Source organism: Sylvia atricapilla, chromosome 7 (assembly GCF_009819655.1).
Source record: "Sylvia atricapilla isolate bSylAtr1 chromosome 7, bSylAtr1.pri, whole genome shotgun sequence".
Classification (NCBI taxonomy): domain Eukaryota; kingdom Metazoa; phylum Chordata; class Aves; order Passeriformes; family Sylviidae; genus Sylvia; species Sylvia atricapilla.
In genome coordinates, this window is record NC_089146.1 from 18,163,784 (window position 1) to 18,286,585 (window position 122,802).

General features: G+C 41.8%; 4 protein-coding genes across 4 annotated transcripts; 1 reads left to right on the forward strand and 3 right to left on the reverse strand.

Moving 5' to 3' along the window:
• The first annotated feature begins 34,815 nt into the window (after positions 1 to 34,815).
• DLX2 (distal-less homeobox 2) lies at positions 34,816 to 37,000 on the forward strand. The gene is made up of 3 exons (XM_066323317.1): positions 34,816 to 35,262; positions 35,460 to 35,647; positions 35,901 to 37,000. The coding sequence occupies exons 1-3, from the start codon at positions 34,938 to 34,940 to the stop codon at positions 36,213 to 36,215; spliced, it is 828 nt and encodes a 275-aa protein (XP_066179414.1). The 5' UTR covers positions 34,816 to 34,937; the 3' UTR covers positions 36,216 to 37,000.
• Positions 37,001 to 44,630: 7,630 nt separating this feature from the next.
• Positions 44,631 to 46,650, reverse strand: DLX1 (distal-less homeobox 1). The gene is given in 12 exon segments (XM_066323318.1): positions 44,631 to 44,774; positions 44,776 to 44,834; positions 44,836 to 44,933; positions 44,936 to 44,993; positions 45,355 to 45,405; positions 45,408 to 45,445; positions 45,448 to 45,493; positions 45,495 to 45,515; positions 45,517 to 45,557; positions 46,061 to 46,267; positions 46,270 to 46,314; positions 46,317 to 46,650. Coding segments are annotated over 12 exon segments (753 nt in total). The 5' UTR covers positions 46,372 to 46,650; the 3' UTR covers positions 44,631 to 44,740.
• Positions 46,651 to 50,157: 3,507 nt separating this feature from the next.
• METAP1D (methionyl aminopeptidase type 1D, mitochondrial) lies at positions 50,158 to 94,907 on the reverse strand. The gene is given in 12 exon segments (XM_066322821.1): positions 50,158 to 50,438; positions 50,569 to 50,647; positions 51,530 to 51,577; positions 52,221 to 52,318; positions 60,735 to 60,855; positions 60,858 to 60,897; positions 64,747 to 64,789; positions 65,452 to 65,600; positions 68,947 to 69,096; positions 71,609 to 71,637; positions 71,640 to 71,774; positions 94,851 to 94,907. Coding segments are annotated over 12 exon segments (1,011 nt in total). The 5' UTR covers positions 94,891 to 94,907; the 3' UTR covers positions 50,158 to 50,359.
• Positions 94,908 to 102,747: 7,840 nt separating this feature from the next.
• Positions 102,748 to 121,009, reverse strand: HAT1 (histone acetyltransferase 1). The gene is made up of 11 exons (XM_066322822.1): positions 120,947 to 121,009; positions 119,909 to 119,980; positions 119,508 to 119,583; positions 117,863 to 117,983; positions 112,262 to 112,441; positions 111,911 to 112,032; positions 111,306 to 111,410; positions 110,862 to 110,968; positions 108,213 to 108,364; positions 106,861 to 106,977; positions 102,748 to 103,143 (listed from the first exon to the last, which is right to left on the reverse strand). Exons 1-11 carry the CDS (start codon positions 120,951 to 120,953, stop codon positions 102,976 to 102,978), a joined length of 1,227 nt encoding a protein of 408 aa, XP_066178919.1. The 5' UTR covers positions 120,954 to 121,009; the 3' UTR covers positions 102,748 to 102,975.
• Between the last annotated feature and the right edge of the window lie 1,793 nt (positions 121,010 to 122,802).

Consider the following 122,802-nt stretch of genomic DNA (forward strand, 5'->3'; position numbering starts at 1 on the left):
AGGGATTGTTTGGATTGTATTGGGGGGGTTGGTTTTGGTTTTTTTTTTAGCTTCCTGCTATATATATCGTCTTCTGTGTATCTCTTCTCCTGCTGTTCATGTTAAGTGAAATCTCTCTGAGGTTCAGAAAAGAACTGATCTCTCAAATACACAGGGTAAGCATTTAATGTCCCTCTAATTTGTCATTAACAAACATTGTTGTTAAATATAGTAACAACATTTTAGCAAAAAAATTTGCATATTTGTGCCAGAGACAAATTGAAGAACTTGTTTATGCCAAGATGTTGCTAAAGAGTGACCCAAGGTATAACCTCAAAAGCCCCAGTTTACTGACCTCTGCCTCTGCATGGAGGAAGGCCTAGAAAGTTTGCATCTGCTTTGCTCTTCCCTATTAGCTTTAAATCAGTGAAGTGGTGGAGGTTGGTAATTTCTCCTGGCCATTTCTAACAGCATTTTCCCCCATTGTTTCTAATAGGAAATCAAAGAGAAGACCACAGTTTTTTTAACAGCTTCACTTTACACTAATTTGATTACCAATTTCAAATTTCTCATTGAAATTATTTGTTCTTTACTGTTTAATAACATCATTCTTTAAGATAAAGCAGATTTTAAATAGTTTGTGGTTAATTTTGTTAGGCCCTGCTCAACTATTAGAGACTTTAAAGCCATTGCATGTCTATTCTATTCCCCACTATGCACAAAGAGATACAGTCTCACAAAAAGAAAAACTTGTAAATCAAAACAGGAGACAGAGCAAAGTGAACAACATTGCAGTACATAGCCCCTTTATCAGTATCTCATCACAAATATCAAACATATTTGCCAATCTCATAGATTTTCTGTTGCTTTCAGTTAAACTTTTTTCTGGTGGCCTAATTAAAAAAAAAAAAAACACCTTTCCACATACCTGTCAAGTAATGCCCTTTGCTTTGTTGTTTTTCTGTTATTGTTTCCAATTAGGATAATTACAAAGCATGACTTTTGTCAGCCTAGAGCAGCTTCCATCCAGAATACCTTTATTCATATTTTTTTACCGCCACTCAATACCATAATTTTATGATTTAAGAATTTTAAAGCCTTTTATTAAGGCTTATTTTATTAAGTCAAATATCAATATCAAATAATTCCATTAAATTTATGATGACAATCAAAACCAGTGTGAAACATCGAAAATATTTAAAAGCAAATACAGACAATCTAGCCAAATTAGACTAACAGGTATTTGACCATACAATGCTGTCAGCCAAATATGAATATGACTGTGAGCATGAAGACATCTTTTCTGTTGTCAAAAAAAGCACCTAATTGTTTTAAATCTGAGGTTACTATAGTTTCTTCTTAACCCTCATCCTCACCCAAAACCATCTTCAGTGCTGCAGCACCTTTATTTATCATTAAGAATGAACACAGTACTATCAAGTAAATCTCTAAAAACTTCCTAAAGTGCAGAGACAACAACACACTACATATGCCACTTGTCTTTTGTTTATTTGTTTCAAGGAAAGACCAGACACTGACTCATCGTGGATGTGTAGAGGAGTTCATCACCAAATAACACTTTAACCCTATTACAATCCATCAATTTCTATAGATTTCATTTCTTTGCTAGAAGATTCTACTAACAGATTCTTTGTTTTGCTACATGCTATTTTGACCAGGAAATTAATGGGCAAACACAGGCAACTATAGCACTCTTTAGAGACAAGACTTTTGTTTTCCATCATATGGCAATTTCCAAACACTTGCCAAGCCTGACTGTGAAAGATATAGCACTTCTATAAATATAACTGTAAGTATCAAAGATACTTTCCACTCTAAAACTATTTGAGCTGCATCATTAACCACTATAACCTACTGGTGTTAATGTTCTGCAGAATTTGATGCTTGTAAATTTTACAATACTTTGTAGTTTGAAACACATCACTGCATGGCACATTCATGACAACAAAGTGCTTCTCACCCAGGTTATGTCAATCATCAGTATGTTTAGTCCTGATCACACATATCTATATGTGATTAATCATGCCTTTCAACTTCCAATACAAGACAAATTATTGTTAAATTAACGCATTTATATTTCACATAATGCTTAATGTAACGTATATTTCAGTAGAACTACCGTGAATAAATACACAAGCCAGAAGAATGTCTTGCTTACAACCATACTAGTTTTAAAGGTATTTGAGGAAATGATTTCCCATGTATTTACACAGATATTCCCAAGCTCTCAGTACTAATATCCTAACACTGCTGAGAAAACCTGACATCAATAACGTAATTTCCCAGAAAGCAGCAGCACTTGCACGGCCACAGCAATAAGGATCACTGTAAGCCATGCTATCATTATGAAGTCCCAGCCCAGAGCAGACTAATAAGCACTGTCCTCAGAGCAGGGGCTGGGAGAGGCAGGAGTTGTATAGCTGCTGCAGCGACCACCACTTTCACTCCCCTTCAGCACAACTGCATCAAGCACAGGACACATTCCCTGATTCAAGCCACTCAATAGGAGCTGCAACATGCACTGTGCTGACTTAGAAACTGGTACTTTAGCACAAATATAAGAACATCACAGAGTGAAGATACATGTTGTGTTGGAGTGGTCAGTGAGCCCCTGAACCACAGCTGGAACAACAGAGTAGCCATCACTTTGGAAGTCCTCGCAGATTTTGGTTCCCTCCCAGTTATTCAAAGTTTATACATTTGTTAGGAGGTTACCCTTTCATTCTCTTCCTTAAAATTATCTTATGATCACCAATATACTTTTCTACAAAATAGGTTTACTTGGTAAAATTAATAAAGAATAACGAAGTGCTTTGGCACCACAAAGAGTGGCTAAAAGGAGAAATTACAGCAGCATAACTAAAATGGAAAGTGTATTTTCTCAAAAATATGCTGGCCAAAATTTTTACTCCTTCATATGTTAAGAAATAGAAAAACAGAAGAATCCACTAAAACCATTTAAAGAAAATACACTCTCAATCAAAAGCAAAACAAAAAAACAAGTGCTAATGGCAATATTTACTGAATTTTTTCTCCAGCTTTCCTTTGGCAGTATCTCTATAAAGAGTTGGAGAAAATTTGGAAATACTTCATATCACTTCATGTCTATACAAATATTTGCTTTTATGAAAAGTGAAATGCACATGCATCAATTGCCTGAAATCACTGCAACCACAACAGTGATTACTCCTTCTCATTAAAACCAGAGCAGGAGCCCCAAAGGTACTTTAGAGGCTCTCCCATCATGTGGGACCACCTGACCATAAGGTTCTCAAGCTGCAAAATCTGGAAACTTTCTAAGTGCACATTAGTTGACAAGGGACAACACATCTTGGTTACTACCAAAATAACAGGAGCTACTGGAAATGTGATGCCTGGTTTCCTGTAAACTGTCCTAGATCCTTTAACGCACTAACCCCCAAGCCCTCTGATCAGCCAGACAATTGACAAAGGGGTCGTGATGTTTCCACAGTCCATGTGTGCCGGCTGTCCAGCCGGTGCAGGATGTGCACGCTCATTGACCAGCTGGCTGATGCCCAGCAGAGGCAACTGGGAGCCAGGACGTAGCTGCCTTCTCTCAGCAGGGAGCACTAATCAGGCTGTTCTCTTTTACCCAGCTACTGGTTTTTGTGAAATTTCTAGGAATCTAAATATATTTGAGACATCTCATTCTCTTGTTAAATTTTGCAGACAGCAGGTTCAAGAGTTACGGTGAACTAAAAGGAAGAAACAGAAACAAACACACAGTGCCTGATAGTCAACATACATGTTTCTTTGCCATTGCAAACCTGGCAGCAAACATACCACCAAGGTTCCTCACATACCTCTAGCTAATTTTTACTTCTTATTCCCCTAGTATATGTTTTGCTTCCATTACTCTCCCACAAATGCTACCTCATCCTTACTAAATGTTGCACTACTACTTTTCCCTGTCTTGAAATCCTTCTCCCCCTGCTTAGAAGGTATTTCTGTTTCCAGTTCAACCAGGCTTGACAAGTAAATAGCAACCAGACAGTGGAAACACATTAAAAGCATAGTTAACAGAAGTATGGTAATATACTTCACATTCAAATGTTCCAAATTGAGGGATTTATACATACAAGATTGATATGTATTTCCAAACAATGTATAGAGAAATACCCATTGATCATGCCAATATTTAATGACAAATTTTGCAGCTACTTCTGTGTTTGTTATCCTGCCACATCCTGAACCATTCATACAGCTACAACTCTTTAGCATTGCAGTATTGCTTGCATTGAACAGCACTAGCACAGGAACAACCTTGTGCCCAGTTACCACGTGTTTTGAAGGAAAAGTTGCCAAGATTTCAAGTTCAGTATGACACAGGACAGCCTCAACACAGTCTGCCAGTACTGGAAGCTTCTATCTAGCCCTCATCCATCAAGGTGCAGTTTGCATATACTTTTAGAAGTAAACACCCTAGAATTTAAAGCCATCAGATAAGCCTGTGAAAACACAGTCTCAGATTAGTGCTTACTACACAGCAGGTGTTTCTATAATATAAAATGTTTTTAATATTTCCAGCAAATACAGCCAAGCATACATTTCCAGGATTGTACAAATAAGGGTTATTCTCTAGAGCTAAGAAAAGAAGCAGAATGAGTACCGACACAGAAAAAAATATTGTTGTATTCACATGTATAGTATAACAGAATGCAACTGCTAGACTGTCTCTAACAACCTCAACAACAGCAATAAAACTAAAAGTGCAGATTTATAAAAAAAATCCATATATATGTGAGATGTTATAGCAATGGCAGATTCGCATGGTATTGCCTATAGAAATACTATGACCAAGCCACTTCAAAAAGATTGCAGAATGTCTAGATGATTATTTTTACATTATTAGGTCCAAACTGTCTTCAGAACAGATACTACTCCCATACTCCCACTGTATAAATGACCCCATTTTCTCACCTCAGAGGAAGAAGAGAGTATTCCTAGCCATTACTTCTGTAAAGCCTAGACTGGAGTTATGACAGTTCCATGAAAACATCTCAGTGCTTGGCTACCAGCAAAAACACATAGAGTTATTAAGAACAGAACAGTGAACAAAAGAAAACAATATTATGCTGCTGAATAAAAACATGATTTTCCATAATTTTCCATTATTCCATCAAGTGAAAGGTTCAGAGAAGACAAGGAAGAAGAGAGATATGGGTCAGCTGGGCAAATTATGATTCATTAGGCAGGGAAAGTGATGGCCTTAGGAGCAGGTGGCAAAAAATGAGAAAAGAGTACTGAGAGGATAGAAAATGCTCTTCATGGTCTCTTCTGATATTAGAGATAGGGTCCAGAAAATGAAGCCATCAGAAGCCAGCTCAGAACCAACATGCACAGCACTTCCTCACACAGCTGGTCAAACTGTGCCAATCTGAACAAGTCATGTCCTGGAGACATTTAAGAAGAGTTGATGTGCTGTGGAGGAACATACACTTGGAAGGGAGCCTGTCTCGTGCTGCTAGATAGAAAAAAAGCATTAAGCTCAGGAAATCAGCCTGGACTGACAACAGGCTGATGTCCCAGAAGAGGGAAAGCTACTGAGAAGAAGCAAGGTATGGGAAAAGGCAGTGCATTTTCATTCAACTGTTTGCATATGGGTTACAGACACTGTTGGCCCACACAGCTTGAGTTTTCCTAGGTTCATACTCCAAAACTGGCTTGCAGCACAGCAATAAACTCTATTGATCGCTTCTAATTCAGGTTTAGCCCTGTTGCTTTTGCTGAAGTAGTTAGAAATTGCTATGAATGGAAAATGTTGCCCTAAAATAGCTACCAAGACCTGTCCTAGCAGTGTTCTCTGTATCTGCAAAATGTTGTGGCCACAGAGAGAAAAAAAAACCAACCATCTATCCAATTTTGAATAAAGTCCAGATAAATTAACGTTTTTCAAAGACCACATTGGATCAATGTGCTCTCAACTAAAATAGGCTACCCAACCCTCAAAAGACAGTTCACCATTTCAGTTTTCAGAAAGTCATAATAATACAATCCACACTCAGACATGATCTAGTAACCAATATAGCCAGATTTGCCACTTTTCTGTTGCTAGGTTGGAGCAACTCTGCCATAATCTTGGAAAATGTAAAATAAAGTAGTAAAGGGGGGAAGCAATCCTAGCAGTTGTTATTTTGAAGGCACAAAAGGGGAAAAAATCCAGAAGGTACTACAGCATTTGAATTTGTAACTGATTGAAATACTCATGCTGCCCACGACTGCATCAGCAGATCTGCCCCAACAATTTTCAGCCAAAAACCACCATAGTACCACTCAGTCTCACTCCTCTCTGGTCCAGCTTTATCGTTCACTATGAACAAAGGCTGATGGGGAGTGGATTAACAAAAGAATTCTTTACAACTCAAATTAATCGAATTTTTTTTTCTGGTTACAGAAGAAATTTTGTACAAACTCCATGACCTGTTGCAGAAAGAGTGCGGCTGCTTTCAGCTGTAGATTGTTTATTTTCTATTACAAAATTGAATGGAGGTTTCTCTTAGGCAAAATCATAAAGCCATACTCTACTCAGCTTGTCACTATCCTAAAGTCAGTGCCATAACCCATTCTATATATATTTGATATACAATCCTCATTCTCATCAGGCAAAAATGTTAGCAGACATAGCTGGAAGACCCAGAGAAAACATGCACCAAGAAACCTGTGTCCTAAACTCATAAACTGAAAAGACTTAAGCCTTGATGACCTATAGAGAACCTTTTGAGAAATGCAGTGTGGCAGGTGCGGTCAGTGCTTGTATGGCAGGAGTTCCAGCTTTCTGTGCCACCATCTGGGCAAGGCTGCACTTCTGCTACAGCACACTCCTTACTCACTGTGATGACTATCACAGCAGCTGTGATGTCTGCATAACATCCAGGGGAAAAAAAAAAAAAAAGGCTAGCATTTCAGCAAGTCATTAGGTTTTTACCAGTTTTAAGGGATGTATGTGACTTTCAAAAATGTATCAGCTGTTAAACTCAGAACTCCTCTGACAAGTTACAATGCCGGCTATGCAACTGACATCTTTGAAATGTAAAATGAAATTTCATGCAGGAGCATTTAATACTCAGTGGAAGCAGATTACTGCTGTGTCTTTCAATAACAATTTAACAATTTCAGCTGATGCAACATGATAGTCTTCACAGGAAATAAGATCTTGGCTTTGAAATTAGAAGTCAGTTGTGAACATTGCCTTTTGAATGCAGGAGGTTATTTGACTCTTATCAAGACTGATAAGAAAGCTGTTTGTCTATAGAGAAATACAATACAGTAGGATGTTGGATTTCAGACTCCACTGCAGGTAAAATGCAAGCTCACGTTGGCTGAGAGAAAAAGAAAAGCTTTTTGTCCTAAAGTTCTCCTAAAACCACAAAAAGCATTTCTATTTCCTAAAGCAATTATAACACCATCAGTACTACTCACCAGCTATAAGAAAAGCACCTTCATTTCCCCTTGCCAATACCGTACTACCTCCTAAGCGCACATACAGAATGCTGTAGAACAACTTGTCCATTTGGTCTTGCAATCATAGGAAGAAATGGTCCGGTTCTGAAAAATCCACTGCAGGCAAACAGGCTGTGTGTTAGGGAAGTCAATCCTGCCCTCCCCAGCTACTGGAACCAAATACTGCTGCTTTTTATTAAGTCAGTATTTCTTTTCCTTGTTTCTCCTCAAGCAATTAAGGTTGACAAGCCTCAAATGCTCTAAGGACACAGTTACAACTTGTGTTCAGAATTGTGCTACCACGGTGCAAATGGACACTCAAGGCAACATGTACTGTGCCCAAAACTTCCAAGTAAGAAAAGACATTTTCATGAGGCTGTTTCAAGAGGTTCAACTCACATACACTGGCAATGATCAGAAGAGGATTGATAACAGCTCAGCAACACTGTAACAGCCAACAGTCCACACTGTCGCAGACCTGTAAGCCATCTGTCCGGACACAGGAATGGCACAGCTGTCCTGGCTGCTTCCAAGTGCTGTGCTGTCTCCACCACCTGTCAATATGGGAAGTGTTCCTGAACAAGCTGCAAGATTTGAAGAGAGAATTTCATGCCCTGTGGATGGTATTAATGGTATGTACACATCACTCCTACTCCTTCTGTTTCAAGTAGAGCAGTAAGCAAGGTGAATCACTTCATGTGGATCCCCCTCCTGCATTTCATTGTATCAGGAGTTACTGGAGGAAAACCATAGAAGTTTAAAACAATTATTCCAGACCACTCCAATATTCTCCTCAGTTATGTTCTTACATCAATAGAAGTGACATACTACAGAGACATTTCAGCTATTGAAAAATGTGTATCTGACTTCTCAACCCACTTGCAGAACACAAACTTTAAATCTGCATCCATCTCTGGGATCCCAGCAGCAAGGAGGATGTGGACCTTCTGTGATTCTGCTGGAGCAAGTCCAGACAAAGCCACAAAGATGATAAGACAGCTGGAGCACCCCTCCTATGAAGACAGGCTGAGAGAGTTGGGGTTGTTCAGCCTGGAGAAGAGAAGGCTCTGATGAGTCATTCGAGCAGCCTTCCACTACCTACAACAAAGGTACAAAGAGACCTAAAACAAAGCCAAAGAGCGACTTTGGACAAGGGCATTTAGTGACAGGACAAAGGGCAGTGGTTTTAAACTTGAAAGTAGGTATATATTGGACATTAGAAATAAATTCTTCACTGCAGTGAGGCACTGAAATAAGCTGCCCAGAGAAATTGTGGCTGCCTCACCCTAGGAAGTGTTTAAGGCCATGTTGGGTGGGGCTTTCAGTAACCTGGTCTAGTGAAAGGTGTCCCTGCCCATGGCAAGGGAGGTGGCAATCTCAAGTGACTCTCTTTGCATACTATAAAACTCTAATTACATGATTGGAGCACTTCTCCATAAACTCCCTTATTCAGTATTTGAGCTTTCAGAATTTATTTTTATAGTCTATACTAAGTATATAGGTGATGCCTCTGTAACTCATTCCATGTAAGCCACTGATCCGAAGTTTACACCTCTCAAGTTAATCATTCTTAATCCTCCGAACACTGAAGTTAATAAAGTGTTACCTAAGGTATTTTAAGAGTCAAATCAGTTTAATCTTCAAGAAAGCCTCCAAAATATGGGTAGTTTTTCTAAGCTGAACTTTCCTGTTTCATTTCCACTTCATCCTACTATATTCAAGTTGAATGTGAAGCTTTAAAAACTCTTCTCGATATCGCAACACTCCCCCACTTACAAATCTGTTCTTTTCAGAGTCATTGTGAAGTGAGGACAAAGCTGCCACTGAGGCAGCTGGAAGTAACAGTGTCACAAGGGAAAGAAAAGAACACTCCAAAGCTCTGTAAAAGCAGCCCAAGAATTTCTATTCATACAAGAAGTTGAACCAATGGCAAAATACTGTTTTGCTGAAATTATATTTTACAAAAATAGTAATACAATTCAGATATAGGTCTACAGTCTGAGTAATTGATGGGATAAGCACAGAAAGATAGATGATGAATGTGTGATTACACAGAGTATCATGTCCAAAGAACATTTCTTTCCCAGAACAGCATCCACCATGCCTAGGAAGGTGATTCATCATGACGTATGTGAGTCAGGTTCCCATTACAAAGACATCATGAATCACTCCTGGGCTCTAGGTCATACTCAAAATTCACACACAGCACAGGAAAAACGTTCTTATGCCATGAGCAAAGAAAGTACTTTCAGTATGCAGTCACTATCACATTTCTATTTAAAAAAAAAAGCTAAAAATAAAAGAGAATCAAGAAAAAATTTCAAAACAAGCTCAGCAATTCTAACTCTTGCATTTAAAAAAAAAATTGCTAATAATGTAAAATCTCTCAGTAAAAAACAAAGAGTCCTCTGCAAACTGGGTAGTTAGCCAGTGAACCTACCTGTGGTGGCTCAGTGACTCCAGCATTTACTCAAATGAGACTCATTTACTCATATTTACTCAAATGAGTCTCAGCCAAGCAGTGCCATGGACACTTTTCATTAGTTTCCAAAAGGTGTACTGCAACACATTCTGTTTCTACTGGATTCATTCAAATATGACAACACCACTTCCAGGGTACATAAAGATAAAAGAAACAGGTCTTAATAGGGTATCAATATACCAATACCTTTAAAGTGCAAAACTCAAAGCATTAAATCAAGTACTACCAAATTTTATAGTTCTTATATCCATCAAAAGAACTCAACATTTTCATATTTTATATCCCATCTTAAGGTCCATACTATCATTTGGTTGTCCCATTAAGATATTCTGGCTATGCTAGTCAGCAATAAAAACCAGTGTTCTGAAGGATATACTTCCAATTCTCCAAGATCAGAAGAAACAATTTGCAACACCACATTACTTTTAGTAAAAACAAGCTCTCATTTCCTTTCAGGACACACTCCTGCTATCCTAAATCTTTACTGCATTCATCCAGCATAGCAGATTCTCATCTTGCACTGCTCTCCTAGCCTAAGTGCCTAACTATAGGATGAGATGAGTCCTGACACAGAGGCGAAAGTCAAAGTGCAGAGGTTGTGCTTGTAGACCTCCTGAACATACTACAGGTAGAAATATATGGAAAACCACAGCTCTTGCTCACAGTGTTGCAAAGCAGCAACCCACACCAGCAAATGACATTTTCATTCCTCTATACCATCTTCCCTTCTAAAACAAGGAAGTCAGCTCAGTGCAGGGTATTCCAAACAGTCCCCCCAGCATCTACCCAAAGGTGACCCAGGACTTGGAGGTGTTACCACAGCAGGCAGGAATCAGCTCTGTTTAGACAGGTGTGAGAGCACACTATGGCTTCCCAGGCTGTAGATGCACCTGGACCCTCACTGCAGGGCAGCAGCACTATGCAATGTAGGGCAACAAGAGGTCATGTAGAAGAGGGGAACTGGCAGGTACAGTACTGATACTGCTATTCCCAAACTAGGAAGGCTGTTATTTAAGAGAGAAAGAAGAAGTATGACTCAGAAACTAAATAAAAACCACAGAGAAGTTTGACTGTGGCTGAAGTATAAATCAGAAAAAAATATTTTGAAGAAATTATTTCTTAACCATATTTTGCAGATGAAAAGCTAGGTTTGACAGAAAAGCTGGAACTACTTTGTGATAGTATTGTTCTTCTCCTTGTAGAATTATTTTTAGAACTATATACTATTGCCAGATAATGCTACACCAAGAGCATTATGTTTACTTACACTGTACCTGCTCCTCCTTCAAGACATCATCACGGGGGCTTACCATGCCAGGACATAGCAGCAGTTGTGTTCCTCCTCTGCAGAGCTGGCCAAAAGACTTTTCCCTTTCCAGAGTGGGAAGGGGCAGCTAGCAGGTGCTAAGATCCCCACAGATGGATGGGCTTCCTTACATAAATTGTTAAGGTGCAAGGTGCAGCTTGTAGTAAATCAAGGGTTCTGCATCCCAGCTTTCAGATAGTGGGAACTTTCAGTCAGTGAGGCCCTCAGGTGCCTCAGGCAGCTTAGAACAGTTAGAAAACACTGAAGCAGTTAGTAAGACTTTTCCTTATAAACTTCCTAATAACTGCTTATATTTCTTCAGAATACTGTCCTTCCCTTCTGAATCAAAACACAAAGGCAATGAGACAATCTGGGCTTTAAGATTTCCTCTAAGGATATGACTACCATGCTCTTCTTGGGACCATACAGTAAGTAAAAAGGCAAATTTTATTTAATCTCAAAAAATTTATTTTTAAGTCTCTTATTTAATGAGACTGTTCTTCTGGAAATATTGTTAGAAGTTCAGAGCATCAAAGTTAAGTCAGACACTCCGTTTTTTCAGGAATAAAAGCAAATGTCTCTGTATGTGGAACAAACAGTTTTGCAAACATAGACCAAAACATGTGCAAACATCCCAGTTCCCATAAGAGTATGGGCATACCTGAAGGAATACTCTGTTTCCATGAGTCTAGTGATAAAGGGACTTCAATGGTTAGGATTGCAGGTCCTTTAGGGTACTACTGCCTAATGGGTGAAATAATGTAATTGTCCCATCATTCTATCACTGTGAAAAAGAGATAGTAACAGCTGGCATTCTTATTCCTGAGCATGACTAACGTAGGATATAACCTACACGCAGGACATGTTATTATCCCTAATAATGTTTATGCTCACCAATAAGTAGCTGGTTTATGACTACCCTGTGTCAGCTGTCCCTTGAATCTTGTATGGAGAGAATCTTCTGGACTGAAGTAAAATCGTTGATCTGCTCCAACAGTTACTTATCATAGCTATGCACAGAAGGCTATTTTTTTGATGGCATGCAGAGCTGATAGCTGTCTTTTCTCAGTCCCTGCAATCTCTCCCCATAATACCAGAAACAAAACTTGTCTCTCTTCACCCAAAGATGACCAAGGGACACGATAGTATTCTGTATAGAAGCCATATAGGAAATATCTGTTTGGTCTGTCATAAATTATTTCACATACTACTACTAATTCGGATCAGGTGGCAGAATTTTTCATGTAAAGACCAGATAAATTTCTATGGTTTTAGGCTTCCATGATATCATGCAATAACATATAAATGCCTTCAAAAAGTGATTAGACATCTTCTTGAAGGGTAAGTTGATTGATGGCTAGTAAAACATAGCAGTTCATGTGGAACATTTCACTCCATCTGCTGATTGATTCAGACTGGAGAACACAGAAGAGGTGTTCTGTAATTCCCTTACTTTGTCTTTAAATGCCTCCTCCAGTCTGCTGCTAGCAGTTGCTGGAGAAAGCACTTATATAAACCTTTTCATTAGATGACTGTTCCCGTATTAGTGTTCAGCCTTCCTTTCAGCATGTTTACTTTGTAGCATCGATAGAAACTTACAGCTGTTCATGCCTCTTATTTCTAATTGTTTCTTAAAGGTTTTCTAAATCTCGTTATCCTGTATCCAAACACTATATAAGAGAAACACTCTTTAAGAGCAATTTTAAAAGCCTTCAGTGCCTTTGGCATGAAGAAAAACAACAATAAATTGTTGACCAAAATAGCCAGTATTTCCTTACTAACAGCTGTAGCAAGAAACACAGGCATAATGACTGCATTAAACCTGTATCTGACAGTTCTGAAGTAACGCCTTTATCCTGGTAAAAATTTAGGCATGACATCCCCTGGCCATCTTCCCCTTCGGCAGCTAAGCACAGGACCTGCACTCTTCAACTACAACACAACCAAAAACTGCACTGAGTGCTCGGGCCATGTATCAGCTGGGAATGATGAACCATACTCTGACCCAGTGAGACAGAGATGGCTGCCAGTGGGCCAGGCACACTGCAGCAGCTGGGCCTCCACACAGGACACCACATAACAAGTTCACGAGCAGCACCAGGCCACATCACAAACATGCACAACAAAACAAACTGGGGAAAAGGATACAAAAATGGCATCTGCAGGAATAAGTACTTTTGACCTTTGTCAAGCAGGGTGACACTTATGGACAGCAGAAAGGACATAGTGAAAGGACATAGAAGACAGAGCTGCCTACAAACATCAGTCTGGCACTTCTCTCAGTTCTGAGCTTGCTGAATCATGAATACTGCATTCAAAATAAAAAGTGAGGAACAAAAGTTGAGCTTCTCAGCTTATGAGAATGTTTGATAGTTCCCTCTGGCTGATCCCCAAAAGTCTCCTCCCATCAGCACTCCTGATTCATTTTTTAGAATAAATCAGATTAAGTGGCTGCAAAAGTCAGCCTGGTAGGCTACTTCTGAATAACCATGGGAATGGTTCCAGTTCCTCCACTAAGCTAAAAAATCTCAGTTGCACTGGGGAGCATGGTGATACTCCAGCTGATACCGGACTGGATCACCCTCAGTCTAAACTGACAAATGGTCAAGCATAAGATAAAGGAAGCATCCACCACATCTGGCTTTTGGAGACTTAAGCAAAGAAAAGAAAAGCTTTTTTTTTCCAGACCATATTAAATTCTTGGCTTACTCAGCTGCAAAATGGATAATCATGGCCTTAGCCACAAAATCATACTTGCATAATGCAGGTTTCTCCCAGTATTCACTGTTATTCAGTAGGATAAATCCTGTTCTATCACTACTAAATGTAGCTGTGTTAAATATTATTTACTTTTTAGTTGTTTAAAGAAAAAAAAAAAAAAAAAAAAAAAAAAACCACAAAATGCAAAGAGGTGCTTTACATTATCATAAATCAAAGGTCTTTCAGTTATGATTCAGAGAGTGGGTACTGGGAAATGCAAATAATGTTAACACTGAAGGTCAGAACAATGTGCTTGTGCCATAAACACTTCCATTTTAAAGCAAAAATTTAAACAAGGATTTCTGACATTATTTGTCATATATTATATGAATATGTAACATTAAATGTTAGATATCATAGTAAAGGCTTGGACTGAGTTCGCACCATGTAGAGAGTTAAGTACTTTCCCTCCTCTTTCCAAATTACTCTCTCCCTTTACTTCCTAGAGTGAACAGACATAAATGCCAACTCTTAACCAGCTGGTGGTCTATTGCTATTATTCCTATATTAGTTTCCACCTTACGTTGTGCAGCAGCTTCATTTCAGTCTCAAACTCCACTTTTTTACTGGTCAGCAATACTGCTCTTTTAATGATTAACTGAATAAATTAGCACCAGAGTCACAGCTGAACATTGTAGAACAAGATCCTATCACAACGGGTATATTTTAAAGTATGAGAGTAAACAGTTACTTGCAGCTGTGGTGAACAATGGTTAAGAGATGAAAGTGCATGTAGTGCTTTCCTTTTAAATTAAAAAAGAACAAAACCCAAAACTTAAGAAGCTTTAAACAGCTTTGCTACTTAAAAATCAATCTTCCAGGGAAGAGGCAGCAAGAGATTAAAGCATACCTAAAAATCCACATAAAAACTCTAAGGATAATGATTTGCTAATATGCAGTGTCTTAAGGGTACCTTGATTCCCATTCATTGACATTACAGTCCAAATAAGACCAGCCTGCACCAAAATAAGATTCACTAAGCAGCTTTTGCGAACAGAATAAAAAATGCCTGGCTATCTAACATGAAGCCTTTGACAGACTATTGAAAAAGCAAAAGCAAAGGAAAGAATGGAAAAAAAAAAAAAAAAAAGGCAATGCAGCTGTTAAAAGGCAAAGCTGTTAAAGTAACTGTATTCATCAATAAGCTATTCACTGACGACCTACACTTCCTTGTTTCTGTCCTGTACAATGCAACCACAGTCCCTGATTCCTAGGTGTCAGGATACCGCAATTGTTAAAAACCTCAGTTACTCCAAAGGAAGCAGACTTTTCTTTTATTGGACATCTTGTCTTTCCTTTAATCACGGTACAGAGCTGAAAGCTGAAGTTTCAACTAGAATTCTGACACTCAATTTAGCTCCATATACTTCCCAGGTAGCTTTCCACAGATGAGCTGGATGCTTAAACTATCCAGCAGAAGTTACCACTTGGCAGCCAACTCCCACTTCCACAGTCTGCCACGTGGTGGGTGTTTTCCAGCTCCTCCCCAGCATCCTAGCACTCCAAAACATGCTGCTGAGAGAACACAGCCTGGCAGTGATATTCAGCCTAAGTGAGACCGTTTGGCAGCTGGAGACACTAAATGCTAATTCAATGCCTTTTTCTCTCCTCTTCATGAATAGCTCCAAGATGCTGCACCTTCTCTCCTTGCCAACTCCTTGTATCACTGGAGTTAATAGGTGGCAGCCTCTGTCTGAACTGAGTATCATTGCTGCATACTCAGCTCTATCATTTGGTATGCTTCACACACTGTTCTGTGATCTGGCAACAGTCCTGAGTGCAAGCTAATTTACACCTTCAGTATAATGGCTTTTGTGTCTTCTGCAATGCTGGAATATATTACATGCAGCTGAAACAGAAGTCCAGCAAGTCACTGTCTGCCATCACCTTGTAAAAAGAATAGAAAGCAGTAAAGGGAAAAAGATCATTCATTTTTACACAGCTGGTTTTGTTTCCAGTCCTTCCTGAGCCCATGACAGTCTCTTCTGCTGTTAACTACTTCTCTCCTGCATACCCCTGGAAACAACCCAAAAAAAGGTACAAATACCAGAGACACAAGAGATGCAGTATTTCAGTTACAGAAAAATGTTCCTAAGTATTAAAATGTCTTCTCTGTTTAGAAAGAGTTTGCACTTGCCCTGTTTAAAGAAAAACCCATCTTAAATTCTGTCACTTTAGAGACACAAAGTACATGAAGAGTGGGATTTAAGAGCCTGGTGTTGAAATCTTCAAATCAACCCTTACAGCTCAAACCCATGTTTCCAAGTCACAGGGACAGCAGTGGGGCAAAAAAAAAAAAGCCAACTTTCCCTTTTCCTCCCGTTCAAAAATGTTGCAACACATTTCTCAAACCTAAGTCCTGTGCCTCAAGCCACACAACTGTCTCACTCTGCTTCCTGAACACACCTTAAGGTTTACATAACTCAGTGCATGCCAACTGCACACAGAAATGCACTACTTAAGGGCACCAAGACTGTCATTTCACTATTAAGCAACTCTGCTGTGTGCACAGTTTACCACAGGCACACTCATATCAGCACGTGAAGGGGTGGGTACAGCAGAGGGAAGAGCAACCAGGACAGCAGGACCACCTCACTCAGACACAGTGCTAGCCTCTGCCAGGCCAGTGTGACCATGAATCTGAGGTGCTTGTAGGCAAGGATGAACTTCATCTCATATAATTTGACTTCCTTTAGGGATTTATTAAAACTTTCTCAATATGCCTTTAGGGATTTATTAAAACTTTCTCAATATGCCCAACCATGGGTTCTGGGGAGAGTTTGGTGGTGAATATTCAACTGCAGACAGCAAATGTGACTGCAGTCAACCTGTGAGAGGTTCAGGGTATATGAGACACATGACATGAAGCAGAAATAAGCCATACAAGGCCAGAGAAGTAGATGGGCTATTTGAGGGTGAGCAGCAGTGTGAGAGTAAGCAGCAGTGTGTGAGTAAGCAGCTGAGAAGGTCAGTGGTCAACTAGAGACAGTCCAAGCTGAGCACCCGGGCTATGTCCTGGGCTCACTTGCCTTTCCCTGCCTCACCCCACCTTGCAAAGGAATGCTCAGCACTAGTTCATTACTGATTCAAAGGATAGGGATGACTTTACAGTTGCTGGGGCAGATTTGCAGCACAAACACAGCACTAAGACATCTTGTGGATCACAGCCAGCTTCAGGATACAGGGGAGTGTCTTTCCACCACTAAGCAGTGGAAAACTAAAAAGGAAGAAAAACACTACCTCTAGTGTCTCCATGACTCCAACTCCCCACCCACACAGCAGACTAGCTGGGCTCAGTAACTCAAGTACTGGATTTTATGAGCAACAGGCATGCTTCTTCCTGCAAAGGGAACATCGTGCCTGCTCTTGGTTTCCAGGGTCCCACCTTGCTTTACTTGTTCTGAATGGCACAGGCAAGGCTTGCTGACTGCAGTTTTTTACATACTGACTTCTACTGAGGGCTGTCTATACCACAACCTACTTTTAACAATGTGCAGATACAAAACCATTCCCAAACAGTAAACAGATCAGTTCTTTACTACACTCAGCTTCATCTGCCTCCTCTGTTCTTGAAAAAAAGCTGGCAGTCCCTGCAACAGAGCAGCCAGTTTCTACAAGAAGTTTGACCCCGCTAGGCTAGCTATTCATTTCTGCAAACTCCCACTGATCAAACCTAGTGTAGCCAAGGATATCCACACAGAGCTGCACAGCAATGCTGCGGAAAGATAAGCCAAATTCACAGGGCTGTGGGTTCCCAACTTTGTTTAAAAACTTTAATTTTTTAATGCCATGTTGTCAGGCACTGATGTACTGCTTAAGTGATAGTGCTTAAATAACAACAACATAAAACAAATAGTTTCACTCTTCAGAATGAACACAGCAAGATACAGTATGTAAATTAAGTTCTCCGACTGACAGTAGTAAGTCACTAATCCAGCTCTTTGAACCCAAAAGGAGAGCTTCATCTAATTAAAATATATCTCCAATTACTGGATTCTATTAAAGGTCTACATCTACAAGGAACCTCAGTGACAGCTGGCTCTGGACAGGTCATCTGTCATATTCCAGGAAGATCTTCAGTCATTTCCTGATAAATACACTCTACCTATTGACTGTGTAGGGAGGTATCACACAGGAAGCCTCGCTATGCTGTCATGCTCCTTTTTTAATAATGGAAAAGCATATAATTGCCAAACAGTAAAATATTTGGTAGTGAGTGATCTCAAAGAAAACAAGCTTTTCCTATTTTCTTCTTTTAAATGGTAATATTTTTTATACCATTCCCCAATCACAATGTGACTCCCTAACTCTCCTATTGTTATTAATGCTCACACTAGTGCTAAGATTCCTTCTAATTGTAGTTCATTACACATTTTATCAGTTATGTTTGCTAAGTAGGTCTACCTAAGACACTTAGCTAGACTAGGTGTCAGATAGCGGCCAAGAAAGATAATCGAATGATCTCTTTTTGGTTTTATGCTTAAAAATGAAAATAAAAATATTAAAAGTCCTTGCACTGAAATGGCTGAAATTTCATGACTGAATTCTTCCAGCCTACAAGACCTTCCAAAGATTTCAGTATCTGGCTCCACAGTTACATCTTTGTTTACAGCACAGACATCCTGGGATTCTCCTCTGTAACCCCAGGTGAGTTCAGGTGCTGGTATGTGGGACAAGACAGAGCCTGCCAGTGGTTAAGCCTGAAAGGCAAGATTGAGCTTGAATGAGTTTGTCTTGGAGCCAGCCTCAACATGCTCCAGGACCCGGAGTGTGGCACACACAGCTCTTGTTTCCATGACTCCGTGCTCCACCCACTACTCCCGGATAGGCTCTCTGAGCAACACAAGGGCAGCAGGAGGGACAGATGGATGGCACACCCAAACTAGATACAGACGAGGAGGAAGATGAAGAGGCGCTGCAACACCAACGAGAGGTCTGTGCTTCAGTCAGAGCTGGCACATAGTTAAAAAGCTGTGGTCTGGGAACAATTATCTTACTAAACCTATGGTTCAGATTGTCAGTGGTTGTGGAGTAGAATAAAAGCAAAGCTAGGAAAAAATCGGGCATTTCCATAGAAGTAGGAAAGGGCAACATGTTAGCAAATATGTAAAAGAGGTAGCCTTGGGTAACCAGGCAGTACAGGTATTTCCAAGATCTTTTCTTTTACAGCCTCAGGAAAGGAGATACAGTGTCCACATTGACCCTGCTCCGCAAATCAGAACAACCTCAGAGACACTGGGGAAGTCATGATGTTTACAATGTCTTTATTGTACTCCCAAATCTAGTCATGCTCTTGAATGGTCAATGATACCCTGAAGTGCCCAAGAATCTGGCCCATAAAAATCAACAGGGAAAGCTGTCATGCATGGCAATTTAAGAAACCACTAAAGACACTACCACGTAACTTACCCAAATACCAAGGGGAAATGTTTCTTAAAATTAAACAAGCGAGCATTTCTTAAGAAATACATACATCCAGCATTTCCTGCCCTGCCCCAGAGGACATACTTCTCTCTGAGATATGTGTAATTTCAAGTTAGCCAAGTCTCTGATTAATCTGCTGTGCACAACTTATCAACTCCAGTATTTTTTGAGGCATTAGCAGCAAGGGTGTCCGAGTTTCATTGCATTTCATACTTCATAACACATTTCTGCATTGTTGGCCCCAAGTTTTTGTAGCCTTGTGTTGCTGCTCCTCATTGTCTTCCAAGAGCTTTGCTCTCCAACAGTCCTGGTTTGACTAACAGCCCCTTCCTGTCTGCCTAATGTGTCACGGTGGAGCCTAGATTATCAATCCTTTATCTTGTTCTGAGATGCACCTTCCCTCCTGAAAAAAATGCTCTGCTTGAACAAAAACAGTCACACCTTACTCACATAATAAAGGCTGTTTCAGATTAATATACATTTTACAGCATAGAATGTTGCATTCTTGCAACATAAGCCACTTCTCAGTCTTCTGTGCTGCATCCATAAGTGGGTTGTTCAGTACAACAGCCTCATTGTAATCACACAACTTTGGCCTTGTGTTGGAAAAAATGAAGAGAACTTCCAGAATTACAGAAAGATCAAAGGTTGAACCCAGGCATTAATGACCTAATAGGCAGAGGTCTAAAAGTCAGCAAACCCCCTAACCCCTGAGCACAGCTCTTAGCTCACTTGCTGTTGTTTTCAAATTACTGCAGCTTCTTTGTTTCTTCTCAGTTCTTATTCCACATTTTTGTAGCAGATTACAGATTCTCTTATTTTCTTAAAATGTAAAACTTAGGATCCTAGAATTTTATTTCTTCTTACTTGTTGCTCTTTGTAGTCATGCAGTGACTTTATCTGAGGCTTCCGAAATAAAATCTGGAACTAGTGTTACAGCCAACAGCTGTGGTTGACAGACACTACCACCAGCACCTCAGTCAGCCTTGAAAGCCAGCTTATTGATTGCTGAGTACTGCTCATCAGTTTCAACAGTTACTGACTGACTGATAGTAAGGAAAAAAACCAACCCAAACCAACAAAGTCTTAGAATCTAAACAAAGAAACAGGTGCCCTCAAAAGTCTCCTGTGCAGTTCAACTGAAGTGCTCACTGAACACTTAACTAAATATAGATACTACCACTATCTAAGTTGTACAGGAAATAGGAAGCTATTATTTTCTGCTGCACAGCTTTCTCTGTAATACTAATATGTTAGCATTCCTTGCCTAATATAAAAAGTGCTAATGCTCACTGATAATAAGAACTGTGGAGTTCTTACCTGAAAATAAAGTTGTCATGGTCTCTAGTTGTTCTCAGGGTAGCACTAGAATGTTTGAATGACCTGTAAGTCTCCTTAATGCTCCAGAATATTTTTCAAAACAGACTCCTGATTTTCCAGACAGAAGAAAGTGGTTTTGAGAAATTAATGCTTTAAGATTTTTTAGCTGAAGTCATTATTTTTTTATCTGAAGTCATTAATTATTTTCTTACTGCCTTTAAGTCAAGACACTGTTTTGCCTATGCAGACACATATCATAATCTCTTTGATTCCATTGCAATAACTGAGGTGTATTTGAAGTAAACCTATCATGAAAGGCACAAGAAAAATGGGAAAACTGTTACACATCTATCTAATAGAGAATAAGCTACTTAATTTTAATTAAGAGACTTCTTTTGAATTAAAATATTTGTTAAAACTGTCACCCTCCAATCTTGATCAAGCATATTTCAAAGGTATAAATCCAGGGAACCTGGAAACTGCTTATAAGTACCAAGAAGGATAAAACTACTTTATTAGCTCTCAGATGGCTAAGTAAAAACAAGTTTGGAAAATTTCTACTCGCTGTGGCTGGTGCTCCGTCAAAACTGGCAGTAACTAAATAGAGCAAGTATTAGAGAAAGTACTCAGGCTCAAGAACTGAAATAATGTTACACCAAGAACACAAGGAAGAAGTTAAACACACAGTCATCCACTCCCACACCATCTTTGATGGCTCAGCCAGTGTTTAGCACGTCATTTATGATAAGGGGCGTATAATCTTGATGCATAATGGCATATAGCCTGTTATTTCTCTAAGTCTTGTCCTCTCACAAGTTTTGCATGACCATGAAGCAGTGTTGTGGAGAGCATGCTGGCAGTAATACAAAGATCTCACTGATGAGAAAGGCAAAGCCTTTGTTATAAGCTGGGTGGTCAGACTCCCAAGTAATGCTGTTTGCTAATGCTATGCATTACTAAACACTGTTCCTCTGTGCGTGATCTTTAATGCTAATATGTTGTTTGATGGAGCAATATGTAAAAATAATAGAAAATATTTTAATGAAGTAATCCATAAATTGATAGGTGTGCTTTATCCCAAGAAAGATACATAATGTGTAATTTCTACTGAAATGTAATTCCCAGTTTATGATATTCAATGCTAGAGAGATGAAACAAGTAGAACTTCTAGAACACATTGGTAGACATCATACTAGAGATCTGTGACAGTGCATTGCTCTTGTTTAAATTTTACCATACCTCAGAAGAGGTCACGGCATTATGAGGTTACTGGAGATCAGCCACAAATCATAAAAGGGTTTGGGCTGGAAGGGATCTCAAAGACCATCTAGTTCCAACTCCTCTGCCATAGGCAGGGACATCTTCCACTAGAACAATTTTCTTCACCTCCTTTCACCCATCCCTTAATGTCTACACAGTGCACAAGTCCCACTGGCTTTGCCACACTTGTGCCCCCACAGGTCCAGTGCCCTGCCAGGATGGACTCTGCAGAGTGGGCCCCACTGAGGAGCAGGAATCACAGTGCAGAGCTGTCCTCTGCAACTGTTTTGGCTGGCTGGGAGTCTCCTCCCTGGCTCCTGACCCCTCTATGCTTCCACTCAGGGCCAGAGGCAGCATGACAAAGAGATGAGCCCTTGTAGCATCAGACACCAGCACCTGGCTGTACCCAGCTCACAAATTCCCTATCCTAACTCCAGAACTGGTTTAGCACCAAAAAAATGCTTTTTGGCAAAACTATGCTGCAAATGACACAGAGACAGAACAACAAAACCTTCCCAAATTCTGTATTCAACATATTGTATAAAAGAAAAAGCTGTAGATCTTCAGGCTTTGTTGAGGAGAATTTTCTAAAGTCTTGTTTTTACAGATGCGATACCAGAACTTTGGAAACATCCCAAGAAATTAGAAATCTTTCAAGTTCAGGTTAAGTACTAATTCAGGAAACAAGCCATGAGAGGGAAGTATTTAAGGCAACATTTATAAATCTACAGTGCAGCCAACTGGGCACATTTAGAAAGCACTAATCTATTAACCATTTTGTTACAATAGTGATCTTTGTTCAAGAGATACTGCCATTCTCCAGTGAAACACACCAGACACATTCAGTAATGGCATGGTTTTGAAATTTCAATTTCATGCAAAAGAAAGTTCAGGCATTGCTTTTCTCCTTCAGGCAAGAGTGGAAATTCCTGATGTAAGTAGGGAATTGCCCAGGGATACTTCTCTTCATGAACACAGTGTGTATATTAAGTCCAAACACAACTTTCAGAAAACCTCCTGAAGGAACTGTATTAAGTCTACAAGATGGTTGCTATTCCCTCTGCAGGTTCTGTAGAAGATTACCACAGATTTCCTGATATTACCCTTAAGTACAGCTTAAAGCTACTTGAAAAAAATTGTTAAAAGTATTTTTCACATTTTTCATGAAGACTGTTGTGGTTTATACTGACTCCAAGTTCAATTATCCATTTTCAATAATGCATACTAGAAGAGAGTAAGGATGCAAGATGATAACCACTGTTACTGCAAAAGAGATTTTTCTGCCAGCTTTCATGAGTATATAGGCATATTTTTCACCTTCAGATACCATTGCCAAGGAAAAAGACCAAGTAAAATGACATAAGAAAGAATGGGCACAGCAATGAGATTTTAAGATTAACTAAAATTCAAGAAATTATGCATGACTGACTTCCTGGTTTAACAATAGCCATTAGACTTGTCTCCAAAACACCACATTGACTCCATCAGGTGAGTTGCTGTCAAAGAAAAAAAAAAAAAAAAGAAAAAGAAAGGCAGCATGAGAGGCAACAAGAAAACAGCTAGCTGTCAGACATATCACCTGTGAAAAGAAACGTCCAATTTATTTACCTATTTACAATACACTTAAAGAACTGCTGGGCAGCATATGAAGCAAGCAAGTCAAAAAGGGCAGAAGCTAGCACAGCAGCCATATTACCTTTACTGTCGGTTCACTAAATCATCAATGGTAATGTATTTGTATCAGCTTAGTATTTCTTTGAAGAACTTCTAGTTAGAACACAAAGTTATTATTAAATATATGCAGAACTCTAAGAACCTTAACTAGCTAACTACATCATGTAAACCAGGGATCAACAAAAACACATTTTCTTTTGAAAGAGAGATACTCTCACAAACTCTTTACTTATGTCTATACAGTTCTCCCCAGAACAGTGAGGACACATTTAGAATTCAAAAGTATTCAGTGTCTTCTTCACACATAACAAAGTTTAATAGACAGTGCTCTCTCCTTCCCATTCCCCTCCAGCACTCTTTTCTCTCCAGCCCAGCTTCCCAACCACTAATATAATAACAGAATTGAACATCTACAGTATGTTACACAAGTACCAACTGGCAGCCACAACTAGTTAACAGTTAGAGGAATGTGCTTCCTTTCATACCTATTTTACATTCCAGAGTTTGCCAGGAGAGGTCTGGTTTCGTCGATGCATGAATGAAAGGTGAAAGGCAGCATTTCCTTCTCAGACCCCCTAGAGGACTGGAGTCTGCCTGCCAACACAGCTGTGTTTTCACAAACCTAGTGGAAATGTGCCATCTCCTGGGAGAAAACTTTTTCTCCTGACAATGTGGCTATGAACACACCTTCCCATCTGTCTCTGCTCCTGGGTTTTTATCAAGACTGGACCAGCTAACATGAAGGCAAATCACCTGGACATGCAATGTTCCTCACTTTTTCTCTCCCGAAGTCAGGCTGGCTGAGGACATGGCACATGTTCTCTCAGGTTAGAGACAGCAATATCCAAATCCCCATTACCACAGCAAGCTGAGAGCTGCTATACTCCAACCACAGCATCACTGCATTCCTGTGCCACAAAGACACACAAGCTGAAAGAGTCATGCCATCATTGCCATGCTGAACACAGAGGGCCTAAGATGACATTTCTTATTGCTGCCTACTCCTAACCATTTACAGGGACAGATGTATGGAATGAGATGGGGAACATAACCTGAACCCACCTAGGGAGGTACTCCATCTCCTGCCTCATTCCTGCCAGGGAATGAGAAAATGAGAGCATTCATAACCTCTGGGCAGCTAGCTCTCTCTTTATAAAGTTGCACTAATTATTCCCCCTTCCAGGAAGGTATGTGTATGCAGGAAAAAAAAAAAAAAAAAAATTAAAAAAAAAAAAAAAAAAAAAAAAAAAAAAAAAAAAAAAAAGGCAACCAAGGTGACACAAAGAGTATTATAAAGGAAGCATGCAATACTGCATAGTTTATTTCTGAAGGACAATTATTCCTCCAACATGTGCTGTCTTGCATTGTCCAAGAGCAACTTCATAGTTCTTCAATCAGAGCATAAAAATCCCCTGTTTGTAAGGTAGCCTTTTCCTTTGCTGCAGTGCACTTAGCAATGCAGTTCAGTCTTCCAAGCACTAAGATCCATACAAGACCCTTGACTGTTAGCACTGCAGGCTCCCTACAAAACCTGACCACTCAAAGCTTAAACAACCCAGTTGCCCGTGCATCAATTCCCTGCTCACAGGTAGCCTGCACACACTGTATTGCAACTGCAGCCTTTTGGTTCCAAAAGCACTGTGAAAGTCTCATCTACTTGGTAATCAGCTTTCATCACTGGAACCCTTCGTATCAGTCAATGCAAGAGCTGAAAGACTAGATCCAAGCCAGGATTTGCAGTCTCTGAACACTAAGAGTCACATTGTTTTGAATAGTGCTAACAACTCCATCAGAGATTTTCTTTCATGCAAAACTACCTCTGATGTCAATGAGACAACTGACTAAGCAGGCAGCAGTAGCAGTAATATGAATCTGGTCCAGCAGGAATCTTTCATATACTGAATTAGGTAATAGCATCAGTCTCCTTTGTAAAAATCCTTTCACACTGGTCATGAAAAACACAAATACAAAAGAGCTAACTTATATTTCCGGATAAAAAACTCAAAAGGTATAGCACACTAGAAAAGAGAAAGAATTTGCTCTCTTCCCCAAGCTCTTTAAAGAATAAACACATAGTATTGGGTTTGCATGGCCTCCTCCCCCTCAGTGGGGGAGCCACAGAAGCTGCTAGAAGCTTTCACCATGTCCAACAGAGCCAATCCCTGGTGACTTCAAAGATAGACATGCCACTGGCCAAGGCTGGGCCAACTGGAAATGGTAATGCCTCTGTGATAACATATGTAAGAAGGAATCAAAAGTTGTGACACAGTTTTAATTGTGACTAGAGAAGAGCAGAGTGAGAACATGTGAGAAGAACAACATTCAGACACCAAGGTCAGTGAAGAAGGAAAGGCAGGAGGTGCTCCAAGTGCCAGAGCTGAGATTCCTCTGCAGCCTGTGGCGAGGACCACGGTAAAGCAATTCTGCCCCTGCAGCTCATCCACCGGGATGCAGAGATCCACTTGCAGCATGAGGAGAAGCCCCACACTGGAGCAGGTGGATGCCTAGAGGAGGCTGTGAGCCCATGGGAGACCCATGGAGAGAGGGGCCCTGGCTCCCAGGCTAGAGCAGCTTGTCCTTGGAGGACTGCACCCATGGAAGAGTGACCCACACTGCAGAAGTTTGAGAGAGACTGTTGCCAGTGGAATAGATTCACATTGCAGTAGAGGGAGCTGTTGCTTGTGAGATGGAGTCACACTGGAAAAATTCATGAAGAACTTTCTCCTGTGGGAGGGACCCCACAGTACAGCAGGAGAGCAACTCCTCTCCCTGAGCAGCAGGAGAAGCCTCAGGTAATGAACTGACTATAACCTCCATTCCCTGTCTCCTTGCACCACTGGGGTAGGAGATAGAGCTGGAAGGAGAGGAGAGTGGAGGGAAGGTGTTTCTAAGGACTTATTTTACTTCTCATTATCCTGCTCTGGTTTTGTTAGCAATAAATTCACTTCATATCTCTAAGTTGAGCCTGTTTTGCCCACAATGGCACTTAATGAGTGATCCCTCCTGGCCCTTGTCTCAACCCATGAATGCTTCATTAAATTTTCTCTCCTCTGTCCAGCTGCAGAGGGCAACGAGTGAGCAGCTTTCGAGGGTGCCTGGCATTTCGCCAGCATCAACCCACAACACACATACACAATTCGTGTAGATTTGGATTCTTTTCTCATGGAAAAGAATAGACTTAGCTTACATATTAGCTCACTACTGTACTCCAAGCTTACTTCTAAGAGCAGTTCTTAAGAAAGGAAGTTCAAAATCATCAACTCCCAAGGAAGCATCTCTAGGTGAAATGCCAGTCATCTGTTGTTTGTAGCATAATTTACCATAATTATTTCAAAAGTCTGGCCTATAGAGCTATTTGAAGTAGGATAGACAATCCAAGCCTGGAAGCTACCAGGTAAACAAGACTGCAGAACACTGCTGGTATTCATCATCCAATTCAGTAAGAAAAGGCAGGTATGCTACTGGTACAAAAATGTTATTCACAGCTCCTGCACTGTAGAAGGGACAAACCAAAGCAGTAAGTTGCTTGGAAAAGAAGAGCTTGCCTTTCAGGCTTTCCTGGAAGTCTGAATGGCCACATACATGTAAAAAAAACGTTGTGAACACATCTATCTGTACCCAGAGTACAAAGCCTCACTGCATGGATTTGCAGGCACAACAGGCTACCCAAAGCATCATTGTTTCTCATCTCAAATACTATTTGACTTCAAAACACACATTGTAATTTTCAGAGGTGCTGAAAATCTAAAGCAACTGGATATAGTTAATGTAGCTATAAAGAACTCCTAAGGAAAGCATTGCTGCCACAGCCTACACGTAACAGCATTGTGTTAGTAACACATGAAGTCCCAACCCTAACACAGAGCTCCTTATGCTTTATACTTTTTAGAGAATTACAGAATGGTTTAGGTTGGAAGGGACCTTAAAGACAAACCTAGTCCCAACACCCCTGCTGTGGACAGGGACACTTTCACCAGACCAGGCTGTGCTAAGTCCTGTCCAACCTGGCCTTGAGCACTTGCAGGAGTAGGGCACATATTCTTGTACAGCATCAGCCACAGTCTGATCCATCACATACTGTACATTCAGAGTTTTGGGATACATATACTATTCAGAAGCCAGGGTGTAAGTTTTACTACTGTAGCTGTTCTCTGCACCAGCTTCCCGCTTGGATTCATTTATTGCGCAGAACACCTCACTTCTGTCTAAATTAAACCATAATGACAGTAAGCTACCCTAAGAGCCCAAAACCATTACTTTTACTTTCACCCCTTAATTTGATGCCCCAATGTTGTTCTGACAAGCCCTTCAATAAGTATGCCACTTCGCTTTCTTGGTCAACATGCAAACTTCCTGTATCATGCTCTTAAAAGTGGACAGAAAACTATCTTTCTGAATAAATTCTCATTCTAATTTCAGCAATCAAATTGCATTCACATGGAATGAATAACTGCTATATCAGAAAAATCAAGTCTTATCCATACCCAATCTTTGGAAGTTAAGAAAACTCAGACCTAAAGCAAGCAAACCAGGCAAAGCAATTCCTTTTTTCCCCTTCTCGCTCTATCAGACTAGATGTTAATTGGTTGCCCTGAAAAATAAGCATTGAAAATATAAAAAAAAATGCTAAAACCTGCAACAAAAAATAGTATATTTAAGAAGTATATCAAGCTTTGCACTACAGGGTAAACGGCCTATCAGGATGCAGCAGCATGGAACAGTGGGGACACCCTGTGGCCACTTAGATTCTTTACACGTTAACGACACATTAATCCACTCGTCAATGACTTTTGCAAATTACATGCAAAGTCACATAAGGACTGAGTCATGAGAGGACCTGAAGGGAATACCATTTACTTAGTTAACTTTCCACCTACCTCTTTATCTCTGCAGTTGCTCTGCCCTCTCAGTTTTCAAGATCTTTTCTTCTTAGATATTTTCTTAGCTTCCAAGCTGAAAAGAAAAAGAAATTACGGAGCCTGAGCTCCTTAGGTGACAACACTAACCCCTGACAGACATGCATACAGGTAAAAAGCAACATTCTAATTTAATTTATTTAGATTTACAGCAGTGTTCATAAAAAGCATGTGCTTCTCAGATTTAGGCATTCTGCCAACAGGAGAAATACTATGAGATGAAATACTATGTGTGAAATACACGAAATACACCTACCAATACTGTAAGCAAAGCAACCACAAGAAAACAAAAGGCCAGTAACTCTGGTGAACGTGAACACGGTTCACTTCACATCTTTCCTTCCAAGAGAGGAGCAGTTTCAAGATAGAAATGCATGCAGATTATGAGATTAAGCACTCCTCACAGACAATTCACTACCCCAAACTCCCTCTGTTTTCATACCTACACAACAGACTTCAGCTACACAGCCTGAAGAAAAGGTCCTCCAGCCAGTCCATGGGACAGCTGTGGCTTCACCAGTCAAGGTCATAGCAACATGCTCACTTCTGATCACATTTACTTCACCACTTTAAAAAAAAAAAAAAAAAGGCAAATTAACTTAAAGGCAAATTAATTTTTAAGGTTTGTATGTGCATATTTTCTCACTACAGGAAAGAAGATTTTCTTTTAAATTTACAATTTTGATTAATTAATCATTTCTACTTAAGATGCCGACAAAGGCTGGGAATAGCCAGTTCCAAATCCCAGAGTCTATGTCCAAGTATCCCCATGAAGAGATTCTGCAGTTTGCATGGTCCACAGTTGGAGTCAATTTAGAGCAGCATTCCAGGTGGGGATGTAGCAATCTAGGACTTGCCCCAAGTACTTTGCAGCTGTCCAATCCATTTACAATATCTGTTCTTGTACATATCTTCTTTAAAGCAAAACAGACATCTCATCCTTCCAAGCAAGACATTACTGCTTTCCATCAAGAATAGACTTTTTTATTTGCCAGTCATAGAAGGTGTCAGCTCAAACAAGATCATGCAGAAGAAAGCAAGTCCCCATCCTGGACTGTTCACTGGCACTACGAATCAAAATTCACCCAGTACACTGAGGTGATGCAGCATTTCTGAGCTCCAAACACCATTGTCCACTAAATCGAATCCTTAAAATAATCACATTTAAGCTAACACCAAAGCAGTCGAAGTTATTCTCAGTGTTGAAGTTTGCTTAAACTGTGCTTAGACTGCACAGGTATAGGCTGCACAGACATTACAGTCAAGGAAAAAAATGTTCTCTGCTGCCTGTGCAAAACAAGAGTTCATGATGATACAAATGATCACAAATTATCAACTCAGCTTAAATCTGCTCCCACAAAATACGCCTCTCAGCTTATCTCACACTTGTCATCCACAGCAATATTAGAAATTATCTAATGATTCATCTTGAAAGCACTTTTCATGCATCCTATTACAGAAGATTTTTTTTCATCTAAATATTCACGCACAAAACACTTTTGACAAAGATTTACCTCTTGGCTGAACCTGACTGTGCTCAAATCCACTACAAAGCAGGCTCACAAGCACTTGCCCTGGAGTAGACATGTACCTGTGATTGCCCTGCTTCTGGACAGTTAAAATTCCCACAAAACACTACTAAAAAGATTACTTTCTAGCTATTCTAGAATAGTTTCATTCTATTAAAGGGGGGAAAATCAACAAAACTACCACAAAAAAAAAAGCACACAGTTTTTGCTTTTTGTCAGTAGTATACTAACCATACATCTGGTAAAGCAAACAATCCTGGAAGCCCCAGAGATGATCAGAACACGTCTAAGGGCCCTACTGCAAAACAGGATAGAACCTCAGTCCTAAAGGAGGGAAGAGAGACTGTTTGGGGATGCCCTGCTTTATTCCCAAAACCCACAAGGAGTGCTGCTCTACTGCCTTCACATTCTGCACACAGACCCTCCCTCCCACACCAAGCATCTGCAGCAATTATTAGACCCAAGAATGTGCTGATATTAGACATTCAACCCAATGCATCAAGCTGTGCACTTCCTCAACATTGTACAATGAAACAACTGAGAAACACCTGTGCTAAATAACACCACCTAATCCACTATTAAAAGTCACAGTTTGTGCTCCAGTCTGCAAAGGTTTCTGCTGAAGAAAGGTGCTGAGCTGCCAGTGAATCATCACTGAGAAAGATAATCTGAGACCAAGACAGCTTAATAAACAACTCTGAAAGGATTTTACAGAACCCATGTCTCATGTCACGCTTGTATAAGCTGTTTACAGCAAGGGGCTAAGAAAGAAATCCTCAGGGAGCCACACAAGGGGGCATATTCTTCTCAGAAGAGTTCTGTGATTTTTGGAAGGAAGTAATCTGATGTACAAATGAATGAGACAATAAACAGTTTTTAGAGAGGAAAACGATAACGCTGGATTCTGAAACTAAGCACAGCAGGTAGCTAGCTTATGGGAGGGTGTTGAAAAGATTCGTACAATTTCTCAAAAGCTGATACACTTAATCCCTCAAAAAAAGAAGACTGAACTGTTACCATCACTCTCGAGTGTAATACCAGATTTCATAGTACAATGCAAGCATAAACCCTCCTCATGTCTTCATCTGGCACATGATTCATATTACTCTTCAATCTTTAAGGCAAACACTCAGGACTATACCATGCATTACATCACTATAAATCCACTGGAAAGCATTTCCCTTAGCCATGGAAAGAAATCCATATTTGTTAACATGCCACTGCAGTAGAGACTACTGTCCAACTACTTTTGTGCAATATTATGAGAAATAAGAGGCCCATCTCTTAAGATTCACCACCTTCTTGCTGAAGTAAGTGAAATGGTTCAGCCAAATCTGGATCGCAATGTCTAAAAAAATATTTTAAAATAAAGCAGGTTAAAAATTAAGCTAATTCTTAATGTTAAGTGCAGTTCTCTTCAAGTGAAATTTGAGATAAAATACTGTGTAAAACCTTGTTCCACTGATGCCCAGGTTAAATCCATACCACATATACAGAGTCAGTATACCAGCCCTTAAGTGCTTTCACATTTTTCTCAGATTAAGTCTATTTCAGGAAGAGAATCATAGGAATAATAGTTAATAAAAAATATACAGCCCAGAGTTACCATAGCCATTTCTATGAATCATATACAACTGCCTTTTCAAAAAAAAAATATTACTAGCTGATCAGTTGGAGATGATGATTTTGAAGACTCTTGATGGTCGTCTCTTGTGTTTATACACACTGTGTTTACCATACTTGATAAACGAAATATGTCCACGGTCAGCATGAGAATGCTTCTGAAACAAACAACAACAAAGCCAGCTCAATTGTTTTGTTGCCTCTGGCAATGAGTGCTATATACTCATATAAACATCATGACCAAAACTTTTGACCACTGAACTGCTCTGCAGCAAGAAGGCATCCTTCTCCCGTGTGCAAGTGAATGACCAATGCGCGTAAGATACGTATTTTGTATCATACAAACATTCCTTCTCACCGGATACAAGTAACAACACATGATTTATTACACCAAAACCAAGCAGGATTGCCGAGTATTAGCAGCAGGTACACAAAACACTCCTACTTCACTCTGATTTTTCTCTCACTCCCAAGTCTCTCTGGATCTTTTTTAATTACCCAGCCATGTACCATTCACAACTCCCAGGGACAAAAGCAGGGACAAACAAAGCAGAATTAAAATTATTAGCTCAACATGAGAACCTGAAAACACGTAAATATAAACACAAACACAGCCTAACACCGTTATTCTTTTAAACTCCTAATACTATGACTGATTCAGAGAAGTGTGTTTTAAAATGTTCATGGTAGTCGTCTCTCACCTATAACAAGCTTTTTTCTCTTTCCTTCCTGCCACCTGATGTCATCTCTCCCTTTATCATGCTTTTCTTTATACAAGTTGGTGTTCAAAACAACTACCTCACAGGAAAAGTTCAAGTAAATTAGAAATAACAAAATCAGATCTACAAGATCGGCCATGTGAATAAACGGAAAGTAACGCCCCAGTGGTCATTCCAGCAAGTTTGTGCTTCCACATAAGCAAAACAAACTGGAGAAAAAACCTACAGAAACAGAGACTCTGGAGCAGCTATCATTTGACAATTCATTTGAATTTGTGAGCCCTGCATCAATTTATGAGGAACAACTTGCATGAGAAAGACTACTCATATAACCTGAAGCGAACAAAACCATGCCCTTTACTTTTTGTACAGATCATCATGTACATGCTATATAGCACTATTTAATTTCATTTAAAAACAAAAATTGCCACATAGCAAGACAAATTCCCAAAGTCCTCTGCTTTATTAAATCCTCAGTATGAGATGAAATGTCCTTTTTCCTTTGTATTTTTTAAACTGTCTCACACGTTTCAAAACGTGACTAATGAAGGGTAGCTGATCGTCCCGCTGCTTGCTGACAGCCACCGAACGCTGTCTGCCCCTCTCCCGTGCCAGCCAGCGGCCGTTCCACACTGCCGGCCCTCATCCAGCGACGGACACAAACAGTCCTACAAACATGTCACCTGGGACAGCAGTACGTTCACACTGCGGATTGCACAAACCGGTTCTCTTTTGCAGTAAGCACCAGCTATATTTGGGAAAGTCAGTAGCGCGAGAGCCACTGCTGCGGGCACCGAGCTCTCCCTGTGACCGCCGCTGCTCCGGCCCCCCCGGGCCCCGCTGGCCAGCCGGGCCGGCGCCAGGTTCCGGCGTTACCACACCGGGTCCTGGGCACGTCGGTTCCCGCCGAGGCCGCACCCGGAGCTCACCGCCACCGCCGCCTCAGCCGAGCGCCCCATCTCCCGCAGCCCCACTGCCGGGCCCACCTGCCGCTGGCAGGCAACCGGGGCCAGCCCCGCTCACCTGCGCCCGCCGCAGCGCCGCCGCCCCGCAGGCACAGACGGACAGGCTCCAGCCGCGGCTCTCTTCAAAGCGGCCGGGGCCAGGGCGAGGCCGGCCCGGGGCGGGAGCGGGATGCCCGGCACCGGCGCCGTGAGGGAGCGGCCCCCGCCGGGCGGGGCGGAGCGGGCCGAGGCGAGGAGGGCTCCTGAGGGGGCCCGCGCGGGCTGGTGGGGATAGCCAGGTACATACACCGCGTACCGCCGGCCCTCGCAAACAGCGCCGCGGCGGCCGGACACTTTTTATTCCTTTTTTTTTTCTTCTTTTTTTTTTTTTAAACCAGCTTTTTGTGGTAACATTTGCAGCCACCCTCGCACCTATGCCGCCTCCCTCTCTGCCCGCGCTGAACACTGAACACACGTGAGACTCCCGCAGGGACGCGGCCGCACCGCGCGTGGCAACTCTCGGGAGCGCGGGGGCCTTCTCCCTGCGCGGGAACGCGCTCCCCGGCAGGCGGCCGGCTCCGCGGAGGGACACTAGAGAGAGGGAAATAAGAATTTTGTAAGAATAAAAATCAGTTCCGAAGCGCTACTCAGAGCGCCTGAGACACCATTCCGGCTGCTGCCCCGCGGCACTGCTCCCGGCAGAGGGCGGCCAAGGGCAGCGCCGCCGTGCCCGACCGACAACCGGCCCCGACGGCCTTGGTGCAACCGCCGGTGGACGGGGCATGGAGACAGGCGGCTGCCCGCGGATTCCTGGCACCTCCGGCCCCGCCGCTGTGCCTGAGCTGCAACAGGCGCGTGCTAGGCGGAATGTCGTCCCTCCGCGTGTCACGTTACAGAGTTTTATTGGAAAGCTCTGCCATTCTGGCACGGAGAGCGGGTGATCTCCCGCGATGTGCACGCTCTCCCGGGGCCAGAATAGATGAGAGGGACTCCCAAACGCGGCCGCCCAGCTCCGCCCGCCGTCAGGCGCGCCCGTGTGGGGATGCCGCTTACGGGGGGCCCGATGCGCGGGCCTTTCCTTGGGGTTGCCGGCCAGACAGGGCTACACAGCAGAGACACAGCACTGCAGAGGCGGCCGGGCTGAGCCGGGGCCCCGAGCCCTCGCTGGCGCGGACCGCTTTGCCCAGCCAAAGGGGCAGCAGCCCGAGCCGCGCGACGGGGAATGTCCCGGCGACTCCGCGGCCGCTCCCGTCCCGCAGCCCGCGAGCCCGCGGGGCGCCGGCGCGGGCGGGCCCCGCATTGGCTGTTGCTAGGTGACGTACGCCGCGCCACGTGACCGCTGTTAAATGCCGTCCCGGCGGCGCGCGGCGCGCACAGTCCGTCCCGCTGGCGGCGGCGGGAGCGCGGCTGCACCGCCCCGGCGGAGCGCGGCGGGCATGCTGGCGCGGCTCTGACCGCCTGTCCCCGGTGGGGACGGCCGCGGGGCGGCGACCCGTGCCCCGGCGGGCGGGGGCCCGGGATGACGGGCGTGCTGGACGGTCTGATGCCGGACATGCACACCAGCCAGATCTCCGCCGGCAGCTACCACCAGCACGGCGGCCTGCACAAGCCGCAGGAGTCCCCCACGCTGCCCGTCTCCACGGCCACTGACAGCAGCTACTACACCAACCAGCAGCACGGGGCAGCGGGCGGGCCGCCCTACGGCCCCGTGAGCTCCTACCCCTACGCGGGCGGCGGCACCGCCCCCTACTCTGCCAAGGCCGCCTACGACGTGGGTTACGGGGGCGCCTACGGCTCCTACGGGCCCTACGGCAGCAGGGCCTCTCCGGCCAACAACGACTCTGGTACGTCCGAGCCCCGCGTGGGGGATGGCTCGGTGAGCCGGGCGAGGAGGCGGTCGGGGCTCTGGACACGGGGTGGGCCGCGAGAGCGCTCGTTCCCGGTGGGTCGCCCCGACGGGGCGGGCGGTGATCCGAGCTGCGGGCAGGGCCCGGGGTGGCGGGGGCGCCTCGCCTCACTCGGGTTGCCGTTTCTGCCGCAGCAGAGAAGGAAGATTGCGAGCCGGAGGTCAGGATCGTGAACGGGAAGCCGAAGAAAGTGCGGAAGCCCCGGACCATCTACTCCAGCTTCCAGCTGGCAGCTCTGCAGAGGCGCTTCCAGAAAACCCAGTACCTCGCCTTGCCCGAGAGAGCGGAGCTGGCGGCCTCCCTCGGCCTCACCCAGACGCAGGTAAGGCTTTCCCGCCGCGGGGCCCGGGGCACGTCCCGCCCCGCCGAGAGTGGGTGTGAGCGTGGGAGGAAGGCCGGCCTGTGGCGCCTCGACAGCCCGGGGTGGGAGTGCAGGCGAGGCGGCAGCGCCGCTGAGCCAGCGCCGGGAGTGCTCGGGGCTGCGAAAGCTGCGCGTCCCTGCCGCGCCGCGGGCGGTCTGGGCGCCGGGAAGGCGCCTCTGAGGCAGCGGCCGTCTGACGCCCCTTTCCCCGCAGGTAAAGATCTGGTTTCAGAACCGCCGCTCCAAGTTTAAGAAGATGTGGAAAAGCGGAGAGATCCCAGCGGAGCCGCCTCCCCGCCGCAGTTCATCGCCGCCGTCTCCTTCCTCGCCCCCCGCCTGGGACTTCGCTCCGCATCCACGTACCGCGGGCGGCGCCGGCACCGCCAGCCCCAGCCCCGCCGCCGCCTTCCTCGGTAGTTACTCGTGGTACCCGCCGGCCCCCGGCGGCCCGGCGCACCTGCCGGCGGCCGCTCCCCTCCCACAGCCGGCGCAGCCCCCGCATCACCACGGCAGTGGCAGCATCTTCTAGGCGCTGTAGAGACTTGAGCCCGCGGGCCGCACCCAGCAGCCGCGGGGCACCGACGTGCAGCATTGGTGTGTTTGGTGGAGCGTGGCTCCGGTCCCGGCCATCCCGGCGGAGAGGAACCGCTCCGCGCCCTGTCCCGTCCCGTTGCCGCCGGCGGCGGGGCCCGTGTGCATTCGGCCCCGTGGGGTCCTCCCTCCCGCCGTGAAAACAACCACGCTGCGGAACAAGTACTCACCTCCCTTCTTCCTCTCCTCTATCTTCCCCGGCGTCTTCATCAAACCACCGGTGCAGAACTCTGGTTAACTTTACTTTTTATTTTTTTAAAGTTGATAGGTGCCTTTGCGGATAACCTCACGTTGATGTTGGGGATTAAAAAATAAAACGATAAAAAAAAGATAATTTTTATATGTAGATTTAAAACAGAAGCCTCACATGTTTAAATATCCCTTTTAGCCGTGAACGAAATCGTCCGGCGGGGGCGGGGGCTGGTCGCAGGCGGCGGTGCGGGTGCGGCTCCCGCCCGGGCGCTGCCTCCAGGCTGGTTTCGTGCTCCGACGGGGCTTCCCCGGGTCGGGCGCCCGGCGCAGCCAGCCCTCCCCTCCGCCCCCCTCCGCTCTTCCCCCGCCGGCAACCTAGCCATTGACATGCCCCTGATCTCTTTGATGTCTAGCGTCGTGAAAACGAAAAGAACGGTATTTTTGGTTATTTATTATGGAAAACTTATACACTCATTAATGTTTCTTTTACAATAAGCAGAGATTATTTAAATAAATTATTGTTTCCATGGTGCCCGCGCTGAGTTTTTGGGGGGTGGGAGAGGTTGATGTGGACCTCAACCGGGCGTTCGCTGGGAGGGAGAGCTGCGTCCCCTCCACCCCCTCCCCATTGTAGCTGTTGCCGCAAGCTGCAACTCCCCCCTCCTTCCACTCTTTCCCGTCTACAATAAAATCTCGCCCCTGATGGTCTTCTCGGCGAGGCCATGAATCACTCAGCGCTGCCTGCAGCAGCCCAGAGCTGCCCCCCCCTTCCCCCTCTCCCGCCTGCTGGCGCCAGCGACATTTCACCCGGGACAGATTCCTGCCGTCTCACAGCTTCCCGGGGCGGTCCGGAGGGCTTTGGGGCAGGGCCGTGCCCGGGATTTGCGGTAGTCCTGGAGCTGGTCCTTGGGTGCAGCCCTGACCCAGAGGCATTTTGCCTTGCCCTTCTGGCCATGGCACCCAGGCCAGCAACCTGCATGGGATCCTTGCCCGGGCCAGAGCTGGTGGCTGCCCCAAGCCCCTCTGTGGTGCTTCGAGGGCTGGAGGCACCGACTGGACTCTCTTTGAGATGTGCCCCTTGAGGACTGGACCCCTCAGACCCCTCAAGATGTTCCCCTCTGGGATGCAAACCCTTCAGCTTCATCCCGCCTAGCTGAAATCCTCTGGGATGTACCACGTAAGGACTTGTACCTCCAGGCAGAACCCCTCTCCAGGCAGCGCCCCCTTCAAGTTGCAGCTTCATGGGATGTATCCTTGGAGGGCTGGACTCCTCCAGGGTGTAACCCTCTGGAATGCTCCCTGCAGCCCTCGGAGCTGAACTCTCACTTTGATGACCTCTGCTGCACCCTTTGGGGGCCGTCCCACTCGGGATGCCACCTCCTGGCTGTGCCCCTCCAAGCTGTAACCCTACGGGCTGCATCCCTGGAGGCACTATTGCTGGAAGAAGCAAAAAGGGGTGAAAGAAGGGATCTCTGGCCTTCATCAGCGAGAGGACCCGCCATTCTTGGAGAGGGCACGGAGAGAGAGCCGTGCGGAGGATCCCGTTGCAGACAAGATGATGAAGAAGGCCCAGGCCAGCTTGCCCGGGATCGGGAATGCGCAGCCTGGCCGAGACTCTTCCGAGAGGCCTTGGCATGAGGAGCCCGGGCGGGGCTGGGGAGGGCGGAGGGGGGCGGCCCCACAAAGAGACTCGTCGGGAGGAGGGGGAAAAGAAGGGGGAAAAGAGGGAGGGGGGAAGAAGGGGGGAAAGCGAGAGGGCAGATTGCTTCTGAGAGCTTGGGGAAAGCTTGGGGCGAGGGGAGGCGGGGGTCGAAGGAGGCGTGAAGAAAAGCGAAGAATGACGGGGGTATGCTAGAAGACGAGAGTCGGGTGCACAGAAAGAGAGAGGAGGGAGTGGGAGAGACAAAGGGGAAAACTGTAGCTGCCGTCCATTGCCGGCGCTGAACCGGGACGAGAGCCCAGAGCAGCCCCAAGAAACAGCGGGGCCAACCCATCCCATATCTCTCCCCTCCTTTACCCTCCCGTCGGCCGCGGGGAGCGGCGGCAGCTGCCTCAGCCGCCCGCTCCGGCCGGGGAGAAGAAACTTCCCCCGCTGGCGGCCGGCGAAGCGCTAGGGCGGCGAGCGCGGAGCGCGGCGGCACGCGTGGCCGCGGAGCCCCACGCCCCCGTGGTCCGGCAGGAGCTGTGCTCCCGGCAGCGCGGTGTTTCCGCGGGCTACGACGAGGGAGGCGGAGAGGGGGGCAAAGTGGGATACACCCCTCTGGCGGGTGACAAGTTTTGCTAAATCCGTCGTCCGGGATGCACGAGGAAGCCGTGGGCGCGGGCCACGGCCGGGACGGGGTCAATTCCCATTTCTGTTCCTTCCCCGCCCCCCTGCCCCATCGTTTTCACAGCCGCTTCTCGCAGTTAAATAAAGTTCCCCTCAAACATCTGCGCCCCGGTCTCTCCTGGCCGTCTGCAGTCCGATGTAGCATCGCTCGGCTCCTTGGGGTCGGGCAGAATGCCGACGGCGGGTCCCTGGGCCAGGGACCTACCCAACGGGGGAACGCGACCAGCGATCGGGGAGCAGAGCACACCACACCTAGGACGGGAGCCTTCGCGCTTTCTTTCTGTTATTTAGTATTTTATTATTTATTTATTACTATTTATTTGCTGTCTGCTGGTCGCAGTCCTCTCCGGGCTGTCCGCCCCTGGTGTATGCGATGGGGTTTTTCGTGCTCCAGCATCCCCGTATCTCCCAAAGCCCCCCTAGACTCCGCATTTCACTCGCTGCTCGCATCCCAGATGCGGCTCACACCGCCCCGGGGTCGGCCACGGCAAGCGGATGCAGAGGCGAGTTACAGCAGCTCCGCGCGCACCGCAGATGCATACATATAGATAGATATTCGTGTGTTCGTGAGCTGTTTTCTTCTGCTCTTTTCCTGTCCGATAGGATGGGGCAGGCACCGCTGAACACCATGTTCCCTCTCCGAAGTTGCACGGAGATCGGCCGCCCGCAGCCGGCCGAAGTTGCGGGGAGCAGGATAACCGGGGGGCGAGAGATGCCCTGGCCTCCGTAGCACTCCAGGAAGGGTTGCGGAGCGGGGGAGGGAGCCTGGTGGGGGGCTGGGACGATTCCACCCCAAATCCCAGAGCCCAGGTTCCCCCTTCCGCCCCCGTGGGGCCTGGTCCCGGCTCCGGGCCGGGGGGGGCGGCTGAGCGGGGCAGGTCCCGGGGGGGCGACCGGGGTAAGTGACGGCTCCGCGACCGGCCCGGGCCGGGAGGGCGGCACGGCAGCCGCCCGGCCGAGGGGGCACCCTCTGCCCCCCCGGAGCACGGGCGGGGCCGGCCGGGCCTGTACCGTGGGGAGGCAATTTACTCATTTGCCCGGTGAAAAGAGAAAGCACGAGAAATTCAATTAAAGCGGCTCTGGCAAAAGGAGTTATTTGAGGCATGAATGTCTCCCCTAAAGCTGCAGCAATCATGTGGCATTAGACACTTCCGGAATCCTATAGCCAACTTGAAAAATCCCAGACCCCTTTTTTCCCTAATTTTTGCTCTGATCTGTAATTTTATCCACATTTGCACTAGTTTGAGCATTCTGGCTCTCCCATCTGAAAGCCTGCAATTACTATATAATTCTTCGCAATTTCACATGTCCTAATATGGACTGTAATTTTTGCGCAAGACAATTTCCTGCTATTTCAAGCATCAACATTGTCAAAGTTGTATGTACATAATAAATGGGAATATCAATGCATAGTTTTTAGCATAACATCTTGACTCCTCGATAATTATATCCGTTCGGAGCCTACGCAGAATTAGCCTGAATTGCATGGTAACTGCTGCTGCTTTAAAATTTTTAAAAATTACTCATAATTTTCCCAAAGATTACCAAGATCTCGAGTGCACAATGTCATCAGCGTAATGAAGAGTAAACATTTATGCTAATAATCTGCAATTTTTTTCATCAGCTATAAAGACAGAGGCTATATAGCAGAAAATTTCAGTCATATTCTGCAAGAGCAGAGCTGCAAAAAGGCTGCTGCGCTCAGAGGCATGTGCATCTCTGGGGGATCTCAATCCACATTTGCACTCTCAGGATATTATTATTGTGCTCGGCTTCTTTTTTTTTTTTTTTTTTTTTTTTTTTTTTTCGCTTTCTTTCTCCCTCCCCGATCCTCTCCCTCTCTCACACACTCTCTCGTTCTTCTAACTTTCGTAGCAAAAAGCCGCGTTCGGTCCTTTGGTTTGTTGTAAAGCAAAGACTTGTGCCCAGAGCCCCAGGGACTGAGGCGGAAGGTAAGGGTGGCGACACAGGCTGCTTTCTCCAGGGGGTAGGTGAGTGTACGGGGCGCGACGCGGACGGATGCCCCGCGCGGCCGGGAGAGGGGGGGAAATACCGGCGGCGGCTCCGCCGACCCAGTCTCCCGGCAAAACTTCCCGCCGGCGGCACCGGGGAGAGGAAGGGAGTGGGACGGCGGGCCGGGCGGCGGGGATGCCGCTCACAGCCGCGCCGCAGCATCCCGCGGGCCGAGGCGCGGAGCCCAGCGCGGGCAGAGCGGTCGGGGGCACTCGCCGCTCGGGACCGCCGCGCTGCCGGGGGCTGCCGGCGCCGGCGTTCGCTCGTTTTCGGCGGTGGTTTCGTGGTTGTGCGTTTGTCGGTTCTTGCGAAGGGGAGCGTTACTGCCCGGTCCCGAGCCGGGAGGCGGGGGGGAAAGGCGCCGGCGCGGGGGGAACATGGCACTTTGCACTTTTTCACTGGCATGAGAGTGGCGGCAGGAGCGGGGTAGGAGGGCGGCGGCGGGGAGAGCGGAGCGGGCGGCGGCGGGGATTTCTTATTCCCCTCTGTCAAACCAAGGGAGCAAATTCCGAATGCAAACGGGCTTGGGCTCTGATATTTGATTTTTTTTCTAGTTTCAGGGGCCGCTCTGTGCTCTGCAATTAGATTGACACATGTACAACATCCCCAGCTATTCAAGGGGGTTCGCAGGGACACTCCAAGGGGATTTTTTTTTCCCTTTTTCTTTTTGGGTGGAAGATATTAAAGAGGTATCTGTTGTTTGGCAATTTTGCTAAGTCTGTCTTCATTACTTCAACATTGTGCATTTGCTAATTTGGAAGCCCCTTCCTATTGACAGCTCTGCTCCATACACCTGCAAGCAATTTGCAGAGCTCCAATATAGGAGAATTGCAGAGATGGCAGCTCGCACCTATTTTATTTTTTTTTTTCTTCGCTTTTCTCAATGCACAGCAAATTTGGCTTTCAGTGCGTTATCTCTTTTGTTAATGCAAAAAGATTCCCTGGGCGAAAAAATTGCTCATAATTACCAGAGAGATGGGGAAACTGCATTAGAATAAATAAACCTGAAATTACTGTAATTATGTTGTGTTTGATGGGCTCGGCTTGTAATCAAGAAGAGAATACAGTGAAATGATGCTGACCCTCTTGGGTTTGCAGCTGTCACGCGCACTTTGGGGTCTTTTTTGCAGAAAAGAGTCATTTTGATCATCATTAAGCTGTGTGTAACCTATTTCAGAAGTGTTTGAAAATGAGGGGCACTATTTTTTTTTTCCCCCAACAAGGAAGAATATATCCCAAAATTACATTTGCCATTTACAGGCTCATCCATAAGGTTCTATTTGCGGGTGACAATTGGTAAAGGTATAATATTCGAAATCAGGGCTTAATCATTGTAATGAGGTATTGTTTCAATATAAGCACCTTTGGATTATTCATAGTTTAATTAATATCCTCATTATGAAAATCTTTGAATCAGCTATTTGATGAACTACTTGTCAGCACAAGGCAGAATTAATTAGGCCTGTATTGAGATTAACATTTTCAAATGTACGATTATAATAGCCTCTAACTCAAGACCGCCTCGCAGAGAGAAAACTGATAATTTCTCTATTTGAACAGTTAGCAAGACGTTATTGAATTAGAAGCTAATATATCTTTAAAGCCCGCCGAGCTGCTTGACCACCCCTCTTCGGCCCGGTCAAAGGCCTTCGGTCTCGGCGGAGCCGCCGCGGGAGCTGTGCGTGTCCTGGGGCGCTGCGGGGCCGCGGAGCCCTCCGGCTCGGCTCGGGACTCCGGGCCGCTCGGGACCGGTCTCGGGCCGTGGCCCTGCGGGAAATGCGGAGCCTCGGAGCGTTTTCCATGTCGGATGCAGCGCCCCGCGGGCCGCCGCGCCGCGTGTGCGCGCTAGGGCGGATGCTGCGCTGTCGCGCACCGGCCCCGCGCACTGGGGAGCCGGTGCGTATCTCGGGGCGAGTGAGCCTGGCCCTCGCGGGGCTGCACAGCCGGTCCCCGGCGGAACCTGCGGGCAGAAAAGCGCACGGGCAGCCGGCCCGAGCCCAGCTGCCGCGGGCTCCCTCCGCTCTGCAGCGCTTTACCCACCCCAGCAATAGGCACGGGTTGTGCCCCGCGCTGCGCCAGCCCGGGCAGCGGGCACGGCTCAGTCCCGAGCTGGCGTGACCGCGGCGCTACCGGCACGGCTTCGCCTCCCGTGGGATGCGCGGGTAGGCAGCCGGCTCGGCTCTCGGGACACGGGCCGGGGCTCTCCCGGCCTGACCGCATCCCCTTCCCGTCCCAGCAGCTGCGCCTGGTTCCCCCCGGCTCCGAGCGACCCGTCCGCCGAGGATCCCGCGACCCATCCCGCCGGCTGCCGCCTAACGGGGCCCCGGCCGGGCGCACGGGGAACAGGCTGCCCTGTCCGGGGCTCGTGGCTCATCCGTCTCGCCTCCCGGTGACGGCCGCCGCCCGTCCCGCCGCGGAGCGCGGAGCCTGGCCCGGACCCCGCTCCCGGCCGCGCTACGAGGCAGCGAGCATGCGTGTCTCTTTTTCCAAACCATAATTTTACTGTCTCAAAGAAACTTTATAACTTATGTACAAAGATTTGTGTGGGGTTTTTTTCCATTTCCTCCCCCAGATACAAAGCAATAAGTTAACATTCTCAATATAAAACTAAACTTTGACATATAGAACACTAAACACAGCCGAGCTCAGTTTATCACATTTTCCGAATTTCACAAGTAAAATGTCAAGATCTCAGTACACAAAGCATCATGTTTTACAGCCACACGAAACAGAAGGGAAATAATAATAATTATAATAATAACAATAATAATTAAAAAAAGCTAAATTTGTGCAACATGTTTACAGAACAATAATAATAATAATAATAATAAAGAATAAAATATGTACAGCGAGTAGCTCCTGCACGTCGGTTTGTGCATTTCGACTTCGGGCCGGCTTTGTGCGGGGAGGCCGCGCCGGGACCGCGCGGGTGTGCCCGCCCGCCCGCCCTCCCGGTGGGTCCCCCCGCCGCCCTCCGGGCTCCCGTTCCGTCCTCTGCGCCTCGCTTCACCTCAGCAAAGCGCTGGCAGCTGCTGCAATTCCACTTCAGAGTGCCAAACAATGCGCATTTATTTCCTTTGTTAAATACGCGAGAAATGCATATCATTCGGACCAAAACTCTCCACACCAGCGAAGTATAAAAGTTATTGTAAAAGTTAAAATCGCATCCTTCTCTCGTGGTGATTTATTCGGGGAGAAGGGGCGGGGGGAGCGGGACGACGGACCGACCGTCTGTGGTTTTGTTTAAACTGTGCGTCCAAGCAGTACACTCAGCAAGCTGAGTTTGTTTCTAGCACTCTCGTAGTGGTAATTTAAATCAATAAATAAACCCCTGTCTTCCCCTTTAACAACAACAAAAAATATACAGATGGATAGTAAAAGGTACAGAAAATGTCGCGGGGAAAAGAAGGTCTGGTAAATTGTACAGCTTCCTTCCCCCTTGCAACCGAAGAGACCGTCAGATCGGTGTAGCAAATAAATGACCTACATTTCAACAGACACAGACAGACAGACAGGACAGAGGAGAGGGCTTCCCCGCCCCCCAGACATCTTTTTCTGATTGTCCCACAAAGCCTCGGCCGGCGCTCGCTCTGCTCCCAGCTGTTGTGCCGTGCTCGGGGCCGCTCCGTCAGCTGTCAGCGGTGGGAACCGGCCCGCATCACATCTGTGCTCTCTGCACCGAGCTACCGTGCAGCGTCCTAATGGCTGGATGGGCAAGAGACCTCCTGTTTGTTTGCTTGGGTTTCTTTTGTGGTTTTGTTTTTGTTTTTGTTTTAAATCATCTCTCTCTTCCCTCCTCTTTTTTTTTTTTTTTTTTCTTTTCTTTCCTTTTATTTGACTTAGTTCCTTTTTTTTTTTTTTTTCCCCGTAATAATTTTAATTCTTTTTGGGACCGATAGTGCTTGCGTTAGGGGAAAACGTATATATAATCACATCAGTTGCGGCTGCTGCATGGCTTCTGGTGGCCGAAGGATACCACGACGTGTAGCTGGGGATGTAGGTGCCCGGGGTCCCCGACGAGGCCCTTACCGGAGGCGGAGGTGGTATTCCACACGGGAGGCACGGGTGGTGAGCTGCCCGAGAGAGCCCTGCCGTTGGTCAAGGCGCTGCTCTCCAGGGCGGCCCTCCTTGCTTCATCAGCTTCTTGAACTTGGAGCGCTTGTTCTGAAACCAAATCTTCACCTGCGAAGGGGAACGGGGCAAGGCTCAGCATCCCTCGGTACGGTCCAGCATCCTCCCATCCCTCCCAGGGCACGACGGACCCCCGCACCCGGCGGCCCCTCGGCTTCTCTCCCTCATTCCCGCCGCGACTGCTGTGTTATTTTGTGACGCCAAGGCACCCAGCGGGGAGCCCCCTGGGCCCACTCCCAGGGCTCTGCGGGGGCTTCCACAGCACCGGGAGCGCCCCGCGGAGGGACGGGAGTCGCCCCGGGGCCCCTTGTCCGTGGCTGTGACCCGTGTGCATTATGTGTGTGGTCTCCCACGCCGACGGCGGGGACACGGAGGGGACACGGGAGAGGGGCCGTCTCAGTCGGAGCTGTACCTGGGTCTGGGTGAGTCCCAGAGATGCTGCGAGCTCGGCTCTTTCGGGGGAGAGGCCAGGTACTGAGTCTGCTGGAACCTCCTGTTCAAGCCTGTAGCTGCAAACTGGAGTAAATAGTCCTGGGTTTGCGGATTTTTTTTTCCTTTCCCATTAAAGCGAACTTTCCCCTCCTTCTACCACAGTGCTTTTCTCCGATTCGGCCCCTACAAACAACAAACGAGCAGAATAAATAATAATAATAGCAGCAATAGCAATAATAGCAGTAACAGTAATAGCAGCAGCAGTAACAATAACAACAGCAACATCAACAATAACAATAATGAGAAGGAAGAAAAGTGAAGCTCGAGTAACGCTAACAAGGCTCCGGGCGATTATGGCAGCCAGCTTCTTCCCAGAGAAAGTTTGCTATTTTTACAGGCTGCAGTTTAGGTTTAATTACCCTTAATTGCATACATTGTTTATAGCGCTACGCAATAAATAATTACGAAGACTAATACGTGCACATCTGGTTGGTTTTCTTTTCCAGCCAAGCATTGTGTGCTCTGTGTATTGGTCTCCTGTGATCTTCAGCCTCTCTTGACTAATATTTTGTAATTTAATTTAATTTTTGCCCCGATAGATTTTTTTTTTTTTTTAAATACAACACCCTCCCTCCCGCCTTGCCTTCCTCCTCCCCTCCCCCCCTCCCCAAAGCCAAGTGCACTACCTGTCTCCTCTAACCGGGTCTGAGTCAGGCTGGAGCTGTTGGGGTAGGACTGCACTGAACTGATGTAGGGGTTGGTCGAGTGGCTGCTGACCGAGTTCACATAGGGGTAGCCCAGCGGTCGGGAGAAGGACGAAGCTGTGCTGTACGAGCTGTCAGGCTGAGAGTGGCCCGCGGAGTGTAAACAGTGCATGGAATAGTGTCCGTGGACATGGGAGAAGGAGACATTTGCTGGCTGGGCGGCCCAAACTCCATAAGACAGCCTTCCCTGAGACGGGGCTATTTAGACTCTCTGGCATGGTAGTCATGGTCATTTCTTGTCGCTTGGTCTGTGTGTGTGCTCTCTCTTCAGCTTGCCTTTTTGGGGTCTGTAGTGTTTCTCAGGACAGGAAAGAACCCAATTTAAGCGAAACAGGGGTTTTTTCACTTTCCATTCATAAGAAAATGGAGTTTGTCTCTTTGAAAAGTCTAAGCATGATGCTGTAGATCTACACAAACTCGCCTAAAAGCTTTGACTCAGCCAAGTCTATGAATATTCATGAGGACGGCGGAGCTGATTGGTCCGCGTCTTGCATAATCGCTTTGGATTGGTCCGAGGCGCTCGGGGCTCGCCCGGACCACGGTGAGCGCGGAGAGCCGGGCTGGCAGCGCCGCGCCTGCCCGAGCTCCGGCCGCACGCCCGCCCCGCGCCGGCCCGGCCCCCGGCGTGGAGCCGTCCGGGAGCGCGCTCCCATCGCGGCCCGCCCGCTCCCGCCGCCGACGACCGAGGGCCGCCGGTCCGGAGCTCGGCGGAAGGCACCTCAACCCCCTCCGCCCTTCTCCGCCCCTCGCCGCGAAGGCGGCCGCGGAGGGGACGGCAGCCCCGCTCCGCCGGCCTCGGCGGGCGCAGGGGCTCTGGCAGCTGCCCGCCCCGCTCCGGCAGACGGCGGCGGGACCCGCGGACAAAGCGAGCGGCCCCCGCCCGCCAGGCCCCGCGCACTCCGCGGGCGCGCAGGGCTTCCCGGCCCGCGGGCCCCAGCGCCGCCCGCACCTCCGGATCGCGCCGCCCGGCTGCTGCCGTTATTGTTCTGTAGGGAAAAAAAGGCAATCCAACCTAACAAAATCGCCCTGAAAGGGCCCAACGGCGCATTTGAGCTTAAAATGAAAACTTCCGCGTGCGTGAGCGGTAAATGAGGTGGGACTTAGGAGATCCTCCCCAGAAAGCCCACGATGAATCCCAAATTACTTCGCTAGATAATTAGAAAGTGTTGATAATTATTTCTTTCATAATTCTGCGGTGTGACTGTAACAGGAAAATGATCTTGTGAAAGTTCACACGTGCAGATGTATTAGTTACTGATTCATTTGATTAAATGCTAGTCTCAAGTGCTCTGATCCACAGCTGAAGGCGGCCCCATTAGCATAACACTGATGTTTAATTTTCATACGCATAATTAGCCATATATTTAACACTAATAGCAACATGCAGCCTTCCAGCATTAAACAGCCTGGGATTTGATCTGGCCTGGGCTGAACTTTCCCGGTTACACCTAGGCTGTCTAGGGTGCGCAGTTATCACGGCACTACATCTATGTAATCAAGCACATTTTGGCAAAGGGAGAACACCAATAAAAGTGAACATTCAAAACAAATCGCAGCGTTGATGTCGTTAGAGGTATTAGCGCGGGCAGCGGGGCTGGGGCACCCCCGGCAGAGCCCACATAGCGTTCAGGCTCCTTCGGGCAGCGACGGCCCTTGAAAGCAGCCGACCCCTGACTGTGCAAAGCTGGCACAACCTAGCCCCTCTGCTCCCGGTCTTTTTATTTTTCTTATTATTTTTTTCTTTATTTTTTTTTCTTTTTTTCCTCCTTTCATTAGTGGCTCTGTCGGTTTTAATTGCCCGTTTCCTAACGGCTGTTACTCTCCCCCCCCCCCCCCCCTTTTTTTTTCCCCTCTCCTCTATGTTTTGGGCTTTTTTTGCTTTGCTCGCAATGCGCAAAGTTCATTCTCGCTAACTCTCCGGGGCTTGGCGCGGAAGGGGCAGTGGCGGTGTTTCCGCAGGCACGCGGTCTCCCCGGCAGCCAGCTCTTGCCCTCATGGCCAGGAAGTGACCACCCGACGTGGGTCACCGAGCTTGACCGGGTAGGGAACAGGGCGCCCCGGCAGCTCCGGTACTTTCGCCGGCCTCAGCCTGACAACTGCAGAGAGGGGAGGCCGCTCCGCGTCCGGGGCTGCCGTCTTCTCCTCCGATCGGCCGGACACAGGCAGCCCCGGGGCCAACCACAGTCCCCGCAACCCTGCCAAAACCCCGCGGACCGGTCGGTGAGGCTCTGCTCGCACCCCCGCTCCTCCGTGCATTGCTGGCCTCGGTCAGCGCGGCTTCGGCGGGCGCGGAGGGGCCGCGGCCAGCCACAGGACGTTCTGACCCCACGAGAGCGACTGCCACGTCGGGACTCTCATCGTGCTGGCCCGCCAAGACCTTCTGCACGACGGGCTTGTGCGAGGCGCTGGCTGGCCGCGATCAGCCGAGACATCTCTTCAGTCTCGTTCGTAATTAGGATTACAAAGGTGCGCTATCAATGCCTCCTCCTGGCCGCCAGCGCTCCGCAGCGGCCGCTAAAACTCGCAGTCCCACCAGAGTTACCGGCGGAACTTCAGAGAGCAGTGATTACCAGTCCCCCTACGACGGGCTGCGGGCGGTTCCCTGCTCCCGGTTGCCCCGTTCCCGCCTCATCCCACGCCGCGGTAAGAGCAGGACAGAGGCAGAGGGACAGACGATGGTGAGAACTTGGCACCTGCGGTGCTATCCAGGGGCTCCCGGCGTGGCCAAAATCCACGGGAGGTGCCTCTGGTGCGACTCCGGGACGTGCCGGACACCCAGTGCCCCTCAGAAGAGGCAGCCTGCCTGGGCGATGGAATGTAAGGGAACAAAATACATGCCCCTCCAGTCAATGGCGACTGTCCTCCGCACCGTTTAATCTCTGCGTATTTGTAAACTTGGCTGCATCGCTTGTTTTGCAGGTTTTATGGCCTTCCAAGCTCCTCTCGGGGAGGATGAAGCTGAGTGGCTGCCCCGCGGTGTTAGCCGTATTCAGGGAGCGGGGGTCCCTGCTTTTTGAAAAGCTGCTGTTAGAAACTATTAGAGCTGAGAGTCCACTGTACTTGAATGAAAGCAAACAGCAGAGTAAAGCTGTAAGAAAGCAGCTTGTTTCTGTCCAGGACCACTGAGGGAGAGCCAGTGCTGAGCCACTCTGGTTGCCTGAATGTGCAACTGGCCAGCCCTCAGCACATGACCCCATCTGCCTGCAATGAGGGGTGAGTTATTTGTACCAAACCACACCAATGTTGCCGTGGGCCTGGGCAACTTCTGGAAGTCCTTTAATTATCTCCAAGGCCACCCCACGTTTCACAGGCCCCAGGTCCTGCTCTGGTAGTCTCCAAATGCCAAACCTGTTTGGCCTCACAGGGAGATCAGGCCTGGCTAAACTGCGAATCAACCCCTGCACCCCTGGCAGGCCCGAGACAGGACTGCAGAGAAGCACAGGGCGAGTGAGACCCGCAGCTCATGAGGTCCATCTGTTCCAAACTCTGTGCAGGAGTCAGGGCTCATCCCCTGGACTGCAAACTCCTTTACCTCCATAAAATACTTAAAGCGCAGAGCGCCTCTCCCTTAACTAACATGGGCACCACAGAGTAGTGATTACCCCAAACTGGCTAATTCTTCAAGCAGGGTAATTATTGATCCCCGGAGAGGAGTGCTTTGCATCTCATTTTTAATCATTTTTTGTGCTGTGTAAAAAGAGGCAAGAAGTGGGGGATGGCTGCTGGGAAGAATCTGCTCCTTCTGCCTGACACTCTTGGGAAACTTTTTTCCATCCTAGTAGAAGTTACAGCCTCGGAAACAGCACTGTGTTAATTGCAATGAAGACAAATTGACTCCATACCTCAGCTATAAAGGGAAAATGCTGTGTTTCTCTGTCCTCTCAGCTGCTTAAAGACTGATATCTACTTGTCCCACGTAGGAATTGGAAGAGAGGGGAGTCGCTTTCTGCCCCTAACCCCAAATAACCCAAACTCTTTGCCACTTGCAGACTGTGCTTGGCTGCTCCAAGGATCACAAAAAAGCTAAGGACTTTTATTAAATACTCACCAGGTAATACAGAGAAAGAACTATGTCCAGAACCAAGCCTTCAAATTGCTTTTTCTGTCCCCTGGAGTGACTTACACAACATCCATTCCCCTCAGAAATTACAGAAACCTCTGTCCCGAGTGAAACTTGAAATCCCAGACGTACAGCAAGTCTCTGCACTCCTTGCCGCATCTTTAGGCTTCTTCCACCAGTTTGGTGAGGATTTCTGCTCCCTCTGAGGTGATCACAAGGGTATGTTCAAATTGTGCTGATCTGAAATTCACATTTAGCAGTTATGAGGGGGCAAATACATTCACCATGCCTGGAAACTCATCTGTTTGGGTTTTGGGTTGTCAGTGATGAGTTCCATGTCTTAGGAAATACCAAAAATAAAATCAGGCACCTTTTATTGTCTACAGAAATTGCAGTCCATTTATCCTCCAGAATCTTAAATTCAGGGGATCCTTCCATTATTATTGGCTCTGCAGCAAGAAAAACAAAATGCATTCTAAAGTTAGTCGCACTCTTGTATGGACTGTGATATAAGCATGGAAGGGGGGGTGTCCCAGCAGGTAGCTCCCCTTCCACACAGGTCCCCTCTCCCTGGGCTGGCATTCTCTTGAAACACTAAAATGTAAATTAAAAAGGAAGACAAAAGAGCAAGGTAGGAAGTTGCCCATTCCTCTTTTGTAAAAGCATGGAATTTTAATCAAGCTTTAATTAAGACCGTGTGGATAATAACCAAAGCTCCAACCACATTTATAAACAACAGATAGTTTTAAATATTTGAATTTTTTTAAACAGGCTTAAAATGTTCATTAAGTCAGCAAAACAACAATTTTCTTATTTCCCTGTAATTGCCGCACCATTTAGCCACACGGTGAGAAAGAAGGCTTTTCCCCAGCAGTTCTCCACGACTGGAAGTGAACACGATCGGTCTGCGGGGCGAGGCTCCGGCTGGTAACCGCCGCCGCAGTCCCCAAACCCAACAGCAGCTCTGGCAGGCAGCAAATGACTAAGTGCCACCAGGCTGCTCGGCTTCGGGGACACAATCGCATCCTTCTCACCCTCCTCAAATCGAGTGTGCTGGCAGAGTCTCTGCCTTGCCAAAAATACGAGTCAAATATTGGCAAAATTTATAATTAACATTTCATTATTTAAATCTTGTAATTTGAAAATTATTTCATCCAAATAGTTCGTAATGCATTTTTGAAATGATATTTTAATCTATTTCCTAGGAGGTCAATCTCACCGACGTCCCTCTGTCTGCATGGTTATTTCTATATCCCATAAAGAAATGTTACAGATCTGGGCTGCTCCGTGCGTGCTTTTTTAACAGAAAACCATAGCAGAGAGTTACTAACCTATTGTGAACGCCATTCCCTCTTCCATTAACAAATCACTGTCATTGGCTACAAAAGAAAAAAAAAAAAAACACCAACAACCGCGTTTATGCATCTCAGGCCTTTTTTTTTTTTTTTTTTTTTTTTTGAGAACTCAACCAAGCCCTTTGTTTAAAGCCCTTTTTAGCCCGCAGGTACACCCGAGCCCCGTCACAAGTCGGAGCACCCGCCGAAAGCGATCCCATCCCGGCCGCAGCGAGACCATCCCGACAGCGGCTCCGTCCAGGCCGGGAACTTTAATATTTTAGCAGAGATTTTCTTTGCCCCGTGACAAACTTCGCCGGCGCGGTTCGGGCGCGGGCGGGATGCGGAGGCGCGGGACACGGCGGCTGCCGCCCGGAGCGGGCGGGGGAGGCGGCCCGCGGCGCTCGGCTGCCCCGACAGCTCCGTTAACGAGCGACTTGTCCTCAAAAATACCCACGCGACCCCCAGAAAACGAGGCCGAGGATGCCCTCCAGCTTCCCAGAGATTTAATGTCCCCACCGGCAATCCCCCGCCCCGCCGGCCCGGCGGTGTGCGTGAGGGTGTGTATGTGCGTGGGGGCTCTGCTCCCTTTACCGCCCTCCCTCTCCCCCTCTCCGGAGCCCTCTCATCGCCGGGCGGAGCGCAGCGGCGCGGGGGGACACGGGCCCGGCGGGCGGGGGCCGCTTACCGTGGTGCCACACCTCGGGGTGCCCGTGGAAGTACGACCCGATGCCGTGGCCGACGAAGAAGGGGCAGACCTGGAAGCCACCCTGCCATGCCACGGAGCTGCGGGGGCAAAGAGGACGTGTCAGGGTGCGCGTCCCGACCGCCACCCCCGCTAGACGGCCCCAGCCCCTGCTACCGCGTTGCTGCCGACACTGGGTCTCCACATTGCCACCGTTCCCAAAGACAGTCATTGAGGAGAGCATGGCTGAGCCATTGTCGGGTTTCAGAATCAACGCGCCTGCCAGCAGAGGCTGGTAGCTCCCGTGCCAGCCCTGCTGTCTAGGTAGAACGGCAGTGTGCTGTCTCCCCGTTTGATGGACGGTAACCTTTTCCACAAGCACTCTGGGAGCTCATTTTAAGATGGCACAGCCGAAGTTGCCAAGGCCCCAGTACAGTACCAAACCACAGCCTCTGCCGAGTTCTCTGTAAGTGCAGACTCTGTGCTGGGCTGCACACCCAGGGCCTGCACCTAGAGGCGGCTCCTGCTGCCAACAGGGAAAGTTAAGAGCCCTACTGCTTTGCTTTCATAATACTTCAAACATTTAGTAAAAATGTACTGAAAGTCCAGCAAATACATTTTTGCTAAATAACAATATATTTCTAATGAACCTATTGCCACAGAGGCAAAGCCAAGTCATAACAATTACAGTGTTTCAGTTCTGTCAGCGAGATCTGTCTTGCCTTTTATGGCCTGCCTGAGGAAGAAGCATCTCTGAGAACTGCCTGCAGGACCATGGCTGGGCACTGATCCCTACCCATGGTAGGAAAGTAAATTCCTATCCCAGTGCCCCAAAACTGGAAGACTTGAAGATAAATGGGGCATCCTCTGGCTGCTGGCCCACCCCATCTGCAGGCTTCACTTTCAGGCTTTCCCTGTACTCAAGCAGTGGTGGAAGCAGTGGTGGATGGAGTGATTTGAGGCAGCTCAGCCAGAAGGCCTGCCTGTATCCAAACCAGAAAAAAGCTGAGATTCAGGAAGATCTGGAGATGGATTAGAAATGACAAGAAAGTTACCCTTGTCCCTGCATATCATCCCCATCCTATTTCTAAACTCAAAAAGGAGCAAGACAGGAAGGCACTCAGCCTGAAGAGATTTTGCCTATAACATTAAAAGCTTCATCTGCTTCTTTGAATGAAGGTAGGCACTAAAGAACTTCAGGTCTGTCTGTGTTTATATCTTAGGAAATGCTCTCACAATTTCACTACAGGTGGAAAGCTGAAAAAGTTAAGAAAGTCAACTAAAGGTAAAGCTGTTGCACAAATTAAAGCCTGTTAATCTCCATGGGGTAGCTTTTATTCAGGTGCAAAGTGGCCTCAGCTTGCTGTACAAAGCCTTTGCACACCAGGCTCCACAGACCCTGCAGTGCTGGCTCCAGTGCCCATGGGTCATCGTCCCAGAATTTAATGCCACTCAATTCAGGGACATGCTGCTCTACCACAGTAAAATGCCAGTGAGAGAGTAGAGTTGGTTAATGCTGCAGTGTTCAGACCTTAGAATATATTTTAACAGGATTCATATTACCTTCTACCTACCCATTGCTCTGACATAAAGACTGATCATATTTCTTTATTAACTCTGGAGAAGAATGGAAATTTCAAGTTTAGCTCCCTCCAAACTCCAAATTACCAATAAAGCTAGAAATTTGGGCTCAGTTGTTTGCACTCAAAGTCCAGACTTTATAAATAATTTATATATATAAACTTTAAATATCAATTACTTTGAAAAATTAATGAAGGATTATGCAATGACAAGTCCTACTAGAGATGGAAAACACTTTCTCCCCTGCCTTTCTATCATATCCCCCATATCTGGGGTCAGACTTGGCCTGCTGGCTATGATGCCGCTGAAGGCCAAGCAAGAAGTACAGAGAATGGAGATGAGTTAGAAACCAGATTCCTCAGAAACATACACAAAATCCAAGAACTCCAGTTATCAAGCCCAGAGCAATGCAGATGATGACTCCCATATGAGTGAAGTGATTCTCTGAAGAGAGATGGGAGAAGCCATACACGCAACATGTGATAAGGTTTTCTTTCATCTTCTTCTGCCAGTCTTTTTGCAAAATTATAAACAATCACACTAACTGTTCATCTTTGCTGATGTCCTTACATGGCATCCCTGACCACTGACAGAGCATGGTCATTTTTTGTATTATTACATGATTTTTTCTTCCAGAAAAATCCATGTTCTGCAGCAAGACAGAAATAGTTTCTCTCTGTGCAGCTATTCTTCTGAGCACCATGGCTACATACTTTGCAGTGGGCAGGGGAAGCTCCAGCCACAGCATTCAGCTGCTGCCCAGGAGGGTGGCAGTAGCAGCAGGAGCTGCATGTTGGGCACCAAGTGCACAAGCACTGGGGCATGCAGAAGGCAGTGTTATAACAGTATCCTGTCCTCATGCAGTCAAAGAAATTATTCATATCCGTCTCAATGGTGAATTCTACCACTTTCTTGCCAAACAGCTTGAAAACAGAGCTGTTAGCATCAGTACTTCGGTGGTTACTCTGTGTGATCAAAAGAGGGGATCCTGGAGCTCATAGGGCTTTGACATCTACACTGACAGACACCATGCCCCTCCTTCTTTCCTCTTGTTCACATACAGAGCCTTGGTATTCTCTACATAAAAAGTAACACGGTGAACAGATATGAAGTGACACACTGAAAATAAGCTGCAGGTATTAAACTCAGCCACTTTCAATCTGGTTTTAGTATTTGCATGAGCTTCAGAAGGTCCTATGAGGCATTTTCCTCCACAACTACTAGCTTTACTTTGGAGTATTTAACAAATCCTAGTGAGCTCTTACATCCTTGTGGAGTTACAGTAAAACATCCAGCTTTCATAACAAAACAAAGCTGCTAATCCTAGCTACAACTTGCAAAGGTAATCCTGTAAATGTACATGTTGGTTGTAACTTTGAAACAGCTCTGAGAAGAGGGAATTGAACTATTGGTCCTGGTTAGCCTCTCTGGTCTCCAGCATTCCCAGGCTGTCCAATCTGATTTAAAAATCAAGATGCGAGGGAATGGAGCATTTTCGCACACATTTACCATTTGTTGCTGACAACGGCTCAACATTTTGTTCTCACTGTCTCTCTGCCCAGCTCAGGACCTGTCAGTGGTGGTCTTTCATCGAGGCTTTCCCATAAGACAATCTTACAAGATTGCAGCCCAAACTTCATCAGATGCTTCTTGCAGACAGGCAGCATAAGCTTAGACAGCTGGAGGAACCCTGACTGCAAGTGGGAAAGCAGTGAAGGCAGGAGACAGAGGTTGGCATGGCTGAGCTGGGCTGCCTGGCATCTGCTGTGGGAAAGGATGTGCCAGTCTGCCAGTTCCCCTTGGATGGGGCACATCCCAGCAAATCATTTCCAGAGCAAACACTGGGGCAGCAGAGGTAGACCTCACAAGATAGCATCAAGAGGAAAAAAAAAAGTTCTTCCGAATAATCATTGTTAAAAATACCCATTGACAACATTTATTATCACACATTTTGATCTTTGTTGCATACTTGGGCAGAGGTGAATCAGGCAGGATTAAAAGCATAATTATTTAGTGAGCCCAGTACTTGATTTTATGTTTTGCTGCCATGTGTTCCAGCCCAGTGGCTGCAGAGTCAAGAGTAGCTGCAGTGCTACTTTTCTTTTGCTGATGGCAAAGCCAGGCCAAGTGTCTGGCATGGGGATGGATTGGCAGTGACCCAGCTGGTGAAGAAACATCCCTGAGGGCCAAGCCATCCTCCTGAAGCCATTGTCAGAGCCTGTCATACGGTGGTGTCATGCTTCGGAGAGTGGAGACAGGAGAGATGGGTGTCAGTTGCCATCTAAGAATCCTCTTCCCATGTTGCCAGACAACAGCTAATTCTCTGAGTGGAGGGATAAGTGTGGAGACATGCATTGCTGTCCTGACAGCAGCCTAACAGGGAAATTGCCACAATGGAGGAACAGGCAGTGCTGACTCTCTAGAAAGCTTTCCCTGATACTCAAGCTTCCCCTCAAAGGGGCTCTTGGGTGGTAAATCCTGCCTGTTAAGCTGAAAAGCAGGTTAAAATAATTTCCTTAGGGGGTTGTCCTGTGCAGATACCCTATAGGAGCACCTAGAGGAGCATTTTCTTTCTTTTTACCAAATTTTGTCACTTTATCCTCAAGGTAGGTCTGGTCTAGCATTCTTAGCACTCCCTGGAAAAAAAAAAAAAAAGTGAAACACTCCCATTTTCAGCATTGATAGCTACTGCTTCTCTGGGCTCTGTGGTGGCACAAGGGAAGAAAGAATTTGACTGATTGGACAAGATGGCACAGACTGTTTTGCTGCCAAGGATGAGCATCCTGGTGAACTGATCCTCAGCCAGGGACGCTTCTCCCACAGTGCCAGCTTCTCTTACCAGGGATGAAACTTTATCCAAAACAGTCCTGCAGAGCAGCACGACATGAATGGCTGAAGTTGTTAAACAAATTTGTCTTACACTTCTTGGCAGTGAATATACTTGAGAAACATTGAAACTGGTAACAGCCCCATGATAATTGTGTTCTTATGTAGGGATCTGATTTTTTTTTCTTTAGTTAGAAGTAATCATGTTTGTCTTAGCTATATTATTAGCAAAATGGCCACTGAATGGCCATACTTGTCGTTGGTTTTTTTAAAGTATTGATACCAGACTCATCCTAAACTATATTTACTTGTGATAAAAATACCTGTTTTGAATAGTACCATAGTAGCTAATTTGAGAAAGTACAAAATTCTACAGGAAAAATATTAATTTTTTTTTCTGAAATAGTAATCCTAGACTGAGGGAAAACACAAGTGCAGGGATTCCCTATAATGACAATAAATGTTGAGGTATAATTAGTAATATTTTTGAAAGCCAACAATTGTTTTTTGAAAGAAAGGTACATTTTAGTTTCAAACTGGAACACAAATTACTGTATTTTTCTTACAATAGTGCTGAACTTTTATTTGAGGTTCCCCGTTTCTGAAAGCAGACATGATGGATTGAAATAAAAGATAATTTATTGCAATGCTTACTTTCAAGTGCAGAGAGAAGCAGTGTAATTGTAATTTACAGTAGCTGTCAAGGAAAATCTATCACAGATGACATTAAAATGACTTATTTTGCCTGAGCCACTTATTGTTTAAATGTGCATAATCTGATAGAAACAGATTTTTTTAAAATCTGCTTTATATTTTTCTAAATTAATATCAAAACATATACTTACGAGTTAACCATTTTAAACCATTTATTAATACTTTCATCACTATTTTTTTTGTGGGAGTTGAAATTTGGTTCATTTAACAACACCACTTCTAAGTTGTTTAGCTCTCTACACTCATAACACTTCCATGCACTTCAACTCACTGTCTAAAAAGCATATTTTTGTCTGAAAAGGTCAAAAACGGCAGAAGAAAATGGATCATAGGAACCAATTCCATTTACACTGGACCTGACCAATAGTTTTGATATGCCTTCCAGTAGAAAGAGGTTAGCAAAGATCCAATTTTTTCTAAGCAAAGTAACTCACGACTCCATGCAATCTTTTATTTGCAACTTGTAGCCATGGGAGAATGAACTGCTATCAATGAAATACTCGGCGTCAGCTATTGAGCCTCCATAGCAAAGACTATGTTAGAATATTGACCGCAAACTTACTCCAAGATATAATTATTCTGAAACCTACTGTAGAAAGGAAATATTCTCATTATTTGTGCATAAGATACATTGTGCGTATGACTGGAGCACCTTTACAGAAAAACTGATGAAAGAAACCTAGACACATTTCCGTTCTGATGGACCTAAATGTTTTCAGCTTGAAGGTGCTTGTTCTCAGGCATTTATAATATCTAGCTCTTGTGAAACTTGAGATTTTGATGTATATATATGTATTATATGTCTGTCTGCAAGCAAATGTCAAATGAAAAATAACTTGAAACACACAGCTTCACCAAGCCAAGGTGAGCTTTCAGCACAGGGAGTGTTAAAGCAGTTCTAAACAAACCAGCACATTTAAATTGTCAACATGATAAAATCTTGAGAAATAAAGTTAATGACCTGCTATTTCAGATGCAGTTTTGAGCAGCTACTACCTTCAATTAATCTGCTTTGCAAAGGGGACACTGACTATATATTTACATTTTGCAAGTAAACTGACCTCTGTAACAACACAGCAGAAATCCAATGTCACATTCAACTCTGTTCTTTTTCTTCTTCTACTTCTTTTTTTTTTTCTTTTTTTTTTTTTTTAAACAGCTAGAATTAATGTCGTGAATCTGTAATGAAATGCATTATCCTGCATGGAGATTTATCAGATTTTCCAACTGAATGCCATGCTTTGCTAGCACTAGCTGGAGTTCACCTGCATGTTGGTGTGGCGTGTGGCTCTTTTTTGTAAAGAGTTAAGTTGAACACAAAAAAAGGGAACAAAGGTCAGCACCCAGCCGCCACTTGAATGTGAGATTTTTCTTTTTATTCCCCTTGATGTATACTAGGCTCTGTGTTATTAGTCTTAATGATGGAAAATTGTAGTGTTGATACAAATCTTTTTTTCAAAGTAGTAGGCGGGAGCTCCATTTGTTAGTAAGTTTTTTGTGACTAAAAGCCATGGACAGTACATTTATGTAGCAGTAAAAGGCCTAGATGCTCTTTCCATAGCAGAGCTAATTATTCCTACTGTGACCTTACTGATCTACCCTGTTCCTAGTACATCTCATCTGCACGCCTGTTCCTCTGTGTAGATGGTGTCAGAGAATATGAAAAACCCTATAATGAAACCATTTTCATGATGGAGAAAGGCTACTGGAGTTGCACTTGCTACAAAGAGGCTCAATTATATGAGTAATTGTGATAATTTTCTACATTCATAGCCTTCAATGGGGAAAAAAGAATGAGAGCCAAAAGAAAATTACTTTAACAAGAAAGTACAGAGAGTAAAAATGGGAAGAAGAGACAAAAAGGGGGAAAAATAACCAGAAAAAAAAAGTTTAAAAAATAGATCTGGAGGGAGGAATAGCAAGACAGGGAGAACAACAGAAATGCTCAAAAAGCCTATGTGCAGCTGTGTTGCACAATTAAATTGAATTTTTTTTCTGCAGTTGATGAATGTGACTACTGCAAATGTGCCTCTGTAGTTAGCTATCATTTGTTGTTCCGTGACAGGAAAAGGATAATTACCTCTCAGAGAGAATCAAAGGCTGACATGCCCTTTAGACACAGCCATGAATGCAGAGCTCGATAGAATGCTTGAATAAGAATCCAGTGTTCTGTGCCCCCTTCTACTCAAGAATAAATTTTGTTAAAATGCAAGAGCACCACCAGTAAATTTGTTGAACCCTAGGTGTTCAAAAATATGAGGTGCATCTATCGACTCATCCCATTTGCAAAAATAAAACTACATTTTGAATTCACTTCTATTATATTCATGGACAGTAAGATAGTGAGATATGCATTAAATTTCTTTTCCCAGTAGGGGTCTGATTCAACATTTCCTATGAAAGAACAGAAAGACACTATCCTTTTTCTTCAGGCTAGTTAGCCTATAATTTAAAACTGTCAAAAACACAATTTTATACAAAGTCTTCAATAAAAGCTTCTCAGATATAACCCAAAGAGGTTTTACTAAAGTTTGATTCAGACTCTGTTACAATATTTTTAAAGCTATAAATACATCTAACTGATATTTTGCCGTTCTCTTTTTTTCTTAAAGTATTTGAAGATTTACAAAGAAAAAAAAAGGCAGCATCCTTTCAAGGTGACTAAGCCTTGCAGCTTTTAAGTAATCAGAATGAATTCAATAGCATGTTGGGACCATTAGCAGTCCGAAGAAGTATTGCTTAATGAAATGTATATGATATGTCTATTTCTTTCTTTTGGCAAACATTTTACAATAATCCATAGGTACCTTCAAAAAACTAGGACGCATTTTTATTTAAATCCATCAGCAGAAGAGTCATGACTGCATTTATGTGAAGGCTAGAAGAGATGCAAAATAGGAAAAAAATCTCTGAATGTCAGCTCTTTTTTCCCTGTGACGTTTGCAGGCACTGCTCTTTGTAAGATCAGAAGCTCTTGAGTTAAATATTTTCGTAGTTTTTAAACAAAGAGCTTATTTATGTTGACTAATTCCTTTGTAACATTCAATGAAAACAATGGTTTCTAACTGTCTTACACTGTTAGACAGATGTGGTGTAGTGTCACACTCAAATAAAAAATAAACAAAAGCCCACGGCAAATTACATCTCTTAATTTAAATCTACTTTATGAATATCTTTGTCTTTTTCTACATTTATCTTTGCTGACCCTAGTGTAATTCACTTAAAAAAAATACCTCTTACCCAAGGAACAACATTATAGCTTGGCAGTTCACATACTGATATCAGACTGAAATGATGGTTTTGAATCATAAAACATGTCATCAGCTTTATACCAAACCACCAATAACCTTTGTCCCATTTGCCAGCCCTCCTTTTACTTGTCAATATAAGGCTTACCTGATTGTGTTTCCAATTACAGAGAAGGGAGCCCCTGGTCTGCAAGCTGCAATTGCTTCATCTCTACATTTCCTGGCAACCTCCACTAACTTTTCACCAGATTTATCCACATTGCCCACCAAAAGGTTTCAGAAGTGTCACCATGGTAGCCATTGTAATACACCTAAACATATGCAGAAATGTAAAGACATTTTCTCATTTGGCATCCAGAAACAAATCGTTGTCTTAATTAAATCCATTCTTTCTAGGAACGAGCTACATATTGCAACAGATAGACAGGTAAGTCATATTTGCAAGACAAAACATTGCAGGGGGGAAAAAAAAAAAAAAAAAAAAAAAAAAGCAAGCTTGAAAGACTGCAAAGTGCCTAAGGGTTCCCAACATTGTCCATTTTAAATTCAAGAAAAGCACAAGCTGAGTATCAGTGCCCAGCAGTGCACCAGGCAGTCATACTGCTCAGCCACAGGACATGAGGACAACTGGGCTGCTTGTCTGAAGATCCGTGGGGGCCACGGATGGGCTGAAGCAGGTCTTGGGGGCTGCCAGGTGCCCACCCATCCTGGTCCCCACCCCTGCAGGCAGGGATCTGTTTGTACCCCAGAGGGGCAGGGACTGAGCCCAACACTGGCCGTGGCACGTGGAACCTGTTGGTGGCTGCCAGGGAGGTGAATGTCCGTAGTCTGCAGTCCCCACTGGAGACCTGAGGTGAGAGCCAGACCCTGCTACCAACAACCAGAGTGAACCCCACAGAAAACACAGACCAAATCCACTGTCAACTGTTGCAGGTTTTCTTTGATCTCATTTTTAAGCTACAATGTGGTGTTAACATTGGATTTTACTTCTGATTTCCAGAGATAATTTTGAGAGAATAAATGTACTGCTGTGGCATTGAAAAATTTCATGTTCTGAAAATGAAACATGCTGTTGAATTAATTACATTTCTTTTTTTCTTTTCTTTTTGACATTTCATAGATTTTAAATGTTAGCCCTCCTGAAATTCTCTGTTGAGCACAAGAAATCCTGGCTATGTACTATGGAGCTCTGCAACACACCATTAAAATGGGGTTTCCAGCTCTGCACATGGCAGGCAGGCCCATAACTGTAAGACCAAGTGATATTTCCCTACAAAAAGACAAATGATAATGGTGCACAGTTTTGATCTTCTAAAACATTTTTTCTCCCCCAAACAGTGGGCAACTATCCTTCTACAACTAATTACTCACCGAGCTCGAACCACTGAACTTTTGCCACTGGCAAGCTATTTGTGAAAGACAGACTCACATTCTTTTTGGTTGATTCCAAACTGAAAAAAAAACCAAACCCACAATCCCAAAAACCCCATGCTACAGACAGTTTGTCCCAAGCCCAGGTTTGTCTTCAGGCTGAGATATAAAGAGAATGCAGGCCATTAGGAGCAAGGGGTATTTTAAAGAAAGGTGAGTGCCAGCAAGGGCCCAACTGTGTTGCCACTGCTCTGGCAAAAAGCAGTTGCAATCCTCTGCTCTACATCATCCTCTGCCAGTCCAGACCACTACAAAATATGTTCTTATTTTTATTTAATGCTCATTTTTAAATTTAATCCCCAATTTTAATTTAATGCCCATAAAGGCAGGTTTTAAAGTAGATAGTTCATATTTAAACTGAGCTAGTTTGTTTTTAGCTCTAGCAAGTAAAACACACAAACTCCCAACATTAAACATCATTATCACTCTGGAAAAGCAAATATAGGTTTAAAACATAGGAGAATTAAAAAACCCAACCCAACAAACAACAACAAAAAACCCAACAAAAACCCAAATGATAATATTTACTGCAGCACCATCAGCTGCAATTACATATTTCTAATGTTAATAAACTACAACCACAGCAACTGTAACACACTATTTCCTTAAAATTCAGTGAAAGAACCAAGTTGGAAGAAACATTAACCTGGTAACAATAGGTTGAAAATTGCACTATGCTGAGGATCCAGTAATGGATAGCACTATTGTCTCTATACTAAAACACATTTTCAAGTCTACATTTCAAGCCTAAAAAATTCGTATTTCCTCTATGAAATGCTACCATCTTAATTGTGCTAAAATGGATTTTTTGTTCAGATAATTTGTACATAGTGCTAGGCATTTACACTTAACAACCTGAGTATTATTTAATTACTTTATAGAACCTATAAACAATTATAAACAATTTGTTGTACAATATTTACTTTGTTTTTTATTCTGTCCAGCTGTGAAATGTCCCAGTTTTGCTTATCAAAAATAAGCTAAGAGATCAGTTAATAATGCTGAAAAGTAGTATTTTTTCCCTCAGCTGTTTTGGACTAAGCAATTATCACACACAGTACAGTTCAGTTTCAAATGATAAAAGAAATCATACAATGATAGTCAGCAATCCCCATCCTTGCAGAAATCTTCACATTCACAGAAATGTCAAGATTAATTTTATTTTATGAGAGTAAATAAAAAAAATAAATAGATGTCTGCAAAAAGGCCAGTGACATTTAGTCAGATATCTGTCAAGCAGACTGGACAAGATATACACACTATGTTAAGATAAAAATGTTTCATTTAGTTTATCATGGAAAATATCTGTGATATGAGGCTATACCTTTTTTTTTTTTTTTTTTTTTTTAATCTAAGGTATCGTTATTATCCTGACGGACTGAACTGAAAAAGTAAAATGAACCTTAAGGAGGTACAAAGAAATATGATTTAAATCCTTAGTTGTCGCAAACTGATTCAGTTCAATAAACTGAGCAAAGCAACACCAGTTCACCAAAGTAAAAATGAAGGCCAAAAATAAAGTTTAAAAATGCTAGATTTTACTCTGTAAACCTGATAGTCAGAATTCTAAGATTAGAAAGTATGGACACGGGAAAGAATTAAAAAAGATCAAAAACCAAAGCCAAACCAAATCCAGTTCTAAAACATGTGAGTATATAATGGGAAAAAGGTCATTGACCCTAATTTTAATAGAAAAAATATTTTAGAAAGCTTGAAGCTCATTCTCAGAGGTAGGTCTGCTGAAGATTTCTTCACTCTGCCATATGAAAATAGTTTCAAGTTACCACTAGATTCTTTAACGATTTAAAAAGCTTGTTTTTATGAGATTCTACTCCCTTGTATGTGACATATTATTGCAAAATAATGGTGGGATTCAAAAAACATCTGTGTTCATATGAGAAATAAACAGCACTTCAGAAAAATAAAAACATGTACAGCAAAAAAGAAAAAAAAACTTCTACAAGACACAATTTTTTTTTTTATAAATGAAATGAGAATTAGGTTTCCAGTTCCTGTGCTTTCTTGCTCCTAGGAAAATGCAGCCTGTGTTTATTTAAATAGCTGTAATTGATGATTCCCTGGAAATATTAAGTCACGGTTATATCACACTATTTCTGTTTCTGCTCAAAAGGTTCAGGGCTTCTATACCAGAAATGGAACACAACACTACCTTCGGGGATTTTAATAAATGTAGGGAACACTGCTAGCAAAAGAGTTGCTGTCCAAATAGACTGACATACCCAGGCCAATGCAGCCTCTAATGACAGAGTAAGATAATGTCAGGCCCCACTCAAAATCAGCAGGAAGAGGAAGATCAATCTTGGCAGAGTGAAGGAAAAATGCTGGCTTTCTTCATGTTAGCTCATCTCATACATATCTATCTTCAGCTGCTGCCCAGTACTGTGGTGCTCTGCATTAACTACACAGTGGATCAATAACAATTACACCTTCTCAAAAACATGACACATAGCAGGATTGGGTTGACATTTCACTTAGGCCAACATTGATCTCAGTGCATCTGATTCCAGTCCTAAATTCAAGTCAGGCCTGGGTCTAGCTGGAATAAACACACAGTTAAAAACAAAAAAGGAAACCAGCTGCTTGTGTCTTGGCTCAGAAGTAAACAGCACATCCATCTGTGCATCCCCCATCTCCAATGCACTATTCTTCCTGTTGCTACTAGTGATTCTAAAGTTGATCAAAGACTATTTTTTATATGAATTACTCACCGTGACATCAATGTTGATAATATCTCCATCCTGAAGAGGTCGACTGAAACATAAACAGAAAAAAAAATAATGGTGACAGACAGTTCCCAACAAAGGGAATAAAGAATAAACACCTAATGACACATACATAAAAAATCAAGGGGTAGATATTTTGTGATGGAGGAAGGCAGAAGCAAACAGAATAACCATTTTTAATGTTCAGCTCCGACTATTTAGAGAACAAGTGTAGCTGAATATAAAATAATGAGAAACAACTACCAGAAAAACATATCAACATCTGAAAAATTTACCAATATTTATTCTTTTTCTCTCACTAGGGTTCATATTTTACTTTGTGAGTAGCTGAATGTATTGAGAATATAAAAAAAAATCTCACACAAATTCAAATACATTTATTCCTTAGCCTATACTTATTTTGCTGTATGAACAAAAAATCAGACCATACGGGTTTTTTTTCCCCACACACACTAAACTCAAAATGCAATATACTATTTTTCTTAAGTGTCTGGACAAACAGGATAATTTTTTTCTCATTTCACATATACAACAGCTATCAGCATCATAGGGTAACATGTTCTGCATCTACAATGCATTTAAGAATGACATCTAGTTAAGCTGCAGTATATTCAATATCAAATACAATTTATTAATTTCAGTTTAACATTTTAATTTCCGGTTGTAAAATGTACATTATTGAGGAAATACCTGTCAGGAATACCATGACATACCACGTTGTTTACAGAAGTACAAACAGATTTTGGAAAACCTCCATAGCCCAGAGGTGATGGATAGGCATTCTGTCTGATTATTTCATGATGAACAATGGAATCTATTTCTTCAGTTGTCATGCCAACCTAAAATATCAAACATAACATCCTGTTAAAAAAGCAAGGAGAGTTTCTCATATTTACTGAATGTGATTGCAGCCAAGCTTCAATGAAATATTGGATGTTTCAAATAGGCTGCTTGGATACAAAACACTGTACTGCCTGATATACTTTACTGATGTATGAACTTTATTTTTCTGAAAAAAAATTAAATAAAGCATGCAGTAGAAATGAGCACTCAAAGGTTCCTAGAAAACCTAAAATCCTGTCGACTTCCTTTCTGTTCTTTTTTCCATATGTACTTTCTCAAAGACACCAATTTCCCGTGGCATCGTTTCAGTAGCTGTTATAGAAATGTCTTCTTTTAATGTTTTCAGTACCTTAAAACAAAATGTTACTTTCCCTTTTATTTGTAAAAGAAAGGATATTAAGTCTTCTAATTGCCCAGTACATTCACCATAATGTATTTAAGCATTTTAAGAATTTGTTTTGCAGGAATTCCTAAATTTTATAAAACATTGAAATATTTATATTAAAATTTTAAGGATATTTTACTTAAAGTTGCCATAGCCTGGATGATCATAATGAATCTACCCATCATTTTCAGAAATCTTCATTTTTATGCTTGGTGTTTTCTAGATTTATCTTTTCCTCAAGATTTTACATATTAAAAAATGCCTTTCATAAATCATTCAGCCATTTTCTGTGTATCCACGGGGTCCAAAGTGCACATGCTTAAAATAACATTATTCTTGCTTTTCTTTTGGATCAACTCTGTTGCTGGAATGGTTAGAGCTGAAATTCGGTAGAGAAACCTCTCTAACTGAGAAGTACTTTTGAGGGTTCCTCTGTAAATTGATTTTGTTTTGAATGAGTTCCAAGTCTTTGAAAATCATACTTTGTACAGATACAAGTATCATTTTTAGCACACTGAAGGAAATGTCACAGTAGTGTGATTTTGGAGTAACATGTGGAATATAGCTAGGCTGTGGTGCAGGAGACAGTTATATATTGAAATACTGTGTGGCCATGCACAGTCAATACAGAAGAGTGCACTTGTGTACTGTGCTGAGGATAAAATCAGCTCTGTTTACTCAGCTGAATTTCGGTCAGCACAGAAACGTCGTTGGGCAGGTGAAGAGCAATGAAGGTGGGTTCAAGACCAGGATTTGGGATCCCTGCTTTGCAGCAGCCATGGCAGCCTCAGTGCTGGGATGGCAGCCTCAGCCTTGGCAGCCTGTCTGGATTGGATATGGCGGCTGTTGGGTCTGGATAAGTACAGGTTTGTTGCTCCTGCCTTTGCTCAAACATCTTCATCTTTAGCCCACAGACAAACTGAACTGCTATGTACCCAGCTGGCTGCTGTCTACTGCTGCTCTGCTCAGGCAATTTGATGTGGTTTTTGGATACTCAGCAGACAGCTCTCTGGTCTCTGCATGGCTTACACTCTGTGAAAAGTTCTGCTTTTAACAGTATGTGCTTTACTTTTAAAGATACTTTTGCTAGCTAGGCAAGTTTAGGGTGGCACCTGCTGTGCCCCTAATCCCTTATTCGGAACAGGGCAATTCAACAGTATATAATAAAATATTTTCATGTCATAGAATCTGTGGGTTTTTTTCCCAAATCTGTAACTCAAACCCAGGAAAGCTATCATATATAATACTGTATTGTAATTTGAAATCCCACAGGCAGTAATGGCAACATCAAACCATGTTCAAACTCTATCTCTCTGTATCCATAGATTATAATGCACCTTTGTTATACTGGGGGATCTTACTGCCACTAGCTAAAGCACCAGCAAGCACCAGTTTGGAGGACTGTGTGCAAGGTGGGTTCCACAGGATAACAGGAACAGGGGGAAGGATGGGATTCTTCAGGTAAAATAGGAATGTAGAGTTTAGTTTATGAGAATAGGCTAAAAGAGCGTGGTTTGTTTAGTCTGGTGCACAGCTCTATTCCTGCATGAAGGGGAAGACTCAAGGAAAGGCAAGAAGCTGTTTAAATTAAAGAGCAGTGTTTGCACAAGAACAGATGGGTATAAACTGATCACATGCAGCAACAGGCTGGGAAGCAGAAGATGCTCACTGTCAATGAAGGAGGGTTTTGGGGTATCCTCCCAGTCAGGGGAGCCTTGAACAAACACATACTTGTGTAAAACAGAGCTCACCACCAGTCTGTGACTGACCTGGGCCGTGGCCTCAGCATTGCAACTCCCAATGCCACCTCTCTCCCAGTATACAGGTCCTGGTAATGTAACTATGACCTTATACACCTTTCTGCTCTAAAACATTCATTATATGTGTGTAGTATTTTGCTATTATGTATTATTTGGCATAATATGAACTGCGTCATAAACGACACCATGCTGTGTACATGTGTATTTACACGTGATAACAACCAAAGAGTATTTGTGAAAAACTACTCTCATTCAAAACCCACATTGCACCCTGATCCTTTGGAAACATGTATATGCCTTTAACTTTAAACGAGTAAGTTTCATTGTACTGAGAAATAATTGAATATTAAAAAGTTAAAAATGCACAAAGCTATGTAAGATTAAAGCTTCAGGCAGTTTTGCTATTTGCCATCCCAGGTCCAGAACTAAACCTTTGTGAAAGACTGATAGCTGAAAGAAAAATCCCCTTTTAAGTCAATGGTATTGACCTACAGTCCCCATCTATCTCTGCATCTCATAGCTACTCAACCCATTTCACCTTATCCAATATGCTATTACATGAAATACCAAGGCAAGGCTGAAAAAGCATTTCTTCATCTGCAAAACCTGGTAGTAGGCTCCTCCCTCTACAATTTTTTCTTGGGAGGTATCCTAAAAAGCATACTGTAGGAACATTTCTGGAAATCATGAGGCTTTATTATCAATGTACTCTGGAAAATTGCGTAGAATTTGGCAGCTGTTTTTCCAACGGCAGCCCTACGAGTTGTATTGGATCCCACAGGGCTGTGAGGGTTGAAGGACGAAGGGAGTGGGAAGGCAGACCAAGTGTGGGCTTGTACACATGCAGAGCTGGAGAGCATGACATATGAGGTAGATGGGCCATGAAATGAAAGGAAAAAATGCAGCATGTGCCTTAGGAGAAACTCACATGATTTGACACAATCCAAAGAGAGGGAGATTACAGGCACAGAGATATTACACCTGAGCCAGTAATTATGCACTATGTAGGTCCACAGTACAGAAATAATGAAACAGGCAGATCATGAAGAATAAAAAGTTAATAAATCCTTATTTTTCAGGATCAAACTTAGAATGCACATGGTAGGAAAGTTAAAAGAAAAAAAAGCAGGAACAAAACCCAAATAAGTGAAAGCATAAAAGACACCCAAACTGTTATGGGACTTGTGTAATTGTTACCTTTAAGCCCTTTCCAGCCAGAAGCAGGACATGACGGGCCAACTGACAAGCTTGACGAAGCCCTTGAATCTGATCTTCATTCTTAATTTCTATGTCGTCTCCCCAGTCTGGTACAATGCCTGTCGTCACATAGTCTGGCTTCTTTATGTGCTTGGAGAAAAAGGATTGAGAATGAAGATCAGAAAACTGAGCATGACAATGGGATCATTTTCTCAGATACTGCCTCCTGCTTCATGGCAGCTTGCCCTTTCTGTCGTGGTATCGACCTTCCTAAGCCATCAGGGCAAACCCTCAAGGCTGCCTCAGTATTTCTTCCACTGCCCTTTTGAACTTAACATTGCCTGTTACTACTGACTTACACAGTCTGTTAGCCTTCCGTGCTGAAACCCCAGATACTGCAGCTGACTTCCAGCACAGACAGTCTCAAGTTAGGAAACGGGGCAAAAGACTTAAAAACTCTTCATTTTCTTTTGCAAAGAGGGACATTTTCTACAAAAGGCATCTAAACACTGGAAATGATGGGAAAAACATACAGAATTAGTCTCAGAATTAAACCAGATCAAATCCCGTGTTTCCCATTCAAACAAAACTCCTGTTGAGAAATCCATGAGATTGCTTTTTTACTAAGAACTTTAGGATTTAACTTATTTTAATTTAGAGGCTTTTATACACATTAATCTAGTTCATATGCTGTACCCAAATTTCTCCATCTACAGCATAACACAAAGGTATCCCAATTTGCTATGTCAAGGGAAATGCAGTAAACCTCATTTTCTCCACACAAGAACTTCTCAGCCCTTGTATGAGGTGAAATTTAATATCTGATTTTTTAAAATCCATAACAATTTAACAAGGTTTATAAACATGACAGCTAATAAGAACAGCAATGTCTTGCACAGAGTTGGAAATGTACTTTCTCTCAGAGGGTCCTGGGCTGTTTCACTGGCTGTGGAAGAATCCCTTTGCCCATGACAGCCAGGCTGATCTTCTGCCATGCTGGCCACAGGGTGACTTTTGCACTGACTTCACAAAATACAGAGTCAAGCTGACAGGCAGAAAACAAAGTAGTCATTTTGGCTGTACACAGAACAACCATACAACAACAGAGTGTTGAAGTAACAAAGAGTGGGCAACTAATGAACTCTATTGGGACTTTAAATAGGAAGACTGTTGCTACTGTTACAGGTATTTTATGTTTAATCCGATAAAAACTGTGAAAGTATTTTCAGTGAACTTATGTCAACAGGATTTCAGATTCCCATTTCTTTAAAATAAGTGCCATATCAACCTTAACAACATTCTATGCAGTAGTTTGGGCCTTGGAAAAAAAAAAAACCAAACCAAACCAACACCATTTGTTGGATTAGCAACTCCATACACAGCATCATCTCGCTTTCCCTTTGGAGGGCAGTTACCTATTAACTGAGACATGATCCTACTGACCTCTAAGAACTGTGAAGGGAGAAGCTCAAAGCAATGTACATACAAAAGTCTGTGTGGACAGTTTCACACCAACATCTTAAAAAACACTGTTACTTCAATGTGATTTCTGGCATACTCTGAATAAAAAATAACTTTGCCCGCAGGTTTTCAGAGTTCATAGAAATGGACTGATTTTTAGATGTCTGAGAACTCTCATCTGGGAAGACAACTTTTCATTATGACAAATATTTCTTCCTCTTTATCCTAAAGGAAGCATCTAAATACAGAAAATAAAGTTTTAAATTACATGATTTTTAAGCTTTTGAACATATATAGAGCAGGTAACCCTATGTTCTCCCTGCACACAGAGCTTCCACAGCCTACTAGGGCTAAGAGCCCTACTTCTATCACTCTTACCTTCTTTCCTATCTAACAACTTTTTAGTATATATGGCCTGTGGAAATGGCCTATTTGGCATAAGAAATCTATATAAAAATGAAAAACAAAACGGTAAAAAATACAAGTACACATCCTGTGAAGCTCTGTTTAGAAAGGGTACTTTAGTTTCTTCTGGCTAAAGGAAAGACACTAAACAGTTAATCTGTATGCTGTAATTAAACAGGGAAAAAAAAAGAAAAGGAAAAAAGGAAACCAGAAGTGGAGCACATGTTAAATTTGCATTTGCATCAAAGAGTCCCTTTTGGCTCTGAAGTAAATACAAACAAAAATATATGTTGCAAGGAAAAAAGCAAAAAAGACAAGTTTAAAACATACAGTGGAGTTGTGGGACAGCTCCCAGCAGGTATTGTACATTCTCTTCTGATAACCAAGTAACAAAACCATCAGCAAAATATAAGCACTTTTGTAATTAGCTTGCTAGAGATTTATACAGAATGGGACTCAGATGATCATGAATGATTCCTACTGACTTCTGGTAAGACTGTCTACAATTGCTCCAAACAAGAATCTGGACCCAGAATTGTCGACAAATAATTATAATAGTCACATTTATTCTACTGTAACTGAACAAGCCCCAGGTTTGAACCGCCTCATAACTAAATACATAACTGTGTTTAACGTGGTAGACAGCTGAACATCAGCTCTCCTATTTCAAATAACAGACTAAGCAGCAGGACAGTGATCCAACCCCCAGCTGTTGGACAACAAATACACTTGATCACGACTGCAATCAAACTGTACACTGGCTGAAGAACAGATTAGGTAACAGAAATTCCAGTACCTTAGGAACTTGGTGAGCTGGAGAAACCTTGCTGGCCAAACTATACTATAAGCAGCATTTCTTTGTCCCCGAAAAAAGAAGCATCTTTGCTGATGATTGCTTGAGTGCCTATGCAAGTAGTTACGATTGCACAAAGAAAAGATTATGTGGCAGCCAGTCACAGAACCTGTTAACAGAAATTAAAAATTATTATCAATATTTTCTATGTCCACATTACAAAATGGAAGATATGCAAAAAAAAGGACACGTAAAACAAAGCACAGAACTCATGTAGTTGCCGAGGGAAATTCAAATCTTGTACTGTTTAAGAAAGAGCAGAAAGAACAAGAAGAATGAGAACAATAAAATTTCCCAAACAATACTTTGAAGCTTTACAAAATACCAAATCTGTTTTGGTTTGATGCATTAAAAAGCAACGTGGGTAAATTCCCCACCATTTACAGACAGGAGTGATGCTCTAACTGGCCTCTGCTTGGAGCAATTTGCAGGCTGCACTGTTCAAGGCTTGGCAAAGCAGTTAATAAGGCACAATAGCAAGAAAAGAGAAGACAAAAAAAAGAAGACAATGTTATTTCATACAATATTTTCAGCTGTATTTTTGCCGAATTGGTCACAGATTTGAGCATAACAAAGGTAATGTTGCTCTTTATCCTGTTGCTCAAGACATGAAGAACAGTTCATTGTTCAGGGGGGCAACAGAAGAAACTTCAGGAGATATTTTTAATCTTGGCCAGAAGTAATTGAAGAGATTAAAATTTGAAAATTATTTGGAGTATTTGAATCAGATTTCCATTTAATTCACATAGGAATTTGGAACTAATGTTTCACAGTTCAAACTTAGCTGTTGGGCAATGACACATTTTGCCCCCACAAAAAAGGAAGAAAGGAAAAAAGAAAAAAAAAAAGAAAAAAGGGGGGAAAAAAAAGGGCAGTTGAGGCCCAAAGGCTCTCCGAGACATCAAAACCAAAATAATGCACTACGAAAGACAATGCTAGCATCAAACCCTGGAAATTCAAAAGGATTATTGACACTGCCCAATTACATTACAATTGCACACAGTGTGTATTTCCACCACGCAAACATTCTACAATATAAACGTAGGTTTTTTTCTGAAGGAAAGTTTATCATAACAGTTGATCTGCTTCTGAAAAATGTCATTATGTATACAAATACAAGAGAAATCTTGTGGCAAGTAATCCAGACAAATAATTATTCTTCAGTAAAAAGTTTTGTTTAAACAAAGAAGTAACTAAACATTTTTATATCACAGAAATCAAAATTAATCTAATGCATATTTTGTAACTATGTAAAAATGTTTATTTCCAGAGGAGTTTCTTTCAAATTTTGCATTTTTATTCTATTGTACCTTCCTTCCTGTCCTTTGGATGCATTTATCATGTTCAGATGCAGAAACTATCCTTCCACATGTGCAATCTTTCAAAGACAGTCTCCATGAAATACAGAAAATTCGAGTTATGCACTGTTTTGGAGCCCCAAACCCAGACTGAATGAAACAGTTCCATTGGGTTTGCGTTAGAAATGTTCCCGACTGTCTCTTTGCACTGGTCAGGGTTACATTTAGGTACTAATATCTGAAAAGTTAAAACCTACGTCTAGAAACTTTTACTCAAGCAAATTTTTACCTTTTTTTTTTTTTTTTTTTTTTTTTTTTTTTCCCTGTTGTTGTTGGGGTTTTTTGTTCCTTGTTTCATTTGGTTTTTTTTTTTTCTTGTTTGTTTTGTTGTGGTTTTTTTGTTGCTATTTGTTTTACTTCTTAATAAATAACAAAGTGGAGCTGAAGGGTGAGGTTCACCTCAAGCTCTCAGTCTAATCCGAGTACCCAATGGAAGCTGCCTCCTTCAAAACAGAAGAAAGTGTTTCCATGTGGAGCTGCTCAGTTAACAGCAGGCTGGATTGATGTGGTAGCCTATTAACTAGAACTTAAACAGCAGACTCATAATCTACTTTCCTAGAGTCTCCTTCACATGAAAAAAAATCACTGTCCAATTAACAAAAACCATTCAAACATATGAAAAAAGAGAAAGGTCACCTAAACTGCAACTGTAAACACTCCCAAAGAACCCAAAGCATCCTACAAACTCCCTGTCTGGTTCGCATACATTTCTGGAATTTGGAAGCACAGAATCTGCTTGAGGCAGCAACCCTTGGGCCATCAGAAGTAGCAATCACTCTGACAGTGTAAGTAAAGTTGCCTCTTTTACAAAGTACAGTTGAAGTACTTTGCTCTTAGGACAGATAAAGATACTACAAATACATAAAAATCCCACACTCACTAATGTGGTTAGCTAAAGTCCACATGGACACCAATATGTGAACATGCATTTTAAATGTTCTATTTGATGCCCAGAATGCTTCCAGGGCACCTTGTCTACTGTGTCACTATTTAATTGGGGAAGAAAAGGTAAAAGTGTGCTTGTCGATTATGCCCAATATGCTCCCCCAAATACACACCCTTAAATACATAAATCATATTCATGGGTACACGTCTATCGACTAGCTCACGTTCAGAAGGGATAGCTTTTTATTCGGAATAAAATTTTTACCTCTATTTTCTCAAAGATACACTGCAAGTGTTGTCACAAAATAACAAGATAATAAGGTACTGTAGCCTGTTGTTATCCTACTAACTACTCATTATAAACCAGATGCATACAAAAATATCTACTACTTGAACAGATGAAATGAGACAAGCAAATAAGTATCACCATTCTAAAATACAATTCCTAAATTATATCACAAGAATTATAAACACAGGACAACTAAACCTTTATTTGAAATATAAAAATTATAAGAGAAAACATTCTCCTACAAAGTAAAAATAAAATTAAATAAAATGGCATTAAAATACAATGAAGTTACTGGCCTATAATGAAAATCTGGACTCCATCCACACACTTCCTTCCTTCAGAGGGCCTTCTAATGCCTCCACAGCTCCTTTTATTTTTCAAGCTCCCATATTCCCAGCTAATTCGATATAGCAACATCATCAATCACCTGAGACAGGAACAACCGTCTGTATTCTCCAAGTCTGGCTCAGAGATTCCCTCCTCCCCACCCCTTACACCCATCAAAGCTTTTCTCAGTGCTTTTTTTACTTCTGCAACACTGGTGCTCAAACACATCCTTTTGTTAAGCTTTCTGTGTATACTAATTACTGTAAGATAGTTCATAACACGGCATTTATGCATCTTCCAGCAGAAACTGCAGCCACTGGAGAGCATGGCATGTAAAGCTGGGCAGGCTGGTAAGGGACCAGCACAGCCAGGATACAAAGTTGACCCTTTATGGTTTATTCTGTACCCTAACAGCAAGGCAACGTCACCTGCCATGAGCAGTAGAGTATTTACTATCAGCTACACTGAGGGGAATGACCAGCAGTGCAGCTGGGACGGATGGAGCACAGAAGATTACTGAGAACTGCTCTGCTGACCACCAGTGAATCCCACTGCACACCCCACGTGCACACCTGGCCTGCCAGAGCCACTGCATTCCTCAGCACACCTTCCACACCTTCCTCTGCATTAATAGCATAAATATGCACTGGCAGCTCTTCTGAGTTACCAGATGAATTATCTTGTGTGGAATTACACTTCTTTCCTTTTAAACGAGCCAGTCAGAGGGGCTGACTATGGCATTCAAGAATTATGATGGGTGGGAGCATTTTTAAGTGACTGATTTTGCAGCACAGTGTGCCCTATATTTATTAGCCTTTTACTCTAGGGCTATTTTAATTGTTATCTGTTCATGCATGTTACACTATATAATGAAATGCTCCCATTTCATTCCTAGAGTGGAGAGTTTTTTATGTGTATCTCTATTAATGACCCTTAATTAAGTTGATTTTAGTAATTTAAATGTGATTTTCCTCTGGTCAAGAAGTATTTTTAACGGGAAATGTTGAAAATGAACTCTCACATAAGCCCTTTTCTAATGCTTCTTGTTTAACAGTTACAGCAATTTATCAAGCTATGTTTCCAGTGAATGAAGTGTGGGGTAGCTGGGCAAAAAAACCCTGCTAATTTACATGATTCATCAAATGTGATTGTTAGCAACCTTTTTTTTTTTTTTGTATTTATTTATGAAATATTTCAATTTTCCAAGCAATTAACAAAAGTATTACTAATGGATAAACTTCATGACAGTTCTGAGCTACAATAAATACAAGGGCATCTTAAAAGAGACAAGAAATAAATTAACATATTTTAAAATTATTTAGTCATAGTATCAACAGAAGCAGAGTACCAAAATTATTTAGGATTACAAGAATTAACATCTAAAACTATTTAGGAAATAAGATCAACTTGCTCTTGATAAAGTTTAGAACATCAAAAGCATTGTTCTGACAACTCTTTTCAAAATATGTGATTTAATCTTTCTTTTTAAACTGAAAAAAGAATGACTGTAGGGATTTTCTTAATATATACTCACTCGGAGGTAAAACACTAGAGATCTTTCATTTGGCTTGTCAGGTAATTTTATTACTCTAGCATAATTTAGGTTATTGTACAAATACTCATTTTGCTAAAACTTCTGAGGATTAAAGTTTAAAATGAGGTATTAAAAATCACTAAGGGTAACAATATGTGGAACCCAGCCAATGCAACTAGGTAAGAATACATAGCTTCTTACTGCTAATTACCAAATGTTCCCATTTTTCAATCCAAAATAATGGCTGTGGTTTGAAAGACCTTTACTTGTAATTGTAACTCTAACTGTCTAAAAACACTGACTTTGTAACCCCCCTGTTGCAAAGGTATGTTCAAGCTTCAAAAATAGGATGGGAAAGATTAAAGGTCCTTTCCAGCTCTGTGTAACCTGTGTAGCGAAGAGCAGCTCACATTTCACATGCAATAACCTGCACATTTGCTAAAAAAAAAAAAAGAAAAAGAAAAAAAGGGAAAAACCTCCAAGAACAACATAGGGAAATGCCTGAGGCAGAAGTTGAAACTGATTGGGCAAAGTAGAAAGACAAGAGCCCTTGAAATTAAACAAAAGCAAATTCATTCTGTTGACAGATGTTGATTACATCAAAGCCCTGAAAGAACTTTTTTTTTGTTTCTCTTTTTTTCCCTTTTTTGCAACTAATACCTCCACATTTTCTGTACATTATGGATATAATGCATCTTAATCAACATAATCCAACACATGATAATTCTCAGATTTGGTAAAAGTATATTGTAAGAAGGTCTTAATGACAGGCTTCTCCAAACAAGAGGTATTCCAATGGTCATGTCTGCATACCCGTGCTGGTCACGCCATCATCAGCCCCTTACTTCCAGGGGTTAACTGCTCTGCAGCCAAATAAAATACAGAGAGCACTGTGTAATTATGGAGACAGTCAAAGGGCAGACTCTATTTTGAAATCTATTTGCCCAGACAAGGTCTTCCAATTTCGCTTACAGGAAACCAAGCTGGTAAAGGGGGTCTCCTCCTCTCCAGATGCTTTCCACACGTTTTTCCCACATCAGGAAATCGTGACCTGGACACCATGCAGCACTGTTTCCTGGATTGCAGAACTATGTCATTACAAGGAGAAGAGCAATGTCCGTGCTTGTGAGAAATATTCCTCCTAATTGGATGTATTAGGGGAAAGCAAAACCCACAAGGACTACCGAAAATGTGACTAGCAGCAATTTGTAAACAGGACCGCAGCCACAGCTGTCATGATGGTACTGGAAAAGAGAAGAGCAGAAATGAAAGGGTAAAAACACTCTGTTTTTAATAGCATGATTGGGGAAATGAAATATATCATCAAGATAGATGTGACTTCAGTTACAACAGCAACACATTGGGTGAAAACTTCACAACAGCATGCTTATGACCCTACCCTGATAAACCAAAACACAGGCCACTATCTTGCAAACACTATATTCTAATTGGGATTGTTTTATTTAATTTTTCTGAAATTACCAACAGAATTTGTTTAGTTAATAGAGGCATTAACCAGAACTGTTCTTGTTACTCTCCTAGAGGCAATAAAGCAAAGCAATGGTCGAATGGTGACCGGCTCGAAGAGAGAAGAGTCAGCCCCCTTTGCCAGCATCACTGTGACTCTCCATGTCACTGAAAAAAGTCTCTTTAGCCCTCAGTTATGCTCCTTGCTAATTACAATCCTGCCCTTACTTCACACAGAGTGGAACTGGGCAATTTGTTGGCTATATGCCAACACAAACGGGTTTGTAAATTTATAAACTATATGGAAACAGATTCTTGTTTGGCTTTACTTACTATGATTTAGTCCAGACTAACAGACCAAAATGATGAATCAGTGCCTTCTGGAATAGTGCTGTGCTTCTAATTCATTATTCAGTCCAAACTAAGGGCCAACAAAATAGCTGTTCTGCAAGTTGGTAAACTGGGAAAACCACAGAGAATCAGAACCCCTTCTATTTACAGGAAGGATGACAGCCTAAGGGTACTTTCATCCAATATAACAACATTCAAGTACCGGTGCCCAGGTCATGACAAGCCATGACCCTCCCCATAGCTCCTTCAGGAAGCTGGCTCGATGCCACCTTTTATCAGCAGCACTGACAGTGCAACTTTAACCAACAGGAAGAAAAAATTAGTATTATATCCTTAAAATCTCCTTTGACCAGTTGAGCAGCTCCGTATATACCACACACACAGACTCACACCAAGGCAGTATAAGAATAAATTAACTGACTGAGTAAAATTCTGGTATCATTAAACAGTATTCTCCCTTTTATTATAGGATTTAAAACTAAGAGTACAATCTAACTATAGCTGAGTGATATTCATTAATATACCAAAGGAAATGAATTGTATATTACAGAACACGAGATCAAGCTGTATAGACATTGGAAACAGGGCATTGCAGTCCTCCAGCAGAGCCTTCCATCCCAGTGTCATTTCTACTACATTTTCTCTCTCCGACAGAAAATCGCAAGAAGAAAATAAAAGACAGTGTTGTCTAAAGCAATATCACTGCAAAATGAGATAAGGCCAGTTACAAAAGCTGGACACAGCAATATTAAGGGTTTCAATCACAGTTACTATCAAGGGAATTGAGGCTCCAGATCACAGCATCTGGCAGTTTCAACCTCACTGACTAGCAGGAGAAACATTCCTCTTATGTTACTGCATTCCTTTATTGAGCAAATTAATTTATCATAAAATGAATAAATAGAATGAGAAACATATCTGTTCAGGCTTTCCATATTTAAATATATTTTCCAAGAACATTCTATCTGTCTTTAAAATTTTTAAATATTAGAGAAATTACTTTCACTTGAAAGATGGTTTATTTTATTAATGATTTTGATTTTGTCGAAAAGTAAACAACTATTGGAACAAGTTAGTTTAAAAATAGCAGTTGTTTCTGATTAAAATAATAAGCGTATCAAATAGTCCTCACACACAGCACAATACCAAATCTGTTGTTTATATGCACCCACCCGCAGCTCTAACATTCATTGAACCCTACGGGTTAAAATCTTTTCAGGTGCTCTGTGAAACAACTTCTGTTTTTCAACTGGGCATGTGATGTCCTATATACATGCCTGACATAATATTAAATGTAAAATAAATCCTGCTTTAACCCTCTTAAATCTCCACCTGAAATGGAAAAAGTATGTTCTAGTTCACCATAAAATCCATGTCCCACCCCTTCAATAGGCAAGCAACATTGCTGAAAATAAGAGTAATCTTTGCATAGAAAATTTAGGAATGCCTCCTGAACACTGCATCAGGATGTTTTGTGTAGCTTGACACATGGGAAGAGAATAGGCAGTCAGTCCTTTTCCTGCAATAAGTATTTTCCATACACCTGCAGCCAAATCTCTAAGGACACACGATGATTTCTGAATCATATGTCAGTTTTATCTCAAAATTAAGGAAAAAAGTGCACACAGCCAGCAACATCGGGATGAATACCTTAATAAATAAGATTAAGTTACTTCTCATTCAATAAAATTGACAGGTAGTAGTATTTCTTGCCTTGTGTTAAAAGTTGTTAATTACTTGTATTATCCTGTTTTCACATGAAACACAAGTCATCTTAGGACAGTAAATCTTTACTGAGAAAACATGTCCTTGCTACAGTGACAAATCTAAGGTTAGGGAATTACATCCTATAATCCAGATTTCAAAATATATGAGCAGAGAGCTCTAGGAGTTTACAGCTTTTTCTGCTAACTGCTGTGGTGGTGGTAGAAATAAGCTCTTATTTTCATTTCAAGAAAATGCTCTGCACAAGAAGATGTTCTAATCAACAGCTTGCTGCAGATAACTTGCAGCATCCTGATTAAAACATTTATTTTTAAACCTGTCAGTCATTACTATGTGCTCTTAATGCGTAACTTGGAAGCTTATTCATAAATAGGTGACATTTGGGTCACTGAGTGAATTATAATGATAGAATTATGGATCAAATTTGGAAGAGTACAGTATAATGTTTGGGAGATGTTTTAAATGTTTTTTAAACACATTTCAATTCTCTCCTTGCTTAACATTTACAAAGACCTCCTTTTAGCATATAAATCCCTGTTTATCAAACAGTGATACAGGAAGAAGTTGTTTACATTTTCAGAAGTACCAACATACATCACTTATGACAAAAAAACCAAGCACTCCATAAGAAATGCTCAATCACTGTCAATCATACACACTAAATATACATAAACCAAAGAATGTGGTATGAACTGTATTGGATTCAAACTGAACACAGAATTACAACTATAACAAACAAAACCCAAATAATTACTAGTGACTCACAGGCCTATTTACACATCTCACCAAAACTATTGGAAAGGTAGGTAACCATAGAAACCTGTGAGCCTAATTCAGCACTTCAAAATTTGTATTTAGTTTAAAATGCTGACAATTCTGTTTCTATTGACCAAAATCCATATTTTAAAGGCTTCAGTTTTTGCTTTTGTACTTAAATAAATGCTTAAAATTATTTCATCTGTTAGTTACCAAAAATTTGCCTTTTATATTTGATTTTACCTAAGTAAAAACTGCAGTTACTCTCAGTAATATAAAATGTTAATATATTCTAATATTGCAAATTAATTTCTAACATTTCTTAATGACTGAATTAAGTAACAATAGGAAACAAACACTTTGGCGCTTACTATTAAATGTTTTGCATAGAGACTTTTTAAGCTGCACACTAGCAGAAAAACAAATACTCAAATTAACTGTTTAAAGCTGAAATGCTAATAGCCTTTTCAACTTATAGCTCTTTTTCACTGACAATTGCAATTTGCATGGCTTAAAATTTAATACTATCATTAGTACTAATGTCCTATATTTTACTTCATAATCTAAAGAGTAAAATATTATTTTTGGTAGTTCACTGGCTCTTATACTTAGGCTGTAATGTTCAGTGTGTATTTCATTATGTAGATGAGCAATGGAAAGTCGTCTAACATGATTTAAAGGGTCAACAGTATTTTCCTATTCACATTAATCATCCAGACAGCCACACACACACACAAAAGCCCTTGAAAATAACCTAGGAAATCTCTTTTTATCACTGACTCTTCCCACCACTCCAACGCCAGCGCACACATGCTCCGGGAGCCGGGCAGCCAAGGCTGGGCGCTGCTCCCCTCGCCAGCGCACAGCTCCCGCCGCTGCCGGCCGCGCTCCCCGGGCTGCCCGCGGCCCCGTGCCAAGAATGATTCTCGGCCCGCGAAGTTCAATGGGAGCTGGTGTTGACAACTGAGCAAATCTGAATCGGCCAAAATTCATTCTTGGCACGGGGACACACAACTGTGCTTGAAAGCAAAGGCGCGCTGCCCGCTCCGCTGCGCTGGCAGCCGGCTGCTTCTGGCGTAAACACACTTGTCAGAGCCCCCACTAAAGTCAAAGGACACAGGACCAGGCCATTTCTTGCCAATTGCTTATAGAACACATAAAAATTAAGGGTTCTAGTCTCAAGCCATGTAACTACCATCTACGGCCCCGCTTCATATACGGCATATTGCAAATAAAATGGCAATTTATAAAAGCACAGCCCTTTCTGGAGAAAGGGAAGCTGTCCTAATAAATGCTGAAAGGGAAGAACATAAGCATAAACAGGCAGAAAGTAACAGAATGATTGTGTACCAAACATTCAGACTCATTTAGTCAAAAAATATATTATTAAGCTAAAAAGAAAAAATAGAAAATCTAATTTCTGAACCATCTTCACCAGGTTATTCACTCACTTTGTATGGTTTATTAGACTATTCTACTGTCTGATTTTCTAGCTAGACAAAGTAAGCATAGAGTCTTTGCAAGAATTTAGGTCTCAAACTCCTTTCTATGGACTGAAAAGCGTTCACACAGTCCTTTTCTGCACAGATAGTCAATCTGTAAGAAGAAATAAATGTTTTGCTTTCCACAAGATCAAAATAATCTAACTTGCCAGCAAAATACGACAGGCAATTCTCCTGAGCATGTTTAGCTACCTTGTCTGCAAAACTGGGCAGTAATCTATGAAATTCTCTACAAGGACGTGCATTTAATCAATTACTCATTTGTAAACTCAACTCGAACTTCTAGATTCAGTCAATTACACACTGAATCCTGTTGCATTTTTTTTTTCAATGGAAATGTGAAGTCTATCTCAATCTACACACATGGCCTATTGAAAAGTGATGTGACTGTGAATTTGAGTCTAACAGCCCTGGCCACAACTTCATAAATGCCAAGGCTCCTGATCTGCATTCAGTAGGCAAAGAGCTACCAATAAAGTTGATTCTGACCATGGCTGGTCCCCTGGCAATGGCACAGTATTTGGGAGCCTTATGCCCATGCCTGTGCCATGCTCACTCACCCCTGCAGTGGTTGGTAGCCCATTGTCACTGCTTATCACACCAGAGAAGACACAAGGGAACCCCTGCCTTTCCCCAGACACCCCAGCAGATTATCTTCATCTCATTGAACTTTCAGCTGCCAACACCCCACCAACCTGTTTGCAACACCCATCTGGTTTCCACAGCTGGGGATACTGTTGCAGCAAGCTCTGCCAAAGCCTTTCCATCAGCGACTCATTCTATACCTGATTCTGCGAAGCAGCTTTTACAGAAGAGTTATTTGGACAAAACAGCCTCCAAATGAACAAAAACAAGACTGTCTTTATCAAGGAGATTTTAGAAACAACCACTTCTGCAGTCTTTGGCGTGCTTTTCAATTACATTCTTGCCAGAAAACATGTATTAGTTAAGGAGAGTACTCTACAATTCAGAACTCTTAGACAATATAATGGTACTACTCAGAAAACTGCTGGGACAGTTATACCAGCAAATAGTTCTTGCTGGTACAACTTGATCTTTGTGAGCAACTGATTTAAGCTCTCCAGAATATTCTCATGAGATGCTTCTGCTGATTTAGGAGGGTGTGTTAGAGCATGAATAAATCTTCATAAGCTCAGTCAAGATCCACTACTGAATTTACTTTTTTAAAGAACACCCATTTCTACCACGACTCGTCGGAATTATGTTAAAAATAATCAGTGCAGAACAACTAGAAATGGCTCAGAGAGGTCAGACCTGCATAGCCACCTCACAGGTGTTAGTTCAAAAAGGACATGGCAATGACATTAAGCCTTGCCATCACCTACCATTTCATCCATGAGGCACGAGTGTGATTCGACTGTGGGCAACAGCTCCTCTCAGTGTCAACCCAGCGTGTCTTTGTGAGATGCCTATCCACTTTGTCCAGAGGAAAGGACCTCAACCCAACAGCTCTAGATGAGTGTACAAGCACACTCAAGAGCTGAGATGTCAAACAGAATACAAGATCCGCAGTGACTGCACCATGTCTTACATAAAGCATCTCCATTTTACATGGAGGGAAGCTAGGAGTTCACTGCTGCTTCTGCCCAGCTCCACCTGTGTCTATCATTAAATCCGAGACTGAGCAGCTGGAATTTATATGAGAGAAACAAACTTGCCATTTTCTTTTCAATGTTATGCCCCATCTGTTGACTTTCTTTATTAAGAAATATATAAGGCAGGACATAATTTAAATTTATGTACAAGAACGCATGAAACAGATAACCTGAGAGGTGTACAAATTTCTACAGAGAACATCTGATACGATGTAAGTAATAATGTATAAATTCAGATTGTGTTCATTGCTGCAATAGTTCTTCATGGTTCAAAATGAGCTTGATCTAAAAGGAAACATAGCTTTAAATAGGTTTTAACAATGAATACCTGAACATAAACATCTTTAAAATGTGAAAGCTGGAGACTTTATAGAGCTGATTAGAGTGGCTGGTTATTTATAATCTGAACTCAATAGAGAACAGTGAGACTTTTAAAAACACCCATGGAAGTTTTCTCAGGCTGCAAGCTAGAGAGTATGTCTGCCAAAAGACCTCCAAGGAGCTCTGAAGAGCCCTTTTATTCTCCCTTCTAAGGCTTCCATGCAGCAGGGCAGCTTGTTGAACACTTAGTTTTTAACATTCTCCTTTTTCTTCAGAAATTATGAAGGGAAAGACTTCACTGAGTTGGAAAGGACATAATCTCTAAAGGACAACAAACAAACTTTTCATACCTTGTTTCCGTCTCATAAAAGATTTCTGATGTTTTTCACTCAAATTATGTTTCAATATGAAGTACCTTGAGGGAATTAAAAATAAAATAAATAAAAAGAATTCAAACTTCCCTTGTCCTCCAAGGAACAGCCATTTATCATCCAGATAAAGCCCTTTGCAATGAACAGTTCAGTTGGTAACATTTACCAATCACTTCTAGATCATTTCAGAAACACAGAAATATTACATAATAACTATGACCAAAATAGAGAATTCTGACACTGCTCATTATACTAAACATAGCCACATACTATATTTTCCTTCCTGAATTGCATCCAATAAACTACAGGACCTTACCCTGTGGTATGCAAATTTTCATGCATACTCTCTTGCATTTTACTCCTGCAATTAAAACATGCACTACTCTGGGTTACATGATAGACCTTAGGAAGTGAAGGTGACTGCAGTTAAGGAATTATATATGATTGTGAATCTATGAAAGATGGGGCATTTGTTTCTGTCACATCTCTAATACAATGCAACAAACCAAGTCTGGCGCAAAAGTAAATATTTAATTATCCAAGCTGGACAGACTACATGGTTCTGAAACATAAAAAACAACACAAAATTGTTTTCAACTTGTGACTTGACAAAACTTCATAGGAATTTGATAGCAAGACTTCTATTTAGAAAGCAAGTCCATTATCAGTTTATTTCAGCTTCCTACATGAGAGTCCATATTTCTGCTGGAGGATGCTTACAAAAACCAATGCTCAAAAAGCTGAAGAACAGTGAACCAAGAGCTCACAGCCAGGGAGGTCTGCTCTCAAGCACAGGGCAGCTTTGCCCCTTCTATTGTTGGGCAGTTTCTGCCTGCCAGGTAGTCCACTGAGACATTTCTGCAGAAGCACCCTGAAGAAGAGCTGCACCACACTGTGCAGCACTGGCTGGCAATGAGCACCTGGGGCAGGAGACTTCTCAGGGTAGGAGTGCTGTGGAAGCCTCAAAGTGAGTGATGGGTAGACAAAGACATAGGGAAACCTGTGTGCCAACCTGTGTGTTCCTCTGTGAGCAGAGGAATATAAGCTTTGATGGCAACTGCAGAGACAAATGTAAGTGTCAGCGAGAGAAAAGTTACAGTGGTTCAGGCAAAAGTGTAAGAAAAAGAAAGAGTTGGCAACACAAAAAAAGGTAGATAACACGGGAATTTGGCAATCAAAGCAAAGAATACAAAGAGGGTAAAAAATTACCAACTGAGAAGAAACCTTTAGTATAAAACAACACAATTTTAATGTTTTGAAACAGCTCCTTAAAAAAAAAATCTTCTGGAGTCTGTTTTCACCCCTAGATAACACCAAAGGCCAGTGGTGAACACAAAATGCGACTTTTCTTAAATGGGAGCTAGAACTTTACTTCATGCAATGCCTTCATACTTAGTGTGTTATAAATTGCTTTAACTACTGCAGGCAAACAGCCATTATGCACTCAAGAGCTCATACGTAATACTTAGCATTTTTATAGGGCTTTTAATCTTCAAAGTGCTTTACAAACAACTAATTAATCTCAACCAATGCACCTGCAAGGTAGATAAATATCTGCATTGTCGGTGGAGAAAGATACAGAAAGTTCAATGACTCATCCAAAGCCAGCACACCATGCAGCCCCAAATATCCCTAGCTCCTGGCTCCCAGTGCCATGAAGGATCTGAGCCCCACTCTGAGATCATACCTTCTCTTCAGCCGCACAGCCACAGGAGAACTTGTTTTACTGCAAGGCGGTGGCAGAGTATAAAGGAGACCCTCCCTCTTTCAAAGCTGGTAAGTTCCCAAGGACTTCTAGCTCCCACCAGGCTCACCAACCCCAGGATGCCCATGAGATGCCAAAGTGAGACTCACAACACAGATTCTCAAAATGATTCACCACCGAGCAGTGAGCTGAAAAAGCCTCTGTGTTGGCAGAAGCCTTTGCATCTCTCCCTGTTTATTTCTAACTGTTGTACAGAATCCAGAGCAGGAGATTCCTACAAGTCAGATAACAGAACCCTGAAGCCTCCTGCCTCTGAGTACTGCCACAATTCAAGAAAACAGCTTTACTCCTCTGGTGTTCTCTAACTATTCAAAACTTGTAATGAAACTTTGCCTTCAAGAATGGTAATTCTTTTCCCAGTTAGTGACTGGAAAAAATCTGAATGTGATTATATTGCATTATTGTAACTTTAACTTTCTGAGGTTTATAATATCTGATATGATTTTCTTAAACCTCAGAAATACCAGGAATGTCAAACCTTGAGCAGATGAGAAACATGGAAGGTGTGAACAATACAGTATCTGTGCTGTGCTACAGCAGACTTTATATTCCCTTACACAGAGAAAAAGAATAATGAACTTTAGTAATAACATCTTTATTTCAGATGTTTATTAGCCACTAGATTTAAATATATAGAGAGTCCTTATCTGTTCAGTCTTCACATTTTTAACCCAGAGCCTAGCAAGGTTCTCCAGTCTCTGTAGTTCCTCCCTGGGTAAACAGCTCATAAATATAGGTCAGTATGACAAACTGTTACAATAACACAAAACAAACCCCACTTTTTCTTAAGATACTGAAGAAAAAACTCTTTTTAAAAATAATGGTATAACATGTTAGTTGAGCAAACACAAGCAGCAAAAGATAAAGGAAGGGCAAAAATGTATGTAGCTAAAAGAGCTCTGCCAGCCTGCCCAGTTGACCTGGGTATAAAAGGCAGAATAAGAAGAAAGAAGCAGCCTTTAATTACTCTTCCCTATCTTAATGTTTTAAACTTACTAAGAAAAAAGCACACAAAGAACTCCTGATCATTAAGCAGAAACTACAAGTTCCCCATATTTAGAAGACTTTTAAGCTTAATATTTAATTGATTTAAAGTGAGCATGTGTCTGACTACCAACACCATGCTTTAAAAAAAAAATCAAATCTACATCTCCCGATGAAAATAAAGGCATATAAGAGCAAACTAAAAATAAAACATACAAGAAGTGCAATTAAATTTAATTACACTGAACACTAACATTCATTCTGCAATCACAAAAATATTCTAAAAACATTTTCTAAATTAAAATCTAGACCATAATATTCTACAGCTAAAATAATATGCAATCTTTATATAATGAATTTTTTCAACAGAATGAAACAGATTAAAGAGCAGCATGCAAGGACAAAATTAAAATACGCAATTGTATCTACCAAACTCTGGAAGTCTAAAAATGATGATGCAGTAAAAAAACCCACCCAACACCATAACAGTAATGCTATGACATTTTTTGCTATTTTGTTTAATAACTCATCAGATTATTTGTATGCAGTAATGAAGAGATGTCACAGCAACTCGTGTCTGTCTCTGTGTGCTCTATTCTTTCCTGCTTCTGTTTTCAGGGTAGGTTAAAAAGAATTTTTTCTCCTAATCATCAGCAAACCAGGACCAGATTTCACTTGTGGTAAAGTATGCTACCCATCAGTACAAGGCAGTGCTCCATTAAGACAAAGAAAATAAAAAAAAGCAAGAGGCAAGGTCTGAACACAGTTTTCTTTCAATTCCCTTGGGAATCATGGTTCTATAGGTCTTGAATTCCCAGGCAGAGGGGATCATATTCATCAGTTATGGCAGCTCCTCTGGGCCTAAGTCCAGGTAGACTGCTTGTCTAAACCTGATGAAATATAGGCGCCATCAGGTAACAGCAGTGGTCAGGGAGACTCCAGAAATGTGTAACTGAAAACTAAAAATGAAATTAAACAAGGCTGTAGCCAAACTGCCTCTTTCTACAGGATGCAATAACTGTAAGGGAAAGAGCTTACAACACACAGACTGCTCCTTATACACATTCTCTTGCTTTTTCACATAGATGATATGAAAGCTGGATTGAGCAGACAAGCGCATTTTAACAAGCACTGACTTTAAATAGAAATGCTTAGGAAAGAAACCACTGTGACAAATACACAGGGCTTGAATAGACAAACATTAAAAAAAGTCATTGCCCTGTAATCCACTCTCCCTCCCACTACATTACTTCAAAATATTTTCAAATTAAATTTTCATGCTAATAAGTATTGCTAGATCAACAGCACTGGGATGTGGTGTCTAGAAGCACTGCAAGCTACCCATCCTGGCACGTCATCATGCCAAACTGTCAAAGAGAAGAAGAGGCAGCAAGAAACTCACCAGATGTGCATTTTGAAGTGCTATAGCAAAGGGCTTGTTTGGGAGTGGAGAAGAAGAAGGAACCAAAAAAAAGGAAAATTATGACTACCCAGTCAATAAGATCATTGTAACTGGGTGTCCCACAGGTAATTTTAGTACAGAAAAGGCCTTTTCAGACTGCATACACGATCAAGTACTACTTTGAAATCACAGATTGCAGTGGACCAGCAGGACTGTCACTGAAGAATGCCCAAAATCTCCTAAGCTTTTGTTTACATTTCCTCTTGATTCACAACTGTCACAATCAGAACATCACGTCTACTATATCCAAATACCATGGAAAGGAAACCAAGCTTAGATTTCATGACACTGACCTCCACTGCAGCTTTAGCATCAAAACAGGTTCAAAACCAGAAGTAGCTTGTCTTCAAGGTGACTTCAGCCAAAATTCACATCTCTTCAGAATATAAAACATAAAGTACCATAACACCACAGAAATATTTTTGGTAGTCTCAACTTCACACTCCAACTATAGCTATACATGGAAAGTCACAGAAGAAATGAAGTTAAGTCAAACTGGCTCAGTAGGGTTTCCCCTGCACAGCTAGAGAACACCCATGACACACAGATCCCAAACTTTACGGATATGTGGTGTGTTGTTCTTATGTGCACCTTAAATTCAGCTTCTGGTCCAGGTAGGGTAATTCGGTGTAAAAACTTGACTACATGAAATTCTGCATTTAAATCTAGAAAGCCACTTTACCTATGTCCACTGCTAAAATGTGTGTTTGCCTGGTAACTTAGGAGCAGCAGACACTAGGGCAGGCCCTGTTTCATCCTGCTGATGCTGAGGTGCTACAATACCTTCCAGAAATTACTCCCTCAGTGCTAGAGTTTCTCCATCCATCAGCTAGTGCTCACGATTTCAGCCCCTTTTGTCTGTCTTAGCTATCTGCACTGTGAGCCCTCAGAGGCAAAAAAAAAAAGTTTTATTATATGCTCACAGGACATTTGATCCTGTGATTTCAGGGAGTGAAGCTATCTGCTCTAAAATACAAGTTATTCCGCTATTTGAGCTCCAGAATTTCTTTAGGAATGATTCAATTCTTCATTCTTTCTCCTCAAACACTATATATTACTCTAAACAAGCTTGTAGGCCACCAGAGATCTCTCATATACTCTAACACCATTCTTGACATTTTAAGTAACAGAACATGCAAGGACCAAGTTGTCAGGCACATCACAGTTTGATGCTGCACATAGCCTTGGCAGGGTCATCTTCCAGTATAGATTTTAGGAGTCTGTATTTTTGTTCCCTTTAATCTCTCAAGATTGTGAAGTGGTATTCTTTATTTCACTGATTTGCTGTATGAGTATAGAGGAGGTTAAAACAATTAGTGGGCTCTTTGCAGAACGACACTAAGATTTGAGTGTGTTGGTTAACACTGCGTTTGTGAGCCTGAAGAGTAGAAGACTGACGCAACACCTAAAGGAGAGACAAAGTTTGCCTTCTGTGCTGCCCAGAGGCAACACTGAACTGAGTATCTTGAATTATAACCACAGACAAGACTTTCCATTTCAGACTTTCCACATATTACATGGTATTATGTTGAGCCTTTGCTTCTACATCTGCAGCCCTGTGATACTCTGGCAGGCAGTGTAAAAGTCCTCAGTCACAGATATCTATTCCCATGTCCAACTGTGAAGACAGAGATGGCACTGTAAAATCCGCTTTGGAAGCACAGCAGCAAGGAAACTCCCTATGATGGAGCATCCCAGTTTCTTGCTAGAGTCATTCCCAGACTTTGTGGTATTTTCCTTCAAGGTCAGCAGTCAATGCACAAAGCTCAACAACAGCACACCAGGGTAGTGAGCTTCTGCAGATGGTGGAAATGTCTCAGAGCTCTGCCATAGGAATGGAAAGAGGAAGTAGCTCTTTTCTGCTTAGAGAAAGCTCTGGGTGAGCTTTAAGGAGAAACTCTGCAAAATGAAAAGGGACACATGCAAAATAAATTTCCAAACAAGGTCAATTTTGCTTGAAAGATTATGGCTGGGCTTACTTCCCTTAACTTCTGGCATATGAAAATGTACCTGTCTAATACTTTTATCACAGACTAAACGCTGGCAGATACAGGACACTACCTGGGACCTGGGCACCCAAGATACATGGCATGCAGAGCAGAGAAAGCATTTGAAAAAAGCTGAACTAAAGTACCCTTCAGGAACTTGTCATTAACTTTGTCTCTGTGTGGGTTTTAGCTGTAACCACAATGGTGATGCTCTGGTGCCAGGGCAATGGGCATCTTCCTACAACGGAGAAAAGACTTCTTAGTCTGAAATGAATGGCTTCAAGAGAAGGTGTGGGTCACTAAAGCTGTTGATGTGGCAGAAAATGTTGGTTTTCAGCAGCTACCCAAGATATCTGCTAATGACTTTCCTTCTTTTAAAGGCAGTCTTAGCTAATGCTGAGAAACCTAAGCTCATAGAAAAACCACACCCTACACATCCACCCACAGCCAGAAGTGATAGATCTCATAAGGAAAAAAGACACAGTGTGCTGCCAACAATACATTACCTCTCAACTGAAAGAAGAGAACAATTAAACACTTTATTGAAAGGGGAATATTTTTCTCTCGTGCCTCAAACCATCAAAGTGCATGTCTTCCCCAGAGTTGCTGCACAGTTGAAATGGGAATAATTCCTCGCCTGCCTGATTATTTTCGAGACAGGGATGAAACTACCTTAGGATCATTTAAAAAATGTTGAAAGTGTACTACGATCAAATGGTTTGAACTTCCACCATGCATCACTTGCAGCTCATAATGCTAATGTTAAATTCTGGAGACATGAGTCTGTCTACAAATTAATGGAAAATGTGAATTAATATTTTCTTCCAGCTAATTGCCCAACTCATATATTGCACAGTGCAGCCAGCACATTTTATCTTGAAAACTCTCTTGCACAAGATTTAAATCACTTTTTCTCATTTGCTAAAAAAAAAAAAAAAAAAAAAAAAAAAAAAAAAAAAAAAAAAAGGAAAGAAAAGAGAATTACAGTTACAGGACATAGTTAATTGTAAGTCTGGAATACCAAGAAACAATCAAGTCTCCCCTAAAACTGTTATCTCTATATTCTATGGTTCATTTTTAAAAAAATGCATTAGGTTAAAAGTACTGGAAGTTACTATAGGTGAGGATTAATTTTTTGAATTTCTGAATTTTCTTTTTAACAGTAAGAAAAATACAGACAAAGAGATACTTCTACCATTTGAATATTAATAGTGCTAAGAAGATTTTATGATTCATTCTTAACACGAGAATGGAATCTAATATGCTGAATTTTGTGGCTAAATATGCTTATCAAAGAGCAAGCTATAACAATTTTTAAAAAGAAATAAAACTCCTGTTTCAAAATGCACCATCAGAAAGATTGGAAACAGACTGACATGTGGCAGCAAAAAAAGTCTGAAATTAATACTTTGATTTCAGGAAAAAAAAAAAAATCTAATTTTGAGTATTTTCATTTCCTCTTAGAAATACTGAAAAGTTTGAATTTTTTAATGCCATGATCATTGCCAAGGTCTGCAGATTAAAAAAAAAAATGCAAGAAATGAACTATACCAGAAACACTGCTCAGTAGAAGATTCAGTAAAGGATGTACTTTATTTATTCATTCCCTTCTCAGATGCAGACCCTATAGCACACTTCTGTACAGTAACACGCAGAGTCAAATATAAAATGGCAATTTAAAAGTTACCAATTTCACCATCCTAAATGTCAAAGCCATGTCTGACCAGAAGGAAAAACTATGTAAAATTACATGTCTGCACTCTATCTAGATCATGTAAAGCAGATCACTTCACACTACCTCAGTCCCTTGCTACACCTTCTTTATTAGTTCAACTAATGTTTCTAACTCTAGTAATGCTTCAGGATTGTTTGGTGATTTTCATATAAATACCCTGTTGGAGAAGAGCTCATTATTCCTTTAATATACACAGTTTTGGCTAGCCTAACTATGAAGTAGAGAAAATACTCAACCATGCATTACTGACAAGTGTGAACAAAACTTGTGACCCATATGGCCCAAAAAACCAAAAAAAAACCAAAACCAAAACCAAACTGAACCAACCCCCCCCCAACAAACAAATAAAAAACCCCAACAAACCAAACCTCAATGCATTTGTAATGAGACTTGGCACTTCTGGGCAAACTTGAAAGTGTGAGGTTTTGAAGCCATACTGCAAAAGAATCAACTCCAGCTATGTCCCTCTGTTTTTATAAAAAAATAAAATTTAAAACCACATTTATATATTTCCTCCTCATTTTCCCAACAGAGGGGAAAGAATAACATTCTCAGAAACATTTTGAAAACAAACATCTCTAAAAGGCTCTGTAGTCACAGAAGAAGCAGCATCTCACAACGACTCACATTCTGTGGTACTGGAGACAGCTACAGCCCCTAGTCAGGTGCAGTTTCCAGGTTTCCCACTGAGGAGCCTGTGAACAAATTCCCAGTTCCACAACAGGCTGAAGAAGGCAGCTCAGCCTCTTACCAAGCAAACAGCCAGCCTGGGAACACAAACTACATATGCAAGGGATGTATCACACCCCTTCAGTCTATACTGAATTGACTTTAAAAACCTGCCCCACAGTTAAGTCACACAGATTATCACAGAATTCTTATTCATTGTTAGGGACGCAAGATCAAGAACCAGTTGTATCAGTATGTAACAGAAAAGTAACTCATTTTACATGGGATGTCTTCTCATCAATTATTTCCCTGTGGCTCTAAACCTTGAGATTTCATTATAAGAAATTAGGGTATTCTACTGTACAATAACTCATCTGTATAAAATAAATAGATCTCTAAAGAGATCACTATGATTTAAATCATCCAAGATACAATTGTACATATAAATGCAGTTCTTTCATGTCTTCTACTTTATCACCAAGAAAGTAGAACAGATCCAATTATGATACCTGAAACTGTGATAATATCTAAACAGACCATTTACAAGCCAGTGAATCAGCACACAATCCATACTGTTTCTAACTACAAACTGTGACAGTGACTTGATGTGCCTGTGTTCTGGGGGTTTCCTAGTTTTCTTTTACAAAATAGTAAATTGAATTCACACTCCTATGCATCACCTGCAAAATTTTTTTGAATACTCTTTAAGAAAAGATGATAGCTAAAATGCAGTTCAACCCACTGCTAGTCCATTAGTCCATTCTGAAATGCATCATTCGAGCATTCAGAATTTCACAAAGGTTTGTGGAAACCACTCACAGCCTAAAGGGTTGTGTGACTTCTCCTTGGTTTGAAAGTGTTTGAATTCTGACATTAGCAAGGCGGAGCCTATTCAAATAACTTCGCTATATGATTACCGAAAAGTACTTTTTAATTTCCTAGTGGTTTTTTTTGTTGTTGTTTTTGTTTTTGTTTTTTTTTTCTTAATAAAGGGGTTCTTTAGGCTAGCCTGAGTCTTTCTGATACATGGTGAAAGCATTTAATCAGTATATAAACCTCCAAGATCTCTACTGCTCAAATGCACTTACGCAGAAACAATATTATGATATAGAAAACTTCCATCATTTATAAAAATGTAACATCAGACATATTAAAAAGAAAACAAACAAATAAAAAAGAGGCTATAAAAAAGTAATTTTTTGTTCAATAAAGGTAGAACAGATACCCTTAGGTGAGCAGAAGCCTAGTTTAAATTACTTTTGTCTTTCAGTATTTGCAACTTAAATTATACTGAACAGTCCAATTTGGGGAAAATTGGATTTCGTTTTATCTGTCTTAACTCTGACAGTTTCAGTTTCTCAAGTCTCTGTAAAAAGCATATCCCCTGGGGAAGCTGAACAAGGTTTGATGCCTGAACGGAAGGTAGGAAGGCTTAACAAATTTAATTCACTAGGTTCTTTTAACTGGATGTCAGACATCGGGTGTTTAAGTGCGCATGGGGCTGAAGACGGAGGTAGGACATGGGCACACAACTTTAGCTTGAGAAAGGTTTTGTGGTAAAAAAGCGCTCGTCAGAGAGCCTCAGGGCACGGGGGACAACGAAAAGCCATCACACAGACGGGCTGCCAGCAGGTAAGAAGTTCTGCGCCTGAACGGCTTGGTAGAAGAAACACGTATACTTATGTCAGATTACTTCAGCAGCAAAAACCACCACAGCAAAACCAGAGCAAAACATTCCTACAGCCTTCCCGCCCCGCGGGGCCCCGGCACGGCGGGACTGCCGAGTGCCGGGCGTGGGGCCGGGAAACCGGGAAACCCGCCCTAAGGGCAGCCGAGACCTGACAGCGGCGAGGCCCCGCCGCCACACGCCGCCCCCGGCCCGGACGCCTTCGCGCCCCGGCGGGCGGAGCGCTGTCCCGCAGCCCTCGGCAGGCGCGGCGGCGGCGGGACCCGTCGCTCTCGATTCCAAAGCGAGCCCCGGCAGGGCGGCGGCAGGGCGGCGGCGCGGCGGAGGCCGGCGGGGAGGGCGGAGCGGCGGCCGGGCCCGCGCCTCAGCCCGGCAGCGGCGGCGCGCACTCACCTCCGCTCCGCAGCGCGCGGGCGGCTCTGGGCGCCGCCATGCTGCCCACGTGAGGCCGTCACGTGGCCGCGCGTGGCGGCGGGCCGGGAGCGCCCCCGGCAGCCCTCGGCCGGCGCGGTGCGGCGTGAGGGCGGCGGGCCGGGGCCGTGCTGCCGGGCCACCGCCACCCACCGCCCGCGGCTCCGCGCTGCCCGGAGGTGTGCCCGCTGCCCCGCCGTGCCGCCCCATCCTGCTCAGCTCGACAGCAGCCCTAGCGGCACTGGTGACTGCTCCTTCCGCCAGCGGGAGGCGTGGCAGTGAGATACCTGCGGGACTCGGTCCCGCCGGAGTTGCCGCCGTAATGTTCGGTGAGTGCCGGAGCTACCTCGTAACTTCTTGCCCTTAAAAATAAACAAAACCCAACCAAATAAGCAAGCGAGCAAACACCACCACTCTCCCCTCGAACTGTGCTTTTGAGAATAAAATATGAAGCACTCTTCACGAACTAATTAATGCAAAGGAATACCTCGAAAGCAGGTGCCAAGAGGATTGTGCCGGACCATTTTCAGTGGTGCCAAGTGACAGGATGAGGAGTAATGGAAATAACTAAAACACGAGTTTCATCTCAACATGAGGGAGAGCTTTATGTTTAGGGTGGCAGAGCGCTGGAGCAGGCTGCCCAGGGAAGGGCTGGAGTCTCCCTCTCCAGAGACATTCCAAACACACCTGGATGCATTCCAAAATACAGAAGTAATACAAGTAATCCTTTCTTACATCTTCCCCCGACACGTTATGATCTTTGTGTCCTTACATACATTCATGTGTACACACACAGTGGTATCCTGTGGGATAAGTAAGTAAATTGAGAACTGAGGCTGTTTATCTCCAGATTTGTTTACCTTCTGGTACAGCCATTAGTAGTTTTTAACTTCCCATGTACAAGTTTTATGATTTAGATAAGAACAGCCTCAAAGCCCAAGGTGGATGGGAATGCTGAGCATATTACACTTCAAGCATTTCTGATTTTAAGGAACAAATTCTAAGCATTCTCTAATAAAAAAATGTGCTGTGATCCTCTCAAACTTTGCTAGTAAAAGTGCAGCTCTTAATCAGCTGCCACAGCATGACATCATATAGCTTATATCCAGACTACATAGCAGTTTAAAGATCAATACAATACCTTGCACTGCCTCCAAAAAATGAAACATTCCACTTCTTACAGCCACATTCTGCATGAACTGACATGTTTCATCATCATTATTCAGTAAGGGGAGAATGATAAGATCGTCACAGAAATAAAGATACAGCAATAAATATAGAGAAAGCATTGCTAAGCTGATCAGCTACACCCCGTGAGCACCATTACCCAGTGCTCACTGGTGAGAGCTATGCACATTTCATTTGCAGGGCTGAAATGTGCACGTCTTCATTTTGTTCCTAATTCTACAGCCTTTCAGGACCGTGAATTGCGTTAGGCATCATTTTATCCTCTTTTGTATCTTAGCAAGGCTCTAGGAATCCAGACACTCAACCACTAGCTCAATAACATCGATGTGCACTGTAAAGAAATCACACATTCTGCTGCTTGGCCTAAGCAATTATATATGCTTGTGAGTGCTTAAAGAGAACAGCATACTTCACTTGAAAGTATCCATGTATGATGAGTAATTCACCACGTTTTCTTCAACTTTCACTAAAGGAAAGAAACAGAGAGCTCTAAGCTAGCCTAGACTCACCTCTCTTATTTGAGTCCACAAATATTTCCTACTCAGTGGAATGAGGCCACTGCTAGAGAAAATGAAGTGAATGCTTGGCTTTTGTCTGCATCTGTGAGCCCTGTATTCCTTCTTGTAACAACCTGAAAATTGGTTGATGGCATAACAAAATGGAGGCAATTCTAGTTATGTTGCTACCATCTTTGTAATTACCTTGTCCTTAAGTGTCAGGCTATTTCACAAATACTTGTAGGTACTGACTAGTGGTTAGATTGGACCAATTATTTTTGCATGCCAGAAAACAAGAGGGGATCAATCAAATTACAATCAATTACATTTCAAGCGAACTGTGTAATTGTTGCAGTCTCTAGGTGCATCTTAAGCCTAAGAACAGTCATTATTCAGCAGTTCCTAATTTATGCTTAGCTGCAGGTTTTCTCCTTTTGCTAAAAAATACAAACAACAGATATAGTTTTTAGGACCTTTTTAGCAGTAAAATGTGGATGAATATCTCAGAAAAGAGAGACACACCAGATTCTAACACAGCAAACCTGAAAAAATCATACTCCGCAGTGTTCAAGTTGTCACCAAAAGTAAATACCTCACTTTCTTCTTTATGTGTATAATTGTCTTTGGGTTACAATTGGCAAATCCCTTGAAATGTTTAAGATGGACAGTGGTGTCTCAAGATGTCCTGAGGGTCAGGTTGAGAGGCAGTTTTGGAGAAATCACTTTCCAGCTCAGGATTTATTCAACATGTCTGTGTGAAAAGACTCTCCGTGAAGAATGTTTCACATCCCATCTCACATTGGTTGTGTGCTGTCAAAGCCATCAAGCACTAAGTGTAGAATCTCAACTTTATTTCCTCCCAAAACTGGGCAGCTAATATTCAAATAAGCATAAGTGTGCTAAAGAAGACATAAAGCTAGGTTTTTACCTGCACATTTCAAAGCAGTCTGTAACAGCCTGTAAGACAACAGAATTGTATCTTTTGCACACACAGAATATTTTGCAGAGCAATATAGAAACATGCTTCTAGTTTAAATATAACAGCTAAGGTTAGGCTTAGATCCCAATTCCTGAGGTTAGGCTTAGACTTTCCTGTCTTAAAAGGTGATTTAGTTCCATAGCAGCTTTTGCTGATGAGACTGACTGGTGATGTTTGGGTCCTGCTCTAATCACAAATAGGTGTTGTTTTTTTCAGCATTGACGTTCATGTGATCCAGGGTGAAAGAGTTTGGAGCCTTGAACTTGCAAAAACTCAGGAGTCGCCTATATCAGTGATACAAAATATATATAACCAGGTAAAGCTACACCAAATAAAACTTACATTACATCTCGAGGGAAAGAAAAATAACATATTTATAGGTCCCCATCATATTAAATTCATTCTAGGCCAAGATTTTCTCTTTTCTATGAAACTATAAAGTTTTAAAACATGAACACCCCATATAGCTCAGAGAAAAGCCTAACTAGAAGGGAAGCATCTAAAAATAGCAGCTATTGAACATGGAAGAACTCCCTTATTGCCCTACCATTTAGAAACATAAAAAGGGATGTCAAGCTCTTCCCATTGATCTAGATTTTCTTTATGTTTTATCTCTTCAGCTCAAACTGTGCAACAACCACAAATGGGGAACATACCTCCTGTGTGAGGAATGTTTACAGCATTACATGTTCTTTATTTACTAAAGAAAGAAGCTAGTGCTACTCTCAGAAAAAAACAGTGCACAGTACTGCTCCTGCTATATAGATTTTTTTGTAAAGGCAAAGAGGGAATTCTGAATCCTCTTCCCAAGGCTTTGTCTTCATTGTGTCATTACCTGAGATTCCTCCAGTTTGGGTGAGAGCCTTATATCTGAAATGAGCTTTGAAGAGCCAAAGTAGGACATTTTTTCCAACCTTTTCTCTCTGCCTCTGGTTTGGAGAATTAAAAATATTTTGAACATGGAAATCTAAAACTGTTAGATTAAGGATCCCTTGTACACTGGCTTGTACCATTCTAGATCTAAAAGGAAACTCAGATACACAGTGTGACATCTCGTTTCTTTCCATAAGTATTATGGAAGGCATTAGTGCAAGGAACAAAGAACCTGGTAAGCATGTATTTGAATGAGTAGCTATGAGTAGAAACTGATAGTTGCATTATTTTTCTTTTTATATTGTAAAAAAGATGAGTGATAGGGAGGCAAGCTCATTCCTACAATTTTCCCACCAGCTACAAGCCAGTATGATGACAGATAGCATGCCCTGCCTGAGCTGAGCTTGCATCTATTTGTATTGCTTTGTGCAATAGCCTTCCATTTTTACTGGCCACACTACATTTTTGGCCTCACAGTTCCAAATATTGTTACTGGTGTGGTTAACTGCCTTTTGTAAATGGAATGTTTTAAAAGAAAGAACCTAGGCTTAGACTGAAATGTTTCTGATAATTGAAGAAAAGAGTTAGTGTAAACCAGCTGAAATTATTGAAAGTCATGAATGACAGCATGGGGAGAAATATTTCTAATGACTTTAGGCTGTTTTTTTCTTTTTTCAGAAAATTGAAATATCTGCAACACGTACTCGCTTATGAGATACAGATGTTAATATTTTACTTTGTTGTCTTTTTTTCAGCTTCAAGTACAAATTATCCTAGCAAGCAATGTTTCACAAAGCAGTAGCATTACAGAATAATTTTAAATTTGAAAGCTGAAACCCCAAGGTTTTATATGATAGGCTTACCAATGTAACAGGTATTTCTAGTTCTAACAGTTTGATACTGAAGAAATCAGGTCAGAACTGACACTGTGAGGAAAAGTAAAATGGCAAAATATGCAACACGATATTTTCAAGCTTTCTAGTGTCTGACAGTCATAAAATATGATAAAGGAAAAGCATAAAGAACAACAAAGCCTCAGTGAGAGACAAAAAAAGGAATTGAAAAAAATCTATATAAGCACACACAAATCCTTCATACAGACATTATGGGCTGCTTACCCTCCTGCTGACATTGTAGAGAGAGACAATAGGTCAGTCTTGAATTGCCTAAACTGCCACATAGCAGCTTTGTGTGTTGGTTCGTAGGAGGCAAAGACATTTGCTGCCCAAGACACTCCTTCAGCAACACACAGACCTTTATTCCCCAACTACAGCAGTTAGTGTCCTTCAAATCCTGCAGCTTCTGGTAGTTTGCTCAGTTCTGAAGCTATAGGTATTCTGTTGTATTTCTTGAGATTATTAGTTGCTGAACAAGAAGTTCTTTCCTTATATCTGCAGTAGGTAACTTCTATGTTTCAAAATACCTGAAAGGGAACAGTTTGACCCAGGTTTCTGAACATAAAACACTTTTCAGAGCTTTATTTACCTCTTACCACAAAATCCTGTATTAGCACCACTGACAATATCTTTACATTGGAAGACAACTTGTGTCTGTCAGTTGAACTAAATTCACTATTTTACTGAATTTTTTTGAAGTAGATTCACTGTTGCCATGGCTGGATTTGTAAGGGATGGAAGGGCAAACCAGCATCTTGATGCCAGAAGCATCTACAATGAAAAACTTTATAAATATAATCAGAGATCTTATGTACATTTGGAATATTCAGATGGAAAAAACTCTCTAAAATGCTTTATCAGCATATCAGAAGGTGTGCAAATGCTTTGCACACCTTCTCATGTTGTGCAGTTTCACTTGAAATTTGAGTGAAGCGAGTGAAAATCTGGATTTTATCAAAATGCAGGAAAAAAGTCACACAAGCCTATTAATAATAAGACTGTTACTAGTGTTTGCTTGAAGTTTGTTAGCTAGTAATAACTGAAAAGAATAATAGCAGCTTAAGAAACCTAAGATAACAGATTAAGTATTTGAACAAAAATATTTTTAATCCAGGATTACTTTAGCATCATATTGTGCCCGGAATAGGAGAAGGTTCCAATAGCACTCAGCTTCAGCTATCCAATTCTCATGCCCCCAACATCTAGCTTGAAAGAGTTGCTACTAAGCCTCAGTGTTAATTTGTCAGCTCACAAATCCACACAATTGAACCCCTCCAGTACCTACTTGCAATTCCAGACAGCTGTTAGTAGTTCACAGGTCTTCTCAGCACACAAAAGTCAAACACCACTAGTTGTGTACTACACCACAAAGTACTTGTTTAAATATAGTAGGAGGTCCCTGTTCTTAGTTAATACAAACATTACACAAAACTTAGTAAACTTTTATGAATAGTATTACACTTTATTATTTCACAATATGACTCAGGGAACAGCTGGACTTGCTGCTGTGTGTACTTCTGAGACAAGCATCCTGCAGTTCACTTGTAGATGAAATTTGTTATCCTGTTGAAAATCATGAACAAAATATCCAGACTGGCAAGCCAGGACTTTATCTAGCAGCATCCTGAAATATGGGTATTTAGTCAATTTTACCAACAATACATAGTCTCTAAAAAGTTAGCTTGAAGAGATGCACCCCACAAACCTACTGAAGGAAACTGGCATATGCCCCACAGCAGTGTCAGAAGAGCTGTTGTAGTTTTCCAGCTGTCCAGCAAGATTATTGCCACCTCCTTTTTGCCAAGTCCAGACAGTTTAGACCAGTTCAGGCAAAGTCACCAGGGCTAGTTTAATTTGCTGATGAAGATTGCTTCAGATAATTGGCCTAATTTACTGTAATGGATTAGGCTGTACTCACAAGGTCTCTCCTGGCAGCAGAGCTGCAGAAGCTGTAATCTGCTGCAGGGTGGAAGGATTCAAAGTTTCTAGACCTCTAGGAAGCTGTTTATTCCTGTTTTTCATGTCAAGACGTTTTGCAGTTTACAGGCACAGCCCAACATCTTACAATGTTTCCATGACCATACGGGAATGAGAAACCACTAAAGGAACTGGAAGCACTAATTCAAACTCTTTCAACTGTCAATGGAAAAAAAAATCTGATCTGTTATAAAAAAAATAAAATTGGCCCTCATCACTGTGTGAGAGAAGTTTCACTATTTGTGAATAGCAAAAGGAATTTGTGAATAAGGAAAGCAATTTCATGCTTTTTGGCTTAGTAATTTCTAAGTAGGCAAACAGCCCATTAGGCAGTGTTTCTTCTTGTCAGTGCTACAGTTTCTTCAACGGCTCAAGGTCAGAGACTGTTAGTGCAGGCTGCCCCAGAAGCACCAGAAATACTCCGGCCATCTATGCAGGAACCAAATTTAAGTACAATTCTTCAGTTCAGCTTTCCCACTTGTGACTTATTACCATGATCTGAACATGTTCAGATCAATAAAAAACCCAAACTCCAAGTTCCCCAACTTAACCTCAGCCTCACTACTACTATGAGGAAAGGTCTTTTAACAATTGTTACTATTGATTAATGGATTTGTATACTACAGTAGGTGAAAGATGTATCATAGAGCCAAGATATCCTAATCTAGAATTAAAATTTCTAAAAATAATTTAATAGAAAATACAAAAAACCCCACAGGTTCTAAACATTTAAAAATTATTTCACTTCTTCCACATCACAACAGATAGCTGAGAGAGATAGTGGAGCCTACAGGCTCCAATTTTGAAAGCTGGACCCAAATCCCATTAGAACCATCAAACATTGTTAATAAATTTCAATGATCCTTATTCAGATTAAATCCTCTGAACTACCAGAAAAGATAATAATTTATTCCTTTGAGGGAGGACAGACAGGATATTTAAGAACTAACCTCAGCTCTGAAAGTAATGGATAGCAGAACAGAATCAAGGAACTATATAAAGGCACTTGCTTCCTACAGATTCATGTTTCTTTCCCTTTCAAAAGTGCTTTTGCAGTCTTCACAAAGTCTTGGCTGGTTCCCCAGCTGTGAGGTATCTTCCTGAAAATCATGAACCTGAACACTTGTGGGTTTGAAAAAGAATGTGCTTGAGGCACTTTAGAGACTTAAAACAGAATGGGTCTGTTTGCTTCCAGCAGCAGGATCCACTTTTAGCAAAGGGTAAAGAGCCTGCACATGGGAAACCCCCAAGAGACCACAGCACCAATCTTGTGCCCTGCTCATGACATTAAACCTGCTAAGGCCCTACACCAGACAACTGGATCTATGGAGAAGAGCCCAAGGAGAGGCAACTTAGGAGAAATTTGAAATTGCTTAGATTTATATGTTAACTTGCTATTCAAGTATCCATTAAGTCTTGATGAAAACAAAAAGGGTAAAAGAAAATCCATACAATTGAAGAACACTGTATCTGAGAATCTACATTGTTTATTTCATCAAGAAGTGCCCCCAAACCTAAAGTACAACATTTTTAAATCTACAACACAAAAATAGAAAATATTCAAAATGCACAGAAACACAAGTCACCTTTAATGTGATTAAAACGTCACATGAGATTTTCTGCAGTTAAGTGGCAATTAAGGATGTGCTTTACAACACTGTATAGATATCTGCAAGTTTCCTGTACAGGTAGGATCCTCATGCTTGTGCAAGTCGTTCTAGGACTCTTCGGTAATCTGAAACAAGCTGTTGGAAGCTCTCTTCTAACTGTTCACGTTGCAAGTTTAGGTCTATTTGGTTCAACTGATTAGTCATCTCCTCTGGTCTTAGACACCTTCTCATCTTGGCAAGTTCTCTCTGTTTTTTCTAAGCAATCAAACAAACAGTAGTTTGAACACAGCCAGTAATTATCAAGAATATGGTATTTTCATTATGGTGTTTCATTAAAATGTATTCAATTTCAGTATCTAGTTCTTTAAATGTCCCTAATCCCAAGAGAAGCAGTAACCGTGTTTGATTAATACATTTGTTCTGTTAAAGGTTCATAGTATCTGTGTTGCCAATGAGCTAGTGAAGGGAGGAATGGTTTCAAATTTTGTTTCTTAACCAAACAGATCAGGTCTAACAGTACACCTACTACTGAAGACATATGGCATGAAAAACTTGACTGTAGAAATCTGACCAGGGTATTTAGTCCTACATTACCATTAATTACACCGTTTAGCCAACAAATTTCCTTATAAGTGACTATCAGAAATTAATTTCAAGCCTTCAGTCCACAGTAAAATTTCAGAAACTCTTAGGAATTATTCAAGTTACCAGGGACTAGTAGTAACAGCACTGAAAAACAGTAAAATTATTTGTAAGCATAAACATATTTGTACAGAAAGATGAGTTGTCCTTGCTCTGTCACATGAGATTTTTTACCTGGTTCTTAAAAACACCTCAAAATACCTTTGTATTTTCTTTACCCAGATATACTTTTATATAGCTGATACCCATTTCTAAATTAGTCAGTTCTTCAGGTACTTTTCATTCTTCAGTTCTCTAGCTTTGTAAAAGCAGAATACCATTCAATGCTTCATTTTTAAAAAAAGTACTATGTAAGCCTGGTATGTTATCAATAAATCTTTGCAATACCTATGGAATCAATGTATTAAACCAACAAAATTTCATAAAATTATTCTGTTTCTAACAGTCTCAAAATCAAAGTCCTTTTGTGTTCTAATTTTATGTTTATCTTGCAAAAGAATATTTGCTTTCTTTCTGTGACTGATGCTGAGAGTCAGGAAGGAGGAGTGGAGACCACAGTAAACTGCAAATGAGTAAGACCAGAATGTTTTTTATGATCTCCCAGATTCCACAGATAGGCAAAGTTCAGTTCAGAAAAGGAGGTACTTAAGTCCTGATGAGGTGTAAAGGCACATTTCTGGCCAATAATCAAGAAACCTTTCCTTGTTGAAAGGATGTGAAAAGCAGCATGGATGTTTAAATTTTAGCTTCACATTAGCTCTATGCAGTCAAAATGAGTAAGATACTCAAAACATATGATGAGCTGCCCAAATAAAAATAGAGATGAGTACCTTCTGGCCAGGCTTCTGTCAGTAGAACAACTAAAACTCTATTATAGAATCAATTCAAAGTCTGCCTAACAGGAGTGTCTGTTTAGATCATAAACAGTAGTTCTGAAAAAAGGGTGCCAGCTGTTAGATGCCCACTACAACTGATCCTGTACCATTAAGGCATCTTAAATTCCAGATTGCTGCTAAAAGCAAACTCTTTGCATGTTTCAGATAATTAGCTGTTTTAATATCCATTTCTCTCCCAAATATACTACAAGTATATCCAGGTACACAAGACTTGAAAACTGCCATCAGTAATATTTTACCTGGGCAGCTTCAAAAGGATTCTTTGGGAGCAAGTTGTTGGGCTGGGCAGAAAAGTATGTTCAAGCAGCAAACAAAGTTTTATAATTATGAAAAGCAGTGCAGCAGTGAATTTACTTCCAAGAGGGATGACATGAAGAACAAAGACATTATTGAGAAGATAAGTCTACCAGCACAATCCACTAATAAAAAGCAGTTTGTCAGAAAGGGAGAAACCACAGTGAAACTGAAATTTCACAAGCTGCTCACCCTTCAACTACCTTGGAGTGATGCCCTGTTAACCACTATACCAAATCTTTTATTTCCTGTATTAGCACTAGTTATCCAGAGACCAACACATCCTGCTGCATCAGTCATCCCAATCCAGTGACACCACAGGCACAAAGGTCTCAGTATCTTCAGCAACCACCTCCTTGCTAATGTTACAACTCCAGGGGGAACAGATCTATGACATGTTTTATCCCTGATGTTTCTGCATATAGTTTTTTTTTTCACTGCTACTGTTAGCCAGGAAATAATTCTAAGATGGAATACCATTTTTATTAAACTAAGGTAGTGTCAACTTAGAATTATTCTAAATTTGTACAGCACTGTTCAAAGGAAGTTATCAAACAGTTTATGCAATAAAATTACACCAGTATTAGAGTATGCAGTAATATCCTTGATTATATGTTTATAAAGTTTGCTCCAACCCCAAAATTACCCTCACTATATTAAAAGTTAGTTAATTACATTTTTGAAAATGGCACTGTGACTAAAATTTACTTGAAATTGTTTAAAATTAGTAAGCTATTTACTAGGTAGAACTACCATAAACAAGATGACTATTTCAGAACATGAAATTTAAAATAATGGAAAAAAAGCTGTTGGCTGCTTTAAGGATTCTTCGGAATCCCCACTGAAATAACAAAAACCTAAAAATGCAATGTTCTAAAGTAGCAATATTGCATATTTAGCAATACATAATCCATTTCATTATCCATGCACTTATTGTGTGCAAAGACTGAAGTGGAAACACCTGCTAGAAGCAGTAGAATTGAAGGTGCTTATGAATTTTGGATTCCACATACAGGACCTCAGTAATGAGTGAGTGAATTGAAACCATGTAACAGTCATGAAAAACAGTTGCTGAAAATCACCTTATTTATAGTGGATATTGAGTGAAATTTAGCAAATGAGACAAGACACTTGTGAAAGAGAGCATGTTTTGATTAAGGTCCTGGCACTCAGCATGACATGAAATTATCACCAGAACAGACAGGTATTTAATACAATGCTGGCCTCTCATTTCTACTAACAGCCCCCGTAAGCCAAACATGACTACAAGCAAAGTTTTGCTATTTTGGTGTAACAGGGTAAATGCTGCTTTAGGAAGGTTTTCAAGCTGATCAAGGTACTCCTTGTGCTCTGTGTACCTTTATATGCAAGATTTCAGTTTGCTAGGCAAGTACTTAATTGACAACAGTAGCTAACATGCTAGTTACAGCAATAAACCTAGATTTATTTGTAGTCTTTTTGACTCTTGATACAAAGACTGATGCCATTAGCAACTAAAATTTAACTTTTATAAACCGTATCTCTAAGGGTCAGTTTATGCAACACAGATCAACCACATTGAAAATCCAGGATACATAAATAATAGGAACTAAGAAAATTACTTGGTACTATGTTTAATACTTGCTTGAATTTTACTGCTGGTATTATTTTACATTCCATCTGCATGGAGTTGTACTATATTGATGTGATTTGATTACTTCTAGCAGGTTGTTTTCTTAAGACCTAGCAAACAATTAGAACAGGAATCTAAACTGTAAGTAGTCTGCAGTGTAAACCTTACCTGTTGTCAAATTTCTGGCTGGTCTATTTAAGGTATGTTTTTAACCTCTTCCAAGAAATTGACCATTTCTCCCTCTTAAACCTACCTGGGCATAATGCCCCTTGTAGCCAGATAGCACAAGCTTAATAGTAACCTCCTGCTGGAACTGGACAGGAAAGCGTCAGGAGCCAAGCACAGGATCTTCAGTGCTGCTATGTATGAATGTCCTCCGCATCTGTATCTATGTCAGCTGAACACTGCATAACTAATAGTAGTTGATTGGCAACATAATTGGCATCAACTACATTTATGGAAATTAAAGTAAAATCAAGTGTAATTAGCCTTGAAATAAATATTAAATGATACTTAAGTCATATACACCTTATAGGGCCCAATCAGTCTTCTTTTAACATCCAACCGATAGCTTCTGGACTGTTCTGCATCACCCATGTTTGTTGCACGCAATCGGAGAATTTCATAAACTCGTCTTGTGTGTTGCTAATGAACAGAAAGGAGAATAAAAACCACATCTAAATAAAGAGGTCACTCAACAGAACACCACGTGGAGAAATACTGAAATATTAGAGTAATTCTTCATCTTATCAGAAGACAGGGACATGGATAAACCTGTCCTCCCATCTGGTGGGTTCAATGAATAAACTTCTTTTTTTACTTCAAAATAATTTTCTTCCATGCACCCAGTGTCTCATCTAGTAAGTGTTGCACCAGCTGTAGAGATGCTTCAAGGACTTGCTCTAAGTGAACAGCAGAAAGCCCAGAAGCCAGAGTCCAAAAACACTTCTAAGAACAAGTACTAGAACTAGAGTGACATTAACCAATACCAAGTAGTCACTTCACTAATTTTAACAATCCACATACACCTACTACCTTCCACAAGGCCCCCTGAAAGTTCTAAATATGAACATGAAAGCAACAATATTTAAAGTTTCCTATTTACTAGGGAAGAATATTGATCAGCAAATGGAAAAACTGAAGCACTTTTGCTATCAGGATCAGAAAATACAACATCTGGGGAGAAAATTATATTGCTACAATATTAGTATTAATTTGCATCTGTATGAAAACAGAATTTAAGACCAAGGTTTTTTTTTTCTGAACAACAGAATAAAAATAAAGTTGCTTGTTTGCTGAACTACCACACTTTATACTGTTAAAAAAACCAAGTGAAACTTATTTACCCTTTCAGAATTAAAATATAGAAGGCTGCAGATGTAGTTTCCTTATATAAGCTATACCATTTTCATGAACACATCTAAATATGGCTTCACACTGCCCATCCCTCCAGGTTTAAAGTCTTCAGTACAGCACATTCAAATACATTTTTAATTAAGCAACTCTATTATTTCACTACCATACTCAAAAATGAGTTTAATAACTTAAGATTACCAGCAAATTTAATTGTTCAGTTTAACTCTTTAGTTCTCCAAGTGTTTAGAGTTGCATTAGTAAGTTGTTTGCCACTTTAGCATTCTTCATTCCCAAAGCAACCCTTATTTGCACAAATACCCTTGGAAGAAATCAAAACCATGTCGAATTCTATTACAATCGAATTTGTAAGTTAAAATGGCATTTATCTAAAACCATGAGCCATGTATACACACCTTAACAACTGTCAAAATTCGCCAGTGTGTAAATTCCATGTCTCTAAGTTTAAATTGTATTGTACTCATTTGATAAGAGTATGTCCAACTACAACTGTACTGATTTAATACCTTATTTATTTTCAGTTTTTGTTGAGCTTCCGTCACCATTTCTTGACTGAAACCTTGCATTAACTTTACTGGGGAAAAGCAAAGTAAATCTTGACAGAGCTTGACAAGAACAAAGTCTCTAAGCTTCACATAGTTCTCAGATGGATCTTCAGCTAGAAAGAACAAAAAAAGCTTATCAGCATTATTTGTTTTCTCATCTCTGGTATGCAATTACAAAGAACTGTGGAAAACAAAAGCACATGCAGTATTCATCAGTATACAAACAACTGTGCTTAATTGTTAGCACTGTTATCAAAGGTTTTGATGTTTGACAGTAGACATCAAACAGGTCACAGAAAGAGAAACTTTTAATAGTCTACATATGTATTAAGAAACTGGACATATTCTACCTATGTATTATGAAACTGGACATATTCTACCTATGTATTATGAAACTGACTTGTTTAAACCCATTTAACTCCTTGGAAAAAAGTCTAGCCTAAGAACATTTTTTCTTGTATTTTTCATCTATTCTATATTTGACAGTGGTAAAACTACTAAAACACAAACAAACAGGAAAATGTAGGAAAAGATTGGTGAAAATATGCTGTTGTATACAAGTAAACTAGCTGAAGACATGTATTGAGCAGGAGTTAGTCTTTGTTAGCAGGGAAGGCAGGAAATGGCACAAGAACCCAAAGGACAAGATTATGCAAACTTAAAAGGCTGAAAGGACCTAAACAAAAGCTGATTACAATTTCAAGTTACTTCCATTTTAGTCAAAAAGACAGCTATTGATGCATCACTATCAAAACTGTTGCATTAGAAAAAACACTGAAATTGAGAACTAGCCTCAGTTAAGATCAATACAAGCCCATATGCAATAATTCAATGCAGAAGGGAAATATTTACAACATTGTGAATATATTTCTTTTCTCCTTGCTTTAGACAAGCTCACTACAAACAAGTAGCAGGGCCATGCTTCCCCTTCAACACCCATTTTTCTGGGAGCTTGCACTGTGGAGTTTATTGCTAACTAGCTTACATCCCAGCTGTGTTTTCCTTTAGTTTACAGGTACACTGTAAGTAGTTAAAATGTGCAGTTTTAGGATGATCAAAAGCAAAACAAAGCTACCAAGAAGAATTGGGATAGAAGCTTTTCCTATGCAGTGTATGTGGCACCACACAACTAACAATTTATTTTTCTGGGTTAGGTTAAAATGTATTGTGCACGAGTGGCGTAATCTTGTAGGGCAAGCCTTACAGCACTTACTCTGCAAAAGAGATTGGAGGAGTGCACTAAAGTAAATTGATCCATTCTTATGCACTCAGATTAGTTAAAAGAAGAATGAGGCAGTTTCTGTTCAGTAAGCACTATCAGCATACATTTTGCTTGTGTCAAGATGACCAGGTATAAGCAGAACAAAATATTTGCTGCACACGTGAAACTCAGAAGTAATTTTAATTAGTAAATCATTAGCTTTTTCAAAGAAATTAATTAGATCTTCATTTCCTCTTTACAGAAAGGTTAAAGGCTTTATTTCACAATTTTAGACGATATTAACTAAATATCCTGCCATATTAAGTCTGTCCAAGCCCAATGTCCCCCTCAAAAAGGACAATAAATACTTCTCTAAGAGTTGGAACTTTCAAACATGAATGCCATGTAGAATACTGCAAGCTTTCTTCTGCTTCATTCCACAAAAATATGGAACCCTGTTTTAGTGCATATTTACCGTTTGCTACAACCCTGCACTTAAGGCACTGAACCATGAACATGTCATAGGATTTATGCATGTCAAGACTTTGTTCATCCTCAATTATAAAAGTATGGTTTGCACTATGAAAAGGAAAAAGTAAATGCATGATGCACATGAGTTCCTGTGGCCTAAAGTAAGTTATATTTCTTAGGTTCCCACAAACTGTATTGAAATTATGAGTTATTTTGTGGGTTATTTTGTCATGATGATCCAGCAACAAATGCATTATGAAAGCAAGTGGTCTACTGGGTTTTAATTAGAATGGAGAGTTATTTATAACCAAGATGGGACTACACATAGAATTGAATGATCAACGGTTTGAAATGCATTTCTTGTAACCACAGGACTGATGTCATGCCTGTGGCAATTTTTAATGTTAGTTTTGCTATGCATATGGATCCTTTATCTGCCATTTCCACAGTCTTTTGGTTTTAGGTATTTGTGCACACACATCTATTATCATGGATACCTTCGGCCAGCGGCATGTGCTCCTACAGCACAAGTCCTCTACAAACTCTTACTGTCTGTAAAATTTCAGCTTGCACACTAATATTAATATGCTATTTTAGTGTCACCCTCAAGTTTGAGTTTTGGCTAATAGGAGTAAGTTGAACAAGGAATTTGACAAAGCTTGATCTCTTGGCAAACTCAGCTGTGTCTCTCACAATAAAATAGTTAATCAGCTGGTAATCCGTTCATGGTAGGGATTGAATTTTCCTGGTGTGCTGTTCTCTGAGTTAAGTATTTAAGAAGCTATACTACATACACTTTTGTAAAACAGGGAACTATTAATTCTGAACTGAGCAGAAGCTAAATCTTCAAAAGGCTTTAAATTCAGACAGATGAACATAAAAGTTAGCCTATGGGCTAACAACCTGTGAAAGTTCCATATTAAAAATTTAACACAAACCTGTTATATCAAGTACTGTAGGAGAAGACATATAGTATCTGTGAACTGTTTCAAGCAGCTGAGCACCATGGCCTTCTCCTTGGAATGGTGGCAAGATCAGCATCTGGCTACAGACAAAGGAATGCATTTTCAGTTCAAATAAAAGCATTTGGAAACATAATGTGAAGTCTTAAAAACAAAATGGTATTTCATTTTAGATTAAGGTATGTGAAATCTTTAGGTCAAAATGTAATTTTTAACAGAATCTTTAAATTGTTAAATATTCAAAACTTGTTTGAGATTCCCTCCGCTTCAAGAAGGAAACAATGAAATAAATCAGTGCATAGACAGCTAATAATGGGGATTTTTTTAAACAAATCAACACTATTATAAACAAGTATTGGGAACTTCAGCAGTTCCCTCTTCTGAAATAAAAGGCAAGGCACGAGTTACACCGCCAATTACCTTACACGTGGCCGGGTTTTGTCTGGGTACACATAGTAATTATAGACTGTCATGTAGCCTACGGTCGCAAAGAGCGTAGCTCCATCCTTATTATACTTCTCAAATCTGCAGATAAAACAGAAAGCCAAGCAGGTCAATTACAGTTGCGCTCCCATGCAGTGTCCATTTTCTTTTCCATTCTCCAACTGAATTTTCAGTGTCAGCAAGCTACTCCGTGAGGGCCCAATGGGTACACCTGCTATGTTCTGAATGTACAATTCACTTAATTGGTGTGCAGCAACTTGGATAAATCAGACCTCTTTACAGCACTTCAGTGCACTTGCCTATTATAAAGATGAATAGGTGGCAAGTAAAAGAAAACACAGGCAAAGCTCATTTTACTGTTTAAGCCTACATTCAGGGCTCTAACGGACAACAGCATTTAATTCAGCTCTATTCTCAAGCTTTCCCGAAGCATAATGGAGGAAAACTCAAGCCTCATAAACAATGTTTTTTCTTTCCTGGGAAAAATATCATTATACTGCTCCAATAATTGGCCAGCCACAATTAAAATGCAGGCTTTGTGGAGGTAATAAGGTCCACTGTTGCTTTAGAACTGTACTTACACTAGAAAGTAGTTCCATCTTTCATCATCTACATCAATAAAGCTAGCAGTTTCAATAAACCACATCAAGAACGTCTGAAGCCTTTCATGATAGTCTCGAAAGCCTGGACATGTCATGTCAGCCTAGGGAAAAAGCCAGGAGAAGTCAGGTGAAACCTATCACAGATGCAAGAGGAAAACCTAGCAAAACCTAATTAAATTCTCTGATATAAAAAAGCATGTTAATGATTAATAAATGGGTAAAATTATAGTATTTATACATTACAGTTGAATCACTACAGAAGGTGCATCTCTGCAAAATAAAATTGAGTTTGGTTGCTCAAAAGCAGATGTTCAACTTAATTTTTCATACCTTGTATATCTGATATGTTATATCTTCACCAGCTTCCTCATTATGGATAGAATATGTGTGTAGCAGCATTCCAAAGGGCTTGAAGTTGACCTCCTTCTCCAGTAGAGACACAAAGTCATCTGTATTTGTGCAAAAACCAGGTGGAATGATTTCTCTAATTTTACTTTCGACATCATCTGCCTGAAGATTACAAAAAGGGGAAGGATTGGTGGAAGATTAAAAAAAAGACAGCACTGATGTCACTGTTGTGTTCAAGAAATTAATATACGAGATATATTAATTTCTATATCTACCAGTATCATCACTGTATCTACCAGTAATTTAGAAAACAAAGAGGAAAGAAAAAGAAAAAAGAAAACACAAGTATTCTTGTTGTTCTTAGTGATTAGTGATCTTCCAGCAAGTAAAGGAGCTCATGAAATGAGAAATGTCACAATCCAGCCTTTGTAAGCATCAAAAATCTCTTGGTTACAGCCTAAGTTCACTAACATTTTTATGTTTAGATATTGTTATATTTGTTCAAGCTTGACTAAGAGCGTTGGTAGCTATTCTGTAAGCACAGCATGTTCAGAAGCCAAGACTTTCCAGACAGCAATTCACCAAGACTATGCTATGCTACACAGCCTTGTAGAACTCAGGTTCCCAAACAAGCAGCTTACAAGAGGTGATGCAGAACTAAGTGGAGAAAAAGGGACAAAGATCAAAAACGGTAGCTCCCAAATAGGAAAGTGACAGCTAGCACACTCTGGCATTCTTATGGCCCCCTGCTTGAAATGCCTGTCTATAGAATCAGCTGCAAAACACAGTACAAACTCAGACAACCACATCCTGCATTCTAATAAAAGAAAGTTTTGAAAACAAAGTTTGACATAAAATAGTACAACTTATGAATACTGTCAGCAAATCTGACCTGTAGTCTAACATACTGTAGAAGACAAAATATTCTGACACCAAAATTTAATTCAGAGATTATTCTTTTCAGATAGCCAAAGTTAGAGACTATCAGCTGAGCAGACTTCATAATCCTTTTCAGACCCCCAAAAGACCACTTGATTGAATACATTTACTACTTCTTTTTAACCATGAATATTTGATGAAGCTTCACAATAACGTATTACTGCTTCTCACCAGGCAATAAAACTTAATGAATTGGTCTCAACTTAACAAAACCATACTCCTCAATACAACTCCTAAAAGCCTGACATTACATTCAACAAAATGAGCTTACATTCAATTCAAACTTTCTTCTGGACAATGAATCCAGGTTTTTACTTAATGGAGTTTGCCGTGAGTTCAGCTGTAATGTTTGTATTGTATCTATTTCCACAAGGGCGGACACAAGAACACTTTGTGTTAACTTACTAAGCAGCTCTTTCACACCGTTTACATGCATGATGGGTATTAGTTCAAAACCAAGACCCTTGCTACTTAGCATTCAAAACAGGGAAATTAAGATGCTTAGAACAAAATACACTACAAAAGGCTAATACAACATGCTACTAATTCCTGTCCTTTCAACCATGGGCCCTTAAGCAGAAGCAATGCACCTGCAAATGAATAGCACTTTATCATTCAGTTACATTTTTAGTGTAGAGAAAGACAGACTTAGTTCAGCACAAACAAGTTTTATTCTTAATGGTGTGGTACTACCAACATTTATATTTATATTTGGAGAGAGAGCTATTAAGCAGTTAAAATACAGCTCTACAATACCTGGTGTAAGACCTCAGTAAAAACGTGTACAATCTTTACACTCATTTCATTTTCAAAACAAAGATAATTTGTTGGCGCCTTCAGTATTCATCATAAACCAGTATTAGCTAAAATATATTTTCCTTACACTTACTGATTTAAGGGCATTACACAAAACCAGCCACTTCTTCAGAATCAATGAATTACATTAAAAATGTATTCATATGGAACACAATTAAAAAATGCCTTTTTAAAAAATGGTGTAAATGCATTGTTTAGACAGATCTTATGTCTGCACTACTGACAGAGCTGTAAGAAACCACAGCTAAGAATCTGTTGCAATTTGCATTTTACATAGCTGAATTAGCAGGCAAAAATAATCTAGAATTAAAACAGTATTTCCAAGCAACAGTATTATAACTCAGACTATGGGGACAACACCTAAAAAGGGTGGATATACAGTAGGAAGTACTATGTACATGTTTAAGAAATTTTGCTTCCCCTCATATTTCTAAGTTTCTTCATTAGTGGTGAGAAGGATGCCAAACTGTGACCTGCTCAAAGCCTGTAAGGTAGCACACCCATCACTGGCTGCCACCAGAGAAAAGTCTTGTTTTCAATACAGCAGAAAGAATTAAAATATAGCAGAGGCTTAGCAAATAAAGCACTAGATAATACTTCTTCATTCTATAGAACTACAGCATATTTTCACCTATTGCCTCCTAAACAGTCTCTCCCCTTGGAACGGGGTCTGACACAAGAAAATAGTCTTCAATTACATTCAGGGTTAACAAGATCTCTCCTTACAGAGCAAATCCCAGAATCCTCAGTTTGAGCAGCGGCAGAAGTTTAAGCCACACAATTTTCAGTTAATAAGACCTGAAATGCTAGTATATCTCTAGAATCTCAGTATATCAATCAGATAAAAAGGAATTTATTTCATTAAAACTTGTACTTTTTAATGGAAACATTCATTACTTAGTAGATCCTTTTCAAATGCTTCTCTTTGAGGTGCCCATAATCCAAGGAGGTACCAAAATGTGTTTACTGCTTTCCCTTGTGCATTTCTTTGACATTGGTGAGAGGCTGCTTTTTTTAATCAGAGCAAGACACTCATATCTTACCAACCGGAATGGATGCACACAAGCTTCCCTTCAGAAAAACAATCCTGTTGGCTACTACAGCAATGTTTAACATAGGCAAGGCCACTTACAATGAAGCATGCAAAAACCTAAATTAAGCCAGCCAAGAGTTGTTAAACTTATGGTTCATGGAAATGCTGCCTGTAATGTATTACCTTCACAATCAGAATCATGTGAGGTGATCACAGGGAATTTGGTATAGGCTTGTAACTACACTTGATTTGTAGTAGGACTGCTTAAGTGGGTAATGTCTCTTTGTACAGCACATTTGACTCTGGATAATTTTGATTTAGAAATTATTATTGTACTAATAGGCAGCTATGACATTTTCATACCATGTAGTTGCTGTTTCAAAGTGACTTAATTTAAAATAACTAGAGAAGCATATTTGAGAGTTGAATTTCTCTAAAAATTCTATGCATGTATTTCAGGAGAGCAATGGAGTGATCAGCAGTATTACATTACAGAAGTGACAAACATTGAAACAATACTTTTTAATTAACTTTTGTATTATGCAAATGTATACACTAGATGCAAAGCAAGATATAGAGTTTAGTGAAATACTTTACCCCTATCCCATCATAAAATGCAGATGAAAAGGAAGACACTGGAACAGCTGCAAATCTCAAAGCAGCAAGCAATTCAGAGGTCATTGCTATTAATATTTACACTAGAAGAAAGCAGCTTCTCTTCAGTTATTTGAAAGAATTAACTCCATTCAAGGGATAAATTCTGTCCCCTTTCACTAAATGAAGTGCCAGCTTCTGTTCAAAACATGATCATCCTTTGCTGAGGCTTTCCCAAAGATATAATTTCCTTAAAGATGGACCTAAACCATGTTACAATGCATAAGTATGACTGGAGTTCTGCCTTTTGACATTTCAGGGTTGTATCTCTTCCTCGTGTTTAGAAAAGATCTTGGACAGAAAAAATATAGTGGTATTAGGATGAATATTTCTGTCAGTCCCTAGAAGGGATAGTAGCAGCTGCTTTAGCAATAATGAACCCAAACTTAGTACTACAAAATAAAACCACCTGCTGTTGAATGAGCTTGTATGGGTATTTGGATACAAAATCCTCAGCTGTGAATAACTTCGTGGAGCACTAATACCAACTTGCTTGTAACCAGTTATGGTAAAGGCAGAAACTGTTGTCCTTTCCTGAATGGAAAGCACATGATTATCTGTCACGTGTGGTGGAGAGTCTGTATCTCAGTATAATTATCATCAAGGAGGAGAGATCAGCAAATAGTTAACTTAGAAAAATAAATGTTAATATGCATTGAAATCGACATCCTGCGGTAATGTAATGACAGCTGATGTTCTAACCTCTGCAAACGTGTTCTCTTAGGGTGGTTAAACTGATGGCAAATACAAATGCAGAAAGAGATTGACTGCAGTCGCATCTTTTTTCTACATATTTTTAGATACAGCAATATAAGCAGCTTATGTGAATTTACAGTGCTAGTAACACTAAGGGAAGCACAGGGTAAGCAACCACATTCTTCCCCTCCAGTCAAGGCATGTAAATGCTCTGGAAAGCATGCAAAAAGTGCTGCTCAAAAAGATCTTTTTTGCCCCCATCTCAGTCCCTAAAGAAATTGGAAGAATAATTCACTATAGGAAACAGGGCTTGAAAAAAGTAACCATCCTGAGCAATCAAAAAAGTTGCAGTGTGCATAGCACAAGATAGACCATGTTTAGACCTTCAGAGAAGTAAATTGGGTTTTCCATTTGTACAGAAAATAGATGAAGCAAAAAAGTGCTATGGTGCAGATTCCTGTACTATTTTGAGATTATAGCAGTGAAAGGTTGGACAATTTGATTTTAACGTGTTAGTATATAGCCAACAGCCTTTCCTTTTTTTCCAAAAAATCCTTCATTAGATTGACGAGCATGACTTTTCACTCCTAAGACATGCTGCTCTAGCCTCCAAAGTATTTCAGACATGTCCAGGAACTTAACTGTTGAACTGAATGTATTCTAATACACCTTCAAAACTAGGAAGGACAAATCTTTAAAATCATTCCAATGTATTTCTCCTTTTACAATAAGGCCTTTCCTTGAAATTATTTAAATAAACTCCAAGGAATTTCAAAGTAGTAACTTAAACACAGTCTGAAGTCACATATGGAGAACGTATAGACAGTAGGAGAAAAAAAAGAAAAAAAGAAAAAGATATTCTGTAAGTGCTCTCTAAGCCCAGAATACCTGCAGGAAAAAAGAAACAACCAAACAAAAACCCTGTAGGTTTTTGTAGATCCTTTATCACATTCCTTTATAAAAGATGTAAAGCATACATGATACCCAGCCCGTTTATAATCTTTTTTTCTGCCTTACTTGTTCCCCAAGTTTTAAAGAGACACAGTCAAGTGTACCATCTCATGAAGTTCTTACAGAAACCACCTTTTCCTTCTCACTGATCTTCTCCATCATAAACCCTACCAATGCTAGTTCTCCTGCTGGCCACACTTACTATGAAAATACTGACTTGCTAAGTTGAGGTTTATTTTGTGAAACTGGCTTTGGCATCAGCACCTCACATCTGACTGTTCTGTTTGACACAATTTTGATTTGATTGTACTGTCATCAGGGAATGGGAAATCTACACATGAAGTTCAAAGCTTTTTACTGGCTTAGCAAAAGCTTTGTTTATTCCTATTTAATTTAAACCATGCTTAGGGGGGCAATTACTAAACCTAGAACTCCTGTCCATACCAAAATAAACCTCAATGTTATGTCAAAGGCAGAAGCAGAGCTGCACTTACCTCCACACAGTCAAACTTCTCATTTACTTTTGATGCGTACTCGATGCGGAAGAGCGTGGACAGGTTCCCAGCAATGTAATACAAGAGGATCTTGAGCCCCTTGTAGCCAAAAGCAACTTCACTGAGAAAGGAGGAAATAACAACCAGGAACTCGATACATAACAAAACATTCACAAGTGGTTTCATTTCCTGTGACATTCATATCATCTTTCCCAGTAAGGTAAAGTAAGCTTCCTAACAGGAAAAGGGAATCAAATTGGATGTGCACTGGCTAGACGGAGATAATGCCTTACACTGCTTCTATTACTACCTCCTATGGAAATATTCTGAACTCAGTAAGGCAGTGCCTGTGTTCTTACTGTGACAGGTCAGGAGAGAATACCTGCAACAGCTAATACTGTGCTTATGCTTTTTCAACAGCTTTAACTCATTAACAGTTATTTACATTAATTGATTGCAAACATTTATTAAAAATTACTTTGTAGTGCAGTACAATATTTTGGAATAAACTACTTCAATCTATAGAGAACAAAGCACAGATAACCAGGTGTAGCAATTTGTGGAATTCCTATTTAGTTATCCAATCTAACCAGAAATTAGTACAGGTAAAAGAAGTTTAGAATACAAAAGCCTTTTTTACACTTCAAAAATACAAGTTGCCTGAATACAAACTCTATACTCTTATGAAGAACAGAGAACTTCTTTTCTGAAAAAAAAGTGCAGAAAATAGTAATCTTCGCCAAGAAACAGGCCAAATTTTTTCTTAAAGCATAGCTAAAACTTTTTTTACTGGATTTTTCTTTGATGGTAGTACATACATAATTCAAAATTTGAAATGTAAGTGGGAGAAGAAGAATTTGCTTGTTAGCTAAACTAACAGACTGGAGATTTCTCTGACTACTAAAATTTTAATTATTGTCAATGATAGCTGCAGTAGATGTCTAGTAGTATAACTAATTTACTAGATTTAATATAGGTAGCTCACCCTCATTGGAGTACTTAGAATGCTTCCAAAAGGACATTGAAATTAAGAAACACAAGTGCTTAAAGAAGTCCACTGAAAATAATAAATGACACTTCAGCACTAGTTAATTCAGCATACTCAAAATAAAAGAAACAATACTTATTTACCTACACTTCAGGAAAGACTTGGATACCAGCATTCTCCTGGAGAAACTGGCAGCTCACGACCTGAATGGGTGTACTCTTCATTGTCTGGATGGCCATGCCCAAAGAGTGGTGGGGAATGGAGTTAAATGCACCAGACAGCTGTTCCCCTGGGCCCAGTGCTATTTAATCTCTTTATCAGTGATCTCAATGCTTCCTAAGTCAGATTGCAGTCAACACTAAGCTGGATGAGAGTGTTGATCTGCTGGATGTGGGTCACAAGTGACAGACCTGGGGAAGAACAGCTGGAAAAGGAGCTGGGGGTGCTGGTTGACAATTCACTGCACGAGTGAGTGAGTGTGTGCCCAGCTGGCCACGAAGGCCAGAGCCCTCCTGGCCTGTAGCTGCAAATGTAGCAGTACCATCAGGGCAGTGTTTCTTCCCCTGCACTCAGTATTAGCAAAATTTCTTGGTTTTTAATGATTTGGAACTTTGCCCTTTGGAGCCTGTTAATTTGAATCTGGAAATTTTAACTTACTCATCTCCAAACACTTGATGGCTGTACTCTGGATTGAATGTTGTGTTCTCATCCTCCAAATCCTCAGGAAAGCGAACTGAGAAAAAAAGAATAGAGCATGACCAAGTCACCACCTTCCATTTGTACATCCAGATGTCCTGCTAGCTGTTCATGCAAGTTTCCACTAGAGCCAGATAACTTTAGTTAAGAAACTACGTGAGGGTGGCATACAAATGAAATCAAGGCATCCTATACATACATTTTACTTGCATGTTAGATGCATATTATTTGATCTGAGACTACCAAATCAGTAATCAGACTAGAACTGAGAAACTGACACAGATGTATACAGGTATGTATTTCATAGGAAGGTACCAGAATACTTCAGCATCACTTGTACAATATTTTAAAAGTGCTATTACCTAGCTTCAGCTGAATTGCTTCATTTGTATTACACTTGTATTCAGCCAGCTTCTTCTCCATAGCAGTAAGTCCTGAAAGAAAAAGGTTTTTTAAGAGTTAAGAGATGTCCAATCTCTGTCACTATTATGCAAAAAATATTAGAAAAAGAGTCATAAACCAAGAATTAACACACAACACAAAACCACCAAACAAGAAAGATTAAAAAAGCTACAAAATACCATAACACTTCAATACAGAGGATAAACAGATATATCTCACATACTTTTCTGAAACTACAAAATATACAAGGATCTCTTTCAAGTTTCTGAGAGTTAAAGTTGTCACTATAAAAATATTAAATATCTTAAGTTACTAATAATTAAATATATATTTAATAATATCAGTAAGAAAAGAAGAATTCACTACAACACGTTATTTAAGTAACATGTGTCAGGACACTATAAGTGTTTACATTCAGTCATTCTCATAAACAGCTGTTAATGAATTACAGACGCAAGTACACCACTAGCAATTATTTAGTCAGCACTGCTCTTCCAGAGCGGATGTGGAAGAAAAATGCAAATAAACTGCATTCAATCTGATTTCCAAAGCCTAATCCAGGACAGAAGACATGTTTCACTTCAGGTATGTTCCAAGTGCTTTACAAACATAGCCCCCCTTCATTTCAGAAGTACCGTAAGTTCTACATCTTACTTCAAGCAGCAAGCTTTAAGCTTTAAACACATATTCGGGTTTTTAATTCCCTGCCCACCGCCAGCAAACTCGCGGCCACGGACACGGAGATACACTCAGGTTTAACACTGCCAGACCGTGGCGGCAGTAAGCCCGAAGACACGCAGGGGCACGACCATGGGAGCTGGTGGTAGAGGCAGTCGCTCTCCCCTCTCTCACACACCATTCCCCGTCCGTACGCGCTCCGTTTGGCCACGATCTCACGCTCCCGCGCCCTGTTACGGCGCTACCCCTGGGGCCCCCCTGTCCCCTCAAGGCGAGGCACCGACAGCGCCCGCTGCCCGAGCGGCCGGGCCGGGACTCACCCGCCATGTCCGAGTCCCCGCGCACAGCGAATCAACCCGCGCGCCCGCCCGGCGGAAATGAGGGCGCGCGTAAACGCGCTTCCGCTTCCGCCCGCCGAAACCCGCCGGGGAGCTGCCCCGCGCGGGCCGCGCAGCCCGTGCGCATGCCCAACGCTGCCAAGGGCCTCGCGCTGGCTCTCGTGGCCGGCCCCGCCTCGCCCTCGCAGCCCGCGGGCCGGGTGGCGCGCGTGCGCAGCGGGGCTCGCGGCCCTCACGTGCGGGGCTCGCGTCGCGGCCCCGGTGCCGCCGGTGCTGTTCCGCCCCGAGCGCGGGATGGGTCCAGACGGATCGGGTCCCCTGGTTCGGCCGCCACCGCCCGAGGGGCCGCGTCCGCCTCCGCACCTTCTTCACCCACAGACCTTGTTTCTCATTGCTGCAGTTACGCTTTGGCCAAACAAACAACCGCAGCTTTGTCATTAGTAAAAAACCCAAACCGCTCTATTGCTGAACCCTTGCTGCAGCCACTGCAGGAAGGACCATGGGGATTTTTGCCATTTTCCTTCAAAGGCCTGGCTTTTGATGCACGTTGGTACTCTATGTGCTGGTTTGGGTTGGGGTAGAATTACTTTTCACAGTGGCTTGTGTGAGGGTGGTGAGTTCGATCTTTGAGGGTCCCTTCCAACTCAGCTTATTCTGTGATTTGTGCTAAACACAGGGCAGATAATACAGAGATGGTTTTGTTATTGCTGAGCAGGCCTTGTATAGAACCAAGGCATTTGCTGCTTTTTGTGCGGCCATGCTAGTAAGGATGCTGGAGCTGAATGAAAGGTTGGGAAGAGATACAGCTGGGACAAGTGTTCTCAAGAGCCAAAGTGATATTTTTGACCAGACGGCATGATGCCCAGTATATAAAGCAGGGAGAAGAATAAAGAACGGAGAGGATGTTTGGGGTAATGATGATGTCTTCCCAAGTAACTGCTAGAGGTGATGAAGCCCTACCCTACTGCAGATGGCTGAACAGCTTCCTACACATGGGAAGCAGTGAATTAATTCCTTATTTTGCTTTGCTTATATGGGTGACTTTTGCTTTTCCTATGAAACTGTTTGTATCTCAACCCCGGAGTTTTCTACTTGCTACTCTTCCAATTCTCTCACCAGTCCTGCTGGTGGGGGAACAAGTGACTCTGTGGGGCTTGGCTGTTGGCTAGGGTTAAACCATGACACTGAAGTTAGTATATGGATTTCCTGAACAAGATGCTTATCAAATAGGCAGATTTCTAGCAAAACTGTTCCTGCTGTCCGCTGGGACATAGGCATATATGTAGTATGTGAACTCTAAGATATATGCAGAAAAGTTTTTGTTGACATTTAACTAAAAAAGTTGTTTTCCAGAGAAAAGTTGTTTTAAACTCAAGTGAGTCATTGTTTCATGACCATCATTATAAACTACCAGCTACTGTACTGTAGTTTAATATTTCACTGTATTATTTTAGGAGTACCAGAATCTGTCCTTTTAATGTTTTCCAGTGGCATCTAATAAGACATTTTGTTGAGCCCTTAAAATAGCACAGTAAGACAAAATATGCAATATTATTTAAGTCAGGTTTTACAAGCACTGTGATTGAACAGTTGAAACAGTAGAAACTAAACCTTTCTTAAGGCTGTGACCTTCATGCTTTTCATTTTGAAGTATAAGCACATGTGTGGTCTGCTGATAAAGATTATAAGACGCTGTCAGAAGTTACGGAATTTCAGCCAGATTTTGGGCCTCTGGTTCTACGTTTGAAATACGGAGCTACAACGGATTTGCAGCCACGCTGCCAGAACATCAGTCTGAACGGTTTGAAGTGCCAAAACCAACAGGTACACCTCTGCTG

Excerpts from the sequence above, each read along its gene's own strand:
- DLX2 (XM_066323317.1), top strand. The coding sequence starts at position 34,938 with ATGACGGGCGTGCTGGACGGTCTGATGCCGGACATGCACACCAGCCAG. Across the intron at positions 35,263-35,459 it reads TCCGGCCAACAACGACTCTG|CAGAGAAGGAAGATTGCGAG; the intron begins GTACGTCCGAGC and ends TTTCTGCCGCAG. Across the intron at positions 35,648-35,900 it reads TCGGCCTCACCCAGACGCAG|GTAAAGATCTGGTTTCAGAA; the intron begins GTAAGGCTTTCC and ends CTTTCCCCGCAG.
- HAT1 (XM_066322822.1), bottom strand. Across the intron at positions 112,033-112,261 it reads TAACATATCAGATATACAAG|GCTGACATGACATGTCCAGG; the intron begins GTATGAAAAATT and ends CTTTTTCCCTAG. Across the intron at positions 106,978-108,212 it reads AAAAACTGAAAATAAATAAG|CAACACACAAGACGAGTTTA; the intron begins GTATTAAATCAG and ends TCTGTTCATTAG.